Genomic DNA, 144,179 nt, shown 5'->3' on the forward strand with positions numbered 1-144,179 from the left:
AGAAACCGTTCTCATACCATGCTCAGTGTTAAGGCACTTGTTTTTACAAAGTGAAAAGAAACAAACTGTTTTAGAATAGCAATGATTTATACAACATGAAATCTACCATATTAGAATAGTATAAAATAATAAAGTCAAATAAAATGGACTATCTTAGAATAGTGTAAAATTAATTGGAATAATACAAATATACTATCTTGGAATAGTATGAAGTAAATTGAAATAGATTCACTCCATTTTAATTTTGCTCACTTCTTCACATGATTTCATCATTTAAAGAATCACATCGGCTGGACATTCATTGATCAATCTCATCTCCAAACATCCATATCATTTAAACTAACTCATCATTGTCATCAACATCTGTATACGGGGGTTGGTCGTTGTGGCAGCGGGGTGTGGTTTGGGCGCTGGCTGCTGGAGTGAAGGGAGTGGCTCGGCCGGAGGCCAGACAGCTGATCGGAATCAGGTAATCAGTGCAGGAAGAAAAGCATGTCGTAACCTGGTTCTGTTCTGTTATGCAGTAGGCGGGATCCTGGAAGGTCGCCAAAGGACCTCTGAAGTTTCCCACCCGGGCAACGTTTGAGACCCGCGCATATTATTGTTTGGAGTTAATAAATGCCTGTGTTTCACCCAGTGGCGTCAATTCAGCCAAAGCTAAGGTATGGCAAGGTTACTAGTCACATGACTTAACTACAGTATCAATCAATATACATGCCCAGCAAATAATCATAACAAAAGTGACAAGTCTGCTATGTAGCTTTTCTGTGTGGTTAGGAAAATTTGAACTTTTTCAAATGCAGCCTCACTCACATCCCGCTAGCGCAAGTAACTATGGACACAAACACTTAACTACGCACGTCAATCAATCAATTCAGTCAAATGCGCCGTTACGCATCCGTTTTCAGCACCATGGATAGCAAGCGGCAGGGTTAGACAGCAGTAATAGCCTTTCTGACACAATTTCACTCTTTCTGTTCACTTCATTCACTATGTAATTGCAACAATATCACGTGAACATACCAGGTAAACTGCTGTAAACTGTTAAAGTCCAAATATAAAGAGGAGAGGGAGGGAGGGAGGGAGGGAGAGAGGAGAGGGAGGGAGGGAGAAGAAAAGAGAAAGAGAAATCATATTAATAAGATGTTTGGGTATCTTACTTTGAGATGAACTTTATTAATTATTCCACAAGTGGATAACGGCGGGTCCTCAAAGCAGCAAAGTTATTGACGAGTTCATCTGCGTCCAGGGATTTTACGACAGCAGGCTCAACAGCCATCAACATGAGGTTTGTGAGCCTGTCATCGCTCATGGTGGTCCGCAGGTAAGTCTTGACTCTTTTTAAAACGGAAAAGAATCTTTCGTTGGATGCAGTGGAGACAGGAATTGTTGCTGCGATCTTGAATAGCTTGATGACCTCTGAAAAAGCGACAGACATGGTCTTCAGTCGTGTCAAAGCCAGCATTATGTTTTTCTCCTCCTCCACGTCCTCCTTCATCTCAAGTTCAAGGAAAGCTTTTGCTGTGTGACACTGGGAACTGAGAAGGGTGGTGTCGATCAGTTCATCATAGAGTTGTGCAAACTGTTCCATTTTAACTACATCCATGAAATGGGGAGATGAACAATCAAATGCCTGGATAGCATTAAGTAGCTCATCATTATCTGTAAATCGGCGATCTAACTCAGAGATGAAGCGGTCCAGTGTTTCAAAGTATAGTCTTTTTTCTTGGTCATCTCCTGTTTGTCTCTGGCCACTGGATGATCCGACAATAAACCCTGCCAAGGCTTTGGACACACTCCGTGCTCTTGCTGGTCGCAGAGGGGCAGTGTCGCTGCTTGGGAGGCCGAGCTCTGTGGAAAATGCCTTGGCTCTGCTCAGTGTGTCCTGGTACTCTTTATCTGACCTCATCTTTTCCAGCTGGGCCTTAGTACTCCGTATGAGGTTGGAAGCCATCGTGATTGCAATGTCTTTTGTCTGAAGCTGTTCAGACAGTCCATAAGTGAGATTTAAGATTTTTTCTAGGACATGAAGACGCACAACAAAAGTGACTGTCAGCATATTTGTCCGAAGTCCAGCAGCTTCAGTTGAACCCTCTGCATGAGCGTCAATAGTGGCATCTAACACAGCTAGTATAGCCTCGTAGCGCAGTTTTATCTTCTGTAGAGCCCTATACCAATACAGCCACCGAGTGGGACAGGTGCGCTCCAAGTGCAGTATTTTGTTGTGTCCCAACTTCTTTTGAGCCTCAATGAAAAGCATGTGTCTGGTATTGCTATTTGCAATACAAGTATATAGTGTTTGAACAACACCAAAAAACTCTGCCATCTCTGGTATTTCAGTTATCGAGCTCACAAGCACAAGATTTAGTCTATGTGCATGACAGTGTATATACGCTGCATGCGGCACTTTTTCACGTATTAAAGCCTGCACTCCACGCACATTACCCCGCATAACACTTGCACCATCGTAGCATTGTGCAACACACAGCTGAATATCTAAACTCGATAATTCCTTTATTATTTTCTGGGCCAGGGATTCAGCTGTCAGGTCCTTCATGTGATAGGTTCCAATGGCTCTTTCCTTTATAATCCCGTCATGTACATAACGGATCAAAATGGCCAGCTGCTCCTTCTTAGACAGGTCTTTCGTTTCATCCACTAACACTGAAAAGTACCGTGCTTCTCCTACTTCATTTATGATTATACTTCTGATATTTTCCCCAATAACTCTCACCATATCATTCTGGGCTTCTGGGGAAGAATAGTGCGCATACCTGCGTTCCTGTTTGCTTTTCACGTTCCTGTCATCTGTTGCAATAACGTCCAAAAGTTCAAGGAAATTTCCTTTATTTTCATCCTCATCTCTCTCGTTGTGGCCACGGAGAGGGAGGGCCTGTCTTCCCAGAAATGACGTGATTTTGAACAAGGATTTGACGTGAGCCCGGTTCTCCTGCACCTCATCTGTCCTGTTTGCGTCAATCCGACTTGCGATGGATTCCTTATGTCCGCTGATCACAGCCTTAAAGTTAGACCACGCTAATGCAGCACAATTGTGTCTACTGCTCCCTTGATGATCCCGGAGATTTTTTTTCATGTTCTTCCAACATGTGTATCCAGTGTCTATGAACACACGCAGTCCATGCCTGTCACCTGTTAAAGTTGAGGCTCCTCCAAAATGACGGCATGCAAAGCAATAAACTGCATCTTCTTGCGCAGAATATTCAACCCAGTCATATTCCTGATACACACTGACATTAAAGCGTCTTCCATTTCTAGTTGGGAAGTGGGTCAAACGAGGACGCCTGAGTCCGTCTGTTTTACATCCACTAATATCCTTCTTCTCTGCTCCAGTTGACCCAGAGGCTGCTACTGCTGCTGCACCCGGGCCTTGACCTTCCTTATCGCTGTCCACGTCTGATCCAGCTCTTTCAATCTGAGAAATTGGTGGGGACTCAGACTCGGATTCAATTCGAGAAGTCGGTGTGGACGAGTTCTCAGCCTCCATGCATGTAGTCTCCGTCTCCCTGTTAGCATCTGCATCCCCGGCGCAGGTGCTGGAGTGGCTAACAGCCTCGTTAACAGCTTGAATCCCACCTTCACTACCTGGTCCTTCTCCCTCTGCTGCTGGGGCAACATTGGAGCCATCACCTTCACCTGCCTTTTTTTTGATAAAAAAAGATTCTAAAGTTCTTTGCTTTCTTTTCATTTTAGTTAATTAGCTTAGCCGAAAAAAGAAAAAAAAACGCGATAACATGACCCGCTCTGACCTCCGGCGGCTTCTCGTCAGGAGATACCACATTTCAAGATAGGGAGGGGGGATACGTTACGATAAGTATTGGGAAAGATAATATCTAGACTAGAGAAATCGATTGTGTTGTTCTGATTTTCATTTGTATTTAATTTATATGTATTAAATAATAGAATAATCAATACAAATTGACACAGAGTAATTCCATAAATTTATTTTTTTAAAACGAACATTTACATTTTCCCCTGGAGCCAAGGTGTGGCAGCTGCCATACCTTGCCATACCCAATTGACGCCTCTGGTTTCACCAACCTGCTCTTTCCGTCCTGATTTGAACCCTGTGTGAGCGGAGAGGCTCACAGTCGTCTTGTTCTGCTAGCATTTGTAACTGTCTCCTCATGAGAAATGTACCCTCCCTCCTTTCATACCATTTAAGGTATGAAAGTAATATGTTCTCTAGAAGGGGCCGTTGTGCGTTCTACTCTGGGGTACGGCATTCTAGACAGTCATTTCTGGGAGAAGATTTTGGTCAGTTACAACAGTTGTAGAATTTCATCACTTAAAAGTTCCTACTCAGTAACTTTGGGTGGTCTGTTCTAATGCAGTGATAAAGTCCCTGAAATGGTGTGAGAAACGGTGGAATATCAATAACTCATTATACTAATTTATTTTCAATTATGGTCTACTTAAATAACTATGCTAACCCCTTTAACAGTGTGTGGAACCTTGGGTGCCAAGCATGTGATAATTACTTCCTCCTTTAACAAGGATTTTAAAAACAGAAGTCATTTCATTAATGGTTTGTAGTTTAATTCAGGAATTTACACTTATGGCAGATATGTTTCTCCTTTAAATAACATCTCTAAATGTCAGGTCATCACTGATTAAATGGTGTCTTTTTAAAACTCATACTCTGGTGCCGTGCGCTCCCTGTGAAGCTGCAAGTAAGATTTAAAACATCTGCAGGGTGGGTTGAGCGACCCCTTCTCCCTGAACGATATTTGTTGTAACAAATATGCACCATCATAATGAGTGATCCAAGGCCCCCCATGTATTACTTCCAATTATATTAGTTTTTTTTAAATTAAAATGTGCAATCTCTCTTTGCCCAGTGTCTTTTTAAAACTCTACATCTTGGAAGAAAAACAAATGTTATTTCCACCTTAATCTTCCCTCCTGAGGTAATAACCATGCTACAATGGAGAAATCAATACTCTAGATTGGAATACTATCTTTGGCTTGGTACTAGCTCTACCTTTAACATTTTCCATACAAATAAAGATTTGTCTGCTTTTATAGAGTGGTTACTAAAACCATTCCTTTAAACTGTAGGTCTATACTGTAACAAATTAAATCTTACCCAAATTCACACATGAATAAAAAACTCTTAAAGAATAATTTGTTCATATGATGAAAAGATTGAATAATATGTTCTACCCTCAGAGTGTTTTTAGGGTTATTTAATAGTTTCCTCTTTCTTTCTTTATAAATGTACCAATTGATTAATTCATTGCTAATAAATATTTTTCTTTATGTATTTCTCGTTGGTGAATAAGTGTGTTTATGTGTAAACTCACTCACTCCCGTTTTCCTTCTCTCCCCCTCTGGTTGTCAAGCCACGACCCCCTCACGTTCTGCCGGACCATGCCTACTCCTCCGTCCTTTCCTCTCCTCAGTCCACCTTCTCCTCAGTCCATCTGCTCTTGGATCCTTCCGCTGTAACTCTTTTCAGTGTCCCATCTGCTTTGCTTTTCATCTCCTCCTTTACAGTCTCTACTTGTTGCATGGAGGGCGTATTCCGCTCTCATGTCCCAAACTCTGCTCTTGTGCCCAAATCTTGTGGCTCAGCTTGGAACTTCATGTCCTGTGGGGGACCGATGAGAGTGTGCCTTTTTATGTCACCTGTAGTTCTGGATTCCTCAGGTGGAGATGGTTCAGCTCTGCTTCTCTGTCTGTTCGATGGAGGAGGAGTCTTCAGTGGTGAGGTCTTTTGTCTGCTTGGAAGTTGGGGTCGTAGCGTTCTGACAGGCGGAGAGAGAGAGAGATCTCGGGACGCATTATCTATAGTTAATTCTAACACACTGAGGTAAAAAAAATCCAACCTTTTCCACTCTATTTTCCTAATCTTACTATCCATCTTAGTTGTTAAATGTCATCTAAACACAATTCATGTCTACTAATAATTTTACCATATCCCTAAACATTGCTTTCACCCACTGTAACATGTTTACTCCAATTAACTCTTTCAGGAAACCATTTTCTTCTATACATTTAAATACCTACATGTTTCAAGCACCACATATTTCACACACTATAAAAGAATGTCTCCATATTTTCTCCATCACTTTAATCCCACTGTTATTTAGAACATAAGTAACTTTTGTGACTGGACATATCTGTGCAATGTCGCCACAATCTGCTGGGGAATCTTGTTCATAGAGTTGTACATACAAAGCTGCACTTGTGGGTTAGTAGCCTGTGTCTAACAATCATTTTCAATAATTGTGCTCAGATCGGTCACGGTTGTTCAGAGCTTAACAGGGGGTGTTTCTGGTACAGACTAAAACATGGATTCAGTGTATTTAGAGATTCCCCTAATCTGCAAATCCCCATCACTTACATATCCCGATCACTTAAACCCATCTCATCATTTGATACAAGAACTGCATATAAGGGGGGTGAATCATCTTGATTATAACCGCCTCTTGTTTGGGACTAGGGCTGCAACAACTAATCGACTTAATCGATTAAAATCGACTACCAAATTAGTTGCCAACTAATTTGGTCGTCGATTCGTTGGTGACGTCATCACGTGTGTTTTACGCGCTGTTGGAGATTTGGAGGATGTTGAAAACCAACCTCGTCTCCGCGTGTCGTTTGATAAGCTGGGTGAATTCGTGAAAAGGAAGGGATTAAGAAACACCAGAATACAAGTTAAACAATAATCTTGCTTTAATGATAAACAGTAACGATACAAATACAAAGAAATCACGAAGCACTCTGCAGAGTACTCCGGGCTCAGGTTCTACCCCCGTGTGAGACAGGTCTCAGGAACGGCCGGTGAAAAACAAGAGCGCGAACCAAAGGAAAACACAGGCTTTCATACTAAAACACCAGGAGGAGGTGTGTGCGGGCTTTCCCCCAGATGTCATCTTATTGGCAGAGACCAACACATGGCCTGTCGCACCCAATCAGTGCGACACAGCAGAAGAAACCCGGAAACAAAAAGTCTCATTCAGTTTGACGAAGACCAGACACCTTTTGGTGTCTGGTACGAACTTGCTCTCAACAACAAGTTTCCCTATCTTATTTCACATCTTGCAGCCAGCACACACACATCCCCTTTATGGCCCTTTGTCCCTGTGTCCATCTTCCCGCCTCCTGACTGCCACACACAAGTTAAAAGTATGTTTTAAGATATAGTTGTTATAGTTGGCTAAATATACGTAATACATGTTAATTACTTTCATATCAATAACAACAAGGAACACATTACCTATGCTCTTAAGCAGTATTAGAGATGCTTTTCAAATAGTCAAACTTCACACAGGCCTACCTATGGCCCTTCCATTTGTTTGAGCTATTGTTCACATCTTTACTTCAAATAAAAGGTTTCACATTGTATATTTCCAGCTTCCTTTACACATACTGTTATTATTAATACAAAGTAACCAACCACACACATCTGCTACAAGATTGTGTAACGCACACCCTTCTTTTACGAGGGAAACATTCCAGCGTCTTGGCCCTATTCCCAAATAAGGGTGTCCCCAGCTCACATCTCTCTCTAAACACAAGGACTTCACCTCAATATATTGGGGGAGGGAAAAGATACTTTGTCCCTTCAAATTTAACACACATGAATATATATAAGGTGACATTAAAATGAATATACCAGATTTAACTTTCCTGCCATAACACGTTACTTTAATCCTTCAAATAATTCAAATAATCCTTCAATTCCCCCTTTTTGGTCTCGCATTAACGAGACCAACACACATAAGACATTTGAAACAAAACTACTGTCCTTCTTTGATACTGTGTCTGTCCCCCTTCATTAAACCCTTGAGAACAGAAAACAACCTCCAATGACAATGAAGAAACTATCAGAGTGAGAGCCTGAGTGCCAGAAAGCAGCATCCTTGCGTGTTGTTGAATCATCAGGGCCCCCCCCCCCTCAGCGGAATACGCCAACAAGGGCAGCTGATAGGGAGGGGGAGATGCGGCCTTTCCTTCAAAGGTGGAACTGATGAATCTGATCAGAGAGAAGTAGACTCCTCTGCTGCCTCGAGAAGTCCCCCAGCCCGCTGACGCCTCCTTCCAAGTCGTCTGCTGTAGGGATGTCCGCGAGGTCCTTCTCCTCCAGTCCGCTGATGCCTGCTTCCAAGTCGTCTGCTGTAGGGATGTCCGCGTTGACGATAGCCAGGTCCATCCTGATGTCCTCCAAGGTCCTAGCCGGAGTGTTCCTCGCCGCACACTGGCTCCAGTAGTACCAGATGTCCCCCTTTGCTCCTCGGCGGACGGCATGAGATGTCCTCTGGGTCACTCTGTAGAGGCCGGAGAACCTGGGGTTGAGTCACGTAGGCCTGACGACCTTCAGCCAGACGAACTCCGCTGTGTCGGCCTCCTGCTCCTCGGGTCCCCCTTTTGGCGTCAGCAACCTGTGTGGAGAAATCTGATACCCACCCCTCAAGTCTACGCTCAGTGCTTCTGGGCCCTCAGGTGTTTGACCCACCGCTGGTAGGCCGCTTCAGAATTCTAATACTTGGCCTGTGTCAACAAAATAAACCCCAACATCTTCAGGTGAACTAAATAACATATCTCAATAGCTCTGAATTCCTGACAAGCATCTGTGTTATTATAAATGAAATCCTTGAGATCCCATTTAAAATCTAAATATAATATGAACTGCTAATGTCTCTGGTAATGGAACACACTAATGTTATGGATTAAAAATAACTAAAATCATGATACTGACAAAGTGAATAATTTCCAGGCGAGACTGCTTCTACCTGTCACTGCTTAGATATTATCAAGCTGAAAAATGAATACAGAAATTCAACATACTGTCATCAAATGTCTTTCTATTATGACTTTAAATTAAATGTACATCCCCATAATGATCTAAACAGTCTATGGCTTTTACTTCTTTCTCATTACATTACTATGTTTTAACTTAGCTGTAATATGTTCTTTCTACATTTCAAACCTCAGTTACTTTAATACCTGTTGAAATATTACCAAATTGTTTTCATTATCACAGTTCACCTTCTCATTCTCATTCTGGAATTACCTCTCGCAGTAGCCCCTTGGCCACTGATTCTGCATCTGTGTTACCTGTTATAACTCAATCAATATTAGAAACATGTCAACATTCATCAAACAGTATCTTATCCCCAGATATGGAGCAGGTTAAATCTAAAACTGTCAATCAATGGTCAGATTGAACATCTGAGTTGGGGCGGCAGGTTTCTTCCAGTCCCTAAATGAAAATATTCCACACTCCCCCTTTTTACACATGTACACATGTGTAATAAAATCCTGTATGGGAAGAAAACCTTCAGGTAACCAGTGGTTATAAGAAAATACCAAACATCATTCACAAAAGTATATCCATCATCTTTCACAGTAAACACTCCAGGGAAAATGAGTGTTCATTCCCAGCTGGCAGTCCTAAAAGAAACAGAATCTTTAGATTTTAGTTTGAGTTTTACATTTGCAAACCGCCAACTCCTGTGGGAATTAGAAACGGGTCACATGTGCGTTTTTCCAAATGAGTGGAATTGTAGGAAACCTGTGTTTCCCATGGAGCTCCAAAATAATGTATTAGTCCAAAGACATGCTCGGTTAGTTATTGTTTTAGAATCATGCAGTTACACTGATCACATGCAGAAATTCATTCACACTCACACTGTCAGGTTGTAAAGTCAAGTTTGGGCAGCCCCAGAGTCTGTCATTGATAGTGCTTTTCTCAAGTCACACTGTCAGTCAGGGTCAAAGGTCATTTGGTCTCAGTTTCATTGGCCATGTGTCGTGCTCTGCAGAGACTTTGATATTTCAGCATAGGCCAGTATCCTTTGTCTACAAAAATCAGTCATATATGGAGCGCCATCATTTATCAATTCACGATTACCACCTTAAGTCAGATATCTCTAACTTGTCATCGGGACGGCTGCTTCCCACATTTCCTGCAACTTGGTACAAAACTCACTTCATAATAGTACTACTACTACTGCAATTTATTTACAACTAAGTAGTATTAAAATGTCTAAGAAATCTAATTCAGAAACTTGTGTACATAACTATTATCTAGAGTCAAAACATTACTAGGATCTGTGTAGCTCTGCATTTCATAGCTCATTATACTCATTTATCTTCAATTCTGGTCTACTTAAAAACAATGTTAAACTCTTTAGCAGTGTGTGGAACCTTGGGTGTCCGAACATGCAACCATCACCCTTTACTTTACCAAGGATTAAAAACAGTTTCCATCCTAAAGCCCTCCTATGGTAATAACTATGCCACAATGGTGAAATCAATATTGTAACAAATGAGATCACTACTTTATTCACACATGAATAAAAATCTCTTGAAGAATAATTTATTAATATGATGGAAAGATTGAAGAATATGGTTCTACACCGTGCTACTCCAAAACACCCCCTGCTTAAAGTGTAGTGCATATTTCCCTCATGTCTCCCCCTTTAACCCTCAGTGTGTTTTTAGGATGATTTTCTCATTTTACATTAATAGTTTCCTCTTTACTGCTATTTTGAATTTACCAATCGATTAATTCATGGTTAATACCTCTTTTTATCTTTACTTATTTATCAAGTCAATTCAAGTTCTTTAAATGTGGTGTCTTCTATGCGCGTTTTGTGAATAAGTGTGTTTATGTGTAAACTCACTCATTCCCGTTCTCCTTTTCTCCTCCCCTGGTTGTCTCAAGCCGTGACCCCGGCCTCCTCACTTCCAATCGACCATGCCAACTCCTCTGATTCTGTCTTCTCTTCAGTCCATCAGCTCTTGAATCCATCCGCTGTAACTGTTTTAGGCAGCCTTTGGCCCAGTCACATCTGCAGCCCACATCATGCCACTGTTCTTGCACTGCTTTGTATTTCATCTCCCCTTTACAGTCTCTCTGCTGCTTCATGGAGGGCGGATTCTGCTCTCATGTCCCCCCCTCTGCTCCTGTGCCAAATCTCGTGGCTCAGCTTCATGCCCTGTCTGAGGGACTGATGAGAGTATTTCTGTATGTCAGCAAGCGGTTTGGTTCTGGATGCCTCAGGTGGAGACGGTTCAGCTCCGGTTCTCTGTCTGTTTGATGGAGAAGGAGGAGCCTCCTTTTGGGTTGGGTCTTTTGTCTGCTTGGAGGGACGGGGTCGTAGCCTTTCTAACTCAGAGGGGGAGTCCAGGTCCCGGGACGCATTATCCATAAGAAATCTAGCACACTGAGATTGAATCAATCCAACCCTTTCCACTCTGTCTCTTTCTAATCATACTATCTGTCTTAGTTGCTAAATGCCATCTAAACAACACCATTAATGTCTACTAATGATATTACAAAAACTCCCTCTATAAATTGTTTCATCCATTGTTACATATCTACCCAACCTGACTCTTTCAGGAAACCATTTTCTTCCATAAATTGAAATACCTGTTTCAAGCATCACATATTTCACACACTACGAAAGAACATCTCCATACTTTCTCCAATATTTTAAATCCCACTGTTACTTAGAACAATAGTAAACCTGCAGAGCACACTGATCAGATCACAGTAATATACTTTGACTCAAGTGTAGGCCTATGTCTACTTTCCATTTTACTTATTACTTTTGGTGAATATTTATTTATATTGTCTAAATTCCTTGTCTATGATGTGCAAAAAGTTAGAGTATAAAAATGTGTTTTTCTCAATGTATTTACACTCCACGGATTCTTGAGTTTACTCATCTCCTGGTGTTGTCGTTCCTAAAAATGTTAGCAAACACAAAACTCCCACTACAACATTTATAGATAAATTGATCTAGCAAAATGAACTCTTTTCTAATTCAAAATGTGACAAAAGAACAATGATTTGTCTTTCACAAGATGGTGGTCTAACAGAATGACTCTTGACCTCATGGGGTCAAATAGATTTAGCCATGAGGCGGCTGACTTTAAAATGAACTGGGACAAAGAAACCACATGCATGTGGGTACATTATAGTCTAGAAATATAACACAAAACAACACTACTTAAAAATAATAACAATTCAAATGACTTCTGGTGAAAAGCATGAAGAACAAAACAACTTAATCTACTCTCAATGTTCATGTACACCATCACTGTGTATTTAATCAGTAGTTACCGGTTGTATCCTTAATCAAACTATTTCACCATCTTCACTTATTTTAGGTTACTCATTCAACAATATGACATTCTCCCGAATAGTAGTTAACTTTATATAACTTTTACTCTCTATATTTTAGCAACAACCTTACTTTTCTCTCTCTCTCTGTCTACTTTCCAAAACATCTCATTTCTCCTGACCACAAGTTTCTCATAAATCACCCCTTTGTGTAACCGTGTGAGATGGCTGGAGCAAAACCTCGTGCCATGCTTAAACATTAACAGATTCCCTCTGACAAACTTACAAAAACCTTCTCTTTACTTTCTACTCTTTTGTTCCTGTATTTAATATAATTTTCCCATTGGAATATAATTAAGTACAAGTCTTAGTTAATGACAACTACCATGAAATTCACAACGCAATGCAACGGTATCAATCAGTTCTCAAAGACTATATTTAAATAACAGCAAATCATTGTTTCTTATTTATTTCAATATATCTACCACTTCAAATCACACCTTGATCTGTTCATTTTCTATGTATTTCCTTCCAACTTCAGATCACTAGAGAAAAAAGCAAGCAGACACACTCCGGGCTGCTGCTGCTGCTCTCGAGAGGAAAAAGGGTGGGGGGAACTCTCACAGACAAATACTGACACCCCCTTCTCTCTCCCCTGCTGTAGCTCTCAGCCTCTCCTTTGGAAAAGGGGGGCTTCTTTCAACAATTAACACTTCTGCTATCCTTTTATTCAATTTTTTTTTGTTTTTTTGAACCCACTGTCCTCGTAAGCTCTTAACTCACGCTCCTCTCGTTAAAATTCTCCTTTCATTATGACTTCGTATCTATTCATCTGACTTCGGCTGTTTCTGTTACCAGTAAATATTCACAGAAAAAATGTTCCCCGTACAGTCTATTCAGCTTTTATTGTCCGATGTTTATTCCAACAAGTTTAGCAAGCCTCTCAGCCCGCTTCAACACCGTCTTTCAACGATGTGACGCTGACATGGAGTCGTAACCAAGGCTTACAGAACTCTTTATCGTGACGTTTGGCTTTATAGATTCAACCCCCACAGAACAAAGGATTAATGAGGTCCGGTCACTTCAAAATTGGTTTTCGAAGGTTGCGTTACTCTCCTTTGGATTTTACTTATAACTCAACTTCGATTCCTATGAACCTAAGAATTGTTATTCAGATTCGTCTCCTGGATGCCGTCTGAAAACGGTCACTGGACGTCCCCCAACGAGTCTTCAGCCGTCTCCTTTCTGAAAAAAGTACGGGGCCTTTCACCTTCGTCTTACATACCTCGTTGATTCACTTTTATGTTATATAACTTTCCTACCTATCTAAAATATGTATTTGTATATTCCACCGCAACAACTATGACACCGGAATATGTCTCTGACAACTCTAAAATTTAGTTTAGCCAATTACAGACCTTCGATAGAAACAGGCTTGTCTGCTCACCTTTCAATTGAAGGATCCTCGTTTTAGTTGTCAGAGATTATTCTAGGCCTCTTCTCCGGACCATTCGTCCGCTTGCCGCTGGTGGTCTCTTCCCCGAAAACACCCCACTCAGACACGTCGGGTCACCATTTGTTGGAGATTTGGAGGATGTTGAAAACCAACCTCGTCTCCGCGTGTCGTTTGATAAGCTGGGTGAATTCGTGAAAAGGAAGGGATTAAGAAACACCAGAATACAAGTTAAACAATAATCTTGCTTTAATGATAAACAGTAACGATACAAATACAAAGAAATCACGAAGCACTCTGCAGAGTACTCCGGGCTCAGGTTCTACCACCGTGTGAGACAGGTCTCAGGAACGGCCGGTGAAAAACAAGAGCGCGAACCAAAGGAAAACACAGGCTTTCATACTAAAACACAGGAGGAGGTGTGTGCGGGCTTTCCCCCCGAGGTCATCTTATTGGCAGAGACCAACACATGGCCTGTCGCACCCAATCAGTGCGACACAGCAGAAGAAACCCGGAAACAAAAAGTCTCATTCAGTTTGACGAAGACCAGACACCTTTTGGTGTCTGGTACGAACTTGCTCTCAACAACAAGTTTCCCTATCTTATTTCACATCTTGTAGCCAGCACACACACATCTCCTTTATGGCCCTTTGTCCCTGTGTCCATCTTCCCGCCTCAGGCTGCCACACACAAGTTAAAAGTATGTTTTAAGATATAGTTGTTATAGTTGGCTAAATATACGTAATACATGTTAATTACTTTCATATCAATAACAACAAGGAACACATTACCTATGCTCTTAAGCAGTATTAGAGATGCTTTTCAAATAGTCAAACTTCACACAGGCCTACCTATGGCCCTTCCATTTGTTTGAGCTATTGTTCACATCTTTACTTCAAATAAAAGGTTTCACATTGTATATTTCCAGCTTCCTTTACACATACTGTTATTATTAATACAAAGTAACCAACCACACACATCTGCTACAAGATTGTGTAACGCACACCCTTCTTTTACGAGGGAAACATTCCAGCGTCTTGGCCCTATTCCCAAATAAGGGTGTCCCCAGCTCACATCTCTCTCTAAACACAAGGACTTCACCTCAATATATTGGGGGAGGGAAAAGATACTTTGTCCCTTCAAATTTAACGCACATGAATATATATAAGGTGACATTAAAATGAATATACCAGATTTAACTTTCCTGCCATAACACGTTACTTTAATCCTTCAAATAATCCTTCAGCGCTGACGTCATCACGTTTTTTTTACGCGCTAACGTCATCACCGGTGTTTTACGCGCTTACATGTAGATATTAATATACTGGAGTTTGATAAGCTAATGGCCCGCTAAAAAACCCAAAGAGAACAAGAAGCGTAATGGCAACACCTAAAACGAAAACCTCAAAAGTGTGGGATCATTTCATACTTGACAATGTGAAAAAGGTTGTTAAGTGCAACATTTGCAAAGGCGATCTAGCCTGGCATGGGAGCACTTCATCAATGATGGAACATCTCAAAAGAAAGCATGTCGGAGTTCTGGAAGATGACTCCACTCGGTAAGTCAACTAACCTAGCTAGCTAGCAGTAGCTAGCCAATGTTTAAATTGCATGTCCTTGAACAGAACTTTAGTTTTGATCACAAAACAGCAGGTAAGACGTATTTATATATATGGCTCTGTAAAGGGAAGTTGTTTTCTTGCTCTTTCCTGGCTGCTAGTTCAGTGAGTTTGAAGTAGAAAAGATCGCTTTTGCCAGTTATGTGCTGAATTAGCACCGAGCTAACGCTACATTAGCACGTCTTACAATAGCTGAGTTTCTTCCCGTTAAGTGGTATGCATCATTAATAGGTTGTTAAATATTTAGAAGCCCTGAGATGCTGTTTCTTGCAAGATGTTGCGTCTGCCCCGGCAGTCTCACAATAATAAGAGCGCTGTTAGGAGAGATGACCGGCAGGAGGCAGCGGGGGATAAATATTTTTTAAATATATATATATATATTTTTAATATTGCAATCAGTATAGAGCTGCAGATGTAATTGATCGAGTGCACAAGAGAACACCGGATAATTGGGAAAACATTTAATGTGTTTGTGTCCAAATGGGATGTGTAGAAGTTGTTGTTACTTGTTACGTCACCGGGTGGCGCTGGCGCACTAGCTACAGTGGCCTGCAAAAGACACACTTTAATCATATGAGAATGATCTCCAGGATGCTTTTGATTTAACTTACTCGAACGATCTCCGGATTTGTTTTATCTCGTGATTTGACTTTTACAAATTAAAGTGATAGGCATAACAAAGCTCAACTTCATTTAATGTGAAATCAAATGTAATTGATTGCATATGAATGTTTTTAGAAACTAATGTTACTCTTTTGCCTGACAATAAAATATGTATTTTTATATCAAATGCAGGCCAAAGAGGAGCTGTGCCAGTCCCACTGCCATGGATCAGTATCTTCAAAGGAAAAGGCCTGTACCTCTCCAACAAGCCACTGCGCTAACAAACTCAATCCTGACCATGCTGGTCAAGGATATGAGACCAATGTCGATGGTTGATGGTGAAGGGTTTCGTGAAATGATCAGGCAGTTTAACCCTGAATACATCCTTCCATCCAGAACCCACTTTACTCACCTGATGGAAAAGAAATATGAAGCCATCTTACTGAAGGTAGGTACAAGTGTTTAACTCACACACACACAGAAATATTAAACAACCTTTCTGAAGGTACAACAAGGGTTTATCACTCACTCACATTCACTCACTTTCTCACTCCCACAGGCATGCATAGACCCATAGAATATAATTTGTATTTATTAATTGAAAAGTAGACTTCATGAATAAGAAATAAAATCACTGATACATAATTGTATTTAAATTAAAGTATAAAGTGTCCCAAACATCTTAACTGTATACACTGTATGCGCTTACATTTTTTAACTAAGATCACATCTGATGTCTTTTAAGGTAAAGGAGACCATTAAGGAAGTCAAAAGCGCCCTCACACTGACAGCTGATGTCTGGACTAGTCGTGCAACAGAGGCATACCTTGGCGTGTCCTGCCATTTCATCAGTGAAGATTGGGAAATGAAGACATTGAATCTTGCCACCATGCCTCTTGAGGAGAGGCATTCTGGTGTGAACATCATGACATGGCTGGAGGAGGTGATAGCTAAATATGACATCTTGCCTACCAAAATAAAAGCAGTAGTTCACGACAATGGGTCCAATATTGTGGCAGCAATGCGAATGCTGGAGGAAAAACACGGCTGGGCCTCTGTGCGCTGCAGTGGGCACACACTCCAGCTCATAGTTAACAATGCCCTCAAAGAGCCCAGCATCAGCAGAGCTGTAGGGGCTGCAAGACACTTGGTTGAACACTTCAGGAGAAGCGAGCTGGCAAATACAAAACTGAAGGTGAAACAGCAGCAAATGAACACACCACAGCATAAACTGATCCAGGATGTCAGTACAAGATGGAACAGTACATACTACATGGTAGAGAGACTCCTGGAACAGCGCTGGCCAGTTACTGCAACTCTATCCGATCCTGAGGTAACTCCAAGGGGCAAACAGTACTTTGACTTGAAGCCAGATCAATGGGTGCTGCTTGAAGAGCTGACACAAGGGTTGCAGCCTTTTCAATGTGCTACCGTTTACCTAAGTGGACAGGAGTATGCAACCGCTTCATGTCTTCCACAGCTGGTCAAAGGGCTGCAACGGTCCACACAGCAAACCCATTTTGAGACGGGCGCAGGAAAAGCATTTTTGGCAAGTGCAGAAAAAGGGATAAACGAAAGATGGGGGTGTCTGAACACCATCTCAGCAGAGAAAGAAAACCCGATTGTTCTTTCAGCTTCCCTTGACCCAAAATTCAGAAAGCTGAAGTTTATGGGAGCTGAAGATGGCACACGGGTGCAAGGGACAATTGAAGTCCTTGCAATCAAAGAGGTAAGGGGGTCTGAGATACAAGGCTGTGAGCGAGTTCAACAGCAGAGGGTCAGTGTTCCAGGCAGAGGGGATAAATCAGCACTGGATAACCTCCTTCAGTCTGACACAGACAGTCTGAGTGAAGAAGAGGATGAATCTCACGAGGACCAAAAGCTCCAAATGGCAAGGAGCGAAGTTCAGATGTACTTCGCAGAGCCAGCCATTCACAAAAAAGATGACCCTCTGAGATGGTGGAGGGAAAATAAGGGGCGTTTCCCTGTATTGTCAAAGCTTGCAAGATCTTTCCTTTGCATTCCTGCAACATCAACCCCGTCTGAGCGAATCTTCTCTGTGGCGGGGAATATCTGCTCTCAGAAGAGAGCAAGCCTCTCCGGAGATCATGTGGAGATGCTGACTTTCCTCCATTTCAACCAAGAATAATCTAGCCTAGATGCAAGAGAGTGTTTATCCCTTTTAAGTTGAAATAGTTTTTTTTATTTGATTAAGGGAAACTGCTGTAGTTTTTATTTTATATTGCTGCTGTCCTTGGTTTAAAAATGTTGAAGGACAGATTTTTTATTTATCTTTTATATCAGCAGAAAGTTTAATAAATATGTATTTTTGAATCAAGTATTTGTCTATTTTGTCTTCATTGTTAGTTTCCACATGCCTAAAACAACCTCAAACCTACATTTAAAAGTTGATGGCTAAATAAGAGCGTTTGAGAAATTGCGCAAGTAATAGTCCGAATAATCGATTAGTCGTTTCAGTAATCGATAGATTAATCGATTATCAAATTAGTCGTTTGTTGCAGCCCTATTTGGGACCGAGTATTTCTAACTCCTCCTCTTGTTGCTCAGCTGATCTTTTGGCTCTGGGGATAAGTGAAAGTCTCTGAAACACAGCTGGAGTCTTGTTAGCGATGTGGGCATTCTCTATGAGTGAACTAATGGATCCATGTCTTACATGATATTGTACTCCCCTTCCAACCAACAAGGTGCCAAGTGTAATGAGCACAATCAACAATGCTATTCTGCCTCTTATCCCTAGGGGACCCCACAATTGGTTTGGCTTTGTTCTTGTCATCATCTCTATGTTATCCCTGGTTGTGTCCGTTACAGAATTTAAATAATGAGTAAAAAAATAACATATACAAAATTGGACTCTTTTTCAGATGTAAAACAAAAAATAGGTTTTCACATTAAGGCGAGACACGGCAGGCAAAAACATCGTTTTTCATGCCCATGTCAATTTTGAGATTTTGTGCTATTTTGATTCAATAAGATGTTTTCTTTCAGGCTTTTGGAAGGAAAACGTACAAAATACACATTTAGGTGTTTATTTTACTATAGTTTGTCTATTTCCGTCGGTAGATTTCTCCTAAATTCACCAAAAGTTAGCAATCTAACGTAACATAAAGTGCCGTGACCGCTGTTTGCTCCATGTCATGAGAGGTACCGTTGGAAAGCTCAGGTTCTCCTGCACAATCTCATCGGATCCAAATATGGTCATTTCCTTTGTATCAGCAACCAATCGTGAAAGTACAAAGGGGTCATCTGACCAAAGAACGGAATCTTATTGGCTGGTGTCAATTTCTGACAACGTGATTCGTTCAGATGCGTCACGTGGTGCGCCATGACACTTCCTTGTTTATATTTGCGCTGAAAATTTAAATCTCAAAATGCCGAAACATCCGCGAAAAAATCGTTCAAAGAGAAGAGGACAACAATTGTCACTTGCACGTAGCAAGGTAGAAGACAAAACAAATGACCCCGAACCTGAAAAACCTTCACTTAGTGCGTCAATGCGCAAGCTGTCACCCAAAGAGCAGGAGGGTTTAGATAGCGCCACACAGCAGTGGCTGATAATACATGTAGCGCGGCTGAATGAACTGCTCAGTGGGTTGATTTGCCCAAATTGCGCAGGGACAGGGCTCAAAGTTAACATCGATCCGCAAAACCATGGTTTCTGTAGCAGCTTAATTTTAGAGTGCAGTCTGTGTGATGGTGGGTACCGCAAAAGTGTGTACACATCTACACGTCTTCAAGACGAAACCAGGAAGGATGTTGCTTTTGATGTGAATGTGAGAATGGTGCTCTTAGCGCACGAGTTAGGCTTGGGCTATGCAGCTCTGAAGAAAATAAGCAAAGTGTTGGGGATTCCTGCACTTCATCTCAAAACCTATCAGAGACATGACAAGAGAGTGACAGGTATAGAAACAGGATTGAGACCAAGAAAACTTGAACTATTGAATTCAGAGTATAACTTATCAGGACATTCAGTTGACTTATTTTTTTCTCTTATTAGTGGCAGAAATAGAGAGAGGCCTGGAGTCACTTCACAGGACAAGGGAGCAGGTCAGGCAGGCTTATGCAGATGTGGACCCAGATGTTGCAGAGTTGCTGAGGGAGGATGCAGAGGCAGTTATAAACATCAGCGTGTCATTTGATGGCACATGGCAAAAGCGAGGCTTCACATCCCATTATGGGATCGGTGTGTGCATTGACATCCTTACTGGATTGGTGATAGACTATGAAATCCTATCATCCTATTGCCATGCTTGTGCTCTAAAGGGAAATGCCAAGCAAGAGCAAAAGATTACAGAAGAGGAGTATGACAGTTGGCGACAGACACATAGTGATTGGGCAAGAAACTTTGCAGGGTCAAGCAAGGCAATGGACCAGGAGTCAGCCAAGAGGATGTGGGCCAGGTCTGTGAATCGCCACCAGGTGCGGTACACAGAGATGTTGTCAGATGGGGATAGCGCAGCATTTAGGGAGGTGGTTGCACTGAACCCATACCCTGGGCATGAAGTGGTGAAATTAGAGTGCATTAATCATGCCCACAAGCGAATGGGTACAGCACTCAGAAAAATGAGTTCACAGAAAAAGTTAGGAGGGAAGGGTGTAGGGAAGCTGACTGCAAAGAAATGCAAAACTTTGCAAAATTATTACAGGGGGGCAATTCTCAACAACCAGGGTTCAATCGATAAAATGAAGGGAGAAATATGGGCAGGTCTCCTCCACGGCATGTCTACTGATGACAGCCCCTTACACACCAGGTGCAATCCCTCCTGGTGTTGGTATAGGAAAGCAGAGGATAATGGGGAAACACCTGGTAGCCACAAAGAACATGCTGGAAACTTTTTAAAGCGAGAGGTGGGGGAGAAGCTTATCCCTGTGTACCACCGCATGTCAAGTGACAGCCTGCTCCAGAGAATGCAGCATGGAGGTACTCAAAATGCCAATGAGTGCCTCAACTCTGTGATATGGGCGCGGTGTCCAAAAACGGTCTTTGTGGGGAAAAGCAGCGTTGAGGCAGCTGCAAGTATGGCCATCTCCACCTTTAATGAAGGTGCCTCTGCCATGCTGGCTGTTATGGAGAAGTTGTGGCTCCAGAGCACAGCTGTTACTGTCAGCGCAATGAGACAAAGTGATTTGCTGAGAATTTCAAAAGCTGAGGCCATTACATCTGCTAGTTTGAAATATAGGCGCAAGAGTCTAAGCACAGCAAAAAAGGTGAAAAGACATCAGCAGGAGATGCAGGAGGGGCCTACTTATGGAGCAGGCATGGACTAGGGTGGCAGTTCTGCAGTGCGTGTGTTACTGTGGTCGTAGTGTGTGTGTGTTACTGTGGTTTTGTTCATCAGGTACATACTGTGTTACTCAGTTTTCAGTTGTATTGTGTTTTATATGTTCTATATTGTTGTTGTTGTAAGTATTAGATTAGATATTGTGTCTGAAAATAGTGTCTTCCAATAAAAAAAATATGGAATTTGACAATACATATCTTTAAAGGTCGTTTTCTCAAAATGAGTTTTTTCTCCTACTCTGAGCACAAAATTTCCACTTCAGTAGCACGTAGACACACCAAACCTTCCAGTTATATTCCTATCCATATTCTGAAGGCTTTTACAGAAGGGTTTGTTCATTTATCATTCATAGCCTGAATTATATAACATTTTATACCTAAAAACATGGTGAAAATTGATATTTTAGGGCTGTTGACAGTATTTTCTGATTTATTTAGTGATAAAAAGAGATATAAAAAATCCCTTCTCTAAAAGCCTTCAATTCTAATATGACAACAAAATGAAACAAGAATTTTGAACCTGGCTTTATCCAATAAAAAAAATTCGTTTCCTGAAATGTGTTAAAATATGCGCATATTTAATGAGATTATGGCTAATTTGCATATTTAAACATGCTATTTCTGAAAACTTGTAATACAAAAAACAATTGTCTTATTGTAAGTAATTAACTGGAGAAATTTCTAGCTGATATCTTTAAGTTAAAAAAATTACCCTATTCACCTGTAGTGTCTCGCCTTAATGTACAATCTATAAAAATCTATAGACAATTTGTCTTTTGAGCTGTTTCTATCTTTATTTTATTTCTATTTATTGTTTTGTTCCAGCTCTGCCAAATCAGTCCTAACTCCCAATAATGTTCTGGAAGTTGCCAGTGAAGGGTAACAATGTGTGAGGTGGTGTCAATTTGCTCCTTTTTCTTTACCTTTAAACCGGAGCGCGTGTGAAGTTTGTTTCAACTTTTCACGCTTCCGTCCAGCGGGGATGAGCCCACTGTCTTTTGTGAACTTTCACCCTCACCCAATCACCTAGCCGAACAGGAGTCTCTTCTGGTTTCTCGTCTGGTATCTCTGTAGTTTTCCTAGCCTGTGTAGACAAAACTTGCATAATATTACTCAGAGTTCTGACATATTCATGCACTTCTATTTGTCTAATATCTAAAACTGGACCACTCCCTCCTTGGAGAAGGCCCAAACTTTGGCATACCTCTTGTTGTTATGAGACCTATTGTTGACTACATGTTATTATTTATTAACTACAACGTCACCGAATCAACATATCTGTATAATCATGACACTCCCTCCTTTGAGCATAACATGCTCAATTAATATTGCAATGATTACCCTATTATGAATAGGACATGTAAAACCCATAACGTTGCATTAAATAAATATAACTTCTCCGTGTACCCACAAGGGGTACAAAAATATCGTATGATGTATGGTTTTCTGATGGTATAAATGCATATTCACTAAAAAAAATCAGCCATTAGCACAAAAAATAGTTTACTTGTTTCAATAATGGCTTTTGTCATGGTATTATGCATCATCGTTGCTACGAAAAACAATACCCCTGGTGTCGCTAATGAGTCTCAATAATTCTAGGATTAGAGGATTGTTTGACACTGCTGAACTAACATATGATAAAATAATCTTTCTCCAAACTGGAGGGAAAATATGAACTATTCTCACAGAGAGTGACCTGCATGAAGGGCTGGTGCCCCTCACTCAAATGAGATATTGCCTTACGCACTACACTATAAATCAGTAAAGTTACTCAAGAATAAATAAATAAAGACTGATTCTTGAAACTGTTGTAAAAACCCTACAACTTCTTCATCCAAGCTCTCAATCAGTGTTATGTTATTTAATCTGCGGCTCATGCCTTAAAACAGATACTTCAGACCGATTATAAAATTGTGTTTATGAGAAAAATGTAATCTGACTCCATAAATCACATAATTGTTTGATTAAAAACTGCACTTCTGGCTAAGAATAAATGAAGTTCCACTTTAAACACAGCCCCGCTCTTCTGACGGGGTCTATCTATGTACTGGCTGGAAAATGTTGGGCCAGTCTCTGTCGCTCCGTCACTGTTCTCCCACTAACAGTCACTCTCTATTTCAGCTGGGTTCTTGTTGACTTCTTCACTGGTTTGAGACAAGCGACCCTATCGGACACCTCCCTTTGTAGCCAGACTTCACCACAGCAGAATCGAGTTTCTGTTTTCAGGTCTGACAGCTTCACGTCAGGTGTATCGCCGCCCCTTGCATATTTTTGGTGGAAGCCCGTCTTCTTGACCTCACTAGCTGTGTGGACACAATAGTTTTCTGTGTGGGGGAACAACATCACTCGTAATGTATTTTCCTTCTCATAATTACAAAAATAGTCTGCTAAATGTTCTACTCTGCTACTTCTAATCTGTGGATGCTCCATGTGTAAATGCAATATTCTACTCACTATCTTTTAAATAACATTCAACCTCTCCCTCCTGTGGTGACATACGTGGCTCTATGTAGCTGGTTTTCTAAATACTCTAGTGCTGAAGATGCATCACCTGATGGTCTGGTCCTCTAAGCTTCCTCATTGTTGTGGTTGATACCAGGCTGTCTGTGGCATTTGGTTCATGTTTGGAAATCCTGTACGTCTTTGACATCTCTGGGACCCCCTGCCTCCGTCGTCATCATGGAAACTGCATGGTGGGCCGTTGTTTGGTGCATATTTCATTTGTTGTTGTGGACAATCTCTAGCCCAATGGCCCAGCTGATTGCATATGTAGCATCCCTCAAACCGGAGAACTTTTCCTCTGCCTCTGCCTCCTCGGAAACCTCCTGGTTGTTGGTTCTCCATCTGATTCTCTGGCACTATCTGAGATTCAACTGTTTGAGATGTCTGCCCTGCATTCTTTGGTTCTTCCTGAGCTTGAATTGTTGGAGGAATCTGCACAGCCTTCTCTGATGTAGCTGCCATTTGCCTTGCCGCTTTCTTGTTTTTATTAGCTTCGGTATCTTTCTCAGCTATTTGTATCTTCAAGAGTCTTAGTTGTAATGTTTTAATTTCTTTGTCTCTTTCTCTCTGGGTTGCTTGGTATTTCATATCGTGGTAAATGAGATGTTGTCTCCATTCTTCAATGGGTATAGCATCTAATGCCACCACATCTCCCAGGCTTGCCTGCACTGATTGGGTAAGGGCGTTAATGACCGCGTTCTTCCACAGCATTACAACAGACGGTGAAACGTCATGTCGTTCTCCAGTGCAGTCCTCCCACACTCTTTCACATCTCTTGAGGAAGGCATACATGTCTTCCCCCGGTTCTTTTCTCAGGCTGTTGAGGGCATGTAAACTCCGTGTTGTTGGGTAGATTTGACGAATGGCAGCCCAATACCTCGACCTGACTTTGTTGAAGCAAATTTAATCTGGAGAGTTGGTGCATTTGGCCTTGGAATCTATTGCTCTTACTTCAAGTCGTCCTTCAATCCGTCCGAGCAGGGCCCTCATGTCTCCCAAGCACAGGTGGTCTTGGGCTGTGTATCTCTCCAGATCATTCACCCACTTCTGACCTCCTTTCGTGAGTGGAGGTAGCTTTGCCACTAATGCTTCCATGTCTCTGTGAGTCCATGATTGGTATTTCAATCCTCCTTCTCCAGCCGCTATCTGTCATGTAGGGAGGAGGCGCATCTGTCAGGCTTGGAAGGAGCTTTGAAGGTTGGATAACTGGAGCTTCTTCTGTCTTTTCTTTCTTATCTTCCTTTGCTGTGAGCTCTGCTCCTTGAGCCACATACATGCTGTTCGTTGATTCTTGGCTGACATATTTTAGATGGAGTACCAGACTTATAACTCTATATTTTCTTTTTTCAGCTCTGTTCAAAGCAATGTTTTCAGGTCCATACCAAGAGGGTTGTCCGGCTTTGATCCATGCTTTTTCATGTTATAGGTATTCAGCATTCTCATGTTCAACTACAGCTTTTCTATGGGCTTTCGTTGGTCCAGGCTGATCATCTGCTGGAAACAGTCCTCTCGTTTGCCACTGTTCCAACAGTTTCTCCATGTGGTTCCATGTCTTTTGTCTAAGATTTGGAACTGTTATAGCATCTGATCTGATTTTTTATCCTTCCCTTGATATCTGCTGTTGAGCCTGGCCCTGCGTCTAGTCTCAATTTAGTTTGTTTTGGTGACATGTTCTCTAATGATTTATTAACTTAACAAAGATGAAGCACTAATCTTCTGACTAGCACCTTCGATGCTGTTCGTCCGAACTTTAAATCTTTTTTTTTTTTTTAGTTGCTCAAGGTTTTATTATTTTATTTTATTTTTTTAAGTTATAGAATTTTTTTTTAGTTTTAGGTAAAATATTAATGAAGTTAATTATTATATAAAAATATGCAAAATTAAAATATGAAATGTTAAAATAAAGTTGTACCGTGTATGGTTTTGACTTTGAAATATGAATATGGTTCAAATCCAAATCTCCTGTGTACAGTTATGCTAATTTCACTACTTGTGTTAGCTTTAGTAAATTGGTGTTTGAAAAAGTATTATGTAAAGTTTCTTCTCTTATAATTAGAAACCACTTGCAATTCTATCTTGGCGATCAAGCATGTGTTTATTTATAACACTTAAAATTATACTTCACAATGTTATGGTGTTTCTTCTATTTGTGTAATAATTCTGTACTACCACCAGAGTGCGCTATTTTAATTTCCAGCTTAATCCACTAGGGAATAGCTGTTGCAAAACTGACTTGTTTTTAACAAGGAGAAACTTATTTTCCTTAAAAATATCTTTAAAATAGGAAGAACATTACACTATGGTTAAACAACACAGCACATAACCGCCAAAACACATTTGCCCAAAACCAGCCAATACACTTTTACCAGCAGAAGTACTTCCAATAGTTCTAACTCTAACAAGTATGATGTTCTTTAGAAGATGGAATAACTAGCCTCAGTGTGTTAAAGCAAACAGAGTACTCCAATTAGCATTTCATGAAATGGCGACTGCCGTGTGATTCACTGTGAACATGAGGTCAAGACAAGATGGCAACTGGTTTTCCAACCTTTGACCTGAAGAACAAAGGGATTTGAGAAAACACCTGGAGTTGAAATAATGGTGGGGTGATATTTTGTCTAGTAAATTCAACACACAACACTGTAGTTTCAAATAACATTTCTATTTAGTTTACAAAGATAAATGGGCCTTATACCCTTACGTCATAGCCCTCTACCCATGTACGTAAATGTTTTGACTTTAAGAGCCAGTATGGTCATCTCTTCTGTTTAAACACGCTATTATGGGACAAAATGGGACGCTATCCAAACAGTCAGAAGAATATCGTCTATCTAACGCACGAATGTCGCACTTCTCGTCGTAATCCACAACGCAATGTCTTTTCGAAAACAGAAATAAAGCAACCACTGAAAGCTTCAAACTCCTCAGGCCTTTTCCTTGAAAAAGGACTTTTTTTAAACAGCCTCACACTGGTGTTAACACAAAACACTCACTCCAATAACCTTAGCTTCAAACTTTGGCTGTGTCTTTGCCTCAAGCAGTCCCGACTGCTTAATGGCCTAAAACCATTCACGTTAACTTAAAACGCAACAAAAGACACCTATTTAAGTGATTGGCCTCTGGCCGACATGTAATAACAGACAAACAAATAGCATGCAGGGTTAAATAGAACAAAGGAAAATGAACTCACCCTGCCTGTGACAAAGCAACGCCACGTGTGGTAGGATACCAATGTTTATCAATTTAGGCTTGTTTTAACTTAAATTTAGGCAGTCTTTCTCAGGAGTCCAACTTACCAGACAGACACACACTCCTATTGTTCACTATGTAATCTATTGAAGATTTTGAATAAACAGGTACTTCTTTACCTTTCTGTATGGGCCCGAGTGTATGTCTGCCAGCATTGTTCAAGCTCTTTTGAAAACTGCAACTGCTCTCCCGGTGGAACAAGATCACGTCAGCCGGGTCTCCAATTGTTAAATATGTTCGTTATTCTCGCGTCCAGGAGAGAAGCTTTAAAATGGACTAAATGGAGTCTCTGAGAAGATTCAAATGGAATACTTTAATTAAAAAAGGCGCGGTAGTGTTACAGACAGAATATTGTTCCGGCAGAAAACAGCTGTGATCTGGCTCTCATGAGCAAGAGAAGAGAGAATCCCTCGTCCGGTGCTGCTATATATATATATCCTCTGCTGGTTCCTCCCCGCCAGCCGGCTCGCCTCGTCTCTAATGTCCGTTGTTGCATTTAAACAGAGGATTGGTACTTTTCACCTTCAACATATGCTTAACCCGCCTTTTCTCCTCATATTCTCTTTCATCACTTTTCATGTAACACATTCTAAACACTGTAATCAAAACTCCAAAATATACAGAAAATACTTCACGGCTGGTTTGGTTTCCGGATGTTGTCACATGCTACTCTCGTCTGTAGAAATAATGTATTCAAATAAACTGTACTTTCCTTTAATATTCAGCATGGTAGTATCTCGACATCTATAGTTGTAGTGTTAAATCAGTAGGTTTCGGTTTGCACCACTCCATGTCATTTCGCTACTCAATTCACCTCTTTAGGAAATCGTATATTAGCCACATGCTAAATGCTAAGCGTAGATGAAGGATTTTCAGAATAAAAGCTTAACTGCTTGTGCCCAAGAATTTCTGGTTTTTCAGTATAAAAGAGCATTTAAACTGACGGTATGTTTAAGCTACATTATACCATCAAAACATTGATTTTAATTTCTAACAACACTTACGATGAATTTGCCCAAAAAATATGTATGCAATCGCAAGTTCTGAAGATTTGACATTTTTTCCACAAAAAAAAGCAGCACGTTCATGTCAGTCTTTTAAATACTAAATATTCTCACAATGCTAATATAGCGATGAATGCTTGCGGCATACCAAACATAAACAACATAAATTATGATCCTGCAGTATGGAGTGTGCCCAGTGACGTTTTTATATGTACAAAAGTGGTGGGGCACGAACAACTTAGATGTGTATATATAAGCTTCTGGTGCTTTTTTAAAACACGTAAACAAATAGCTGTAGGCTGTCCATAGCTAGAGAGAGGGGGGGGGGGGGGGGGGGGGATATAAGGAAAACACAGACACTCATCACCGAGGTCACAATATCAATCAATCCAGCAAAGCAATAGCCTATAGGCAAAACACAGAAGATCAACAAAAGATACGACATAAAATGAACTCATAAAACAAAGCTGCAGTAGATGGTCAACTTCATTAATTTTCTTTCCGTTTTACTGATTTTAATCACTATACCAGGGGTCGGCAACCTTTTTGATATGAAGTGCCATTTAAAAAAAAAATTGTTATCAGGGTGCCAACGGTCGAGAATCATCAACGGGGGGGGGGGTTGGAGCTTGACGCTCGTCAACTATCAGCAGGAGGGCGGGGGAGCCTCGCTGCGGGGAAGCAGTGTGTGGACCTATCAGCGCAACTTACATGATGCCGAATTTAACAAACTCATTTAAATAATTTGTTTAAACGGCATAATAATAAGGACGATCATCCGTTCTGTGATTCTCCAGAGCACACGTTATGATATTAGGACTCAGAGTTAGATGAGATCGCTGTCCCTTTAAGAGAGAGAGAGGGGTGTAGCTATTGCATGTGTGTTTGTGTGGATGGTAGAGCGACAGTGAGGGAACGTGTGTATGTTTCTGGAAGTGAAACGAGGAAGCAGAAAAACAGAGGTCTGATGTATTTTGTGAAACAGAAGAACAGCTAAATAAATGCAACGGCCTCCCAAGAATAGCTCGCCTTTCTCCAGTCATTTAAGCTTAAGTGGATTATTGAACCTGAAGCTTGTTTCTTCTGCCCTCCCTCGACTACGGTCTGGGAGCCGACAGGAAAGTTCAACACACAGATGGCCAGTACGCTCCTTTCTAGCATATCATTTCGATGAGAGACACTGGGCTTTCAACTAAAGACACAGCCACACAAAAACTGCGGCATTTGTACAGCTCCTTATGGGTACTGCTGCAATTTGTGAAGTGCTTTCCTCCGTGGTGAAACGATCAGCACTGCACCACGGAGGAAAGCGGCAGAAAGTCACCTGGAGTAGAGCGGGGCTGCGTTGCGTGCATGGCTTCCTTCTGCAGGTAACGGGGAGACGCGCTCTGGCGGCGGTCTCGTTCAGGATCCGAAAATACAATTTAAATATTTTTGCACACTTATTCCACTTATTCCTAGTGTGCCACTGGTTACGGTGCCGCGTGCCAGCCAGGGGTTGCCGACCCCTGCACTATACGCTGCTCTCTCTTGTCTCCTCTTCACAACTACACTTTTCGCGGCACACGTACTTACAGCCAACCAGCTCTCTGAATTATGAGATGACGTTTGGTGGGTATGGCAGCTCAGTGTCCCTATGGTGATAATTATTTTGCTGCACACATTGAATAGAAAAATACTCTGAGCATGCGCAGTGTAGTTTTTACAGTACACGTTCATTTTAAAAGCAGAGAGAGGGGCTTGCTCCACATCGCTCAACACGGCTCAATAGGCACACTGTAGAGCAGGGGCGTCGCCTGGACCTGGAAACATTCGAGGCTTAGCCCACAGTGGCGGCGCTACAGTCGAATTTTCTACTGCAAGACTCCCCACACGCACATACACAATTGCGCCATCTGGTGTCACAAACGTGTGCCTGCATAAGCTTTGTTACGGCAATGGATTGTGGGAGTTTCTCATAGCACGTGAGGATCTCTTGAGGGTAAGGTGCCTGTATTATCAAAATGTATGTTTTTATTTTATAAGGACAATAACGTACTGTTGTGTTTTTTTAGTTTTATGTTAATTGTTTAATGCTCACAGTCACAGCAACATGTTTTTTGTGTGATTGGCTATTTGTTTTATATGATTTATCAACGTGATCATCAATAGCTAATCTGAGCAACAGAACCCAGCTCACGTGTCCTTTTATGCTGTCCATTGAAATGAAGGTATGTGAGTTTTGTACACCAGTTTATGTTTAATGTTTCACATTGCTCCACATGATGCCTCGACTACAAAGTCTTCCATGTTTCTACGCTTCTTCCTCTGTGTCACAGTTTCGGGAATATCAAGATCATTGCACAGGGCCTTGGTCTTGTCATAGACCTCATGTGCTTTCTCGTTACTTCTGTAACTTTTCAGTGTGTTCTCAACTGCTTTCTTGTAATCTACTGCCTGCACCAAGTCGATTGTTTCTTTCTGCAGGCCCTGAGTGGTTGAGAGCAGTGTCTGGAACATGACAAGCATGTAGATGGTACTGAGTTTTCAAAGCTTGCTTTCCAGTCCCTTTGCTAGAGGGGCTGAAAGGCTCCCTAAAGTCTTGATCAAAGCAGGGAGGTTTTTGATATGCCCAGCGAACAAGTTGTTTGTCTCCTACCCCCCTTTTCTGAAATGTTTGCAATCTCTGATGGTGGACAAGAGATGTGGAGAAGAAAGAGTAGAGACACTCCAGTAGATCAACACAGGTGTGTGAGTTTTGTACACCAGCAGTGTACAAAACCCCCCTCTTCCCACATGTTTGATTGTCATTAAAAATTAAAAATAAATTAAAAAATATATTTCCAACAAATATATATATATATTTTTTTTTTAAAGAACAAGGTAAATATTATATAGTTGGTATCAGTAAAATGTATAATCTACAATAAAATCTCGTTTAAAATTGTTTTACGATGTCTAAATTTACTGATAAGTCACATGTTTCCTGCCTGGCCGCAGCGTGTATCATTAGATCATTACCCTCTCTCGTCCGGGCGGTAGAAAGGAGCCCTCAGCCAGAGCAGCAGGAGCCAACAAGCTGACTGTTGCTATCTGTAAACTATGCCGCCGAAACATAATTTCAGCCAATCAGTCAGATCTGATGCTCAAAGGGCACCCTTTCAGCGCCCTGGCCTGTGTGTCTGTAAGTCGCTTGGACTCGTATCCAAGGTGACGCTACAGTACTTGTCTGCAGGTGTAGACTCCGGGGCTAGTGGATTGCTGGAGCTGTAGATTAACATTTACATGCTTATTGTAGTTGTAAGGGAAATGCCTGTGGCACCATGGAGCATATGTGTGGGCAGGAAAGGAGTGATCAGAGGGTCGAGTTGTTGATTCTTGTTCAGTTTTCATCTTCCTCACCCTCTCAGACATTGAGTTGCGCGCGCTGCTAAAGAGACGCGCTACCATGGAAACCAAACAATGGTGTAGCTCTATTAAAGTCCGAGTGGAAACAGTCGTGAGTAAATCTGATTTTGTCAGAAATCGGGAGAAATGCGGGAGTGTCGCGCGAAAATCGGGAGGGTTGGCCACACACACACACACACACACACACACACACACACACACACACACACACACACACACACACACACACACACACACACACACACACACACACACACACACACACACACACACACACACACACACACACACACACACACACACACACACACACACACACACACACACACACACACACACACACACACCGTATTTAGTCTCCTGATTTTAAATGCCCTAGTATGGTTTTGTCACCATTTCCATAGCCCCACCAACAATATTTTCCACCAGCCGCCACTGTACACCAGTTTGTATAAGTGTAATGTTTCACATTGCTTGTGAAAAGTATACTACCACTATACGATCACTGATGTGTTGTTGTTGACGGGACACTTATTTTGTAAAAGAGATAGCATGTGAGGATCTCTTAAGCAATGCAGCTCACGTGTCCTTTTTATATGCTGTCCATTGAAATGCAGGAAAGTAATCACCAGCTCTGAGTGATCTGTTGCCGAGGGGACACTACACCGGAGTTACATAAGCAGAGATAAATTGCTAGAATCAGAATCAGAAACTGGTTTATTATTTGAGAACACTTAATTTTTCAATTAAATCATAAACTATGTCAAATTATTAGAAGTGGTTAGTAATCAGATTAAACAGAAAAAAGGGATGGAAGGAGGAAATAATAATCCCTCATCTCTTGCTGCTTCCCTCATCTCTTGCTGTTTGCGGTTGAAATGATCTCTTTTGCTGACCAAACATGCCGGATGGAAAGCAGTGATGTCTCACTTGCCTTGGCCCTGTATCTGCAGTCCCTAAATCAGTCATGTTACCTCTTGTCTGTTCTGGTGTTCCTGTTCATTTTTGTCTCCATTGTCGTTCTTGTCTGTTGTATCTCCTTCTTGTGTGTCCCTTTCTCCTGTTCTCCTGTCTTCATCCTCTACTCTGTTTGGCTCATCTGTGATGACTGTGTAGGTAAACACAAACAAGTATGTAAGTCAATCAGTTTCCAGCTCTGTCAAATAAATGAATTTCAAAATACACAATGCTGTCTTCATTAAAATGAGTGTCACCACACTGTCACAAAATGTAATACTAACCAATTGAAAATAGTTAAATTTACATTGGAAATCTCTTTTAGATATCACTGTTAAGAGTAGTTATCTGCCAATAGGACAGAATCATTCCTATACAAATGCAGTTTGAGTAATTAACTTAATATATTCACTTAACACTTTAATATAGTCATTTTCACTTAATACTCTAATATAGTCATCTTTCTGCATTCAAAACTAAGGAAAGCTGTACAATTTGACATGATAATGAGGGGAAAAGGCCGATGCAGATCATTTTTTGATCATATCAATTTTAAGATGGGGGTCAAGGCTTTATATTTGGGAGCATAGTGTCCCTTGTCCCCTTTCAGGAACCCCACTGGATTAGCTTTGATCTGAAATATTTGTATAAAAAGCTTGTTAGCTGGCTGTCCATCTCATAATGTTCACATATAAACTAGCTGTCAATATGAAATATCAATCAGAAGAATTATAATTTCATGCAAAAATCTGAAACAAAAAGAGTTTGTACATTTAAATTCAGGTGTTGTTATGGCAACGCCAGTGGCCAAACAGCCACATTTACTGCAGCAAATATGTTCAAACATGCTGTTGACAGCATATAATTTATGCTTTGCTTACATGTTTGCATAACTTGTAAGTTTACTGACATTTACATACCTTGTTCACCTGGCTCAGGTGGTGGCTCTGGGGTTGTTGTGTGAGCCACCACTTGAGAATTGTCGTCTTTTTTATTTAAAAAATGTCTAATGTCCATCTTCAGAAACTTTGCTTCCCCGGCTGACAGTTTAAAGTTTAAACACTGTCACAGAGGAGAGGTATTTACCTGTCAGCCAATAAAACAAGTCTATTTCCATGCAGCTCTCTGATTGGTCTGGTAGTGTCTTGCCTTCACTGAATACGGGAAATTACAATAGCTTGGTTTCAGTCACGTGACTTCTACGACGCGCGAAATTCCAGTGGAGGTCAGGAAGTGAAAACGCAATCATTCATCGACGCAGGAACCATGGAGGACACCGACTATGTCAAACAATTAAATGAACCTGCACGCCGCAGATATCGTGAAAAAATCACAACACCCTCACAATGGTAAGAGCACCAGACATTAGATCACATGCCAATGTGTTTTTAGGTAAATGGTCAAATGTATCTAGTATTTAAGGGTAACAGTTACAAGAGATGGCTCAGCTAATGTTGGTAGCCAGTTAGCTTATAGACTTCCCCATCCTGCTTAAACTTAGCAAATATTCAATGAAAACATATTTTAAGTTTGGGGTTGCAAGTAACTTCAATCTCACAACTCTAAACGTTTCAATATATTCAATGTTGTAGTTAATTATACAAAACATTTCATTGTGATGGTAGCCGGGGCATAGCTGCAATGCTAAATACTTAGCTTACCTAGCTGCACACGAGCTAACGTTGTGTCTTGTAGGCTAACTTAACTGTGTTAAATATGTTCTTTATTCTCGCGTCCAGGAGAGAAGCTTTAAAATGAGACTAAATGGAGTCTCTGAAAAGATTCAAATGGGATACTTTAATTAAAAAAGGCGCGGTAGTGTTACAGACAGAATATTGTTCCGGCAGAAAACAGCCGTGATCTGGCTCTCCTGAGCAAGAAGAGAAGCGCGAATCCCCCGTTCGGTGCCGCTATATATCCTCTGCTGGCTCCTCCCCGCCAGCCGGCTCGCCTCGCCTCTAATGTCCGTTGTTGCATTTAAACAGAGGATTGGTACTTTTCACCTTCAATATATGCTTAACCCGCCTTTTCTCCTCATATTCTCTTTCATCACTTTTCATGTAACACATTCTAAACGCTGTAATCAATACTCTAAAACATACAGAAAATGCTTCACGGCTGGTTTGGTTTCCGGCCATTCCGGATGTTGTCACATGCTACTCTCGTCTGTAAACAATAGTGTATTCAAATAAACTGTACTTTCATTTAATATTCAGCATGGTAGTATCTCGACATCTATAGCTGTAGTGTTAAATCAGTAGGTTTCGGTTTTCACCACTCCATGTCATTTCGCTACTCAATTCACCTCTTTAGGAAATCGTATATTAGCCACATGCTAAATGCTAACCGTAGATGAAGGATTTTCAGAATAAAAGCTTAACTGCTTGTGCACAAGAATTTCTTGTTTTTCAGTATAAAAGAGCGTTTAAACTGACGGTATGTTTAAGCTACATTATACCATCAAAACATTGATTTGAAATTTCTAACAGTCCCTCCTTACACACCTAAAAGGTGTGTATAATACTGAAATCAATGAGTTCTTCATCTGAACTTCGCATAGTACATATCTCATATTACAAACATGCAATCTAAATGGAATGGTTCAACAGGCTTAACTTTACAAAAATACAAAATAAATGATTTGCCTGTTCTCAAACATAAAAGTTTTCCCTTGTGTATAACTTGTAGTGTTTGCATTCAATATCATTCTTCAAAATAGCAGCAATGGCCTGGTATCAGAACATTTCTTCCTCCCTCCTTTCACAGAAACCGTTCTCATACCACGCTCAGTGTTAAGGCACTTGTTTTTACTAAGTGAAAAGAAACAAACAATTTCAGAATAGCAATGATTTATACAACATGAAATCTACCATATTAGAATAGTATAAAAATAATAAAGTCAAATAAAATGGACTATCTTAGAATAGTGTAAAATTAATTGGAATAATACAAATATACTATCTTGGAATAGTATGAAGTAAATTGAAATGGATTCACTCCATTTTAATTTTGCTCACTTCTTCACATGATTTCATCATTTAAAGAATCACATCGGCTGGACATTCATTGATCAATCTCATCTCCGAACATCCATATCATTTAAACTAACTCATCATTGTTATCAACATCTGTATACGGGGGTTGGTCGTCTTGTTCTGCTAGCATTTGTAACTGTCTCCTCATGAGAAATTTACCCTCCCTCCTTTCATACCATTTAAGGTATGAAAGTAATATGTTCTCTAGAAGGGGCCGTTGTGCGTTCTACTCTGGAATACGGCATTTTAGACAGTCATTTCTGGGAGAAGATTTTGGTCAGTTACAACAGTTGTAGAATTTCATCACTTAAAAGTTCCTACTCAGTAACTTTGGGTGGTCTGTTCTAATGCAGTGATAAAGTCCCTGAAATGGTGTGAGAACCGGTGGAATATCAATAACTCATTATACTAATTTATTTTCAATTATGGTCTACTTAAATAACTATACTAACCCCTTTAACAGTTTGTGGAACCTTTGGTGCCCGAGCATGTGATAATTACTTCCTCCTTTAACAAGGATTTTAAAAACAGAAGTCATTTCATTAATGGTTTGTAGTTTAATTCAGGAATTTACACTTATGGCAGATATGTTTCTCCTTTAAATAACATCTCTAAATGTCAGGTCATCACTGATTGAATGGTGTCTTTTAAAACTCATACTCTGGTGCCGTGCGCTCCCTGTGAAGCTGCAAGTAAGATTTAAAAAATCTGCAGGGTGGGTTGAGCAACCCCTTCTCCCTGAACGATATTTGTTGTAACAAATATGCACCATCACAATGAGTGATCCAAGGCCCCGCATGTATTGCTCCCAACTACATTAGGTTTTAAAAAATTAAACTTTGTTATCGCTCTTTGCCCAGTGTCTTTTTAAAACTCTACATCTTGGACGACAAACAAATGTTATTTCCACCTTAACAGTTATCCTGTGGTAATAACCATGCTACAATGGAGAAATCAATACTTTAGATTGGAATACTATCTTTGGCTTGGTACTAGCTCTACCTTTAACATTTTCCATACAAATAAAGATTTGTCTGCTTTTATAGAGTGGTTACTAAAACCATCTCTTTAAACTGTAGGTCTATACTGTAACAAATTAAATCTTCCCCAAATTCACACATGAATAAAAAACTCTTAAAGAATAATTTTTTCATATGATGAAAAGAATTAATAATATGTTCTACCCTCAGTGCGTTTTTAGGGTTATTTAATAGTTTCCTCTTTATAAATTCACCAATTGATTAATTCATGGCTAATAAATATTTTTCTTTACGTATTTCTCGTTGGTGAATAAGTGTGTTTATGTGTAAACTCACTCCCGTTTTCCTTCTCTCCCCCTCTGGTTGTCAAGCCACGACCCCCTCACGTTCTGCCGGACCATGCCAACTCCTCCGTCCTTTCCTCTCCTCCGTCCACCTTCTCCTCAGTCCATCCGCTCTTGGATCCTTCCGCTGTAACTCTTTTCAGTGTCCCATCTGCTTTGCATTTCATCTCCTCCTTTACAGTCTCTACTGGTTGCATGGAGGGCGTATTCCGCTCTCATGTCCCACACTCTGCTCTTGTGCCCAAATCTTGTGGCTCAGCTTGGAACTTCATGTCCTGTGGGGGACCGATGAGAGTGTGCCTTTTTATTTCACCTGTACTTCTGGATGCCTCAGGTGGAGATGGTTCAGCTCTGCTTCTCTGTCTGTTCGATGGAGGAGGAGGAGTCTTCCGTGGTGAGGTCTTTTGTCTGCTTGGACGATGGGGTCGTAGCGTTCTGACAGGCGGATAGATAGATAGAGAGAGAGAGAGAGAGAGAGAGAGATCTCGGGAGGCATTACGTATAGTTAAATTCTAACACACCGAGGTAAAATAAATCCGACCTTTTCCACTCTATTTTCCTAATCTTACTATCTATCTTAGTTGTTAAATGTCATCTAAACACAATTCATGTCTACTAATAATTTTACCATATCCCTAAACATTGCTTTCACCCACTGTAACATGTTTACTCCAATTAACTCTTTCAGGAAACCATTTTCTTCTATACATTTAAATACCTACATGTTTCAAGCACCACATATTTCACACACTATAAAAGAATGTCTCCATATTTTCTGGCTTTGTTCTCGTCATCATCTCTATTTTATCCCTGGCTGTGTCCGTTACAGAATTTAAAGAATGAGTACAAAAATAACATATACAAAAAATTGGACTCTTTTTCAGATGTTAAACAAAAAATAGGTTTTCACATTAATGTACAATCTATAAAAATCTATAGTCAATTTGTCTTTTGAGCTGTTTCTATCTTTATCTTATTTCTATTTATTGTTTTGTTCCAGCTCTGCCAAATCAGTCCTTACTCCCAATAATGTTCTGGAAGTTGCCAGTGAAGGGTGACAATGTGTGAGGTGGTGTCAATTTGCTCCTTTTTCTTTACCTTTAAACCGGAGCGCGTTTGAAGTTTGTTACAACTTTTCACGCTTCCGTCCACCGGGGATGAGCCCACTGTCTTTTGTGAACTTTCACCCTCACCCATTCACCTGGCCGAACAGGAGTCTCTTCTGCAGTCTCGTCTGGTATCTCTGTAGTTTTCCTAGCCTGTGTAGACAAAACTTGCATAATATTACTCAGAGTTCTGACATATTCATGCACTTCTATTTGTCTAATATCTAAAACTGGACCACTCCCTCCTTGGAGAAGGCCCGAGCTCCGGCATACCTCTTGTTGTTATGAGACCTATTGTTGACTACATTTTATTATTTATTAACTACAACGTCACTGAAATCAACATATCTGTATAATCATGACACTCCCTCCTTTGAGCATAAAATGCTTAATTAATATTGCAATGATTACCGTATTATGAACAGGACATGTAAAACCCACAACGTTGCATTAAATAAATATAAATTCTCCGTGTACCCACAAGGCGTACAAAAATATTAGGGATGCACCGAATATTCGGCCGCCGAAAATTATCGGCCGAAAATGGTTAAAAAGGCCTAGCACCGAAAAAATATCACCGAATGTCAGAGAACAGGGTTACGTTGGTAAGCTAACGTGTTGTTGTGATGACGTTATCAAAACGCGGCGACAAGCACGCGGCTGGCTCACAGCCAACATGTCTGCCGCTTGGAGATATTTAAAAATATCAGAGAAAGAGGCGCGGATTGCGATTTGTAAAACGTGTTCAGCTGACATTTCTCGAGGGGGTGTAACTGCAAAGACTTTCAGCACTTCGGGATTACTCCACCACTTGAAATCAAAACACCCGGACACATATGCGGAGTAAGATCAAATCACAAGCACTGACAGCGAGAGACTGTTCAGCGCTGCCTCTCATGTGCTTGATGAGAAGAGGAACAGACTTATGGCTGATAAAGCAGAGAAGCTACTGTTCATTAAAAAGAACCTCCCACTTTTCCTTAATAAGTAGACAAGGCTGGCTTATCATAAGCTTATCTAGTTCTACATGTCTACTCTATACCCACTTTCCTGAACAATTTTCATTGTGAGTTATAATTCACCATCTCAGGTTATCATTAGGGGGAAATGACAGCAGCACAGTGTTCAATATATTGTACTTTCGTTATCTAAATGATACAATGTTGTTTACATTGCTCATGAGGACAGACCACTGCAGATTCTTGAAATTGTAATTTAATTTGTAATTGATTGTAGATTTTGTATCCAGTTTTCACTTTATGTATCTTTATACAATGTTTACTACTTTGCTTATGAGGACAGACAGCTTTATTTACAGATTCTTGAAATTCAATTGTAATTGCATTTGTAAATAGTTACATTCATGTGGATTTATCCAGTTTGCACATTTGTATGCATGCACTTATAGGTGCATTTGTTGTTGTTGAAGGCCTGGCTGTTACAGTCTTTATTTACACTATTTTGTTGTAGGCCTACTGGCCTAGATGTTTATGCAGTTTTAAAGCACCTTGGCTTTGTTCTGAATGCACTTTGTTGTAGTTATCCTACAGAGAAAAGAAAATGCACTTGACTTGGAATGAATGTACTGTATGCATTCAAAAGTGCGGAATAAATGTTTTATGGACCCATAATAGTGATTATTATTTAAGTTAAGTTTTGCCATAATCATTTATTTTTCCATAATCAGGCAGCTGAACAACATTGGTAAAAAATGTATACATTATATATACCGTAATTTTCGGACTATAATCCGCGCCTTTTTCCCCATTTTTCGACGCTGCGGCTTATATAACGGTGCGGCTAATCATGGATTTTTACAGCTAATGGCCACCACCTTTAACTCTATGGGCTCTATGGCCGGTCCGCGGACCCCCACCTTTCAGCAGCGGGTTCCAGAAGGAAAAGCTGGAGGACGGAAAAGAGCGAGACAGGTAGCGCGCAAAAGTAAAAGTGGAACCGAGAGTGGTACGAGAGACAGAACGAGAGCAAGACAGACAGACATTACGAGAGCGAGACAGTTTGTCCCCGTACCACTGGTTGAAAACCGCTGCTGTAGATCACTGCCGGTACGTGCGCTGGGAGCGCACCGTTTAAGTTTGAAAGTTGAAAAGTTTGTGTGTCTGAAACGCTATGTGATACAGTACAGTTTACACAGCACAGTACATGTTCTGTAGCTACTATTGCACTAAATGGTAACACTTGAATACGTTATGCAAATATGCAACTTGTTGGGTGAAATGTTAATAAATGGGAGCTTCCTCAAACAGCCATCTCTTTCCCGTCAATCCCCTCTGTGCACGAACCCTTACATATGGTAATTAAACATTAAAACACCTGCGGTTTATAGTCCAGTGCGGCTTATATATGTACACATCATTCAATTTAGCTGCTGCGGCTTATATTCAGGTGCTCCTTATAGTCAGAAAATTACGGTGTGTATATATATATATATATAAATCATTTTTGGCCTTTCGGCATTCGGTTTTCGGCCAACTGTTTCCTATTTTCGGTATCGGTTTCGGCCAAGAATTTCATATTTGGTGCACCCCTAAAAAATATCATATGATGTATGGCTTTTTGATGGCATAAATGCATATTCACAAAAGATTTCCCATTAGCACTTCTAATAGTTTACTTGTTTCAAGAATGGCTTTTGTCATGGTATTATGCATCATCGTTGCTGCGAAAAACAATACCCCTGGTTCCGCTAATGCGTCTCAATAATTCTAGGATTAGAGGATTGGTTGACACTGCTGAACTAACATATGATCAAATAATCTTTCTCCAAACTGGAGGGAAAATATGAACTATTCTCACAGAGAGTGACCTGCATGAAGGGCTGGTGCCCCTCAGTCAAATGAGATATTGCCTTACGCACTACACTATAAATCAGTAAAGTTACTCAAGAATAAATAAATAAAGACTGATTCTTGAAACTGTTGTAAAAACCCTACAACTTCTTCATCCAAGCTCTCAATCAGTGTTATGTTATTTAATCTGCGGCTCATGCCTTAAAACAGATACTTCAGACCCATTATAAAATTGTGTTTATGAGAAAAATGTAATCTGACTCCATAAATCACATAATTGTTTGATTCAAAACTGCACTTCTGGCTAAGAATAAAAGAAGTTCCCCTTTAAACACAGCCCCGGTCTTCTGACGGGGTCTATCTATGTACTGGCTGGAAAATGTTGGACCAGTCTCTGTCGCTCCGTCACAGTTCTCCCGCTAACAGTCACTCTCTAGTTCTGCTGGGTTCTTGTTGACTTCTTCACTGGTTTGAGACAAGCGACCCTATCGGACACCTCCCTTTGTAGCCAGACTTCACCACAGCAGAATCGAGTTTCTGTTTTCAGGTCTGGACAGCTTCACGTCAGGTGTATCGCCGCCCCTTGCATATTTTGGGTGGAAGCCCGTCTTCTTGACCTCACTAGTTGTGTGGACACAATAGTTTTCTGCGTGGGGGAACAACATCACTCGTAATGTATTTTCCTTCTCATAATTACAAAAATAGTCTGCTAAATGTTCTAATCTGTGGATGCTTTATGTGTAAATGCAATATTCTACTCACTATCTTTTAAATAACATTCAACCTCTCCCTCCTGTGGTGACATACGTGGCTCTATATAGCTGGTTTTCTAAATACTCTAGTGCTGAAGATGCATCACCTGATGGTCTGGTCCTCTAAGCTTCCTCATTGTTGTGGTTGATACCAGGCTGTCTGCGGCATTTGGTTCATGTTTGGAAATCCTGTACGTCTTTGACATCTCTGGGACCCCCTGCCTCCGTCGTCATCATGGAAACTGCATGGTGGGCCGTTGTTTGGTGCATGTGGTGGGTATTTCATTTGTTGTTGTGGACAATCTTTAGCCCAATGGCCCAGCTGATTGCATATGTAGCATCCCTCAAACCGGAGAACTTTTCCTCTGCCTCTGCCTCCTCGGAAACCTCCTGGTTGTTGGTTCTCCATCTGATTCTCTGGCACTATCTGAGATTCAACTGTTTGAGATGTCTGCCCTGCATTCTCTGGTTCTTCCTGAGCTTGAATTGTTGGAGGAATCTGCACTGCCTTCTCTGATGTAGCTGCCATTTGCCTTGCCGCTTTCTTGTTTTTATTAGCTTCGGTATCTTTCTCAGCCATTTGTATCTTCAAGAGTCTTAGTTGTAATGTTTTAATTTCTTCGTCTTTTTCCCTCTGGGTTGCTTGGTATTTCATATCGTGGTAAATGAGATGTTGTCTCCATTCTTCAATGGGTATAGCGTCTAATGCCACCACATCTCCCAGGCTTGCCTGCACTGATTGGGGAAGGGCGTTAATGACCGCGTTCTTCCACAGCATTACGACAGACGGTGAAACGTCATGTCGTTCTCCAGTGCAGTCCTCCCACACTCCTTCACATCTCTTCAGGAAGGCATACATGTCTTCCCCCGGTTCTTTTCTCAGGCTGTTGAGGGCATGTAAACTCCGTGTTGTTGGGTAGATTTGACGAATGGCAGCCCAATACCTCGACCTGACTTTGTTGAAGGAAATGTAATCTGGAGAGTTGGTGCATTTGGCCTTGGAATCTATTGCTCTTACTTCAAGTCGTCCTTCAATCCGTCCGAGCAGGGCCCTCATGTCTCCCAAGCACAGGTGGTCTTGGACTGTGTATTTCTCCAGATCATTCACCCACTTCTGACCTCCTTTTGTAAGTGGAGGTAGTTTTGCCGCTAATGCTTCCATGTCTCTGTGAGTCCATGATTGGTATTTCAATCCTCCTTCTTCAGCCGCTATCACCGGTAGCATGAGTGTTGAGCAGTTCTTGAGTCTTCCAGCTTCAGTTACGGTTGTGGTGTCTGGAGAACCTTCGCCTTCTCTTCTCTTGAGTTGTGCTTCCATACTTTTGCTGAGTTCTTCCATCTTTCTGTTGAGCTCCTCTTCCATTCTTCTGCCTAGTTCTTCCAATCTTCTGTTGAGCTCACCAGATAGGAGTCTTACCTCATACTCCAAGTCTTTGACACGTGTAGCTGTGGGGAGACCGTCCAACTCCAATACTACTCCTAAAACACCTAGAGTTGGAGCTTGTATTGGGGGTTGAAAGAAACTGTATTCTTCTGTCATGTAGGGAGGAGGTGCATCTGTCAGGCTTGGAAGGAGCTTTGAAGGTTGGATTACTGGAGCTTCTTCTGTCTTTTCTTTCTTATCTTCCTTTGCTGTGAGCTCTGCTCCTTGAGCCACATACATGCTGTCCGTTGATTCTTGGCTGACATATTTTAGATGGAGTACCAGACTTGTAACTCTAGATTTTCTTTTTTCAGCTCTGTTTATAGCACTTTTAGCAGGTCCATACCAAGGGGGTTGTCCGGCTTTGATCCATGTTTGTTGTTCTCGCAGGTATTTTCAATTTTCATGGTCAATTACTGCTTTTCTATGGGCTTTCGTTGGTGCTGGTTGATCATCAGCTGGATACAGTCCTCTCGTTTGCCATTGTTCCAACAGTTTCTCCATGTGGTTCCATGTCTTTTGTCTAAGATTTGGAACTGTTATAGCATCTGATCTGATTTGTATCCTTCCCTTGATATCTGCTGTTGAGCCTGGCCCTGCGTCTAGTCTCAACTTAGTTTGTTTTGGTGACATGTTCTCTAATTATGTATTAACTTATCAAAGATGAAGCACTAATCTTCTGACTAGCACCTTCGTTGCTGTTCGTCCGAACTTTAAATCTTCTTTTTTTCTTTGCTCAAGGTTTTATTAAATCTTTTTAATTATAGATTATTTTTTTTTAGGTAAAATCTTAATAAAGTTAATTATTATATAAAAAATATGCAACATTTAAATATGAAATGATAAAATAAAGTTGTACCGTGTATGGTTTTGACTTTGAAATATGAATATGGTTCAAATCCAAATCTCCTGTGTACAGTGCATACCGAAATGTATGAAATTATGCTAATGTCATTACTTGTGTTAGCTTCAATAAATTGGTGTTTGACAAAGTATTATGTAAAGTTTCTTCTCTTATAATTAGAAACCACTTGCAATTCTATCATGGCGATCAAGCATGTGTTTATTTATAACTCTTAAAATTATACTTCACAATGTTATGGTGTTTCTTCTATTTGTGTAATAATTCTGTACTACCACCAGAGTGTGCTATTTTAATTTCCAGCTTAATCCACTAGGGAATAGCTGTTGCAAAACTGACTTGTTTTTTAACAAGGAGAAACTTATTTTCCTTAAAAATATCTTTAAAATAGGAAGAACATTACACTATGGTTAAACAACACAGCACATAACCGCCAAAATACGGTTTTTCAGTATAAAAGAGCGTTTAAACTGACGGTATGTTTAAGCTACATTATACCATCAAAACATTGATTTTAAATTTCTAACAACTGTGACAATCATTCCCCGAATTCACTTTAATGGCATTATGATTCAATAAATCTGGTTCACTTAAAGGGCTGATGTTGCGTTTGGGTCAACATCAGCTAACGTTTGGTTAATTAGACATTGCTAGTTTGGTTAGCTAAAGCTTCAACATACTAAGATAGTCAGCAATTCGTTAATGTGAGTCCACTAACAGCAGACAACTGCAAAAACTTCAACAACCCAGCAAAGAGGTTTCACTATACATCCTTACATTTAAACATGTATAACGCGGGATAATAAAGACTTTGGTTCAATAATAATGTTCTACAACTACACTTTTTATTTTATCTTACTTTTATTTCTTTTGATTGTTGAAATGATTTTAGATGAACGTTATGCTCCATGTTTAAACATTTGGGTGGTTGGAAATAACCCTGAGTCATGTTTTTGGTCCTTAAATGAAATACATAGATTTCAGTCATTTATTTTGAGGACAACATTATTCAGTATCTTATTTGCATGTTGCAAATAATACATATTCTTAGGATATTCTTTACATGTTATGCTGTATAGAAGGGCCTCAACTTAAACTTAATTTCAATAAATGTGCTTAAAAATGAGCTTTATGTTTAAATAGTTTGATTTGTCTCTTTAATCAGTTGTTTGATCTATCAATGGTTTAAGCTCTGACTAACTTAACTCTTCTTAAGTTTCTCCTTCTTCATCCAGTCTATTATGTCCTATAACAGAGGGGCCGTCATGGCCATGCGAGGGATGAACTGTGTGGCGATAGCAGCGGACCGGAGGTTTGGCATCCAGGCTCAGATGGTCACCACAGACTTCCAGAAGATCTTCCCCATGGGAGATAAGCTGTATATTGGGCTGGCAGGACTGGCCACTGATGTTCAGACCGTGTGAGTGTGTAGACCTCCACCTTGTTCTCTCAAAGTGGCTAAACAGTTGTGAACACCAGGGTACTATGATGACAGGATTGATTTACAACTCTATAAAGCTACAACTCTCAGATCTAGACTAAGTAAGACTTCTCATTTAGAGGAAGCCTGGAGTGTCAAGTACAATACTACACCTATAATGTTTATACCAACAACAAAAGTGTTGTAGTTGAATAGTATTACTATTCATTCTAATAAATAGGGGAGAAAACGTTATTAGAAATTCTGCTATCCATAGCTTTGAAATAAGTTAGATTTGTGATGACTGAATTCAATGTTAATATCTGAGGATTGATGGACGTCTTTGCCTTGTGTGTAGATCCCAGAGGCTTAAATTCAGACTGAACCTGTACGAGCTGAAGGAGGGTCGCCAGAAAAAGCCCAAGACCTTCATGAGCATGGTGTCCAACCTGTTGTACGAGAAGAGGTGAGTGCACTGAACTTAATATAGACCCATGTCCACATTTAAGCTGCTTACAGTAGGCCCAAATACCTGCATAAATGGTAAATATGTCATGCTCTCATCAGGTTTGGGCCATACTACATCGAGCCTGTGATCGCCGGAATAGATCCAAAAACCTCCGAACCATTCATCTGCTCCTTGGATCTGATTGGCTACCCCATGGTGACAGAAGACTTTGTTGTGAGCGGAAGTTGTGGTTCTCTCCTTGTTGCATTATTATTTGCACAGTGGCAGCTCTTTAACCTGCATTACAGCACCTTCATATTCACTGACCACACTCACTAGAGGAAGTAGGGCTGTGTGATATATTGCTATTGTAAAAAAGATGTTTACTGAAAAGATTAAATGATACTAAGAAGACTGAATAATACATGGTTTCTCATTTACATTTACAATAACCCTCAATGGCCATACATGGGAGCGTCACCAGACCAATTGTCATCTTTAGAATATTGTTGAATGAATTAAGCCTGAATGTAGATGAAAGTTGTATATTGAGTAGGGCTACACAATTTACAACACACAAAAAGATGTTTACTGAAAAGACTTGAACACAAGATGTTTGAACATAAAAAGACGTTTACTGAAAAGGTTAAATGATACTGAATAATACATGGTTTCTTATTTACAAGACTACAGCTCCATGACTTTACTCCAATTGGACGACAGACACTGACAGATTAGACAAGGCAGAGCAAATAACCCCAATCTTGTCAATTAATGCTAGTGCCTTACCTGGTTTTGTTAACATGTGCTCTATGGGCACAGCCCTGCTTTGCAGAATCTGATATTTTCTTCGGACTAATCCTATGACTCTTTCGACATGAATACGCACATTTGCTATTTTTCTTGTCTCTTCCACCTCGTATGCTGACAGCTGACTTTTCCCCCTGGTGAATGCAGGCATCTTTAGTGAAGCACAGTAGAATCCCACACTATCGCCAATATCGAACCCACGGTCTGCGAGGACAATATCTCCAGGTAACAGGTTTTTTAGGAGCCCACTCTGTATTGTGATCTGTTTATCACTAACTCTTCCTCCCCAGGCACAAGATATGTAAGTGACATAGCCTTGGGGAGCAACACCAATCAGAAATGTAACAGTATGGTGATGCTTGTAGTTGGACCATGTTTGTGCTCTAGCTAGTAAATTAGAGGGCCTCTCAATAAAAACTTCAAAACAGTCAACAATCACAGAAACTCTACATCCAAATGCCTGTCTGAATCCCATTGGCATTGTAGCTTGAAGTACATGTCGCTCTGGCCACTCAATTATAAATTCTGTACTCTCATGAAGTATGTCAAATTCTAGAAGCAGTGGAGAGAGAGATGTTGAACCTGAAAGCCAAATCTTTCAGAGGGAGATTTATTCTCAGCCTCAGCAAAACTAAAATGAACTGTTGAAAATGAAATGAAATGAAATTTGGAGAGCACAGAAATAGGGCCACAGGTGATGTAGGGCTCGCACAGTTGAAAAACCTGAAGTAAAACTAAGAAGTTGGGGAGCCCGGTGTAAAACTTTGTCTTCTCTTCGTTGTTCTCAAAGGACTCCTGGTTGAACTTTGTGTCCAGTGCCTTTGTCCGAAGATCTCCCAGCTCTGTTGTGTTCTGTCTCAGAACATCCTCCATCCTCTCGATGTCCTCCACCGTTAAATCAGTCTGGTATCCTGCATCTGCATACAATATAGCAGTAGCAAGCATAATTAGTTATTTAAAATAGTCAAATATGAATGTTAATTGTTGTGAAGTTATCTTTTTGACAACCTTTTTACAGACATGCAAGTTCTCTGTTCCAATTATTACAGATTCTCAAGTTAGTACTCTATTTTCTAAACCTAAACCTAATTCAAAGTTTGCATTGATTTTCTGACAATCACATTTGTAATATTTAATAATAATGCTGGTGGTTAATTTACCTTGTTGGTCATTTAATATCCCACTGGTGTCCTCTGGTTGTGGGCTGTCAGACGGGGGCTGCGTCGGTTCTGGGCTCTCGGTTGTCCGCAGGAGATCCAACAAAGCCTCTGCACATTCTGATTGTCTTTGTTGGTCTTCCTTGAGCTCCATCCTCTGCTCTCGTCGAAGAGATGCCTCTGATCTGGGCTTACTTGTGGTGTGGTAACCGAGGCTAACAGTGGGAGCCCAGTCTACCGACTCAACGTCACCCAAAGCGCTAGGGCACCCTAAAAAGTCCCAACAAAGTCCATATTAGACTACAGGTAACTTAAACATGATCAGTATTACTAAGTAAATAAGCATTTAACCACAACCCAATAATACATAAACAAAGCCACAAAAACCAAGTTAGCTAATACCTCTGAAGTGGTCGCTGCAGACACGTGCATTAGATGACTCTGCTCCTCCCGACCGCAGATGTAGGTTTGAAATCCATTTTTTCCGGCGTTCTTCGGTTAGCTTCTTAAATGGCTCAGCTTTAAACCTTCGGCACTCGGTAAAACCTCTTGTTTTTCTCTCGGCCGGATCGATTGGAACAACCGTAAACTACACAACACACCGGTATTTTCACAATGGTAACAGCAGCTAGATCCTCTGTAGAAAATTACTTCCTGACCTCCAATGGAATTTCGCGCCAAAGGAACGCAGCGGTGTGACGTCAAGTGAAACCAAGCTATTCTGCCCTACCCCAGGCGACGCCCATGCTGTAGAGTCACACTAATTAGAAGAACGCAGACTAAAACAGCAATGTAAAGACTCATTAGATGACTAAACATGATCTTTAAATCGCCCATAAACTATGGTGCACCCCTCCTCCCCAAATCAAGTTTAACTGCCCCAGCCCCAGTCAAAACCAGAGGTTTATGTGAAATAGTTCTTTTTTGAAATAACTGTTTTAGTGTGCAATTATAGGTTTTAATTTTGTATTTGTGTTAATTTAAAATAAATCAAACTCCCAAAAAACGTATACAGCTTTTATTAACATTGGAATTTACTGTGTGAGCGGCTGCAGGGGGGAGAGCTTTAGAGAGCTCTCTCCTGAAAGACTGAGAGGCTCTGATAACCTCAGCTCAGTGAGGTAAAGGCACACCTTTATATGATCATTATAGTTATAAAAAGACAATAGATTTTCATCTATTATCTTATAGTATAAAATACTATATGATAGTACAAAAAAGTTAACAAGAATACAGTTTAAAAGGGGACAGATTTGTAAAATATCCATAAAGAAATAGAACATCTGTTTACAGTTCTGTTTCATGGGTGTTGAGAGATGTATCCATAGATCTCTTCATTTTGCTCTCAAAGTATACCAGATTGATGCATTTAACTTCAGTATAAAGAGGATGTTAGGTCAACCCCCCACTTAAATCATGTTAAAATGGATAGGATACTAAATACATTTGCACACATCTTGTCTCCATATCTTTCTTTTTTGGTGGTCATGCCACAACCGTGCACATGCATGCGCAGTCATAGTGAGTGTCTGCATTTTGGGGGGCGGGCGCCAGCTAAAATCTTGCCTAGGGCAGCAAATTGGTCAGGGCCGGCCCTGCACTGAGTGGTGGGTTCCTGTTGATTTAGTGGGATGTTATTGAATATTTATTTAACATGGCTTTTTTTCTGAACAATGAAATTCATACAAAAAAGATGGACAAACGGAAAAGTCCCAAAAAAGTTGAATGAAAAGGAACGAGGAGGGTGAAAAATGTGGTGAGGGGCGGGGCCTGCTCACAGGTGAACGCCGCACAGGTGGAAAGAAAGAAGGAGGGCAAATGTGCGTCCTGAAAAACCAGTGGCGGCTGTCGGCGCCGTTACTCGGGCTCGCGCTCCTCCGGTATGGCCCCCAGCTGCGTGGGGAACTGTGCGCCGCTGTTCTTCCTCGCGGTTGTTTTCGATGCCGCCGGGCTGGTGGTGCTGCTGGTCGGGATTTTCGGCAACCTGAACGTCGAGGGCCGCTTCTACGGGGATTTCCTCATCTTCACGGGCTCCGTCGTGATTTTCCTCAGTCTGCTGTGGTGGGTTCCGTGGTACGCGGGGAACGTGCAGCAGTACGCGGAGGACAGGGCCGGTTCGCTGGAGATCAACTTTACGCAGTGGGCCAGGAAGGTGTCCGAAAGGCTCTCCAAAGGCGGCATGAAGCCTCTGGGAGCGGGGGAGGAGAAGAAGAAGAAGAGCGTGGGGGACGGGAAGGAGATGAATGGGACTGTGCGTGCTGCGCCGTGTCGAGTTACGTGGGAGACCGGCAGCAGTGGATGGCCTGAGCACGCTCCAGCTGACCGGACCGTGGAGCTTGGGGTGCTGAAGAGCGGCACCGGGGCTCTAGCAGCAGGGGGCAAAGCCGAGAGGCTGCTCTGAGGAGAAGGTGGGTGTCATCACGAACACACGTGCAGAGAACGTTTGAGGAGCGGGACCCAAATAAATAAAAGTCCAAGCTGGCAATTGTTGTTAACTTTAAATAAATTATGCTTGCATGGGATAACTTCTTTTGTGACAGTTTTAAGGGATATTCATTTGTATGTATTCTAGACAAACCCATGGGGTTGGTTCAAACGCTTCATGACAGATAATTAATGATACATCCTAAGAAATTAGGTGTATTTCAGTGAATTCTTGTTAACTTGCCTAAAGCCCTCTGCTTCCTCTCTCGCCTCCTTATTTGTGTTACTAACTTCTCCTTAAAGCCATCAGGCACAATGCTTCAGTAATGACGGGCAATAAAAAGATTGTGAACTACTTTGTGACAAATAATTATCTTAATAGTGTTAAATATGTTCTTTATTCTCGCGTCCAGGAGAGAAGCTTTAAAATGAGACTAAATGGAGTCTCTGAAAAGATTCAAATGGGATACTTTAATTAAAAAAGGCGCGGTAGTGTTACAGACAGAATATTGTTCCGGCAGAAAACAGCTGTGATCTGGCTCTCCTGAGCAAGAAGAGAAGAGAATGGATCTCTCCTCCGGCGCTGTTATATATCCTCTGCTGGTTCCTCCCCGCCAGCCGGCTCACCTCGTCTCCAATGTCCGTTATTGCATTTAAACAGAGGATAGGTTCTTTTCACATTCAATATATGCTTAACACGCCGTTTCTCCTCATATTCTCTTTCATCACTTTTCATTTAACACATTCTAAACGCTGTAATCAATACTCTAAACAATACTTCTCGGCTCGTTTGGTTTCCGGTCATTCCGGATGTTGTCACATGCTACTCTCGTCTGTAAACAATAATGTATTCAAATAAACTGTACTTTCATTTAATATTCAACATGGTAGTATCTCAACATCTATCGTTGTAGTGTTAAATCAGTAGGTTTCGGTTTTCACCACACCACGTCATTTCGCTTCTCAATTCACCTCTTTAGGAATTCGTATATTAGCCACATGCTAAATGCTAACCGTAGATGAAGGATTTTCAGAATAAAAGCTTAACTGCTTGTGCACAAGAATTTCTGGTTTTTCAGTATAAAAGAGCGTTTAAACTGACGGTATGTTTAAGCTACATTATACCATCAAAACATTGATTTTAATTTCTAACAATAGTGTTCTACACACACACAATGTAACTACTGTAACATGCACACTGCTGCTGACACTTTGAAAAGCATCAGTAAGCTGCAGTTTCCCCTGACACTAAACTGCCGAGTCTGGGTTAAAGCCGGGCTTAGTAGGGCGGCTGCTGTTCATCAGCTCTTCCTGCCTCAGCTGAAACTCTGTTATCATTACTGTGGCACACAGCCAGGAGCGCCGCCAGGGATTTTGGGCCCAAAATAGTTTGGGCCCCTGTCAGTCACGGGCCCTTAGAATCGTCCTAACTTTTCACCCCCTTACGGCGCCCCTGCACACAGCTGTCACACAGTCAGAATTATGAAGTGGCTCACATTATTGTGTGTGATCAGATGACCCTCAGTGACGTGAGGAATGCCCCCCCCAACAGGACCCTGCCTCAGTGCTCATGAATATCTCTCATAAAATAAATGTCTATCCCCGGCTCCTGTGAAAAGATCTCCAGTGGCCCCTGGCAGCTTTTAATTCATGAGCCTGACCGTTTTTGCTCACCTTTACAGATCTGCATTATTTTAGCCGTCACTTTGCTTGTAACTGGTCGGCAAGCCAGACACCCGTTGCGCCAAAAGGCACAATTACATTTTAATGGAACTCAGCATTGCTTATTGATCCAGAGTGCAGCAAGTAGATTGGTTGGCCTACGCTGCCACTAATGCAGGGCTCATATAAGTGTGAGTCATGCATACTAGTTTGAGATAGTTAACTTTACGAGGGCCCAGCCTGAATCCCATATTGTCTCACCTGGCTTATGATCTTGAGATATGAGATGTTGTGAAATGACGTGGATAAGAACAAACATTGTGTACTGAACAATGAGGCTGGTTCCCTACTGTACCTTCACTGGGAGCAGAGCCACTCAGGTCATTTCCTACCTTTTCTTTTTCATTCTGTAGTTGCACATGGTGGGTTTCAAACACTAAAACTATATTTTATTCTTAAATTTGCTAGATCTGTGCAGAGTTTTAAAGAGATAGCACAAGAGTTAACCAAGAGCTCATTTGCATCCCTGGACCGGTCAACAAAAGAAAACAGTCAGAGGAGAACCTGAACAAGACCACGCATAAAAAACGTTCATTAATGATGATCAAATTAATGTATTAAATACAAGGCGATAATTTGTGTTGACAGATGTTCAGTTTGAAGATTTTCTCACTTTTACAGCTAAAAGATTAATTTAAATCAAACAACAACAAAGGGAGTTTGTTTTTATCCCACAGAAAAAAATCCAGATATATATATATATATATATATCATATTAATATAGGTAGTAGGGGATCAAAAACAAATGAGTATCCTGTGGCAAGGCTAACTGGACCTCCTAAAAACAACAGTGCTGTATCAGCCTCTCCCTGTATGAGTCAATATGGTGTGTGTGTGTGTGTGTGTGTGTGTGTGTGTGTGTGTGTGTGTGTGTGTGTGTGTGTGTGTGTGTGTGTGTGTGTGTGTGTGTGTGTGTGTGTGTGTGTGTGTGTGTGTGTGTGTGTGTGTGTGTGTGTGTGTGTGTGTGTGTGTGTGTGTGTGTGTGTGTGTGTGTGTGTGTGTGTGTGTGTGTGTGTGTGTGTGTGTGTGTGTGTGTGTGTGTGTGAACATTTTGGGAAATACATTTAAGAGCCTTTTTCCGTCTGTGTGTGTGACTCAAATTCTCGCATATGTTGTTATGCGAGAATTCACGTGTTTTAGTTGGCTTACATGATTCGTTGATTTCAACCTACACAAATATACAAAACTATGTCTCTCCTCTTCCTTAGGTGGCGTGCAGCTTGCTGGTCGTGCTGCTTTATAAAAATCCAAACAGACTGAAAACATTGAGTTTATGAAATGAGGACCCTTTTGTTTTTTAAATGGAAAGAGCATTTCTTTATCAGGGAAGAGCCTCCTGCATCCACGGTAGGCAGAAGGGCTGTGCACAGAGAAAGAAAAGGTCTTTTACATGTATATAGCACATTTCTATTTCTATCTGCTCATTTTGTGACAGCTGTAAATACTTTTTTCTTGCCAATAAAGTTTTCGTGTAAATGTTGTGTGAGGGTGTTTCTGTATCCAGGCGACTGGTGTTGTATAACACAGATTATAAAACGGACAAGTCAAATCAAGCAATCTGATTGGTTCTTAGCCGTGATATACTGAGCGTATACCACGGGTAGAATTGTAAATTACTTTTCACAACAAGTCAGTATCCCTCCGCGTCTGAGAAAAACAGTGTACCGTTGGGCTGAAAAGCAAACTGCCTTTTCATGCTGGAACAAGAAAGCAGCGGAGAAGTAACGGGGCAGAAAAGCCCTCCTTTTTGACGCAGCGGTCCAGACATAGACATCAAACGGCAAAACATATTCAGTGTGCAGTTCCTTTGGCATTAGGGCAGGGATATCTAGATACGTTTGAAGTTTTAACATAATTAATTGTGCTACTTTTAAAGCAAGCAACGATGTTTTCAAATCTGTAATCAAAGAGGTCCGCAAAAACGCTATCGACTAGCATCCGGTTTTCGCTATGAGTTGTCGCATTTTCGAGAGCTCCCGCTTTGGAGGTTATTCCTCACGATTTTTTACATATTTCATCCTCATGACAATATGGATTATGGACTCCTACCTCAACTCATCAATGAGGCAACATCACTTAGAGAAGGAGAGTAATAAAAGCAGGGATAAAATGATCCACAATGACTTTTACCTTCTCAACGGCTGGGAAAGGAAACACCTCGCTTTTGGAAGTGCAAGCATTCATGCATTATTAACTGCAAACCCGACGCGAAAGTACTTACCCCCGTCGGGCAAACTAGACCGAAGAAGTATGATCGTCTTGGTCTTATTGTTAGCGGGAGACATCCATCTGAATCCGGGCCCGGTGCAGACAAGAAGCCAGTCCTGCAGGCAAGAGGAGCTGACATCACAACTAGCAACACAACTAGCATCTCTTCCGCTGCAGCAACAATTACGCGACGACAACAGAGACCGTGGAGACAGCGGAGACCGAGGAATCAACGGAGACTTCGACATTCCCCCGGGGATGCCTCGGCAGACAGACACGCATGAGGCAGTGACGAGAGGAAGTGAACCGAGATCCGAGGGAACAAATATCCGCCATGTTGTTAGCCACCCTGCTAGCATATCAACGGCTAAAGCTACAACGGAGCCTCCCTCCCGCCACCATCCCACCGCTCCAAGCAACACGGCAGGCCGCAAGCCGGTTGCTGTAACGGACAAAGACAAATATCTGCAAGCTGACGACATTGTGCATTTAAGCAACAAAAATGGACTACATATTTTTCATCTGAACACTAACAGCCTGAGACACAAAGGCAGCTATTCATGAACGGTAAGGCAAGCATATTATGCTTTTCTGAGACCAAATTGGACAATTCCATTACAGATTGAAATTGAAGATTATCTTGTAGTGAGAAGGGACAGGAACGTGAATGGAGGTGTCTGCATGTACATACATAAAGACACCAATTTCAAAAACCGTACTGACCTGCATCATGAAAATATTGAATCTGTGTGGGTTGAAATTCTTTTTGACAATGCTAAATCTGTAATAGTCGGGACAATTTATAGACCACCGGAACAGAGTGACTTTTATGATACATTAGATGGGTGTTTGGCTGAGGTGGGGGATGTGGAGACAATTATTATTGGAGACTGGAACACGGATATGCAACGTAAAGACACGTCCGTCTTCAAGTCCTTCAGTAGGATTTGTGATATGCACGGCTTCAGCCAGCTAATCACCCAACCCACCCGGGTATGTGAAACAACACAGACTACCATTGATCTCATTCTGACCTCTGACAAGTCCAAGATCTCCAGTAAAGGGGTTATAGCATGTGGTTTAAGTGATCATTATATGATATTCTGTACCCGCAAAAGGCTAAAACAAAAGGCCGGCTGTCACAAAACAGTCATATCTAGAGACCTCAAAAACTACTCTAGCGAGGCCTTTAACCTAGAACTGGAGAGCCTGGACTGGTCAGATGAGCTCGGTGGTACGCAAGTTGAAGAAACATGGCTTGGTTTCAAAAATAAATTCTCTGCAATACTCAATGATTTGGCCCCCCTAAGAACAACCAGGGTAAAAAATCGCGCAGAGCAGTGGATGCACTCCGGCATACTAACCGCCATGAAAACCAGAGACAAAAAATGCTCTTAGTTTCATAAAAGTCAGTCAATGATTTCCAAAAGCACGAGCAGTGAACTCCTGGCCCACGTGACTGAACTAAAAATTTAAAGAAACAGACTAAGAAATGACGTAAGCTCCATGATCAAAACTGCCCAAAAGAATTTCATCAATGTCAAAACTGAGGAAAACAAAAATAAACCCCGTGAACTTTGTAAATTACTCAATAACCAGCTTTGCTGCAGTAAAAAACTAAAAACGAGATTTTCGAACTTAAACATAAAGACAGATAACAGGCTCATCAAAGACAAACTGGACGTGGCCAAGTACTTGAACATTTTTTTCACAAACATAGCCACAACTCTTGTAAATAAATTACCCTCCCACTCAGGGCTTTTTGGAGTAGATCACATCATGACATACTACAAAAACCTAGGGGTACGCAAAGATGATTTCAGTCTAGCAAGGGTAACATCAGCAGAGGTACTCATTAAACTGAGCGCCCTCCAACCTATCAAGGCCACTGGCCACACAATATCCCCTCCAAATTCCTCAGAGACACAGCAACCGCCATCTCACCAGTCATAGCTCACATAATTAACCTCTCCATAAAACAGGGAAAAGTACCCAAAGACTTCAAAATTGCAAGAGTAACCCCCCTGCACAAAAAGGGCAGCAAATTGGACCCAGGCAACTACCGCCCTGTTTCTATACTTACCTCCATCTCGAAAGTCATGGAAAAAATAGTATATGAACAGGTCGAAAAGTACCTCGCGGACAAGAAACTAATCTATGAATTTCAATCTGGCTTTAGAACATCCCACTCCACTGACACATGCCTTCTTTATTTAAACGACCACATCAAACAAGAGGTGGACGAGGGCAAATACTGCGGCATGGTGATGCTGGACCTGCAAAAGGCTTTCGACAGTGTCAATCACCCCATTCTGATTGACAAGCTAAAAGCAATTGGTTTTGATAAACTATCGGTGAGCTGGATGCAATCCTACCTGGAGGGGAGAGAACAGATGGTGGAGGTAAACGGTACTCTGTCCCCCCCCCTCCCAGTGAGCTGTGGTGTTCCACAAGGAAGCATATTAGGTCCGTTACTGTTCCTAATTTATGCAAATGACATGTCATCAGCATGTGACTGCAACTTGTTCCTGTTCGCGGACGACTCAGCCCTGCTGGTCTCTGGCAGGAGCAGATTGCAGGTTGAAAAAACCCTCAGCTCCGAGCTCGGCAGAATCTGCACCTGGCTCGCCGATAATAAATTATCATTACACCTGGGTAAAACAGAGTCCATTCTCTTCGGTTGGAAACATAATCTCAGCAAATCCGACGACTTCTCAGTTGCAGTGGGTGACATTATTGTCACAAGTAAGAAGGAAATTACATACCTAGGATCTATTCTTGAGGCAAACCTCTCCTGTGACAAAATGGCATCCAATGTAATAAAAAAAGTCAATCAAAGAACTAGATTCCTATACCGGATCTCCTCTCTGGTAAACAAAAACACCCTGAAAACTCTGGCAGGAGCACTCATTCAAGGGTACTATGACTATGCTTGCACGTCATGGTACCATAGCACCTCCAAGGCGCTAAAAATAAAACTTCTAACATCACAAAATAAACTGGTCAGACTACAGCTTGACCTTTCATCTAGAACCCACCTCACCTCTGCCCACTTTGACAACCTAGGATGGCTTAGAGTAGACGACAGAGTACAGCTACTTGCAATGGGCCTGGTCTACAAGATCCAATACACCTCTATGGTACCCATGTACATGTCAAAATTCTTCCCAAAGGTCAAGGAATATCATGATCATAACACCAGAGGGAGCTCCACAAATCATGTAAAACCCAGATTTGGCACAAAAAAAGGGGAATACACGTTTCGCAATTATGCCACATCTAGGTGGAACGCTCTTCCCACTACTGTAAAGGAAAGTAAAACTATACACATACCTTCAAAACCTCTCTTAAAGAGCACCTTCGGGGGAGAGCATTGCAAAACTGGCTCCGGTAATGGTACAAATCTCAACCTGTCGTACAATGGACAGCTTCCCCCCCCATCTATGTATATACTCGCATTTTAGACTCTGTTACTAACTGTATATCTGTAGACTTGGTATGTCTTAAATGTCCGGTTAGGATGTATTAGAACGAAATCTAAAATGAAATTTGTAAGTAAGCCATCTGTATGTAAAAAAACACCTGTATGTAAATTGTAAATAAGCCATCTGTATGTCAAATATGTCTTGTATGTCTTAAATGATATGATGAATTGGAAATGGGGGACCCTGATGTAAACAAGACGAAAGTCTTTCTCTGGTCTGCATCCCCTTAACAATTGTATGTTTTGAGCTGTACTGTACTGTAGGCCTACCCAATATACAAGCTGTTAATAAGCTTTTCAATCAATCAATCAAACCAATCAGATTGCTTGATTTGACTTGTCAGTTTTATAAATATATTTACATTTCTTCCGTTACATTTCTTCCGTTACGAAACAAACTTACAAAGCTTAAAATTGAAACATTTAAGATTAACTTCGACCTCAGGGGGGGTCTTATGGAGGAGTGGATTGAGCAGTGCCTATCTCCAGAAAAAAAAAGCACCTAAACTACGACATGCAGAGCTACGTGAAGAGCAGGTAGACCAACTGGAAAAGTACCACCATTCAAAAGTTTTCTGATGCGGGTCTTGAAACAAAGCAGAGAAATTATGACCGTTAGTGGCCACAGGTGCGAAAGCTCTCTCCAGAGCTACTGGAAGCCCAATCTCGGGGACCGGAGAAAGTGGAGCAATATTCTCGCCACGCCAAGCAACAGCCTCGAACAACCTCAACCTATACAAGTGACCACGTATGCTACGGATGCTGGACAGTTTTTCAGTGGATGCACAATAAACAGCAACATACACATTAATGTAAATAAACAGCCAAATAATGGATCAACGCTCTCTGTCTAATATGTTCGCTTGCTGTTAGTGTTGTTGCATAGCAACCACCTTGCACTATGTTTTGTGCAGAAGGCAACGGAGGGACTATTTTATTTTGAACATCATTATTTACGAATAAAAACTATTTAAATTAGAGTGTATATTTTTCTTTCATATTGCCACACTTGATAACCGTTTTATAAAAGCAATAGCTCACTTCAGGCCGTGGTATATGCTCATTATATCAGAGCTAAGGGGGTTAACCACGCCGCTTAGCTGTGATATAATGAGCATATACCACGGCCTGTCGTGAGCTATTGCTTAAGTAACGCCCACGCTTTGGAGCTGCACAAGAGACAGTTTCCATTGTCTGGGTTCCAGCTTTTTATTTTTCTTTAACATTTATCCATAATTCAGGAAGCTGTTTTTCACTCTTCACACGGTTCAAGGCTGTAAACATTACCCAGGTGTTCAATCAACGCCATATATCTAGCTTTTTCCAAATCCAACTGTGAACTGGAGATAAGGCCTGGATCGTGGTTGTGAAAGGAATTCTCATCCAACGATCGAGCCAGAAATTTTCTTGACAGTTTTGAGGAAACGTGTCTCCTGTGACTTGTAGATACAGAAAGGAATGTGAGCGGAGTGTTAACTCTCTTCATGTTCATCAGATTCAAAGTCGGCACTCAGAAGTGAATTATTATTTCCCTCCTAACAAGTACAGTTTAGGTGTTAAAGCTGTGAATAGTTCTTTAAAGCTTGAGCGCTCTCAGCTACTCCTATCATGGATTACAGCACCTATCTGCCTGCTGCTTTTCTTCCCCCTGGATGCTCATCCTCTTCTTCATCGGGGTCTGCGCTCCCCTTAGCTTCTGGGAGTTCTTCGTCTTCTCAGGACCCCTCCTTATCTTCCTCAACCTGCATGGTGTTCTCGATCTTGTGGTACCCGGGACACATGGAGGTGCCAATGGAGGAGTTGTTCGCCAAATTCACAGCTTCTTCATGCAGAACAAGTTTTTAGGCAACTGGTGCGGTAGAAGGCAATCAAAGCACGCTACAGGTACGGATCTTCACAATCAAGACTTGTGAAGTGAAAAATGTACATTTAACAAAGCTCTGTGACTTAGTCTTAAGGCTGAATCTGTCAGCTTCTACATGGTGGATGTTTGTGCATTCACACTCAGAGAAATGGTGAAGGACAAAGATACAATCTGAAAGGATACGATGAACCTAAGAGTTTAGAAACTTTTGAATAGCAACTCCACAGTGATTATTGTTACATTGTTTATTCATTATCGAGTTCAATAAATGAATGTCAAATAATAATAAAAGGCTATTTCTAACTCCCAGCCATTTATCCTCTTACTTTGACTTGTGTATTATTTAGTCTTTTTATATTCCTTTTATGTGTCTGTAGTGCTTTAGCATCACATTGTTGTCATAGATTCCAACAATAAATGTTAACAGTCCCTTATACAGAGTGTCAGAGGCCCCGCCCTGGCCCCTGTTTTGTAAATTCTGTTTCATTTGTCAACGGTTTTATTTCATCTATCATTTGTACTTTGGCCTGTTCATTGTGTAGTACAGAACGGTCTTCCTATTGATCCTTTAATTGCCTTTTTAGACTGTTGTTCCAAAACAGTCTCTGTCGTTATTTTCCCGTCGTGAAATCTGAGTGTTGGTCGCTCAACCCATTCAATAAAACCAGTCAAACTGGGTCCATTAGCTCTGGGTCAAGGAGAGCTCTCAGTTTACAAGAATGGGTTTGTGTGAGGAGGAAGAAAGAAACATGAAACTTCATAACAATATAAAAATATAGTGGAATACAACTTTTGTGAAGCCGTGCTTTGGTATAATCTTAACATAAAATATGTAGCACAACTTCTCTGTTACTGAAGTAGTCACATCCTATTTGCAGTGTGGCTGATATTTAATCTCAACACCAGATAACGCTCAGGTTTCGCAACAACAGCCACTAGACTGAAGCTTTAACAAGACAAAAAAGAAAACAACAGGAAGGGGAAATGTCCCCCTTTAATTCATTTGGATTCACTAAAGCACGTACAGTGTTTAAATATTTTAAGGGTTTCAAAAGGTAGTTGTATTGCCGATCACCTGAGGTGGTCCACGCAGTTTAGCCTTGCACAGCGGCCACGTTTCAGACTTACATTACTAATTCATTAGCACAGCCCAATGTGTCACACACACACACACACACACACACACACACACACACACACACACACACACACACACACACACACACACACACACACACACACACACACACACACACACACACACACACACACACACACACACACACACACACACACACACACACACACACACACACACACACACACACACACACACACACACACCCATGGGTTTGTCTAGAGTGAAGTGCTGGCAGGAGACACAATCCATGTCAAAACATGTCATGTTCAGGTGACCCAGGGCAGGTGTGTGTCCACACAATGCTGGCAGCAGGCAATGGAAAGACAGGAAAGGAAAGGTGTGTGTGTGTGTGTATGTGTGTGTGTGTGTGTGTGTGTGTGTGTGTGTGTGTGTGTGTGTGTGTGTGTGTATTTTCAGTCGAACAGAAACACTTAAATTCTGCTTTTGAACATATTAAACTACATTCTAAATAGTCACAACATTCAATACAAAATATTTGTATACAATTAGCAAATCTGGTGCTTAAGGCAGCCTCGACCCGTAGGTGATATTAGACATGCATATAAAGTCACACAAGCCCCATAAGCTCCTAAACATACACTACTACAGTACTCAAGTAGTGAGAATAGCTTCAGTCTCTGCAGAACTATAAAGGAACCAGCAGGGGGCAGCACTGGATTGAAGTTTCACTCTCCAACAGACTGTGATACACCATCAGATATACAGTCTGTGTAATACACCATCATATGTACAGTATAGTGTGTAATACACACACCATCAGAAATATAGTACAGTGTGTAGTACACCATCATATGTACAGTGTGTAATACACCCTCATATGTACAGTACAGTGTGTAATATACCCTCACCTGTACAGTGTGTAATACACCATCAGATGTACAGTATGTAATACACCATCATATGTACATTACAGTGTGTAATACACCATCAGATGTACAGTATGTAATACACCATCATATGTACAGTACAGTGTGTAATACACCATCAGATGTACAGTATGTAATACACCACCATATGTACAGTACAGTGTGTAATACACCATCAGAGCTACAGTATGTAATACACCATCAGATGTACAGTATGTAATACACCATCATAATATGTACAGTACAGTGTGTAATACACCATCAGATGTACAGTGTGTAATACACCATCAGATGTACAGTACAGTGTGTAATATACCATCAGATGTAAAGTATGTAATACACCATCATATGTACAGTATATAATACACCATCAGATGTACAGTAAAGTGTGTAATACACCATCAGATGTACAGTACGTAATACACCATCAGATGTACAGTATGTAATACACCATCATATGTACAGTACAGTGTGTAATACACCCTCACATGTACAGTATGTAATACACCATCATATGTACAGTACAGTGTGTAATACACCATCAGATGTACAGTATGTAATACACCATCATATGCACAGTATGTAATACACCATCAGATGTACAGTACAGTGTGTAATACACCATCAGATGTACAGTATGTAATACACCATCAGATGTACAGTATGTAATACACCATCAGATGTATAGTACAGTGTGTAATACACCATCAGATGTAAATTATGTAATACACCATCATATGCACAGTATGTAATACACCATCAGATGTACAGTACAGTGTGTAATACACCGTCAGATGTACAGTAAGTAATACACCATCAGATGTACAGTATGTAAGACACCATCAGCTGTACAGTGTGCAAGGGCGCCGTAAGGGGGTGAAAAGTTAAGATGATTCTAAGGGCCCGTGACTGACAGGGGCCCAAACAATTTTAGAACATTAAGAAAAAAATGTTTAAGTCACCAATGTGATTATCTTTTCATGGGGCCCATAATTCCTGGAGGCGCCCCTGACAGTGTGTAATACACCATCAAGTAGCTAAGGCAAATATGATCAATAGGTAACTAGTTAAAACTTCATCGACATTACTGGTTAACTACATATGACCTAAGACATTTAAAATAGTGTGACCTGGAGAATTTAATGAATTGTATTTGTTTAACTAGAAGACAATTTTAGCCTCACTTCTAAACTAGGTACCTTTTTAATTAGTGAACATTTAATTAAATAGTTGAAAGATAATGTGAAAAACTAGTCAACTAGTAAAACCAAAAAAATCTTCAACTGGGTAACTGGGACATATTTTGGCTTACTTTTACTTATAATTGTATCTTACTGTATATAAAGGATTATTTCCTTCAATGTGTCCCCTTCACATAACTTTGCCTCTCAGAAAGTTTTTGGAATATATCTATATAATCTGCAGTGGATTTTAAGACACCAGAGGGGCCTGTCAGCTTCCTGTCAGTAAGAACTATGCCTATCATCCCAAGCAGAATATAACACTGTAGCACTATTTAAAACATGCTTTACCTTTCTCCAATGGAAGCTTTGATGAGCACTGAGATGAACATGCATACATTTTGAAACCTTTTTCAGTAAAAAACGTACATACACTCATGGATCAGCACCAAAGGCCAATTCCACAAAGCCATGAACGTAGTGTAGGATTTAGAAGCTAAAGAGTCAGATATTTCGAACTTGAGAGCAGAAAAGTAGCTACAAGAAAAAAATGTTTTACTCACATTCAACATAAATGCAAATAAAAGCATATGAGGCTAGATGTGTAAATAGTAAAGTGCCTTATCAACTTAATGATATATATCACTGTTGTGTTCCCAGCTTGTTCGACAATGGAGGTAAAGTAATTCAAATCATCAACCTCTCTCTTGGAATGAATTATTATTGATAAATGCTCGTGGATTTTACAAGAATACATAGAAGTTTGGATAGAATAATAAAAAGTCAAGATCAACTAAGATATGTCAGTTCAGAAACAAGGGGGAGATAAGCAGAGCAGAGTGGAAAACAAATTGGTTTGAAACAATGAAATTACTGCTCCACTTTTTGCCCATCCACCGTCTGCGTGTCAGCCTGCAGTGCAACCGAGCTTACGTTTTCCGGCTATTCTTTATTATTGTTGTCATTGGTACACCGCACATCTGCCTGATCATGTCGACTTCCCATTGGTTTAACGGGTTGTCTTTCGCAGTACTTCCGTCCGTTTGGCCGGTTTGATTGGTCGACGCCGCTCTCTTTTCCTCTTCTTCCCAGTGGTGGGTCTGAGCCGCTGTGTCCCGGGTCTGGCATGTTCTTAGCCAAATTCTCCACGGAGTAAAATTGGACCCCCCCCCTTTTCACAAAACCAAAAAAAAAACATTAAATTCCCCCCCGGCTCTGAAGATGGCGGTGGTTAGCGGGATGTCGGGGTCTGTAGCCCGACTGGAGGGCCGAGAATTCGAGTATCTGATGAAGAAAAGGTCGGTGACCATCGGCCGGAACTCTTCGCAGGGTTCGGTGGACGTCAGCATGGGACACTCCAGCTTCATCTCCCGGCGGCACATCGAGATATTCACCGCGGGAGAAGACGGCACCGGCACGGGGGAGTTCTATCTGCGGTGCCTCGGGAAAAACGGGGTGTTTGTTGATGGGGTGTTCCAAAGGAGAGGGGCGCCTCCTCTCCAGCTCCCCCGAATGTAAGATCCCAGGCTGGGTTGCTTCACGGCACAAATCTGCGGGTCAGCGGCTCGTGTGTTGTTGTTGTTGTTGTTGTTGTTGTTGTTGTTGTTGTTGTTGTTGTTGTTGTTGTGTTGCAGCGTGCTGTGTGGAGAGTGCGTGCTGCTGGATGGACACACAGCTCCATGCCGGATCTCCCAGATAACCTAAACCTGATTCATGGTCCTTATGTCGAGAGTTTACAAACATGGCAGCAACATAATGCTAGTTAAACTGATGCATGCATCTTGGTGGAACATGAGTTACCCACACACAGAGTAGTGGGGATGTTTGATTACAGAGTGTTAGAACATCATGTTTGTGTGTTAGCAGAGTGCATCGGTATCAGCATGGCCTCATGTGTATCTGTGTTTACCCCAAAAGCCCCCCCTACACTGTTGTACTTCTGGTAACTAATTTCACATTTTATCTTCATATGTATTTTGGTATGATATGGCAATGTTGTCGCCATCCTACACCATAGTGGTAATTTCTGGTCCATATTTAGACTGAGTCTGGGTCTCGGTAGACGTCCTCGGCCTGCTTGTTGCCAGGCAGGAAGTTGTCCAATTGGCTCATTGGCACTGTAATAAACATTGCCTTTCTGATGTTCAAATTTGGACAAATATCAATAGTAATTTAAATGGAAATTGTCTGGACATTAATCACACACTTGATGTTCTTTGTGTGTGCTTTTCTTTGGTTCCCAGGTGTTGTTTCCGGTTTCCCAGCACAACTATAAAGATCACGTTCACAGTCCTATCCAATGAAAGGAAGGAGCCCAGGAACCTGCCAGAATCACCAGTTAAACCTATCCAACCCCAAATCTCCCCACTGACCATCAACATTCCTGACAACATTGCCCACCTCATAAGCCCCCAGCCTTCCCCAACGGGCACCCTCAGGTGGGAGACCTCTGTTTCTCTTCTGTGCAATGCTCAGAGCACGTAGAAGTTTACAACAATATCATATACTAAATGTTTTTTATTTGATTTCTCAGTGCGGCAAACTCCTGTCCATCAAGTCCGCGGGGAGCGGGCTTCTCCAGCTACAGGCCGAGCCGTGTTCTGGCCTCGGACTTGATAGGCGACAACTCCCAATCAGAAAATGACAAGGAGGCCTCCGGTGGAGACAGCCCAAAGGTGAGAGGGCGAGGAAACTCTTAGTGTGTCTGCTTCATTTTCAAATATATTTTAGGGGATATATATTTTTTTTTACGAAAGGGGCTGCGGGACAGAATGCCTGGTTACTCAATAAAAATGCTCACAACAACACAGACTTTGGAGTAGAGGATAGTGGACTGATTCTGTGTTTGTGTTTTGGTCTAACAGGAACCTGGCTGACCTTACATTAACCAATCACATCTCCCCCTACCAGCACATGATGCAAAACTTTCTTTAATTTTCCACAGGACGACTCCAAACCTCCATATTCGTATGCACAGCTGATAGTCCAAGCTATCACCATGGCCGCAGATAAACAGCTGACTCTGAATGGAATATACACCCACATCACCAAGAACTACCCCTACTACAGAACAGCTGATAAAGGCTGGCAGGTCAGACTCTTCACTCTGCATGTCTAAGGTCGTAATGTTCCTTTCTTTAAAGAGCAACTTCCAGGTTAAAGACACCTGTGAATAAATGTGTAGGAAAATGATGAATACACTAGATTTTCAAAAAAATATACAGAAATATACACTACAGTGACATCTGGCGTCGTTTTTGTAAGAAATGTTCACTTCCCCATAAAAAGGCCTCGGCACGTGACCTCCCGCGTGTGACGTAACATGGGGGAAACAAGGGGGAGAGCGGCCGGTGTAACGTATTAATAAACATGGATCCCAATGCTAGTTTCGACACAGAAGACACAGAAGAAGTTGAACACGAATATTCGAATGCATATGATGGACCACAACCTTATAATTATGAGCCTGCTAGGCGTTCAAGAGACCAGGAGCAGCCAAGGATTAGAAGAAATAACGGCCATCGGAGAGAAATTGAGCTGTGGTGCAAGGAGAACCAGTGGAGAACTGGGCAGCTATCTTGGTGAGTGACCGGCGTTAGCTACAGAATGTTAGCTACGTCACATCACAACATTGTGAAGTTAGCTATCATATATCAGGCTATAACTAAAGTAGCATTGATAATATCGTAACGTTACTGGCAGGACTGTTGATACTGATCCATAACAGAAACTAATGCGCAAGTATCAGCCGTATCTCGCGTTACCTAATGCAACTCCACACTACGGTGCTGACCGGAGGAGAGACGCGAGATACGGCTGATACTTGACGATCTGGCGGAGAAAAGTTGTGGAGCCTCCGTTGATATGCCGTTGTAAATGGCTTGATGGAAAGCAGGTGTGTAGTCGGGGAGGGTGCACAGCTGATTGCAGCAGGTGAGTGGAGGTTGAGCCGGGAGCCAGGAGTGAGAGACACCACGCCCACACAAACAACACAGACAGGGGGAAACGAACAAACACAAAGGAGACGGCTGGAGCAGTACAGCCACCACAGCGTTACCTAATGCAACTCCACACTACGTCTTACGGTGCCGTATACCGGAGGGGAGAGAGAGAGAGAGAGAGAGCAGCGAGGGGGGGGGGGGGGAGAGATGTAATACGATTTCTAGGGGTGCACCGAATGGGAAATTCTTGGCCGAAACCGATACCGAAAATAGGAAACAGTTGGCCGAAAACCGAATGCCGAAAGGCCGAAAATGATTAATAGAAATATATGTCATGTATACATTTTTTACCAATGTTGTTCAGCTTCCTGATTATGGAAAAAGACATGATTATGGCAAAACTTAACTTAAATAATAATCACTAGTATGGGTCCATAAAACATTTATTCAGCACTTTTGAATGCATACAGTACATTAATTCCAAGTCAAGTCCATTTTCTTTTCTCTGTAGGTTAACTACAAGAAAGTGCATTCAGAACAAAGCCAAGGTGCTTTAAAACTGCATAAACATCTAGGCCAGTAGGCCTACAACAAAATAGTGTAAATAAAGACTGTAACAGCCAGGGCTTCAACAACAACAAATGCACCTATAAGTGCATGCATACAAATGTGCAAACTGGATAAATCCACATGAATGTAACTATTTACAAATGAAATTACAATTGAATTTCAAGAATCTAAATAAGGCTGTCTGTCCTCATAAGCAAAGTAGTACACATTGTATAAAGATACATAAAGTGAAAACTGGATACAAAATCCACAATCAATTACAAATTAAATTACAATTTCAAGAATCTGCAAATAAGGTGGTCTGTCCTCATGAGCAATGTAAACAACATTGTATCATTTAGATAACGAAAGTAGAATATATTGAACACTGTGCTGCTGTCATTTCCCCCTAATGATAACCTGAGATGGTGAATTATAACTCACAATGAAAATTGTTCAGGAAAGTGGGTATAGAGTAGACATGTAGAAATAGATAAACTTATGATAAACCAGCCTTGTCTACTTATTAAGGAAAAGTGGGAGGTTCTTTTTAATGAACAGTAGCTTCTCTGCTTTATCAGCCATAAGTCTGTTCCTCTTCTCATCAAGAACATGAGAGGCAGCGCTGAACAGTCTCCCGCTGTCAGTGCTTGTGATTTGATCTTACTCCGCATATTTGTCCGGGTGTTTTGATTTCAAGTGGTGGAGTAATCCCGAAGTGGTGAAAGTCTTTGCAGTTACACCCCCTCGAGAAATGTCAGCTGAACACGTTTTACAAATCGCAATCCGCGCCTCTTTCTCTGATATTTTTAAATATCTCCAAGCGGCAGACATGTTGGCTGTGAGCCAGCCGCGAGCATGGTCGCGCGCTGTGCTTGTCGCTGCGTTTTGATTACGTCATCACAACAACACGTTAGCTTACCAACGTAACCCTGTTCTCTGACATTCGGTGATATTTTTTCGGTGCTAAAACCCTTTCGGCCGAAAGAGCCTTTTTAACCATTTTCGGCCGATAATTTTCGGCGGCCGAATATTCGGTGCATCCCTAACGGTTTCCTGATAAAGCTGTTGAGAGTATGTGCTGCAGGGAGGTGGATGCACAACGCACCCAGGAACGAACACTAGCTCCGGTCCTTTTCCCGTGAGGGAAACTGTGAACTCGATGTCCTGACAGGCTGGTATTTGTGCAACCTGCACAACACAATACTGCACCATGGTTACAAATGGTGAAATACAATGTAAAACTACAGAAAAATACCAGCTCACTAAAACACAACCGCTCAACTCAACGCAACTACTAACTATACCCGCGGTCAGAGAGCGGAGATGTGTCCCCTTTGTGATGTAATATGACGCGTTTGACGACCTTAAAAAAAAGCCGTTTTTAAGAGCAGAGCTCAAAATTGCTCCTTTCCCTCTGAATTCCTGCCCTTATGTCTCGTAAAACATATCAAATCCTACATTCACTTTTTTAATTGTAATTTTCTAGCAAGTTTAAGCATAAATGTAGAAAAAAAAAAACCCTGCAAGATGCTCTTTAAGGACTGTGTCATGTCGCGTTATTGTAAATGCAAAAATCTGAGGCGCTGTCAAACGCGGGATTTACTGCTTTACTCTGTATTTATATCAATGTAATGGAAAGGTGCGCAGGTTTTAGATGCCTTAAAGATTTCACTGTTGTCTTCAGGAAATTGAGACAGCATTTTTCATTCTGTCTTCTGTTGATAATAAATATGTCAGTGAAGTGCACTGCAGACTGGAGTCTCTTCTGACAGGGACAGCAAGTGTCTCATGATGGCTCTGACATGTTGAATAGAGCTGTGTCATGAAACTGTTGGTAATCATCAGTTACTGTCTATTGTAAACCTCAGAAATCATCAAGATAAACTCGGACCGTCACAAAACGATCAGATACAGTAGAGCTGCTTTGATTTCTAAAGTCTCCCTTAGTTAAATCAATGGACTGGTGTTTAATATTAACATGAACCTGTTTCAGCTGCATCTTTTTTGTTCATTTAAGCAGTTTAAATTCTCTGCAAATAAATTCTGAAAATTACAATATTTTCATTTATAATTTGGCAGAAATGTTGTCATTACAGAATAGAACAAACATTTACATTTTATGTTTACCTTCATTACATACCCGTAAATAGCTTAAAGATCCCATGACATTTCTACTGATCATAATTCCATTGTTGAGGTCTACTAAAATAGATTTATACTGTTACATTTTCCAAACTCACATTGGTTTCTCATACAGCATCTCTGTATAGTATGTATATTCACTCTCTGTCCTAAACGGCTTGTTGGAGCTTGGCAACCAGTTTTTAACATAAAGAAATAAGGACAGCAAAATGTGCACCCCAAAATAGATAAATTATTTGTTTTATTAAGTGATATTTAATTATTGTTGTGACCAGTCGGAACCTGATACTTAAGTTGCACGTGCATTGGTGTGATTACGGAGCCAGAGCGCGGTGCACGTTTACTCCCGCGCGCTGTGCGCCGTGTTTGTGTTTCAAAAAATGGCGAAGCAAATGAAGTTCTTTGACTGTGGGGTAAAAAGTTCGGCCAAACCGTCAACGTCTCATAATAAATTTTTATTCAACTGATACAGTGCAAGATGAACCGGAATGAAAAGCAAAGAGGAAATTTGTAAAGTCTTGGGTGGCGAAATATCCCGGCATCTTTGAGCTCGACTGAAAATTATACTGCAAGGCATGTACAATATATACTTCCATTAGTGACGCATCAAGTTCACTAGTTCAAGCTAGTGCATCTTTCAGAACCACAGGGCTAGACAAGAATTGGAACTGCAAGCAACATGAGCAGCTCAACGATATAATGAGGCGGAGGCTGCTAGAGCTGGGGTACCCGTTAACGGGCCAATGAACACCGCAATTCGCAAAATGAATGCAGCCAACCGGCAGATCTTAATCAGCCTTTTCAACACTGTATATTATGTCCTGAAAAATGAGGAACCTTTTACATCGTTGCCTCGTCTGCTGGATCTTCAGATAAAGAACGGATCTGATTTGCGGCGTCTGACGAGCTACAGGACAGATCAGGCATGCAAGAGGTAATGTTTACACACACGCGCGCGCACACACACACAACTTGCTATACATTTAAATATGAAAAGGTTCAACTACGCACACACAATCTCTGCTCGCGCAGCACGCTCACAGGCAGATAATGTACTGCGCACCTTGGAGGTGCAGCGCAGCTCTGTTAGGGTCTACTTCTAAATTACCATTCAGAACTGTTTAATTAATATTTTGTTTTATGAAGAAATATGCAGATATTTTCCATATTTAAGCCATACCCATAAATGTATACAAATAATACCTACCTCAGTGCATATTTTACAGTGATTAGAACAGTCAATTGTTTTACATACCTCTGTTTTGTGTTTTGTATAGACTTACTTACATTGTAGAAAACATCAGGCATTCAGTCAACACTTCATTGTGAAATACAACAGCCATATCTATTTTATTTGATGGAGCAACAGATAACAGCGTCCAGGAGGTAGAGGTTGTGTACGCCAGATATGTCACCAATGGGGAACCCAAGACCGTGTTCTTCAGCCTCCAACCTGTCAAACATGCACATGCTCAAGGACTTTATGAAGCAATATAGCAGGCCTTTGTTGACAATGGCATTGATGATTGGAAGAGCAAGCTGGTTGGAATGGCTTGTGATGGCGCACCGGTTAACCTAGGGCGAAAAAACAGTGTGGCTACCCGAGTCAAGGAAAATCTAGAATGTGTTGTCACTGTGCACTATGTGGCACATCGCCTGGAGCTGGCGATACTTCAGGCTATCAAAGACAATCGTCCCCTTGATGATTTTCAGGACATCCTGAAAAAGATCCACAAACATTACCAGTACTCACCAAAAGCACTGAGGGAGGTGAAGAGCATTGCAACCTCACTGGAGACAAAGGTCTTAAAACCAAACCGGGTCGATGGCACACGCTGGACTCCTCACATGCAACGAGCATTGGAAGTTCTTGCAACATCATATGAGGTCCTTCTATCTCACTTTGAACATGTGGCTGATGCCAGACCAGTTGAAGCTACAGCTGAAGTTCGTGGAAGAGCAGCATTTCTAAGAAACGGCCTGAGAGACTACAGAATTTTGCGTTTTCTCCATTTCCTGAGAGACCTGCTGCATGTCATCGCAAGTCAGTCTTATCTTTCAGAAAGATAGCCTCACTGTCAATGGCATGCTGGATGCATTAGAAACAGCTAATTTGGAGCTGACTGCGCTGAAACAATCACCTGGAAGCAGAATTCACTGCTGCTCTCCAGCGAGACTCCACTGGTCTTGAAGCCATGTACAAAGGTACTAAACTGACGCATGTGCAGACTGATGACAGCAACACATACCCTGAAGTGATTGAAACGGTCATGCAGCACATGAATAAGAGGTTTGATAGTGAAGCAGATGTGTCAACACCCATTTTTGAGAGCTGCTAGGATCTTTGACCTTAAGGAGTGGCCACGGGAGAAAGCAGAGCTTGCAGTGTATGGAGACCATGACATCAAGCAACTATATAATATATATCTTAATAATCGTATATACTGTAAGTCCTCTCATAAGCATGATAACTTCCTCCAGGTGTCAGAAATCGGGCCATTTAGCTCACCTGCTGGGTGTTATGAGAACTCACTAATACATAGTTTAATAATCTTATAGGTGTTAATTAAGGTGTTAACCTCCAGGTATCAGGCCGTTTAGCTCAACTGCTGGGTGTTTTGGGCATGTGTTTTGAGCATGTATCTGCTGGGTGTTTTGGGCATGTAATAAAGCATTTGAACATTCTTTTGTGTCACTTGTTCATTATTAAGTTGATGTATAACTGTATAGTATCTTAATTATTTAAAATATAAGGTGACTAAAAATGGCAACCATATTTTCTGTTTGGCAACCAAAAGCTGATGCCTGGTTGCCAGCCTGGCAACCACTTTTAAAAGTTAGCGTTGAGGCCTGAGCTGTATGTAAATGTATACATTGTATTTATGTGCATATGTAAATGTATGAATGTGTGTGTTCTAGAACTCAATCCGGCACAACCTGTCCCTGAACCGGTACTTCATCAAAGTGGCGCGCTCTCAGGAGGAGCCGGGCAAAGGCTCCTTCTGGAGGATCGACCCCGCCTCGGAGGGCAAGCTGATTGAACAAGCCTTCAGGAAGCGCCGGCCGAGGGGGGTGCCCTGCTTCAGGACGCCTATGGGACCGCTCTCCTCCAGGTGACCCATGGGAGCTGTCAGCTACTATATGGTGCATATTAATATTGTGCGTGTCAGAACTCATCCTTTCTGTCCTCTGTTCCAGGAGCGCTCCGGCCTCCCCCAGCCACACGGGGGCCCTGTCTGTGTCTAGCGGGGTTCAGACTCCAGAGAGCCTGTCCAGAGAGGGCTCCCCTGTCCCCATGGAGCCAGAGCCAACCCCCCCGCAAGCCCCCACCCAAATCACTACAGTCCAGCCCAAACTCGCTGTGATCCAAGAGGCCCGCTTCACACAGAACTCCAATGGTAAAGATTTATCCTCTCAAGATGATCTGTACACAAGGTGACCATTCTTTGTTTAAATGGCACGACATGGAGTATTTAACTGGTGAAAAAACAGTCTTTTTGAAATACTGATGACTCTGTATAACCTACATAAGTTAGTGGGACCCCCCAGCTTGGATTTTTGCTATTCTTATTGCTTGTCATCGGGTCTATTTCCCCGGAACATGAGACAAAATGATTTCTAGTGTGCAGGTTCAACTGACACTCCTTCAGCTCAGGCTCAAGCTCTGCCAAGAGGGTGGGTGGGGGGGGGGGGGGGGTCCCTCAAACTGTCCAGGACCTTATATGCTTAAGATTAAGATGAACCTTTATTGAATTGAAAGTGAAAATTCAGTTTTCCACTCTTTTAATATATATGTTTTGGGATACACACGGTACAAATACACGCATGCATCGGAATACAGGTATATGTGCACACATGCACATGCATTATAAAAAGGTTCCAGAACAAAGAGGCTGCTGTCTGTCAGGCGCCAGGGAGCAGTTGGGGGGGTTCGATGCCTTTCACCAGGGACCTCGGCCAGGATGTGAACTGGCACCTCTCCAGCTACCAGTCTACATTCCATTTTAGTTTGGCCTGATTGGGACTTAATTTTCCAGTTAGGTCAAGTAAGTGAGCTACTGCCTTCCACTGATCAGGGGCCTCATGTATAACGCCATGCGTAGGATTGACGTGGGAAGGTTGCTTACGTAGTAGAAATCCGAAAAATAGGTCCATAAATGTTCCACCACTTTCCGATTCACCAAACATTGCGTACCGGCGAGGAAAGTGCGTATGGCACTTCCTACGCCAGTTTCCCTTTTTATAAATCACAACCGACTCGAAATGCGGTGCAGCTTTTCCGGGCTTCACGTAACGCCCATATTTGCCTATAAATCAGTGATGCAAATTAGTCGCTTTTCGGCGCCTCCCGCTTTTTTAACGCTGATTTGGGTGACTTGTGTAATTCGCGGAGAACCGAAGAGTTTTCGTTTTGGGGGTGGGGGGGGGGTCCGTCCGTCAGTCCGACTAACGGACAACTTTTCACTTCAAAAAAGAAGAAGAAATCTAGACCGCAAAATAATTAAACAAGCGAGTGCCTGTTTTTCCTGGCCAAGGGCAGGTTCCTTGAACACAACACGAGCGTAACGTGTCTTCACGTGGTATACGTCTCGTCGGAAAGGAGTGTAGACTAGAGTGCTGACGGAGAGCACCGGAATGCCGCTCCAGCTCTTCAAATATTGCAGTACCCATAAGGAGCCGTACACACCGCAGTGTTTGCGTGGCTTTCTTTAGTTGTAAGCACAGTGGCGATCTGTTGTTATTAGCATCTGGTTAGCTAGCTATGCTAACGAATTTAAAGAGCTTTTCTACAACCAGGTGGAAGAGAGCTCTCTCCTGAGAGGCTCAAATAACCTCAGCTCAGTGAGGTTAGGCACACCTTGATATGATCATTATAATTATTAATGAGACATTAGAGTCTAAATGAAAAACAGGTATAAAATGCAATATGACAGTAACAAAAAAGTTGTTAAAAATAACAAGAATAGAGTTTAAAAGGGGAGTGATTTGTAAAATATCCCCCAAAAAAAATCTGCTTACAGTTCTGTTTCAAATGGGTGTTGAGATGTATCCATAGATCTCTTCATGTTGCTCTCAAAGTGCACCAGATTGATGCTTTTAACTTCAATATTTAAAAAAAAATCTTCCCGAGACCCCACTAGAGGAGGTTAGGTCCCCCCCACTTAAATCATGTTCACATGGATAGGATACTAAATACATTTGCACACATCTTGTGTCCATATCTTTCTGCCACAACCATGCACGTGCGTGCGTGCATGTGCGAGTCATGGCAAGATATCTGGATTAAGAGGTTGCTTTTTCTTTGCACAGCATGAAAGAAAGGCCAAATTAATGGGCTGTGATTTTTGTTTTTTTAAGCAGTTCAATAATTTGTACGGCCCTCGGAGGATGTTGTAAAAATTGAAAGGAAAAAGGTTCCCCACCCCTCCTGTAAATAATAATAAAAACCCTTGATTTATAACTTAACATCTCTGTCTCCTATTGATCAGAGTATATTATAAAGAATAGCCAGTTAATTGAAGCATTATAGCACAGGCCTTTGTCAGATGGTATATTACGCTGTTTTTTTTCTGCTTCGAATAGTTCTCTCTTTTTTCACCATACGTGTGTTTGCATCCCTGATAAATAATCAAAGAAACGCCCATTCATTCATTCATTTTGACTGACAGAACAGCTAAAAAAGACATCTCACACCATGTCAGATTTTGGTTATTTTGGGGAGGTCGAGATAAATCATATTGTTTGGTGGATGCAGTTTGAACCAGAGTAGCAGCATGGAGGTCGGATCGTCACCAAAATAAATAAAGAAGTGGTCCGAAAAAGGTTCATGACAAAACAAATACACATATCCTTCCTCAGGCAGTGTGTTTGTACCGGGGACAGGAGACACCCCCTTGATGAGAAACTCTAAGAAATGATCGGGGAATCCCTCCGGAGTGGAGTCATGACAACTGGATCTGAATTATGTTTTCGTATTTTGTGGTTTGTGTCCCAGCTGTCGATCAGCTGTGCGCAGCGTCTCCACTGCTGCAGCAACTCTATATCCACCAGTTAAAGGAAATACAACTAATGTGTTGTGTTATATTCGCTGTACAATTTACCACATATGGTGCTCTTAGTTTCCATACCTCCTGTGTTTTACGAGCGACTTATCAAGTCTTGGCAAACGGCATAAAACACGATTAAACATGTATTAAACATATATAAAACCATGCTCGTATCTACAACCTATAGAAATGCAAAACGGCGTCAGTTTAGATGTAATTCTGTCCTCCTGCTTACCGCATAATTTATGAGAAAACATTTCATAACATTAACAACATATTCGAGGTGGTTTTAAATAACATATCCGTATTTATTTATTTCTCCAAGTTATGTTTTTGTGTGCACTGATGAGTCTCAAAAAGGCGTTTGTTCATTTTAAGATTGGCTTTAATCAATGTTTGAAAATGAATTCTTCATATATGATAAATGAGAGGTAACATTTTATTTATGGTATTATTTCCACATATGTCCCTCCTTTCTTCCTTCTGCCAACGGTGTCGCAGTTTCTCGTCTCTCCCGTTTTTGTGCTTAGTGCGTATGCATGGGTTAGAGTTTGCGTGGAGGACCGCACTTTTTCCCGTCAAGTTAGTATTTTATAAATCGCAAAAATTACGTAGAAACTGCCGTACGCCGTTTTTTGAGCGTATATCCCTTTTATAAATGAGGCCCCAAGACACCAGGCTGCTGGACGCCTGCTGAGGCAAGGGAGGTCCAGCAGAACCAGGAGAGTGGAGCAGACTCAGTGAAACGAGAGGACTGCAGACCCCACAGGGGTGCCCAAATACCACCAGGATGAAAGTCATGTCAATGTAGTAACCTTAACTCGTTTTTTTCTGTGGAGTAATTGTTTATGTTGCCAGAAGTGAAAGGCAGTACATTTTAATAGTGAGACAGCTTCTCAGTAACCTGCGCCCCCCCCCCCCCCCCTGACAGGCCCCCCCCTCAGCAACCAGCCGCTCCTGATCGCTGTGCAGCGCCAGATGCCTCAGACCACCATGAAGCCAGTGACCTATGCCATGGCGTCGCCAGCCATAGTATCAATGTCAGTTAGCTCTGCCCCCGTCATGCAGACGGTGCACGTTGTCCACCAGATCCCAGCCGTCACCATGGCAACTGTTGCCGGAGAGCCCATTGCTACAGTGAGCCCGAAACCTCATGAGAATGGAGGAGCAGCACACCGGGGGATCCAACGTAAGAGCTGCTTCAGTCTGTGATGAGTGTGTGTTGGGCTGTGTGTGTGAGCAGAGTGTGAAGTGTGTGTTTCTACCCCTGCAGTTAAAGTGGAGTCAGTGCCCCCCCTCACAGCCTCCTCCATAGGGGGAGTCAGCCGCATCGTGCAGACTCCTCTGACTACACTCACCATCCTGCAGCAAGCCCCCCCGCTGGGCCAGCACCAGCTCCCCATCAAGGCCCTCTCACAGAACGGGACCCACCTGCTCCCCATCACCACTGCTGCCAGCACAGGTGACCTCCCTCCCACAATATGATATGAATTGCCTATATTGTAATTGTATTATGTTAGTTATTCTCTACACACTCATCTGTGTGTCTCTGACCTTCTCACTACATGCATTCACACACATGGTGTGTGTCCTCCAGATCTATCTAATATTCAACATCTGTAAAGCAGACTGTAGGAGCCATATGTTAAAATGTATAGTCTGATATTTTTGAATGTTGTAGTCCTTTGTTGTTAGTGCTACTGTATTATTTATTTGAACCAGCCGTGTGAAATTAACGGCATAGACGACCGCAGCTGTTCGTGATTACGAGACGTTACAGCCGACGGCAGCTGCTGGTGATTGGCGGGTGTGAGAAGGAGAAAGAAGCACCGAGCAACATAGTTTTTTGACCTGAGAGAATATGTGTTTGTATTTGATACTTTTTTGTGTAAGTAAAAAAAAAACTATCCTGAGACGTATTTTGTCCGAGTCAAGCTTATTTGCTATCCATGAGCCGAATTTTGGATAACTAGAACTACATTTTTCAAAAAACTACGCTCTGGAGAAGCCGAGCTATGAAGGAGGGATTCCAGTGACGGCGTCGCATGAAAGGTGAAGATAAAGACTGCTCTTCCACACACGGAGATCGGCACATTAAGTGGGACATCCGAGGAACAAAGACGGTGAAGTGGCCTGTTGTTATGTTAATGTTTGAAGACGGATGGGAGATCGCTACTCTCCGACAGAAGAGGCAGTCTGAATGGATCAGCTGATTCCAACTACCAGCTGATTACCTTTTTCTTTTCGTTTGTAAAAGACTTTTAACTAAGTTGTTCTTTAAGAAAGACAGTGCAACAAAGACATTTTCTATAAAAACGAAGCGTTTATTGTTGGACACCTTTAGTTGAGTTTAAGCACTGTAGTAAGTTTAATTTGAAAGAGCCATGGAAGAACTAACCGAAAGGAGCCACAAGAGGGAGCCAAAGCCCACGGAAAAGACCAAAGAGGAGAGGCTCCACAGGCAAAATGGATTAAGGAGAGCGAAGGTGGGCCAGCTCACCAAGAAGGTTAATGAGCTGAAACGTCTTAAAGAAAATGATAGCAATGTGGATAAAGTGGAAGAAGAAATTCTGAATGACTTTGCTAAATTATATGGAGAGCTTAATGACATTAACAAGGAGTAAGTAACTCTCTTACCTGAAGAGGAGGCGTCTGAAGACCAGCAACACTGGTTTAATCCCAAGTCAGCAAACATTGAACAGTTTGTACGTATAACTGAAAAATTGATTAAAGGAGTACGCGAAGGCACAAAAGAGGACCGTGAAGAGGAAGCCTGCTCGTCTGAAGTAGATGATATCAGGCCTGAAGACAGCGCCTCCAGAGCCAGTAACCATACAGTGGCTTCGCTTCGTCTACCGTTTCTTCTGCGCGCAGGAGGGCGGAGGCTGCAAAGGCAGTACTGCTAGCTTGAGCAGCATCCTTAAAGAAGAAGCAGGCTCTTGAGGAAGAAGAAGCCTCTCTAATACAGCAGCAAGCAAAGCAGCTCCAGCAGCTCAAAGCTCAAAGAGAACAATTAGAGTTGGAGGCAGCTGTAGCTGAATGTGATGCAAAGTTAAAGGTGCTTGACGGGTATGAAGACCAGCAGGATGGTATGAGCAGCTACCTCAAACGCAGCCAACGTCATGGCAAGTCAGAGACATCTGGCACCGGATTCAGAACTGCTTCAAAACCAGCTAAATATGGTGAGAAACTTGCCTCAGCACACCTACTAAAAGGAACTGTCAAACCACGCCCAACAGAGTCAAGCATGTGGATGGACAAGCAGGATGGGGCTTCTGATGCAGCACACGGACCGGGCCCCAGAGAAGGTCACCGTAGAGGGGAGGAGAGGGACAGCTACGATGTGATGCAGCATCAAAGCCAGATTACAGAGATGCTGGTAAGGCAGCACAACCTGTCTTATCTTCCTAAAAGAGACTTGCCTGTGTTCAAGGGAGACCCGCTCACCTACAAGTCCTTTATAAGAGCCTTCAACCATGTCATCGACAGCAAGGCAGAGAGCAGCAGCGATAAATTGTACTACTTGGAACAGGTCACCGGAGGGGAACCTCAAGAGCTTGTCCGCAGTTGTGAGCACATGGCGCCACAGAGAGGCTACAAAGAAGCCAGGGCTCTACTCCAGAAACATTATGGTGATGAACTTAAAATTGCTACCGCCTATATGGATAAAGCTCTAAAGTGGCCACAGATCAGATCTGAAGACGGAAAAGCTCTGATTACCTATGCCCTTTTCCTGATTACGTGCCGTAATGCCATGGAGGACATAGAGTATATGGACGAAATGAACAACCCAACTAACATGAGAGTCGTCAACTCAAAGCTCCCATACAAAGTGAAAGAAAGATGGAAGAGTGCTGCTTTCGAGGTTCAAGAGAAAAAGGGACGAGGAGCAAGCTTTACAGACCTAGTGACCTATATATGCAGACAATCACAAAATGACTAACGACCCCCTCTTTGGAAGCATGCATGATACCAGGACAACTACGGAGGGAAAAGTCAAAGCTACGGCCACGGACTCTAAAGCTTGGAAGTCAGGCTGGCAAAGGGGAAGCAGTTTTGCCACAGCTGTCGCTCCAATGAGTGAAGAGAAAACACCGCCCTCAAACTTAAAGTACAGCCCCTCAGCCGCAAAGCCTGTCAATGCTTTTCAAAAACCCTGTTTGTTCTGCCATAGACACCACACACTCGATTCCTGCAGAATCATCAAAGAGCAACAACCGAAAGACAGGATTGAGTTTCTGAAAGCTAAAGGCCTCTGTTTTGGATGTCTTACACAGGGACACCTTAGCAGAAACTGCAATAAAAGGATGACCTGTCAAGTCTGCTCCCTAAGACACCCAGGAATTTTGCATGTTGAGAAGGACAGTGCTACATTTAGAAAGCCAGATGAGAACTTCTCAAATGGTCTCGTGTCACTGACGCAGGAAACATGTGGATACACCGGGGCCGGAGAATGTGTACTGGCTATAGTACCGGTAAAAGTCAAGTCCAGTAAAAGTGAGAAGGTTGTGGAGACGTATGCCTTCATGGACCCAGGAAGTACGGCGACTTTCTGCACTGAATCACTGAAGACACAGCTGAACGTTCGAGGCAAGAAAACTACGATCCTATTCCGAACTATGGGTCAGGAGAAGCCAGCCCAAAGTTGTATCTTGTCGGACCTGGAAGTGTGTGGACTTGAAGAAAGGAAGTACATTGAACTCCCTAAGGTCTTTACATGTAAAGATATACCGGTCAAGAAAGGAAACATCCCCCTGCAGGAAGACCTAAAGAAGTGGCCATATCTGAAGGAAGTGAAAATCCCAAAGATAAAAGGAGAAGTCACCATGCTTATAGGAACCAATACCCCTAAAGCTTTGGAGCCATGGCAGGTGATAAACAGCACCAGAGACGGGCCCTATGCAGTTAAGACTGCCCTTGGATGGGTAGTGAGTAGGCCGAAGAAGACAGATGATGGCAGCAAGGCAGCGGATGGAGTTGTGAGCCACATTACAGCCAACCACATCTCCATAGCTACCATAGAGGAACTGTTGATCAAGCAATATAACACAGACTTCTCAGAACTCAGCTGTGAAGACAAAGAAGAGATGTCCCAGGAGGATCCTCAGTTCATGCGGTCAGTGGTAAAATCTGCAGAGTTAAGGGATGGGCACTACTGCATTGGTTTACCACTGCGAAACGAGACAGCTAAAATGCCAGACAACCGCCGCATGGCAGAGCAACGTGCCACAAGTCTCCAAAGAAAGCTCAGCAAAAACCCGGACCTGTACAAAGATTACAAGGAATTCATGACGGGTATAATTGGAAAAGGCTACGCTGTCAAAATTCCCATAGAACAGTTAAGCCGAGAAGATGGACGTGTGTGGTACATACCTCATCACGGTCTCTACCACCCAAAGAAAAACAAGATAAGAGTAGTGTTCGACTGCACCTCCACATATCAAGGAACCTCACTTAACGATCAGCTGCTACAAGGACCTGACCTCACAAACTCCCTTGTTGGTGTCCTTCTGAGGTTCCGAGAAGAGCCTATTGCTTTGATGGCCGACATTGAGGCGATGTTCTACCAGGTCAAAGTCGCTGACCAAGATGCTGATCTTCTGCGTTTCCTATGGTGGCAGGATGGTGATCTGAATGGTGGCAGGATGGTGATCTGAACAAACCGATGGAAGACTACCGAATTACGGTGCACCTGTTCGGAGCTACATCGTCTCCCAGCTGTGCATCATATGCACTAAGAAGAACAGCACAAGATGGAGGAGGCAAAACAACACCCAAGGTGGTGGAAACGGTTCTCAGATACTTTTATGTGGATGACTGTTTAAAGTCTGTGGATTCAGAAGACCATGCTGTTGCTTTGGCCAGGGACCTCAGACATCTGTGCGCCAGTGGAGGCTTCAGGCTGACAAAGTGGGTCAGCAACAGTAGGGCCGTCCTGTCGTCCATCCCTAAAGAAGACAGAACAACGGAAGTCAAAGATCTTGACCTGAACCATAAGCAGTAGGCTTGGACGGTATTACGGTATACCAGGGTATTTCGAAATACCGTCGGTATGATTTTCAATACCGTGACGTCACAGACTGTGCGCCAAATCACAGATGCGTTTCATTCTATTACACTGACACAGAGTTTTGATAGGGACGACATTGGTTGTAATGCACAGCACGCGCCAGCAGAGGGCAGGGGAGGGCATTCTGTCTTTCCCGCTCTCAGAGCTCAGCACAGAGCTGAGCTGAGCAAGATGGCGGCAGCATTTTGCCGGCCCCGAACTCGGACAACTAGTAAAAAATAAAAATGCCTCTGCGCCTGTTTGGGACTATTTTGGGTTTACTCGTCGCCAGTGACTTCATCCAGCACAACGAGAGACAGAGGCACTTCTTTGGGAATGTTTAAGACGTGGTGAGTGAGTGTTGACATTTTTTAATCCTATGCAACTGGTTGATGGTTTTGTAGTGGAGGTCGGACGGTTTTAAAAACGAAAGCATTAACGTGCTAAACATTCACGCGAGTAATCCAATGAATCAAATGGAAATAAGGTTTTTAACACATGCACGGAATAATATTGCCAAACTAGTTAGTGAATATAGCAAACTTTATTCAATAAGTCAAGTATTTACTCCCGGAAAATGTTTATGTATGATGATATATTGTTAACTTAGCTCACAATGGAAACAACGTCGGACATCTACAAACGCGTCCTTTATCCGATCTCAAAATGTGCCATTTGCACAATGTGTCATGTATGCAGCCCTTGTTTTGCACTTGCGCGCATGTCGCGGCACTTTGCGAGCGTCTACCGGCTCGGGCTGCATTTTACACCGAACATATAATATACCGTTCGAAACATCTATTTGCCGCCGAACGCCACCTCGCTCAAGTCGACCCAAGTCATACCGTCATATACCGTATACCACGGTATGATGTCAGCAAGGTATGACGGTATGAAAAAAGTGATACCGCCCAAGCCTAATAAGCAGCTTCCTATGGAAAGAGCCCTTGGTACTCAGTGGTGCACTGAATTAGACACCTTCAGGTTCAAAGTGCAACCACAGGCCAAACCAGCTACAAGACGAGGAATCCTGTCCATCGTTAGCTCCATCTACGACCCCCTCGGCTTCCTGGCCCCATTGGTACTGCCAGCGAAGCTCCTTCTGAGAGACCTTTTTAGGGAAAAGAGAGGTTGGGATGAGAAGATAGACAGTGGGCAGGCCCAGAAATGGATGAAGTGGCTGGCCGACCTTGAGCGGCTGTCAAAGTTTATGTGCAGAGATGAGTCAAACCGGCAGGGTTTGAACCCCTGAAGATGGCATAGCTCCACCACTTTTCCGATGCCAGCATGGATGCATATGGAACAGCTACCTACATCGTGCAAACAACCAAGGCAAAATAAAGGTTTCCTTGCCGATCGGAAAGTCCAGAGTCGCTCCACTGAAACACATCACCATCCTGAGAATGGAGTTGACAGCAGCAGTCGTCGCTGTCAAGGTTGACAAGATGCTAAGAAGAGAGCTTCAGGTTAAGCTGGAGCAATCTATCTTCTGGACAGACAGTGCTACTGTACTGAAGTATATTGAAAACAAAAACGGACTTCCAGTAAAAGAATATAAATTCGTAAAGTTGCTTAATTATGTTTAGATTATATGGCCCTATTTAAGTTTATTTTTAGTAATTGGTATGCTCCCCGCCTAGCCAATTAGGGGCCGGAAATGTAGGAGCCATATGTTAAAGTGTATAGTCTGATATTTTTGAATGTTGTAGTCCTTTGTTGTTAGTGCTATTGTATTATTTATTTGAACCAGCCGTGTGAAATTAACGGCATAGACGACCGCAGCTGTTCGTGATTACGAGACGTTATAGCCGATGGCAGCTGCTGGTGATTGGCGGGTGCGAGAAGGAGAAAGAGGCACCGAGCAACATAGTTTTTTGACCTGAGAGAATATGTGTTTGTATTTGATATTTGTTTGTGTAAGTAAAAAACAAACTATCCTGAGACGTATTTTGTCCGAGTCAAGCTTATTTGCTATCTGTGAGCCGAATTTTGGATTACTGGAACTACACAGACCTTACTGTGTGTTTAGGGTCCATGTTCACGAACCAGCATGCTTCTTCCTCCCCTGCTCTTCCTGTGCTTCACTGCATGTTTACTTTGGTGGAACAGCATGGAACTCTGCGTCTTCCCTGTCCTCTCCCTCTGTCTTCCCTGTCCTCTCCCTCCCCTGTCCTCTCCCTGTCTTCCCTGTCCTCTCCCTCTCTCTTTCTGTCTTCCCTGTCCTCTGTCTTCCCTGTCCTCTCTCTCTGTCTTCTGTCTTCCCTGTCCTTGGCTCAAGGAGCTGTAGCCCAAGCAGCATATCATAAAACTAGAAATGTGAGGTCATAGCTTTAACAACTGTGAGCTGTGAGAGGGGAGTTTAACCTGTCGTTTACCCCTTCTTCTTCTTCTCTCTTCCAGCCGTTGCAAACCCCCTCCACCTCCTGGCGGCCCACGCCTCCGTCTCTGCGTCCCTCCCAACCAAGAGGCAGAACGGCGAACTTCAGGACACCCCCCGAACAAAGAGGGCGAAAAAAGAGGAGGGGGAGGCAGCAGCCACTTACAACAACGGCACCACGGGCAGAGCCGGAGAGGGCGTGGTCAGTGAACAGTTTAGTGACAAGTAGCCCCCCCTCTGCATCCTGAACCCCTCTCTCCTGTAACCCCCCACCCTCCACTCCAGATGCAAAAAAACAGAAGAGTGGGAAACACCTGCAGGACTACAGAATGTTCAACCTCTCCTATATATTTAAACACGATGCAAAAACTGAAGACCACATTTGAAAATGGAATGAAATGTTGCTGATTACTGAATCCCTGAAGCTGAGCCAGATGGCAAAAAGAAATCCAGATTTCCAGATCAAAAGCGACGTGGCGTGTGAAGAGCTACCGCTGCTACAGCTTCACTGTGAGGGGAGGCAGGAAGCCCCACCCCCCGGTGGAGTGGGCAGGGTGAAGGTGTACCGGCAGCTAGCCTCCATGTGGACCTCCCTCTCCAGTTGTGAGTAGATATGCAGTATTCCGTTGTACCAGTGTATCTCCCCGGGCACAGATACTATCTAGTAATAAATAAGATAATGAAAAGCTATAAGTGGGCTCTATAAGGACTTTACACATCAGAACGTGATATTTTGGAACTCCTTTGTTTGTTATGTATATGGACTCTTTGTTCAGTGCAATGAATGTAGTCTCCCTTTTACTTTAAAGAAAACACTATCTATGGAGTTGTTGTTTTTTTCTGCTCATTCATGCAAATTAAATTCCTTTCATCACTGTACATCTACAGATTTTTCTTATTTTACAAATATCCTGAGATAAGAAGTATGTACCCGTACGTATCAAGCTTGCATGTTCTGATCTAGAGACAATGTTCTTGATCAGATCATCTGAATACGGAACTTAGAAGAGTTAGACTGAATCTACACTAATGATTCTGACCAGTGCTGCACTCAACCCTCTTTCTTCCTTCCCTCGTCATGGGCTGTGGTACCTTTTTGTTTTGAAGCTTGATTATTTGATTCTGTTCAAGCTATGAAACAGTCTCTTCAGATCTATGTTACACAAGGAAAAAAGTGATGGGTTTTCATTCTGCTTCAGTGGGTAAATGCTTTTTTTATAAATGTATTTAAAACACATAACCTCCCAGTTTGTATTTCTTTGAGTAAAAGCTTTCACTGATACGCACTCCCAGTTTGTCTGTATGACCAATTGTTTTCTTTGAGAATGAAGAAAGATGATCAGACGTTTGCCAGCTGAGCTCAGTTCTGTCCAGAACTGGAGCTTATACGTCTAACGGTTCCTACGTCTATTACCAGCTTCCAGAGGTAATCTGGTTTTATTCCTATGTGTAATACGACCTGGTGTTATACATGCTGTCTTACACACACAGCTCAGGCTATCTGCTGTTACTGATCCAACACAGGGCTGTGTATCCATGCACACAGAACATGAGGCCACACACACACTGAAAGTGTGTTTACCGCCTACTGCCATGGCAGACACTGATCTGGGGGCCGAGACTAAGCCAGTGTATGAGACCAGTGCATCCCTATTTCGCTCTGAATACATGTCACTTATTTATACATACAGTATAGAGCCTGGAAGCCATTACTACACAATCCGTAAGGAGGCTCCCTTTTTCATAAGGGCAAACCAAACTGTGAGGCAAATAAGTTCAGTTCTGACCTCACAGTGGAACAATTGTAAAAAATCAAATATTACATTCGTACCTGGTGGTTACAAAAAACAGCTCCGATAACTTATTTTTTATAATCCAATTAAAAAAATATTTTTTTTTAAGTCAAAATTCATGTCAACGTTTTATAAAAAACAACAACTAGCCGACTAATAGTTTTGGTCTTTGGTGAAATTTCAGGAATGCCCAGTCATGTTTCTAGCTGTCCTCTGGGGCCTCATTTATAACGCCGTGCGTAGGATTCACGTGGGAAGGTTGCTTACGTAGTACAAAGCAAAGAAATAGGTACAGAAATGTTCCGATTCACAAAACATTGCATACCGGCGAGGAAAGTGCGTACGGCACATCCTATGCCTGTTTCCCTTTTATAAATAACAATCGACTCGAAATGCGGCGCAGCTTTTGCCATCTTCACGTAACGCCCATATTTGCCTATAAATAGTCAAAGAAACGCCCATTCATTTTGACTGGCTGCATGAAGAAGATCGCAGGAAATGACGACAGAACAGCTAAAAAAGACATCTCACAGCGTGTCAGATTTTGGTTATTTTGGGGAGGTCGAGATAAATCATATTGTATGGTGGATGCAGTTTTAACCAGAGTAGCAGCATGGAGGTCGGATCGTCACCAAAATAAATAAATAATAAGTGGTCCGAAAAAGGTTAATGACAAAAAAAATACACATAGCCTAAGCTTCCTCAGGCAGTGTGTTTGTACCGGGGACAGGAGACACCCGCCTTGATGAGAAACTGTAAGAAGTGATCAGGGAATCCCTCCGGAGTGGAGTCATGACGACTGGATCTGAAGTGCAGGGGTAAAGTGCTATGTTTTACAAGTGGGGGGTGGACCGAACATCCTTTAGGGGGGGTCTTCGCCTCCTCTAGGGGGGTCCTGGGGCATGCTCCCCCGGGAAGATTTGTTTTTAAATATTGAAGTTAAAAGCATCAATCTGGTGCACTTTGAGAGCAACATTAACCCTACCTTAATAATACCTTAAAGCGGACAAAAGGCACTGGAGAATCCTTATTCATTAACACCCTTTAATGAAGCAAACTAATGCCTTAACGTTAACCCTTCATACCTCAGACGGCCGGCAAAAATCGCTGACTGTGTGAACGTGAAAATGAATAGAATATCACCTCCCATCTTCAGAGCAATCTGACAATTATAACATTAGCGTTAAGAAAGCTTACTTAAATATCTGCCACAACATAAGTAACCGGATCAAAGTAACATTATGTAGCCTACAGTCCGTGGCACTGTGAGTGCAGACGTCGATGTGTGCCATTATCATTCATATCATATCACATCATAATGTATAATATATTTCCTTATCCGAGTCAGCTGAACCGTGTCTGGGCTTGCAACACTCACAGTGTCACATACTGTATGCAGAAGTATTATTTTAAGCAACACATTAAGTTGACGAAACACTCGAGTCAAATGTAATTAAAGTCAGATTGTGTATCATAAACCTGTTAATGTACGCATTCAAACAATTTTTCTGTTACCAGCTGTATTCACCTTGCAGATGGCTTTGATCCTGGATAAAGTGTTTAAGTCATGGATGTTTAAAGTTTAACTTCATCATATTTGACTAATATTATAGTTGACTTTTCATTCAGGAAGTATGATGCTGCGCTGTCAGTACACTTCTCCATGTTTGTGATTGGCCGAATGCTCCAGATACCACCCATTTTATGTGAACGTGCACCTAACTAGATAGGACACGGCTGGCTTGAGCGATCGAGTTGATAGCCAGCGTCGTAGGACAGTTTAGCGAGAGCGGGTTTGTTTTGGATTAAGTCAACCGGATAACTCAAAACATATACAGGATATGTTGAACTAGATTCGTAGTATAGGCCCCAGGTTAGCCATTCAGCATAAGTTACCATGGAGATCCAGCCCGTTAAAACGTGAACCAGCGTCGTAGGACCAGAAACCCAGAGTTTTCCCTGAAGTTAGCTTGCTAAACGAAAATCCGGCTTCGTAGTACAGGCCTCAGGACTCCAGCTGTGACCGGCCAACACAGACTTCTGACTTCATTATAACGTATGAATATTACACAAGATGTGCCATCTTTAACCAGAGTCTATATTTTATAGCTGATCAGGTTAGAGTCTCATATGTTTTTTTTTGTGATCGAAAGTCTGTTTGGCCTCTTCAGCTAGGAACAGCGAACGCTAAAAGAAATAGTTCAATGGATCAGGAAATGTGCTTAGCAATAGTTTGACATTGTTTGCCAAATGCATATTATTTCCTTTTCTCACACAGTGACTTAAGATCTATACCAATATCTTCATCTCTCAGTAAGAAAGCACATTATTGCATTAGGTAATAAATGTCAAACTATTTTTTAATCTTCCGGGTCACATCCTGTCACAAGCTCTTCACAAAAAGCATTTGGGGAACACATTGCAAAATCTATGAAAAAAAGGACGACGGAAACAAATAAATGTTTTTGCTTCTATTCTGTACAGTTCTATTGAGTTAGAAGTTCAGTCTGGTGCTTTGTGTTTATACAGTGAATTTAAGAAAATCTATTAATACTAAGGTGACACTTACAATACAGAATCAGTGTGTTCCGATGCAACTGCATTCTGATTCAGATGTGGACACCGAATGTGGTACATTGGTATATACACAAACACACACAAGTATAGATGACAAAGACAACAAGTGCACACATACAGCTTCTCTCCAGTCTGAGGCACTCCCTATAGTTAGGTTAGGTGGTACATTGAAAAAAAATCTCAATATTTTCAATCCATGGAACTACCAGAGTCATCATATCTTAAGAATAACCATCCTTTGGAAATTCCTCGGAAGACGTCTTAAAAAGCTGCATATTTTATATTCAAAAAATACCTTTCACTCTTTAGTGTTTGGTTTGGGAGTCAAGTCTGCATCCGAGACAACCCTCTGTGTCCCTCTGTCCAGAGACAACCCTCTGTGTCCCCCTGTCCAGAGAAAACCCTCTGTGTCCCTCTGTCCAGAGACAATCTTCAGGAGTCTGAGAAAAACAAAAGTCTTCATCCATCTGATCAGCTTCCCCAGTCTTTGTTCCTCTCTTCAACGGATGCTCTTTAACAGAGTACGTAAAGATAAGTGCATCATGGGACCTTCCCTCCAAAATAAAATAAGTACAGAAAAAATAAAATCCGCCTGTGATGCAGCAAGTCTCCAGAGGGGTCAAAAGTCATATTTTCTCATCGGTCATCTCCAGGAACTGAGCGTACACGTCTCTAGAACACTCCCCTTTCTGGTTGAACAGGAACTTGTAGTAGCTGCCGTCAGCACAAATGGCTGCAGAGTGGAAGAGAGAAGCGAGAGCAGAATACACTCAGTCAGCAAGAGGAGGGTTTATTTGAGTACTACAGGGACACAAAGAGCGAAGTACAGTACACAGCTTTTTGGACTGTTGGACTCTGGAGGAGACACCTGGAATGAGTCCTGATGCTACTTCACTGCCAGAACAGAAACAACTAAGTTTCCCCTCACCAGAATACACTTCAGTAACATGATATGGATTATTATATAGGGTTGGATTTTGTACGTTAATGTAGTGCCCATTGATGGCATTTTCCCACATGGGAAGGCAGCTTCCCGTCTTGATATGTAAAAAATGTGAGTGATATTGACACAGCTGTACAGAATGCTGTTAGGCTGAACAAAAACAATACATGTGATAATCATGTGACTGGTTCTCTTAGTTTCCCATGTTAATAGTGCTGCAGTGATAATGTATAGTAGGACGACCCGGATGGTAGCATCACAAGGGCTCCCTCGAGTAAAAGCAATGGGATTATTTCATGATTTTGAAATATTGCAGAAAGTAAGATCAGTGGCAAACACATTTTTACGATACGTACACATTTTGGAGAATCTTTACATATTAACAGCCCTTTATGATTTTTAAAGCGTAAATGCAATCACCAGAAGTAAAAAGCTAATCATAGGATACAAGCAAAGTATGTGTGTTTTTATGACACATAGAAGCTTCAGACATTCACCAGTGGGTTATTTACCAACGTATTTTACGTCTTAGTAGAAAAGGGAAAATCTAGCCAAAAATATGTTCCAAAATCCATTGACTTTGAGTCGAGGAAACCAAAGTGCTAAAATGCTGACTCATTCCCTGGTTTTATCTTATTTATTCTCATTCTTACACCACGTGATAACATGGTTTGTTTACAGCCCATGTGATTTTTTTCCTTGAGCTGTCTTACTTCTTTTTAGTGATGTTACTTTGATTTGAAAGGACGGCTTAAACTCTAAAAATAAAACACAATTCATGCAGAAATGTGATGTCAGCAGTAGTTTTCCTCATAATGACACCCAAAGAGTGTGAGGGAACTTACCCATTACAGCGTTGGGCTCTGTTCCAAAGGCACACACACAGGGGGAGCCTGAGGGCACCTGGAACTTGGAGAAGCTCCACTTGGAGCTGAAGTATTTGGGAAGAAAGCTGGCTGAGGCCAAACTGCAGAGAGAAGGACACATAATTAATCCGGACACAAGTTCGCAGACAAAGTCCTCAAAGTTATTGTGACTGTTATTTTGTATATATTGATTGTTGTGCTTTTATATATGTATATGTATATACAGGGGTGCACATAACTTTCTCAGTGAGGTACTCAGATGAGTACCTGGAGTCAGTGTTTGGTACTCCAACTTCTGGCTCCACTCACAACCACAAGGGCGGGGGTGCTAGTGGAGTAGTTCAGGAAAGTCGACGGGGGGTGGGGGGGTGGGGGGCTAGTGGAGTACTTTGTGACCACAGAGTGTGAACGTTGTGATCAGCTGTTTTAGCGCAGTTCTCCAGTGAAGGGGGAGAGTCTCCCTCCGCAGCCGGTTGGCGTAGTTTTGGCACAATTCCGTTGTACAGACCGACGTTAACAGCAGCCCTGTCTGTGAGACTGACTGTCGTCCGGTGATCTAACCGCCTTCTGGAAAAGCTTCACAAGTACATCGGTACGCAAATGCGCTTTGTGACACAAGTGACGGTACGCATTTCAAATTGTTGTCGCGCATGCGTACCTGCGTACCAGTTATGTGCACCCCTGTGTATATACATACGTATGTGTATATATATATATATATATATATATACACAATATTTTATATACATATTTGTATATATATGTGTATATATATATATATATATATTAGGGCTGTCAAACGATTAACATTTTTAATCAGATTAATCACAGCTTAAAAATTAATTAATCATGATTAATCACCATTCGAACTATGTCCAAAATATGCCAGTTCTTTATGTATATTGTTGTGGGAATGGAAAGATAAATGAAAGAAGGCAGATATATACATTTCACATACAGTATGTATGTATGTTTATTATAAAATTGTTCTGTGTGTCAAAATTAAAGACAGCCCACACACCTATCAATCATCAAACCGTGGGGTCTTAATTCATTACGTGTTGATTTCCATCAACGGGGGAGTACTTCAGGAAAGTCGACGGGGGATGCTAGTGGAGTACTTCGTGACCACAGAGTGAGAACGTTGTGATCAGCTGTTTTAGCGCAGTTCTCCAGTGAAGGGGGGGGGGGGGGGGGGGGGGGGAGTCTCACTCCGGAGCCGGTTGGCGTAGTTTTGGCACAATTCCGTTGTACAGACCGACATTAACAGCAGCCCTGTCTGTGCACACGGAGACCGACTGTCGTCCAGTGATCTAACCGCCTTCTGGAAAAGCTTCACAAGTACGTCGGTACGCAAATGCACTTTGTGACACAAGTGACGGTACGCATTTCAGATTACGCACATAACCTGCGTACCAGTTATGTGCACCCCTGTACTACAGCAAAAATGATTCTCCGTCGGGACTTCCTGCAACAATACCACGCCATTATATTGATTCTGATTGGCCAAAAGACATTATCAAAGATGTTCTATTGAGAAGACGATCACTACGAGACAAAAGTTTTCAAAACCGTTTCTGGTCTTCGGTATTTCCAGACAAGTGGCTACTGAAATCAATCTTACTAACTGCTGTCTGTGCAATTCTCGGCGCGAGTTGGCGGACTTTATTTTGCTTACTTCAACATCATTTTTCATGGTGGGGCTAAGCCATTTCTTGGTATGGGTGTAGCCTACCCCAGCCATACCCTGGCGCTGCCACTGGTGGGATGTATGGGGCGGGCCATTCTGCACATGCGTTAAATGCGTTAAATAATTCAAAAAATGTATTACCGCCGTTAACGCGATAATTTTGACACCATTAATATATATATATATACATAATTGTATACTATGAAGGTAGATATGGTGCAAAATGCGAGAGCTTGTAAAACCTGATGTGACTACTTGCAGAAAAAAGATCTTAGCTTGTGTGCATACATTTACACTTGTATAAAATATCCATGTATCTTTGAACCACATTTGGAGTCACAGAAAGAAAAACAAAGTTTTGTAGCTTATAGAAAAAAAATGATGTTAGTGATGAAATGTTCACTTGCAGAAAAATATATATTTTTAAGATATATTTTCCATTACAACTGCAACTTGGTTTTTACGACCTCTCAAATCAGTCATTACAACTTCACGAATCTGCTCTGTGGCAGTATACATCGACGAATCTGCTGCTTTGACTTTTGCTACACTTCTTGTGATGAATGTGTCGCAAAAGTAATTTTCACCTGTATGTGGGGGAGGGAGGGGGGTTGGAGCGAAGGGGCGGAGCTATCAGAACAACGAGGCGCAAACTCGGGTCAGTCACACACGCAGTCACAGCCACAGTCAGGTCGAACCTGCACATGCACCTTTCACACCAACGCGGTTCCAGGGCCGGTTCGGAGCTTGAGCCTGATAAGCACCGGTTTTTCCTGTTCACGCCGCAGGAGAGCTGGCTCTTTCCCCCGAAAACCGGTTCTTACCAAGCTCGAAAAAATTGTTGGTCTAGAGCAGTGCTTCTCAAAGTGTGGTCCGCGGACCACTGGTGTTCTGTGAGCGCCCCCTAGTGGTCCGTGAGTATATTGGTAACATTTCACATTTGAAATAAATAAATAAATTTAAGTTTTCCCCACTCTCGCGGGAATATCTCCGCAATGGAGCGAGCTTAAGTTTCAGTGCATGATATAGCCCAGCGCGAAACCTTCGTCACACATGTTGCCACTTGTTCGTACAATTTTCAGGCGATTTATAATCTTTTCTAGAAAAACGATGGGTGTCTTTTATGAACATTTATCCATGCTGAAAGTAGATTTAGATGTAGGCCTGTCGCGATAATCGATAAATTGACTTATCATACGATGAATAAAAATGGAATCGATAACTTTTCTGAGCTCGATAAATTGCCGTTTACATAAGAATGTGACCAGCATTTTAGGTAGGAGCGCTGTGGCTGCCAGGCGTGCTGTGGCTGCCGGCCACGCAAGCTGTGAGGGGCGGGGCTGACACACAGCCAGGTCAGGACACTCTGCGTGCACGTGCAGCAGCGTAGCAGCCAAATTAATAATATAGCGACAAGCGGGAGACAACGTGTGACTTACTCGCGGGGAATTTAAAGTGAAATGGAATTGGTTACAAAACCTAACTACACATCTTGATTCTCCGGTGTGGCTGTATTTTGGATTCAAGCCAAATCAACGAGGCCAACCTAGGGATTTGAATCAGGCGGTGTGTCGCATTTGTTTAAAAAAAGGTAGCGACAAAAGCAGGCAATACCACACATTTTAAACTACACCTAAAACACAACCACCCCATTCCGTTTTCCCAGCTGGGAGCAAACACGGCAGCTGGAGATGGAGAGCCCCTACCTTCCCGACAGTTTACAATCAAAGATGCATTTGCCAGACAATGCAAACATGTCTACTTGAGCAGGTCTCCCTTGAAAAAGAGATCAATGATCTCAAGGGATACACCTGGATAAATAAAGGCTTGAAATGAATGTTGGTGTTCCTGGCTCGAAAACTTTGAAAAACAGATTTGGATATGGCCTGTTGAGGCATCTGGGTCTTTGTATGGACAGTGTACACTTGACTTTTGTTTTAAGGAGGTTTTTTTTGCTTGTGAGACAATGTGTGCTCATATATATATATAGATATATAGATATAGATATAGATATATATATATATATATATATATATATATATATATATATAGATAGATAGATAGATAGATAGATAGATAGAGCTCTGTTTTCCAGCCTGACTCTATTTAGTTTATTGTTTTGGTTGTGTGTGATTTAATTAATTTATTATAATTTAATTCATTTGTTTTATTTATATATTTTAATATTATTTCACTTTCATTTGGACTGATGAATGTTCAATAAAAAGTTATGTTTGAATGTTTGATGTACTTGAATTATTATTATATATTATCATTATGTCAATGGTCTAAAATGGTCTTACAACGGTCGATATTATCGTTTATCGCAATAATTTCCAGGAAAATGTATCGTCCAACCAAATTAATTATCGTGACAGGCCTATTTAGAGGTTTTAGGAGTGAGATAGAGATTATCTAATATATGCATCCAATGAAGCATTGCATGAAGTCTGTTGATGATCAGGGGCTGTTGTTGGTGCTGCAAAAACTTTTTTTATTTTTGCTTTGTAGGCAGACCATGCAGGCCAGCCCGATGGTCACCAATGTTCATGTTTTAATAGCATTTTTAGAAAAAAAAGCCCACGCGAGCCTAAAGTGAAAAAATGGCTTAGACCTCAGAGAGATAAACTTGGACCTGCAACCATAGTTTTACTGTATTTTGTTTTGAAAATCTACAGCGGAGGTTTGTGTCGTACTACATGCGGTGTATTTTGCATTTCTCTCAGTAGCCAACGATCTGTGAGTCTGTTGGACATAAACTCGGTAATAAATGTAGTCTACATTTAATAAGAGGTGTAAAACCTGTGAGCATTTAAAATCGCATTTGAACTAGGGGTGCAACAACTAATCGACTTAATCGATTAAAATCGATTACCAAATTAGTTGCCAACTAATTCAGTCGTCGATTCGTTGGTGACGTCATCACGTGTGTTTTACGCGCCTTAAGCTCCAAAGTTATTGGTCTTTTTATCGGTACTGGAGACATTTAAAAAATATATGTCATGTATTATTGCTACAAAAACATTATATCGCAGTCTTAGTGTCGCCAACTCGTTTCTAACATGCAAAAAGACAAACAAATGCGTCTATGATGTATTTTCGACGAGATCTCTCTGCTCCGTCTGTGTGGGAGGGGGAGGGGCAGTTTACACACACGCAGCTGCTACATGCAGCAACACACTGCGGAGATGGCGGAGAGAACGCGCTCCGAGGTGTGGTTAAACTTTACCCGTCTCGATGTGGACAATGCTCGTTGCCAAAAGTGCAATAAGAGTTTAACATGTAAGGGCGGTAACACGAGCAATTTGTCTAAACATTTAGCAAAAGTGCACCACATTCAGACGGAGGAATGCACCGGGTTCGACTGTCTTTCTAGTAGCTCTGTAGACCCCCCATCCACGAGTAACGTTTCCACGTCAGGTGTTATGTATGCTAGCAGCAACACACAGAGTTAACTACATTATAGAAAAACGTGGGTTAATGATTAGAGGTAACAGAGTTATTTATTTTGTTAAAGTTTCAGCTATTCTGTTTACAATTCTGTCATTACATTATTTAATACGATTTGTTAAAACATTGTTGTTTCTTTTGATGTGAAATATTATTTATTTAGTTTAAATAAAAAGCAATGTTAATTTTGTTCAAAATGTGTTTAGTTAATTTAATAATATATGTATTTTTGAATCAAGTATTCATCTTTATTGTCTTCATTGTTAGTTTCCACATGCCTAAAACAACTTCAAGCTAAATCTAAAAGTTGATGGCTAAATAAGAGCGTTTGAGAAATGGTGCAAGGCATACAGTAATAGTCTGAATAGTCGATTAATCGTTTCATTAATCGATAGATTAATCGATTATCAAATTAGTCGTTTGTTGCAGCCCTAATTTGAACTAAATGCTTATCTAACCTGTAATTGTATTTGTATTGTTGATTTATTGTGTGAACGAGGCGAGAAGAGAGAAGGTTAAGCTGTCATTATCAGGCTGTAATTTGTTATGTACTGTTGGAGTGGTAAGCAGGCCTATTGTTTTTGGATATTTGTGGAGTTAGGTCCGCGAGTGTTTTTTTATTGGTTAAGTGGTCCTTGGTATGAAAAAGTTTTGAGAAACACTGGTCGAGAGGCAAGAACCTTATACGTCACGCGTGACTCACGCTTACGTCAGAGTGGGGCGAGATTAACCTGAGCTAACAGTTTATGAGACGGAGAGTACGGCAAATAAAAGTTGAAACAAGCAGTAGCGCTGAGCAAAGTCACTAGAACGCAAACACAAACTTGTAAAAAAAAACACACTTTATAAAGCCAGGCAGCACTAACCAGGCTTTGTGTGATCCTGTTTATGTGTACCTTACTTTGACCATCCGTTCGCTGTTATTGATCATTGTGGAGAGCAGGCAGACGTTTTGTTTTGTATTATAGCAGCTATCAGATGGAATCAATACATGGGCTGCACAGGTTGTCATGGCCGACTGTCACAAGTATCATATCATAATGAAAAATACGCCGGTAAAATGTGCCTGTAGAAAAAGGCTTATGCCACAATAGGATAGCAAAAAGTAGTCAATATACCGTAATTTTCGGACTATAAGCCGCGCCTTTTTCCCCATTTTTCGACCCTGCGGCTTATATAACAGTGCGGCTAATCTATGGATTTTTACAGCTAACGGCCACTAGGGGACCTCCTAAATCTATGGATTTTACAGGTTACAGTCCACCACCTTTAACTCTATGGGCTCTATGGCCGGTCCGCGCCCCCCCCCCCCTTTAAGCGGCGGGCTCCAGCAGGAAAAGCTGGAGGCCGGAAAAGAGTGAGACAGGTAGCGCGCAAAAGTAAAAGCGGAACCGAGAGTGGTACGAGAGACAGAACGAGAGCAAGACAGACAGACATTACGAGAGCGAGACAGTTTGTGCAAAGGTGTTAAACGTGCGCTGGGAGCGCACCGTTTAAGTTTGAAAGTTGAAAAGTTTGTGTGTCTGAAACGCTATGTGATACAGTACAGTTTACACAGTACTATTGCACTAAATGGTAACACTTGAATACATTACGCAAATATGCAACTTGTTTGTTGAAATGTTAATAAATGGGAACTTCCTCAAACAGCCATCTCTTTCCCGACAATCCCCTCTGTGCACGAACCCTTACATATGGAAATTAAACATTAAAAACACCTGCGGCTTATAGTCCAGTGCGGCTTATATATGTACACATCATTCAATTTAGCTGCTGCGGCTTATATTCAGGTGCGCCTTATAGTCCGAAAATTACGGTAGTCAGTTTAGCTTCGGTTGCTATGCTAACATCCCCCATTTTATACCAGAGAAACGTTCATAACAGCGTTGTGATGCCAAACAGCGTCATTTCAGACTGACACACATTCACTTAAGGGAAACTGGGGGTATGTATCAGCTACTTGTGTGACAGTCAGACAGTGAATACTTTACAGCAGCCGCTGCTGTGAGCTAACGGGAGAATAAACTCCGGTGGAAGAGCAGCACTGCAGCGGTCGGTAAATGCCGCTGTAACACATTAATAAACAATGAACCACGGCACTCTGGAGAAAAATATAAGGTTGGAGAAGTCGTTATTTAATTGAATCTGGCTTCGTATGATTAACAGCAACACGATCATCGACCCGACGCAGTCCCCCATTATTGTTGTTGTAGTGAGTGACTGACCCGAGCTTGCGCTTCGTCGTTCTGATAGCTCCGCCCCTTCGCTCCAACCCCCCTCCCTCCCCCCACATCTACAGGTGAAAATTACTTTAGCGACACATTCGTCGCAAGAAGTGTAGCAAAAGTCAAGGCCGCAGATTTGTCGATGTATACTGCCACAGAGCCGATTCGTGAAGTTATAATGACTGATTTGAGAGGTTGTAATAACCAAGTTGCAGTTGAAATGCAAATTATATTTAAAAAATATGTATTTTTCAGCAAGTGAACATTTCATCACTAAGTTCATTTGTTTTCTACAAGCTACACAACTTTTTTTTCTTTCTGTGACTTCAAATGTGGTTCACAGAAATGTGGATATTTTATACAAGTGTAAATGTATGCACACAAGCTCAGATTTTCTTTCTGCAAGTGCTCACGTCAGGTTTTACAAGCTCTCACATTTATATATATATATATATATCAATTATATATTTTTATATATCTATGTTATTGTATTCGGGATTGTGGGAAACAGTATTTCGATCTCTCTGTCTGTACACACAAACTGAAAGATTGACAATAAAGTTGACTTTGATTACTTTTTTGATAACAACCTTTGTATTATTCGTAACCCATCTGAAGCGATGGATTCATTACGACGCTGTAGGCGGTTCACTCAGAAAACATTTCAAAGCCTTCAGCAAAGACTGACCTGGACTGTTTGTTCCTTTTCGGGTCCTCTGCAGCAAAGATGTGCACGGTGCCATGGTCACTGGACACACAGATCAGAGACGCATCCTGGTTGAAATTAATGCTAAAAATGGCAGAGCAGAAGGAAATAATGAGAGGAAGAGTGTTCATTAGAGTCAGTCATGTACGGATGAACACATGAGAAAACATGAAGGTGACACCGCTTACCTGTTATAAAAGCCTGACCTACAGAATTACTATCGGGGAAGTCTGGTATTACCATCAACGTCCATTCTGAGTGAGTCAACATGGTTTAAAACTTAGTAAGTTCCTGTTGAGGGCAGCTGGCTAGGTCATGTGACCCCCGCCCTGCTGACTGCAGCACTCTGCAGTACGGCCAATCACACATGCATTCAACTGTTTACTAACTACTACATTGAAAACAAAGCATATGGAGATAACTTCCTGACAAAACTCCACTAACAAACTAAACATGTTTTACAAACCGACAGACAAAGTGTGGTTTGCAAATACAAAACACCATCTACAAACTAATGCATTTTGTTTTGCAAATGAAAAACATATCCATCAAATAAACACATTACACAAATAGAATAATGGGTAAAAACAGGAGAGAGAGAGAGAGGCTACAGTGAATGCTTTGAGGGGAAGATGTGAACAGTATTATTGGTCAATGCTCACCAGTAGATGCTAGCTGCCTGAGAGCCACGCCTCAGCTCCTGTATGAGCTGCCCTGCAGATGTGTCAAAGATCCTGATCAGAGTCCCCTGTGGAGACAACACGGATCTGTCACAAAGCAGCAACAACACTAAAAACACAAACACTGAACATTTAAATTCCCTTATTGCTAGCTTGGCTTACTTTTTCTGATGCAGTAGCTATCCTTGTGCCCTGCAGATTTAGAGCAATGCAGCACAGCGCCCCCTCGTGGGCAGGGATGTCCACCGGGGCCTTCTCTGTGTTGGCCAGGTCCACTATCTGCACGTGGCCTGAGTGAGTGCCAGGGAAGGCCAGCAGGGAGTTGTTGCTGTTGGGACACAGCACACACAGACCTGGGGGGGAACAGGTTGGTTATAATACGCACCACATTTATACACACTCTTTCAATGGAAAGTTGGATGGTTAGCGTCTTAAATCAGTGGGCTCACCTTTGGGATTATAGCAGGTCTCGAACACATGCAGCTGATGGGGGTTGTGGGTAAAGGTGAAGACTTTGATCATTGAGTCCAGGACCACCACGATCCTGAGAGCAGAGGAGAACCAACACACAAGCTGCCAGTTTAACTCATGTGAAGACTTCACTCAAACAGCATAGCAAAATAATACTAATGCTGCCATGGTGTTGCTGAAATAAATGTCCCCAAAGCAATGACAGAAGACTTTCAGTGGACAGGTCCAGCAGCTTTACCTGTCACGCCGAAGTTTCACTGCTTTCACTTCTGTTGAGAACTCAATCTCAATTACTGTCTTCTTCTTCAGGTCATCCCAGATCATCACTAGAGTACCAAAGAAAATCCCATGAATAAAGTGTATGCTAGTTGGTCAATTGAATATATTATCACACTGGCCAAAGTATGATAATGATATCAAACCAGTAAGGATGACATTACCTAGCAGGATGTGTCATTAGATCACATGTCTTAGTACTTACTGGCTGTATAGTTACTAATCATATTATTAATTCCATTAACAATTAATTTAAATTAAACCTGGATAATCAGCAGAGCATCGATTCGTTGGATTACCTAATTAACAAATGATAAATGAACTTAAAGGGAACATGTGAAAAAAAAACTCAACAAGCCATGCAGGCTCGTTAGAATATATTAGATCAAAACCGACGGCTGAAGGCTACATTCACAAGTTTTCTCGTAATGCATTTACAGCAGACAGAGGGGGAATAAAGGTATATTCAGAAAGACAGCATGAGAAAAATATTTCATTATTGAAATTAATAATGATGTCCCCTGTAAGTTCAATGTAGGTTTTAGTCCGAGGAGCAAGCAAGAGAAAATGTCTCTGACTTTGAAAATGTGAAGTAGGAATTAACTTTACCTGCAAATGAAACTACATTCCATTATTTGTCAGAACCAACGCCGGCTTAAAGTCCAGTATAAAAAGATTACAAGACAAAACCTACCTTTGTTGGTTGGGTACTTTGGCTTCTTCCCTCCTCCCACAAGTGCTAAATAGTTACACCTGAACAGCATCTCCACATGGCCGACCCCCCCCTCCAGGAACTCTGAAAGTCAATGTAATGGGGAGAGCACATCAGTTAAAAATATCTCCCCCCTATGTGCAGCACACGTCGAGCGAACTGCTTCAACAGGCTGTAAAGACTGTGCTCAAAGAACTGCACATGGATCAAGTCAGTGAAAAAATGATTTAATAAACAGATTTGGTCCATCGAGTATTTGCCACGTTAGGAAAAACTGGAGAATGTCATGTGCTAAATCACATTCGAGTCCTGTTGGGGAGAATCTTCCTCTTTTATCACTCCGTGTTTCAACATTGTTCAACAAGCTGAGTTTGTTGGTTTGAAGAATATTCCTGCAGTCATCATCAGCCAGTCTACGGCATATTATTCCTACATGACAGTTACATTCAGTGGCGACTCGTCATTAGGGGCAGGCACAGCCCCACCTACAGTTAGCAGAAAATAATAAAAATAATAATTCCAAAAATATGTATAAAATATATCCTAAAATAAGATCCTGTTTAGTTGTCTGATTCGTCTGTACATTGCTGTTTTAGTCTGCGTTCTTCTAATTAGTGTCTATAATACAGTGTGCCTATTGAGCCGGGCTGAGCGATGTGGGGCAAGCTCCGATCTGCCCCTCTCTCTGCTGTCAAAATGAACGTGTACTGTGAAAACTACACTGCGCATGCTCAGAGTATTTTTGTATTCAGTGTGTGCGGCAAAAATAATTATCACCAGTGGAGCAAAGTACTGGCAACCCCACCAAAACTTAATTTCATAATTCAGAGCTGATTGGCTGTAAGTATGTGTGCCGCGAACAGTGTAGTTGTGAAGAGGAGAGAGAGCAGCGTAGAGCTCACATCAACAGCGATTACACTCAGTCTGAACTATAGAAAAGCCTTAATTAGCAATGTGCTGTAACTACACAAACTGCTCAATGAACAGTTAGGGGTGCACACCCAAACAAAACACGTGACCAACGTGAAATGCGTTCGAAAGACACAAACGTTTGAGTCTGCAGAGCTGGTACCTTGCTTCTCCTTCTCTTTAAGAGGATCTGTGTTGTACACACGGAACCCGTTCTCCATCCCGCAGGCAAAGCATCCTGCAAACACAAAAAGAGATGAGACATCTACACTGAGGATAACATTATTCAAATATATTTAAACCTTAACAGTAATGACAACACACATAATGAGGACAGCATTACAGTGGTAAAATAGCTGACAGAACAAGTATTAACAAATCATTAACTTTGGTGCAGTTCATGTAAAACTGGCACACCGTTATTAGAAATATGATGACAGTGATGTAAAATGTTGGAGAGATTACATAGGGTCTTTGGTCACTTTGCCTTGATAACATCACACTAACGTAACTGGAGAGTCTAGTTGGCAACAGTCAATTACTATAATGATGTTAATGTTACATGTATATAAACGAATACGTTTACTTTACGGCCTGTCGAAATGTGTAGTGATGGTGGGAGATATACATGTAAACAGTTCTGAGTTTAACTACGGACGTGGTTGACATAACATTTACTTCTGAAACTATCCTTCTTTTAAAAGACTTGGCAGAAGCAAACACAAAATTAGCCCAGTTACACGGTAATAACTGTGAAGCTAATCGCACAGTCTGTTAGCTAGCTAACCAGCGCTAGGTGTGGTAACCAGGGCTCTGCTTGTATTGTGATATTTAACAGGCGCGTTAGCTTTTAAATTAACATTAGCTACATTGACCATTTTAACTTTCAACATACTGTTCTTATTGAGGGAGCACGTGTTAATGTCTGAATTATGGTTGGCTGATTAATTTGGCTGAAAACCAAAAAGCTAGCTAAGTTAGCTGGCTAACTGACGTAATTGGCCAGCAAAACTAACACTAAGGTAACGTTTAGTACATTCAAGTTACCGTTTCTGGAGATACAATGTAACCACTACATAGCAGCATTAACGGTAACCTCAAGAGCATAGACATTTCAAATGTGTCGTTAGATAATGCTAAGCTTAATTTAGCAGCTTTAGCATAGCATCTACGACACTTCCAATTTCCAGTTGAAATAAAATAAGTGACAGCCCCGCTTCTTACCATGATCCTGGTTGAATCCAGCATAGAGGAGCCCATTCCCGTGAGGATTAGATGGCAGTAAATTCATTATCTAACAGGAAAACCGAAATCTAAGGAGCGTTAACAAGTAAATGAATCCTACAGCTGATGCCCGAAGAGCTAACCTGCTAACGCTACCATTCCTACGGTGGAAAAACCACTGAGGCTTGTTCCTGCTTGGAGAGAGCTGTCAGCAGTCATCATGAAGGGAGTTTCAGTAAACTTCGTTAACATATTAGAAAAAACCTTTTAACCTAAAGTGGTTAATTGACTTCAATAATGGTTTTATCTAAATGTAAACATATTTGATTGCTTTTAAGGCAATCACTGATCAAAGAAGATGTTTATATATAAACTGCCGTTATCGATGATTTAATAAAGATTATCTGTTAAGTGTCGATTACTGAGTGGATTGCCAGTTGTTTTATATGTGAGTGAAAATAACGTGCGATATCAGGTAAATATGACAAAAATTATCCTTTTTGGATTAATCCAAGATAGACTACATAGGAGTAAATAACAGTGTACAAAACCGTTCCGCAAGCAGCCCCAGTGGCCTAATGGATAAGGCACTGGCCTCCTAAGCCAGGGATTGTGGGTTCGAGTCCCATCTGGGGTGGTTGAGTTTTTTTTTCATGTTAGCAGTTATGAACAAGTCAATTAAAAAGCTATTATGACAGTCATTATAACGCAGTGAATCGTGATAGTATTATTGATATAATATATTAAATCGTTTGTAGGGGAAAAACCTAAACAAAAAATAAATAAACGTATTCGTTAAAATTCTTGATTGAATAATATGGAATTAAATGCTTTTTTGTCAAAATAAACAAATCACACATCAAATGTTACATTAGATACATAATTGTTAAATTTGTGTAATTGGTCTGACGTCACTGGTTGTATCACAAGCATTACAAAATTACAAATAGACCCTGCTAGATTAAATAGTTTACAAAGGGCTGTGACCAGGGGCCTCATTTATAAAGGGATATACGCAAAAAAAAATGGCGTACGCCAGTTTCTATGCAATGTTTGCAATTTATAAAATACTAACTTACGGGAAAATGTGCGGTCCTCCACGCAAACTCTAACCCATGTGTACGCACTAAGCACAAAAACGGGAGAGACGAGAAACTGCGACACCGTTGACACCAATGTCACCTCTCATTTATCATATATGAAGAATTCATTTTCACAAATTGATTAAAGCCAATCTTAAAATGATTTAACAAACGCCAGTTTGAGACTCCTCAGTGCACACACAAACATAACTTGGAGAAATAAATAAATACGGATATGTTATTTAAAACCACCTCGAATATGTTGTGTTAATGTTATGAAATGTTTTCTCATAAATGATGCGGTAAGCAGGAGGACAGAATTACGTCTAAACTGACGCCGTTTTGCATTTCTATAGGTTGTAGATACGAGCATGGTTTTATATACTATCATGTTTAATCGTGTTTTATGCCGTTTGCCAAAGTCGCTCGTAAAACACAGGAGGTATGGAAACTAAGAACGCCATATGTGGTACATACAGCTAATATAACAGAAGACATTAGTTGTATTTCCTTTAACTGGTGGATATAGTTGCTGCTGGGGGGTGCTGAGATGCACAGGCTGCAGTGGAGACTCTGCGCACAGCTGATCGACAGCTGGGACACAAACCACCAAATACAAAAACATAATTCAGATCCAGTCGTTATGACTCCACTCCCGAAGGATTCCCGGATCACTTCTTACAGTTTCTCATCAAGGGGGTGTCTCCTGTCCTCGGTACAAACACACTGCCTGAGGAAGGCTATGTGTATTTTTTTTAGCATTAACCTTTTTCGGACCACTTCTTTATTTATTTTGGTGACGATCCGACCTCCATGCTGCTACTCTGGTTCAAACTGCATCCACCAAACAATATGATTTATCTCGACCTCCCCAAAATAACCAAAATCTGACACGGTGTGAGATGTCTTTTTTAGTTGTTCTGTTGTCATTTCCTGCGATCTTCTTCATAAAGTCAGTCAAAATGAATGAATGAATGGGCGTTTCTTTGACTATTTATAGGCAAATATGGGCGTTACGTGAAGCTGCACCGCATTTCGAGTGGATTATGATTTATAAAGGGAAACCGGCGTAGATTGTGCCGTACGCACTTTCCTCGCCGGTACGCAATGTTTGGTGAATCGGAAAATGTCGGAACATTTCTGTACCTATTTTTTGGATTTCTACTAAGTAAGCAACCTTCCCACTTGAATCCTACGCACGGCGTTATAAATGAGGCCCCAGGAGCGGACACAATAAAACCGTGATAATGTAGTGCCTGTATACCTGCTGTTTTCATGGGGTATTTCTCAATCTGAAATGTTCATAATAATGTTCTAGTCTGGAGTGAGCCACTCAGTGTTAATCATTTGATTGATAATATCTGCACCAGTATCTTGTCCATTTTCAGTAATAAACTTATAATTTCTAAGTAATAGTACATTTGTTGCTATAATTTACCTTCCATACCTGATATAGGTCACGCCACTTCCGTTGCCTTTGATCTGGTTTATTTCCTCCTGGAGGCCAAACCCCAGAACTGGCAAAGGCCTTCAGCCGGGCCATCCATTCTGCATCTCCCACTGCTTTATTGCTTTTAGGGTTAGCGCTAAAGTAAAATAACAAAACAAGTTTGAGCAAATTATACTGCAAAGTGAATAACACTGTGAGTTATTTATACATGTTAATCTACACATACTATAAACATATAATGTTCATATTTATACTGTAAAGTAAATTATATTGTTATATACAGAAGATACTTTATAACATATCATATTATATTATTTCAACTCAGTATCACTGCATTTCGTGTTATAGTCACGAAATGTAATCTATTGATTCGTGTTCACCAACACGATTTCCCCATTTTTTTCGTGTCACACAGAACGATTTTAAAAGCAATGTAAATAATAACAAATTAGAACATAAAAAAGATTTTTAGAATTACAGATTTCAGTATTCTGACACAGAACGATTGTAAAAGCAATGCATTTGTATCAGTATGTTTCGTGCCTGCACCAAATAATAACAAATTAGAAGGAAAAATATTTTTAAAATACAGATTTCAGTATTCTGAGGCTCTGAGCCCCATTTCTTTTGCTCACGGACGGCAACAAAAGTCCGACATTATACAATTTAACATAAAAACAATAATCGTGGCTTGATATTGAGTAAGAAAATGTTTTTATGAACCACACCGGCAGTGGCGGCTGGTGGAAAATATCTTTGGTGGGGCTGTTGATATAGTGAGTAAAACATTTTTTTTTGGGAGAAATGACCCCTTAAATTGGGACTTCTGGTGATGTAATGGCCCCATAAAATCGTGGTTCTAGGGCCAGGAACAACCAGGCTGAGTCGGGCTGAGTATGCTAAACTAACTGCGGTCAAGCCAGCCTCCACTCGGGAAAACCAAGTCAAGCCAGCCCTCACGTGATATTGTGGTGCGTGAATATCCTATGCATTACAGTAGAGTAAAAAAAAATCATCCCTCTGTGTTTAGATGATAATAAAACAAAAACTGTCCAGTATCAAAGACTCATTTCACTTCAGGGTGATAGCAGGACATCCCATCTAGTCACTCAGAAAAAAATCGGGACATTCTGATGTAGAGTTTCAAAATAAAAGACCTTTGAAATCTCTATTGTATGAGCTATCATCCCTGTTTTTAGATGAGAATAAAACAAAAACTGTCCTGTATCATAGATACATCTCACTCCAGGGTGATAGTAGGACACCCCATCTAGTCACTCAGAAAAAATCAGGACATTCTAGTCACTCAGAAAAAATCATTTTTTCTCAGAAAAAATCATTTTTTCTGAGTGACGACATGGGGTGTCCTGCTATCACCCTGGAGTGAGATGTATCTATGATACTGTACAGTTTTTGTTTTATTCTCATCTAAAAACAGGGATGATAGCTCATACAATAGAGAGGGGGCTACAACTACAACAAGATGAACATATTGGACCGTGATTTAATTGTAATACACGTTTCAAAATGATGCCGAAGTAACAACATACTGATACCGGATAGTAAAAACCATGAATTAAGGCTTTGACAAGTCTGCAGACAGACGGCAGGCGAAAAACCTTTTAAAATGCGTGTTTTCTAATGGAGATTTGGCTAAGCTAACGTTGTAAATGCTCCGACCGTCCACACTCACAACAACGGCCTATACAGACATAAATAAACCAGCGACTGTATTCGCCATGACACAGACAGTGGTTTGTACTTGTTTAACTTTTGTCTAGTTTCTGAACAGATATGAAGAGCTGTGAGCTCTGAGTGCTAAGAGCTAACGGCTGTGTTGTTTTTCTGGGGAGCTCATTGAAGATGACGTCACGGCTCCGCCTACACTGCGTTACTATAGATACTACCCCAGTTCCTCAGGAGTCTAAAAAACAACTCACGTCAACGCACGTAAGCAACGTGGGCGCCAACGTGAGCGCTCTCGTGACCAAAATATTTGACGGCGCTGATTGGCTGAAATTATGTTTCGGCGGCACAGTTTACTATTGAGACTTTTGCAACGTGCTGGTTGCTGCTGTTTGGCTCGGGGGCAGCGCCCCGTAATGATAAACTAATGCCAAGGGCAAGGCCAGGCAGGAAACATGTGACTTATCAGTAACTTTAGACATCGTAACACAATTTTAAACAAGATTTTATTGTAGATTACACATTTTACTGATACCAATTGTATGATATTTACCTTGTTCATTAAAAAAAATAAAAATAAAATATATATATTTTTGAAATATATATATTTTTTAATATTTTTTAAAATATTTTTTTGTATGTGGGAAGAGGTGGGGCGGCGCTCCTAGCGCCCCTATGGGCCGGCCGCCACTGCACACCGGTATTCCAAGACCGGACCGGACAAAAAGACGTGGTGCAGGCACGAAACATTACCAATACAAATACATTGCTTTTAAAATCGTTCTGTGTGACACGAAAAAAATGGGAAAATCGTGTTGGTGAACACGAATCAATACATTACATTTATTTTGTGACTATAGCACGAAATGCCGTCAGACTGGGTTGATTATTTAGGTGTCTATATTAAACAATACAAACTCTCAAGGACAAATTACAGTTGGACATAATAATCTTGGTTATTGTAAAACCTTAATCTAAAAGTTGACGCCAAAACGACGGTTGTAAAGATAGGTTCTATGGCTGTCAAACAGGAAAAATATAAACATTTAGTGTTGGTACTTACTTTTAATAGCTCTAATGCGCCTCGCGACTTCTCTTAAAGATCTCCTATTATGCTATTTTTAGGGATATATTATGGGCCTCAGATATATAAAAAATAAATAAAAACATGTCTATGGTGTGTTTTGCTCAAAATACCAAAGAGATCATGCATTTTAGACATCCCTGATATCCCTCTGTTTCAGTTAGAGAAGTGCTGATTCTGGGTCAGAAGCTGCTGGCCCCGCCCCCTTTGGAGAACGCAGGCACACTGTGAACTCCAGAGAGATGAGTGGCTCCACTGCTCAGATACAGCTTAATGCTGCCGTGATTAAATGCCATATCATGTTCCAAACCACATCAAGGATTATTTCTGAAACAGTATGGAGCTCAAATGCTTTTTCTCTTGCGGGTTTACCACAAGGTGAGTTCCTTTTTTTTATATCCTGCTTTTTTACACATACTCTCTCCAGTGCATGCGTTAGTTCTGAGTGTTAGTGATGCTTGCTAATTGTGAACAAAGACCATATTACTTCCAAAAAACGCTGCGCATTGTCTCTGATACAGAAACGTTTCTGATAGGGCCGTGGGCGTAAAGCCAGCCCACATTTCCAATATTACGTCATATCAGCAGCAAATCTGGAATAGCTTCGTTGTACCCCCATTTTTAGAGATTTGGGTACAGAGGAAAAGAGAGAGGTTGTTGTTTTTGACACTTATTGAGTCTTCTTACAGACCGGGGACACAAAAGACATCAAAAGGTGCATTTTGCATGATAGGAGACCTTTAATACATCAATGCTTGTGACAGGTCCACTGTCAGTCAACATGGTGAGGGAGGCGGGTTTGGAGAGAAGCCGTGACGGGATTGGCTCTGTCCATTATGAATCACAGTGGTGCAGTGACGAGTCCTTAAACCCGGAAGTGAGTTAGCATTTTACCACTACGGGGGTGTTTCTCAATGTCGAGGAGGCTTGCTTGGTAGCACATGTATCTCCGAGTGAGTTCATTAAGAAGCGAGGCAAGAATACCTCATAGCCTGGGAAAACGAAGTATTGAACAGGCTAGCAAGTGTGCAGGTGTGCGTCCCCGTCTTACATTTTCCGCCAAAGATTTTGGAAATTGGTCAGTGCGCAAAGCATTGAGAGGATTTTAAGACACATGTGCAGCCTCGAAATTTCTCGCTAGAAAGCACGCCAGGCTCGGTAGAATTCCAAGAATGCTGGACATTGGAACAGTCCTTCGGCGGCACACGATGACGTAGTGTGCTTGAAATAGTGGCTCTGGAGCAGCTTTACTCGACATTGAGAAACACCCAGTATGCGCCGTGAAGTTGTTTGCGGCCTGCCAGTAAACCCAAAGCAGAACAAGAAGAAGTCCCTCAGGGACTTATTCAGGTTTGAACGCGATCTGCTCTTTAGTTCGATGGGGGAACTAAGTGCTGGGAACTAAGTACAGCAAAGTACTTGGTGTGAAAGCGGCTCTTGACATTGAGAAGCACCCATTGTTTGTGCCTTTTGACAATTTCACTTCCATTTAAATTATTTGTAATCATTTATGTTGTTTTTAGTTTTCTCTTTTGAGTTATGTTGACCGTGTGTTCACGGTCAACATAATCTGTATATTTTTGAATGTTATGAATCTAAGTATTACTTGTTTTCAGTGGTGACTCGTCATTAGGGGCAGGTACAGCCCCACCTACTCTCAGCAGAAATTAATTATTATAATAATTCCAAAAATATGTATAACATATATGTTAAAATATATTTTAAGATCATGTTTAGTCGTCTGATTCGTCTCTACATTGCTGTTTTAGTCTGCGTTCTTCTAATTAGTGTCTACAGTGTGCCTATTGAGCCGGGTTGAGCGATGTAGAAATGAATGGGTACTGTGAAAACTACACTGCGCATGCTCAGAGTCTTTTTGTATTCAATGTGTGCGGCAACAAATAATCACAAGTGGGGCAAGGTGCTTGCAACCCCACCAAAACTTCATCTCATAATTCATAGCTGCAGTGGCGGCCGGCCCATAGGGGCGCCGCCCCCCCTCTTCCCACATGTTTGATTGTCATTAAAAATATATATTTAAATATATATATATTTAAGGCGAGATAAGGCAGGCAAAAACATTGTTTTTCATGCACTGGTCAATTTTGTGCTATTTTGATACCATAACATGTTTTCTTTCAGGCTTTTGGAAGGACAACGTACAACATACACATTTAAGTGTTTATTTTACTATAGTTTGTCTATTTGCGTCTGTAGATTTATCCTAAATTCACCAAAAGTTAGCATTCTAACGTAACATAAAGTACCGCGACCGCTGTTTGCACCATGTCATTGGAAAGCTCCGTCTCTCCTGCACAATCTCATCAGATCCAAATATGGTAATTTCCTTTGTATCAGCAACCAATTGTGAAAGTACAAAGGGGTTTTGAAACAAGAAACGAAATCTCATTGGCTGGTGTCAATTTCTGACAACGTGATTTATTCAGATGTGGTGTGCTAAAACACTTCCTGGTTAGCTTTCCGCTAGAAATTTAAATCTCAAATGGCAAAAAGAACGGCGAAAAAAACCTTCACAGAGAAGACGACAACAAGTTTCACTTGCACGAAGCAAGGTTATACAAAAAACAAATGACCCTGAACATGAAATACCTTCAGCAGGGTTTAGGTAGCGCCTCACAGCAATCGTTAAAGGTCGTTTTCTCAAAATGAGTTTTTTCTCCTACTCTGAGTTCGAAATTTCCACTTCAGTAACATCTTCCAGTTATATTCCTATCAATATTATGAAGGCTTTTACAGAAGGTTTTGTTCATATATCATTCATAGCCTCAATTATATAACATTTTATACATAAAAACATGGCGAAAATTGATATTTTAGGGCCGTTGACAGTATTTTCTGATTTATGGAGTAATAAAAAGAAATATCAAAAATCCCTTCTGTAAAAGCCTTAGATATTAATATGACTACAAAATGAAACAATAATTTTGAACCTGGCTTTATCCAAAGTTCAGATTTCGGTTCCTGAAATGTGTTAAAATATGTGCATATTTCATGAGATAATGGATCATTTGCATATTTAAACATGCTATTTCTGAAAACTTGTAATACAAAAAACAATTGCCTTATTGTTAGTAATTAACTGGAGACATTTCTAGCTAATATCTTTAAGTTAAAAAAATTACCCTATTCACCTGGGGTATCTCGCCTTAAGAACATTTTTTTTAATGAACAAGGTAAATATTATATAGTTGGTATCAGTAAAATGTATAATCTAAAATAAAATCTTGTTTAAAATTGTTTTACGATGTCTAAAGTTACTGTTAAGTCACATGTTTCCTGCCTGGCCACAGCGTGTCATTACCCTCTCTCGTCTGGGCGGTAAGAAAGGAGCCCTCAGCCAGAGCAGCAGCAGCCAGCACACTATAGAGAGGCGAAGTCACGCCCATCTACTTCCGGTCCATGGGACCCCGGAAGCGAAAAATTATACATTGAATTCAATGGAGAGAGAAAACGTATCTTTTGATCCCGTTTGAATTGTGCCACGAACTACACATATGATGTTTGTCAATCTTAAACACTCATTTCCATGTCAAAAAAGTCAAATTTTGTCGTAAAACTGTTGAAATATAAGACTATGAAAAATACGCGACTAAAAAGACTACAAATCCCAAATCCCATTCTGGGTCGCGTATGTGATGTGACAGGCGAAAATGCTCCAAGTGGTTGCGACTCGTAATTAAAGCGAAGAAGAAGATTTCATAACTGATTTATTCCTTCCAATAAATATAAGAGATTGCTCCAATAAATTCACTTTTACAAGATGCCTGTGTGCTTTGTACCATGTTGTAATCACAAAAGTGATCATACCACTTGCTCGTTCTATCGCTTCCCGTCTGATGAAAGGACCAGGAGTTGCTGGATCAGACATATCAGGTAATATCATAGGTAATATACATGTTGTGCATGGAACATAGTCAAGTTAGCTACCTAGCTAGTAGCGACGAGTAGCGAGCACGTTAGTTAGCATTACATTACTTAGCCTTGTCATTTTTAGTAGCCTTACCATGAAGTTATTATTTTATTACATGAAGTACACCAAAATGTTAAACAGTAAGAGTAGTCATCATGGTAAGTATTTCGTGAAACATTTGAAGAGTAGCCTACTGTGCCCTCCACCGGGTGCAAAGGAAGCAGTTCAGGGAGAGTCGAAGGAAGGCAGGCAGGCAGGGAGCTTTGCATGACATTCTTCTGGACATGTATCATTGTGATGACAGTGAGGGTGAGTCAATCTGTTTGTTCGAAAGACAGTAGTTGAGTGATTACTGAGAGAAAATTATTAAAAGAGATAATTATTCAGTGTTGTTACTTTAAAGTGTTGTTACTGACCTTTTTCTCTTGTATTTTCTTTACCTCACCTGTAACTGCTGAGACCCTGAGGAACATGCACACTGACCTGCTCTGACAACCTGATTTCCACTGTACGTAATAGTATTTGGTTATGGTATATTATTTATATACATCAAAGGCACAATGCACCCCCCAGAGACACACATGTATTGAGTGTGATATTTTGCATAGGTCATGTGAAATCATCTTTACATACTAGAAAACTGTAGGAGCGGCAACTTGTTTTGAAATTGAATTTTTAATATCCGATAATAAAGTTGATGTTTTCTTTATTCTTCTCTCTTCCCAGCTCCAACCATCACCGTTCTCTGTTCCTGCAGGTCCTGCTTGCTAATCAATGCTCATATGTTTTTACACAATTACAAATAAAGTCAATGAAGTTGTGCTTCATTCTGAGTCAATAATAAATTCATTCTGCCTTCAACTGCAAAATGATTGTGGACTGAACCGACATCCATGTAGCTGCCCCCCAGTAAGATGAACCAAGCAAAGTTGACACTCAACATACAGCTGTGCTCTTAAGTTGACATGAAGAATTTGTGAAATATTGGTAATTATTCGGAAAAAATGACTGACGATGCAGAAAACTTTTTTTATTTAGGAACAGTGGTCAGGTGAAGCATTTATCACTACATATGTGTCACACTTAAAAGGCCAAACACACTGGCCAAACACACCTTGTTTACAACTCCCCAGTTGACAGCCATGACTCCGTCTAAATTGTACCCCACAAGCACCCTCTTCATGAGGGACGCATGGAGTGGATGAAAGTCCCGACCTCAGCACAGCACCAAAATTGCTGGCTGTCAACCTGCCCTGCCTTTGTAACTGCCACTGAGGATTTGTCCGCTGTCCTACGGTGGATGTCTGGATGGCAGCTTGCTGGTCTCTGCTCAGTCGCATTGAGGCAAGAATTGCCTCAAGCCCCCGACCCCCATGCTCCTTCACCAGCTCCGGCACGTTGAAAATGGCCTGATGTTGAGGCTGCAGCTCTGGCTCAGGTTACAAAAGCCATGCCATGCCACGCTGCGCCCCTCAGTGCAGACCTGAACCAGTCTACTTCCTCAGTGGCGATGTCTCTGGCCAGTGGGTTGTATGTCTCCTCTTGCTGTTGGTAGAGTTGAGACACCGGCTGGACTACTTTTGAAGTGCCAGGCTTCCTCCACTGGCACTCAACTTCTGTGGAGCTGATCTGCCACATGGCAAATATTGCCAATGCTGCAGCGTGGCTGCATTTGTACATCCTCCGTTCACAACCACAGACAGCGCTCTGCATCGCGCCATCCTCTCCCATGTAGATCTGTACAAATAAAGTAAGTACCATGTTTGTTTACATGCTATAATAGATTGAATGAGCAATACAAGGATGGTCCGGATCTGGGGGTGGGAGGGTTTATTTTTCCAAAATGTTGTCCTCTTGTCTGATTGTTGTTATTGTTTGTTTTTTCTGTATTTTTTGTAATTTGTGTTGTATTGGTTGTGATTGTACATTGTATTTTTTTAAATGTGTATTACATTTTTGAAAAACATTTGATAAAAAAAAAAGGATTTGGTCAGGATCTAGACTCAGTGTGTAGTTTATGAATTAATCAATGCCCTCTACATTAGGAAAACACATACCAGTGTACCAGAGGGAGTCACACACAGCTGTGCCTAGATAACCAAACAAATTGACAAGATAACCAAAATCCTTGAATCTACACACAGCAAATAAACTCAAATGACACAACGAGATGTAAAAAGGAGATCACACATATAGTCGATATAAAACTGGCCGCTTCAATCTGAAGAGCAACTAAAACAAAACACGGGAGTGTACCTTGGTCTTGTGAACACTAATGTTATCCACAGCATACACACCCGTACAGTACACCCGTTCTGACTGGCTGTCCAGGTTGTCAATCACAGCCATGGGCATATTATACTAGTCGACTCGTAACATCGCTAAACTTCTTTTCTTGACGGTTTTCTCAGTCAACTAATGCTATTGATAACAGTAACATAAATTAACACAGCCCTGTACACTGCATTCATTATATGCCGGGTCTGTGGTTCATCATCTTCTTTTTCATTATCCTCCTTATTGACTGACATTAACGTTAAACATTGCACTCATGTTACTCACCGAAACCTTGTAAAGCCGGTCCCGCATGCTGGCTCTTACAGAACCGACTAACTCTCCTTTCGTGTATGTACAGCTCTCAACGTGCCCAGACTTGTAGTGATTTTCACCTCGTTTTATACTTTTATTCTCATTCTGAAAGAATGAGCTGAAATGTGCCAACGTGACAGCCATCTTTGTGTTGGTGACGCGTATTGTGCGGGACCAGAGACATGTAGTTCACTGAGCGGCTTAACACAAAAAAATGTGTTACTTCACAGTTTTACGACACATTTTTATTTTTTTGACTTGCAAAATGTTCTTTTAAATTGACAAACATCATATGTGTAGTTCGTGGCACAATTCAAACGGGATCAAAAGATACGTTTTCTCTCTCCATTGAATTCAATGTATAATTTTCCGTTTCCGGGGTCCCATGAGCTCCCCCGGAAAGGGAGGGACTTCGCCTCTCTATAGAGGTTTCTCAATTCTCTAATTTCCCCTCCTCGACTCCTCGACTCCTCGGTCCTCCGGTTGTGACCCAGAAATGGATTTCAGCGCGCCATGTTGAAGGACATCTAATTTCTCTAAATGCACATCGAGGACCGAGCAGTGGGTCCTCCACGGCTCTTCCACGGATGCATTTCCGGTAGCGGTGGAAGCGTTACGCACGGCCGGACTTATCTCAGCCAATGACAGCTCTGCATGCATCCCCTGGATATTATTTTATTAACCGCTTGAACGGCGACGCGATGTTTACAGTGAGAACAGCTGTGAGGTCCGTGCAGAAAGCAGAGCAGTGTGTATAATATATATCACTCAGTATAACAGGCCTACATTACTCTCTGTATTTGTATGCTGTAGTTTAGTAGATATCTACAAACAAGGGGTCGATATTTTTCTGAGACCATTTAATGCTTCACATAATAAAATACACAACGGCTGTAGCCTGATTATGCTTTAGGAGCTGTAAGTGTGTGTGGTACACAGTGGCGGCTGGTGGAAAATATTTTTGGTGGGGCTATGGAAATGGTGTCAAAACCATGTGTGTGTGTGTGTGTGTGTGTGTGTGTGTGTGTGTGTGTGTGTGTGTGTGTGTGTGTGTGTGTGTGTGTGTGTGTGTGTGTGTCTGTTAAATATGTTCTTTATTCTCGCGTCCAGGAGAGAAGCTTTAAAATGAGACTAAATGGAGTCTCTGAAAAGATTCAAATGGGATACTTTAATTAAAAAAGGCGCGGTAGTGTTACAGACAGAATATTGTTCCGGCAGAAAACAGCTGTGATCTGGCTCTCCTGAGCAAGAAAAGAGAGGGAATCCCTCGTCCGGTGCTGTTATATATATATCCTCTGCTGGCTCCTCCCCGCCAGCCGGCTCGCCTCGTTTCTAATGTCCGTTGTTGCATTTAAACAGAGGATTGGTACTTTTCACATTCAATATATGCTTAACACGCCTTTTCTCCTCATATTCTCTTTCATCACTTTTCATGTAACACATTCTAAACGCTGTAATCAATACTCTAAAATATACAGAAAATACTTCACGGCTGGTTTGGTTTCCGGTCATTCCGGATTTCACATGCTACTCTCGTCTGTAAAAAATAATGTACTCAAATAAACTGTACCTTCATTTAATATTCAGCATGGTAGTATCTCGACATCCATAGTTGTAGTTTTAAATCAGTAGGTTTCGGTTTGCACCACTCCATGTCATTTCGCTACTGTTGGAGATTTGGAGGATGTTTAAAACCAACCTCGTCTCCGCGTGTCGTTTGATAAGCTGGGTAAATTCGTAAAAAGGAAGGGATTAAGAAACACCAGAATGCAAGTGAAACAATAATCTTGTTTTAATGATACAAGGTAACAATACAAATACAAAGGAATCACGAAGCACTCTGCAGAGTACTCCGGGCTCAGGTTCTACCACGTGTGAGACAGGTCTCAGGAACGGCCGGTCAAAAACGAGCGCGAACCAAAGGAAAACACAGGCTTTCATACTAAAACACAGGAGGAGGTGTGTGCGTGCTTTCCCCCAGAGGTCATCTTATTGGGAGAGACCAACACATGGCCTGTCGCACCCAATCAGTGCGACACAGCAGAAGAAACCCGGAAACAAAAAGTCTCTTTCAGCTGGACGAAGACCAGACACCTTTTGGTGTCTGGTACGAACTTGCTCTCAACAACAAGTTTCCTTATCTTATTTCACATCTTGCAGCCAGCACACACACATCCCCTTTATGGCCCTTTGTCCCTGTGTCCATCTTCCCGCCTCAGGCTGCCACACACAAGTTAAAAGTATGTTTTAAGATATAGTTGTTATAGTTGGCTAAATATACGTAATACATGTTAATTACTTTCATATCAATAATAACGAGGAACACATTACCTATGCTCTTAAGCAGTATTAGAGATGCTTTTCAAATAGTCAAACTTCACACAGGCCTAATATAGAGAACACACTCAGTTGTCCTACCGCCTTTCCATTTGTTTGAGCTATTGTTCACATCTTTACTTCTAATAAAAGGTTTCACATTGCATATTTCCAGCTTCCTTTACACATACTGTTATTATTAATACAAAGTAACTAACCACACACATCTATTGCAAACAAGTAGATTTCCCTGATAATTGACATGCTGAAAATGCTCTCTCGTCCCTATCATAAAAGCTGCTTCCATTTCATAGAGTAATAAAACATGTTTAAGCTAATTTCTCCACAACGTTTGTAGCCATTTAGTACCCACACATGAAAGAATAAGAACAAAGGTATAGTTGAACAGTAATCATGTAGCACATATATTTACTGCAATGAAAACACACATATTTGCCCCAAGCATGTGTAACGCACACTCTTCTTTTATGAGGGAAACATTCCAGAGTCTTGGAGCTATCCCCAAATTAGGAGGTCCCCTGCTCCCATCCTTCTCTAAACACAAAGACTTCACCTCAATATATTGGGGAGGGAAAATATACTTTGTCCCTTCAAATTTAACACACATGAATATATATAAGGTGACATTAAAATGAATATACCAGATGTAACTTTCCTGCCATAACACGTTACTTTAATACTTAAAGACCCTGTGAAGTGTGCACCTGTGCATGATCTGTTATGCTAATACGTATAGTAATGACCAAAATTGTCCATTGGAACCCATATCAAAAGATGTTGGAATAGCAACGAATTTGACGAGTTTTGAATTTTCCGGGGAAATCTGCAGTCGACCTTCGCCTTCGTGGGCGTGGCTTGCGATCTACTGCGTGACGTCACGAGATGGACGCCGCCGCACTGTTTACATTCACCACCGTTCATTTTTTCTCTTTTTCAAAGTCGAATTTCTCAACGTTTTTGAGCTAGTATTTTCCTGGAAAGTGTGTCGGAGTCGACTGGAAGTGATTGCCAATCGAGAAAACCTGACAATGGAGGCGACAGTGAAGAAAGAGGGATGAAAAACACAGGGGAAACGATGCATTGCCGCTGGCTGTAGTAATGTCAAGTCTGCCGAAGTGGCGATGTTTCTGTTCCCAAAAGATGAAGGTGAGCCTGGCTGGTGTCATTGTTTCGTAGATTCTTTGATTGATCATGATAAATAAAGGCCACTGGTCGATTCGAGAGAGAGAGAGAAAGAGAGACTGAGAGAGTTACAGGGTTGTTGTTAGCATCTGGTGCTAGCTCGGAGCTAACGGAGATTAGCTGTTTCAACAATAAGGAGAGGGAGAGTGCTCTCCTGTGGGACTGAGAGAGATAACGTCAGCTCAGGGAGGTAAACTGTAGCCTAAGTTATCTCAGTGGGTTTGGTCATCTATGTAAACAAATATTTCCATCTATGTAATATTAGTTGTATAAAATAGGTTAAGAAATCCTTCCAATGTTTTTTGATTATTGAAATATATGTTTCATATGAGTGTTGAGAGCTGTATCCATAAATCTCTTTATGTTGCCCTCAAAGTGCACCAGATTGATCACTTTCCTCATCTATCCTGTCCGAAAAGCTGTCCAAATCAATCATTTCTCTCACACTAGTATCACTTTCCAGAGTCTCCGCCATGTTTACAATCGCAACTGGGTACATCTTGTGACGTCACAGCCACTATCGTCTGCAACTTCCGTTAGGCTCAGACGGCAAAATTAATAATTAATTAATTCATTAATTATGAATTATTAAAAATTATTTTAGCCATGAACAGGCACAATGATATGTAAGGAATGAAACTGCCATTTCATTTTGGTGCAAAAACATGCACTTCACTGGGCCTTTAAAATAATTCAAATAATCCTTCAATTCCCCCTTTTTGGTCTCGCCTCACGAGACCAACACACATAAGACATTTGAAACAAAACTACTGTCATTCTTTGATACTGTGTCTGTCCCCCTTCATTAAACCTTTGGGAACAGAAAACAACCTCCAATGACAGTGAATAAACTATCAGAGTGAGAGCCTGAGTGCCAGAAAGCAGCATCCTTGCGTGTTGTTGAATCATCAGGGCCCCCCCCCCCCCTTCAGCGGAATACGCCGACAAGGGCAGCTAATAGGGAGGGGGAGATGCGGCCTTTCCTTCAAAGGTGGAACTGATGAATCTGATCAGAGAGAAGTAGACTCCTCTGCTGCCTCGAGAAGTCCCCCAGCCCGCTGACGCCAGCTTCCAAGTCGTCTGCTGTAGGGATGTCCGTGAGGCCCTTCTCCTCCAGTCCGCCGATGACAGCTTCCGAGTCGTCTGCTGTAGGGATGTCCTCGTTGACGATAGCCAGGTCCATCCTGATGTCCTCCAAGGTCCTAGCCGGAGTGTTCCTCGCCGCACACTGGCTCCAGTAGTACCAGATATCCCCCTTTGCTCCTCGGCGGACGGCATGAGATGTCCTCTGGGTCCCTCTGTAGAGGCCGGAGAACCTGGGGTTGAGTCACGTAGGCCTGACGACCTTCAGCCAGACGAACTCCGCTGTGTCGGCCTCCTGCTCCTCGGGTCCCCCTTTTGGCGTCAGCAACCTGTGTGGAGAAATCATATACCCACCCCTCAAGTCTACGCTCAGTGCTTCTGGGCCCTCAGGTGTTTGACCCACCACTGGTAGGCCACTTCAGAATTCTAATACTTGGCCTGTGTCAACAAAATAAACCCCAACATCTTCAGGTGAACTAAATAACATATCTCAATAGCTCTGAATTCCTGACAAGCATCTGTGTTATTATAAATGAAATCCTTGAGATCCCATTTAAAATCTAAATATAATATGAACTGCTAATGTTTCTGGTAATGGAACACACTAATGTTATGGATTAAAAACAACTAAAATCATGATACTGACAAAGTGAATAATTTCCAGGCGAGACTGCTTCTACCTGTCACTGCTTGGATATTATCAAGCTGAAAAATGAATACAGAAATCCAACATACTGTCATCAAATGTCTTTCTATTATGACTTTAAATTAAATGTACATCCCCATAATGATCTAAACAGTCTATGGCTTTTACTTCTTTCTCATTACATTACTATGTTTTAACTTAGCTGTAATATGTTCTTTCTACATTTCAAACCTCAGTTACTTTAATACCTGTTGAAATATTACAAAAAAATTTTCATTATCACAGTTCACCTTCTCATTCTCATTCTGGAATTACCTCTCGCAGTAGCCCCTTGGCCACTGATTCTGCATCTGTGTTACCTGTTATAACTCAATCAATATTAGAAACATGTCAACATTAATCAAACAGTATCTTATCCCCAGATATGGAGCAGGTTAAATCTAAAACTGTCAATCAATGGTCAGATTGAACATCTGAGTTGGGGCGGCAGGTTTCTTCCAGTCCCTAAATGAAAATATCCCACACTCCCCCTTTTTACACATGTAAACATGTGTAACAAACTTCTGTATGGGAAGAAAACCTTCAGGTAACCAGTGGTTATAAGAAAATACCAAACATCATTCACAAAAGTATATCCATCATCTTTCACAGTAAACACTCCAGGGAAAATAAGTGTTCATTTCCAGCTGGCAGTCCTAAAAGAAACAGAATCTTTAGATTTTAGTTTGAGTTTTACATTTGCAAACCGCCAACTCCTGTGGGAATTAGAAACGGGTCACATGTGCGTTTTTCCAAATGAGTGGAATTGTAGGAAACCTGTGTTTCCCATGGAGCTCCAAAATAATGTGTTAGTCCAAAGACATGCTCGGTTAGTTATTGTTTTAGAATCATGCAGTTACACTGATCACATGCAGAAATTCATTCACACTCACACTGTCAGGTTTTAAAGTCAAGTTTGGGCAGCCCCAGAGTCTGTCATTGATAGTGCTGTTCTCAAGTCACACTGTCAGTCAGGGTCAAAGGTCATTTGTTCTCAGTTTCATTGGCCATGTGTCGTGCTCTGCAGAGACTTTGATATTTCAGCATAGGCCAGTATCCTTTGTCTACAAAAATCAGTCATATATGGAGCGCCATCATTTATCAATTCACGATTACCACCTTAAGTCAGATATCTCTAACTTGTCATCGGGACGGCTGCTTCCCACATTTCCTGCAACTTGGTACAAAACTCACTTCATAATAGTACTACTACTACTGCAATTTATTTACAACTAAGTAGTATTAAAATGTGTAATAAATCTAATTCAGAAACTTGTGTACATAACTATTATCTTGAGTCAAAACATTACTAGGATCTGTGTAGCTCTGCATTTCATAGCTCATTATACTCATTTATCTTCAATTCTGGTCTACTTAAAAACAATGTTAAACTCTTTAGCAGTGTGTGGAACCTTGGGTGTCCGAACATGCAACCATCACCCTTTACTTTACCAAGGATTAAAAACAGTTTCCATCCTAAAGCCCTCCTATGGTAATAACTATGCCACAATGGTGAAATCAATATTGTAACAAATGAGATCACTACTTTATTCACACATGAATACAAATCTCTTGAAGAATGATTTATTAATATGATGGAAAGATTGAAGAATATGGTTCTACACTGTGCTACTCCAAAACACCCCCTGCTTAAAGTGTAGTGCATATTTCCCTAATGTCTCCCCCTTTAACCCTCAGTGTGTTTTTAGGATGATTTTCTCATTTTACATTAATAGTTTCCTCTTTACTGCTATTTTGAATTTACCAATAGATTAATTCATGGTTAATACCTCTTTTTATCTTTACTTATTTATCAAGTCAATTCAAGTTCTTTAAATGTGGTGTCTTCTATGTGCGTTTTGTGAATAAGTGTGCTTATGTGTAAACTCACTCATTCCCGTTTTCCTTTTCTCCTCCCCTGGTTGTCTCAAGCCGTGACCCCGACCTCCTCACTTCCAATCGATCATGCCAACCCCTCTGATTCTGTCTTCTCTTCAGTCCATCAGCTCTTGAATCCATCCGCTGTAACTGTTTTAGGCAGCCTTTGGCCCAGTCACATCTGCAGCCCACATCATGCCACTGTTCTTTGCACTGCTTTGCATTTCATCTCCTCCTTTACAGTCTCTCTGCTGCTTTATGGAGGGCGGATTCTGCTCTCATGTCCCCCACTCTGCTCCTGTGCCAAATCTCGTGGCTCAGCTTCATGCCCTGTCTGAGGGACTGATGAGAGTATTTCTGTATGTCAGCAAGCAGTTTGGTTCTGGATGCCTCAGGTGGAGACGGTTCAGCTCCGGTTCTCTGTCTGTTTGATGGAGAAGGAGGAGCCTCCTTTTGGGTTAGGTCTTTTGTCTGCTTGGAGGGACGGGGTCGTAGCCTTTCTAACTCAGAGGGGGAGTCCAGGTCCCGGGACGCATTATCCATAAGAAATCTAGCACACTGAGATTGAATCAATCCAACCCTTTCCACTCTGTCTCTTTCTAATCATACTATCTGTCTTAGTTGCTAAATGCCATCTAAACAACACCATTAATGTCTACTAATGATATTACAAAAACTCCCTCTATAAATCGTTTCATCCATTGTTACATATCTACCCAACCTGACTCTTTCAGGAAACCATTTTCTTCCATAAATTGAAATACCTGTTTCAAGCATCACATATTTCACACACTACGAAAGAACATCTCCATACTTTCTCCAATATTTTAAATCCCACTGTTACTTAGAACAATAGTAAACCTGCAGAGCACACTGATCAGATCACAGTAATATAATTTGACTCAAGTGTCGGCCTATGTCTACTTTCCATTTTACTTATTACTTTTGGTGAATATTTATTTATATTGTCTAAATTCCTTGTCTATGATGTGCAAAAAGTTAGAGTATAAAAATGTGTTTTTTCAATGTATTTACACTCCACGGATTCTTGAGTTTACTCATCTCCTGGTGTTGTCGTTCCTAAAAATGTTAGCAAACACAAAACTCCCACTACAACATTTATAGATAAATTGATCTAGCAAAATGAACTCTTTTCTAATTCAAAATGTGACAAAAGAACAATGATTTGTCTTTCAGAAGATGGTGGTCTAACAGAATGACTCTTGACCTCATGGGGTCAAATAGATTTAGCCATGAGGCGGCTGACTTTAAAATGAACTGGGACAAAGAAACCACATGCATGTGGTACATTATAGTTAAGACAAATACCATGAAATTCACAACGCAATGCAACGGTATCAATCAGTTCTCAAAGACTATATTTAAATAACAGCAAATCATTGTTTCTTATTTATTTCAATATATCTACCACTTCAAATCACACCTTGATCTGTTCATTTTCTATGTATTTCCTTCCAACTTCAGATCACTAGAGAAAAAAGCAAGCAGACACACTCCGGGCTGCTGCTGCTGCTCTCGAGAGGAAAAAGGGTGGGGGGAACTCTCACAGACAAATACTGACACCCCCTTCTCTTTCCCCTGCTGTAGCTCTCAGCCTCCTTTGGAAAAGGGGGGCTTCTTTCAACAATTAACACTTCTGCTATCCTTTTATTCAATTTTTCTGCTTGAACCCACTGTCCTCGTAAGCTCTTAACTCACGCTCCTCTCGTTAAAATTCTCCCTTCATTATGACTTCGTATCTATTCATCTGACTTAAGCTGTTTCTGTTACCAGTAAATATTCACAGACTTCATATCTATTGATCTGACTTACTGTCTTTGTTACCAGTAAATATTCACAGAAAAAGTTCCCCGTACAGTCTATTGTTAGAAATTAAAATCAATGTTTTGATGGTATAATGTAGCTTAAACATACCGTCAGTTTAAACGCTCTTTTATACTGAAAAACCAGAAATTCTTGTGCACAAGCAGTTAAGCTTTTATTCTGAAAATCCTTCATCTACGGTTAGCATTTAGCATGTGGCTAATATACGAATTCCTAAAGAGGTGAATTGAGAAGCGAAATGACGTGGTGTGGTGAAAACCGAAGCCTACTGATTTAACATTACAACGATAGATGTCGAGATACTACCATGTTGAATATTAAATGAAAGTACAGTTTATTTGAATACATTATTGTTTACAGACGAGAGTAGCATGTGACAACATCCGGAATGACCGGAAACCAAACGAGCCGAGAAGTATTGTTTAGAGTATTGATTACAGCGTTTAGAATGAGTTAAATGAAAAGTGATGAAAGAGAATATGAGGAGAAACGGCGTGTTAAGCATATATTGAATGTGAAAAGAACCTATCCTCTGTTTAAATGCAATAACGGACATTGGAGACGAGGTGAGCCGGCTGGCGGGGAGGAGCCAGCAGAGGATATATAACAGCGCCGGAGGAGAGATCCAGTCTCTTCTCTTCTTGCTCAGGAGAGCCAGATCACAGCTGTTTTCTGCCGGAACAATATTCTGTCTGTAACACTACCGCGCCTTTTTTAATTAAAGTATCCCATTTGAATCTTTTCAGAGACTCCATTTAGTCTCATTTTAAAGCTTCTCTCCTGGACGCGAGAATAAAGAACATATTTAACAATTGGCGAGCTAGCCGGGATCTCGCAAAACCGGGAGAGACTACAGCAGGCTGCTCGCTGGATCCGCTGGCATCCGTTCAACACACAGAGAGCTCAAATCAACTAGGTAAGGAGAAACCTGTTATATCGAATTCTTCAATAGTTAATATAGGACAATGTTAGTTCTGTGTGTTTGACGGCGGCCAGCGGATCCTGAAAATAGCTGTGCAATTTAAGTTAAAACAAGCCTAAATTGATAAACATTGGTATCCTACCACGTGGCGTTGCTTTGTTACAGGCAGGGTGAGTTCAATTTCTTTTTTTCTATTTAACCCTGCATGCTATTCGTTTGTCTGTTATTACATGTCGGCTAGAGGCCAATCACTATATGTGTCTTTTGTTGCGTTTTACGTTTTACGTGAATGGTTTTAGGCCATTAAGCAGTCAGGACTGCTTGAGGCAAAGACACAGCCAAAGTTTGAAGCTAAGGTTATTGGAGTGAGTGTTTTGTGTAACAACAGTGTGAGGCTGTTTTAAAAAAGTCCTTTTTCAAGGAAAAGGCCTGAGGAGTTTGAAGCTTTCAGTGGTTACTTTATTTCTGTTTTTCAAAAAGACATTGCGTTGTGGATTACGGCAGGAAGTGCGACATTCGTGCGTTAGATAGACGATATTCTTCTGATTGTGTTTGGATAGCGTCCTATTTGTCCCATAAATAGCGTGTTTAAACAGAAGAGATGACCATACTGGCTCTTAAAGTCAAAACATTTACGTACATGGGTAGAGGGCTATGACGTAAGGGTATGAGGCCCATTTATCATTGTAAACTAAATAGAAATGTTATTTTAAACTACAGTGTTGTGTGTTGAATTTACTAGACAAAATATCACCTCACCAATTTCAACTCCAGGTGTTTTCTCAAATCCCTTTGTTCTTCAGGTCAAAGGTTGGAAAACCAGTTGCCATCTTGTCTTGACCTCATGTTCACAGTGAGCCACACGGCAGTCGCCATTTCATGAAAGGCTAATTGAAGTACTCTGTTTGCTTTAACACACTGAGGCTAGGCATTCCATCTTCTAAAGAACATCATACTTCTTGTTAGAGTTAGAACTATTGGAAGTACTTCTGCTGGTAAATGTGTATTGGCGGTTTTGTGAATATTCTTCTTTGCAAATGTGTTTTGGCGGTTATGTGCTGTGTTGTTTAACCATAGTGTAATGTTCTTCCTATTTTAAAGATATTTTTGAGGAAACTAAGTTTCTCCTTGTTAAAAACGAGTCAGTTTTGCAACAGCTATTCCCTAGTGGATTAAGCTGGAATTTAAAATAGCGCACTCTGGTGGTAGTACAGAATTATTACCCAAATAGCGGAAACACCATAACATTGTGAATTTGAACCAAATTCATATTTCAAAGTCAAAACCATACACGGTACAACTTTATTTTAACATTTCATATTTTAATTTTGCATATTTTTTATATGTTAATTAACTTTATTAATATTTTACCTTAAACTTAAAAAAAAAAAAAATCTATAAAAATAATAAAACTTTGAGCTGAAATTAAAGTTCGGACGAACAGCAACGAAGGTGCTAGTCAGAAGATTAGTGCTTCATCTTTGATAAGTTCATAAATAATTAGAGAACATGTCACCAAAACAAACTAAGTTGAGACTAGACGCAGGGCCAGGCTCAACTGCAGATATCAAGGAAAGGGTAAAAATCAGATCCGATGCTTTAACAGTTTCAAGTAAAAGACAGAGGACATGGAACCAAATGGAGAAACTGTTAGAACAGTGGCAAACGAGAGGATTGATTCCAGCAGATGATCAACCTGGACCAACGGAAGCCCATAGAAAAGCTGTAGTTGAACATGAGAATGCTGAATATCTACAACAGGAAAACGCATGGATCAAAGCCGGACAACCCTCTTGGTATGGACCTGTAAACATTGCTATGAACAGAGCTGAAAAAAGAAAAGCTATGGTTGCAAGTCTGGTATTCCATCTGGAAGATGCCAGCCAAGGATTGACAAACAGCTTACATGTGGAAGAACTCGGCAGAATAATGGAAAAGGAACTCAACAGAGGAATGGAAGAGAGACGAAAGGCAGTTGAAGCCCATAATGATATTATTGAAGAGAGACGAAAGTCAGTTGAAGCCCATAATGACATTGTTGCAGAAAGACAAAGGGAGGAAGATAAAAACCAACAACTTCTGGCGGAAAGACGACAAGAAGATGTAAGATTTCAGGACATGAAGGCAGATAGACAACGGAGAGAACAAGAAGAACGAAGAACCGGTGCATATACCTCCATGCCATTGATAGCGGCTGGAAGAGGAGGATTTCAATACAAATCATGGACTCACAGGGACATGGAAGCATTAGTGTCAAAGCTACCTCCACTCACGAAAGGAGGTCAGAAGTGGGTGAATGATCTGAAGAGATACACAGCCCAGGACCACCTGTGCTTGGGAGACATGAGGGCCCTGCTCGGACGGATTGAAGGACGACTTGAAGTGAGAGCAATAGATTCCGAGGCCAATTGCACAAATGACCCAGATGACACTCCATTCAACTACATCAGCTCGAATTATTGGGCTGCTATTCGTCACATCTACCCAACAACACGGAGTTTAATTGCCCTCAACAGCCTGAGAAAAGAACCGGGGGAAGACATGAAGAGATGTGTGGGAGGACTCCACTGGAGAACGACATGACGTTTCACCGTCTGTCGTAATGCTGTGGAAGAACGCGGTCATTAACGCCCTTCCCCAATCAGTGCAGGCAAGCCTGGGAGATGTGGTGGCATTAGACGCTATACCCATTGAAGAATGGAGACAACATCTCATTTACCATGATATGAAATACCAAGCAACCCAGAGATGTCAAAGACGTACAGGATTTCCAAACATGAACCAAATGCCGCAGACAGCCTGGTATCAACCACAACAATGAGGAAGCTTAGAGGACCAGACCATCAGGTGATGCATCTTCAGCACTAGAGTATTTGGAAATCCAGCTACATAGAGCCACGTATGTCACCACAGGAGGGAGAGGTTGAATGTTATTTAAAAGATAGTGAGTAGAATATTGCATTTACACAGAGCATCCACAGATTAGAAGTAGCAGAGTAGAACATTTAGCAGACTATTTTTGTAATTATGAGAAGGAAAATACATTACGAGTGATGTTGTTCCCCCACACAGAAAACTATTGTGTCCACACAACTAGTGAGGTCAAGAAGACGGGCTTCCACCCAAAATATGCAAGGGGCGGCGATACACCTGACGTGAAGCTGTCCAGACCTGAAAACAGAAACTCGATTCTGCTGTGGTGAAGTCTGGCTACAAAGGGAGGTGTCCGATAGGGTCGCTTGTCTCAAACCAGTGAAGAAGTCAACAAGAACCCAGCTGAACTAGAGAGTGACTGTTAGCGGGAGAACAGTGACGGAGCGACGGAGACTGGCCCAACATTTTCCAGCCAGTACATAGATGGACCCCGTCAGAAGACCGGGGCTGTGTTTAAAGGGGAACTTCATTTATTGTTAGCCAGAAGTGCAGTTTTTAATCAAACAATTATTTGATTTATGGAGTCAGATTACATTTTTCTCATAAACACAATTTTATAATCGGTCTGAAGTATCTGTTTTAAGGCATGAGCCGCAGATTAAATAACATAACACTGATTAAGAGCTTGGATGAAGAAGTTGTAGGGTTTTTACAACAGTTTCAAGAATCAGTCTTTATTTATTTATTCTTGAGTAACTTTACTGATTTATAGTGTTGTGCGTAAGGCAATATCTCATTTTGAGTGAGGGGCACCAGCCCTTCATGCAGGTCACCCTCTGTGAGAATAGTTCATATTTTCCCTCCAGTTTGGAGAAATATTATTTTATCATATGTTAGTTCAGCAGTGTCAACCAATCCTCTAATCCTAGAATTATTGAGACGCATTAGCGACACCAGGGGTATTGTTTTTCGCAGCAACGATGATGCATAATACCATTACAAAAGCCATTATTGAAACAAGTAAACTATTAGAAGTGCTAATTGCTGATTTTTTTAGTGAATATGCATTTATACCATCAGAAAACCATAAATCATACGATATTTTTGTACCCCTTGTGGGTACACGGAGAAGTTATATTTATTTAATGCAACGTTATGGGTTTTACATGTCCTGTTCAGAATAGGGTAATCATTGCAATATTAATTGAGCATTTTATGCTCAAAGGAGGGAGTGTCATGATTATACAGATATGTTGATTTCAGTGACGTTGTAGTTAATAAATAATAACATGTAGTCAACAAGAGGTATGCCGAAGCTCGGGCCTTCTCCAAGGAGGGAGTGGTCCAGTTTTAGATATTAGACAAATAGAAGTGGATGAATATGTCAGAACTCTGAGTAATATTATGCAAGTTTTGTCTACACAGGCTAGGAAAACTACAGAGATACCAGACGAGACTGCAGAAGAGACTCCTGTTCGGCCAGGTGATTGGGTGAGGGTGAAAGTTCACAAAAGACAGTGGGCTGATCCCCGGTGGACGGAAGCGTGAAAAGTTGTAACGAACTTCAAACGCGCTCCGGTTTAAAGGTAAAGAAAAAGGAGCAAATTGACACCACCTCACACATTGTCACCCTTCACTGGCGACTTCCAGAACATTATTGGGAGTTAGGACTGATTTGGCAGAGCTGGAACAAAACAATAAATAGAAATAAGATAAAGATAGAAACAGCTCAAAAGACAAATTGTCTATAGATTTTTATAGATTGTACATTAATGTGAAAACTTATTTTTTTTTTAACATCTGAAAAAAGAGTCCAATTTGTTATGTTATTTTTGTACTCATTATTTAAATTCTGTAACGGACACAACCAGGGATAAAATAGAGATGATGACAAGAACAAAGCCAAACCAATTGTGGGGTCCCCTGTGGTGGCTGTCCATTTCCAGCCGCCTCCTTGGGGATGTTTTCCCTTTGCCTGTTGTGTGGGCGTGGTGGCTGTCACTCTGGCTCCCGGCTCACCTGCTGCAATCAGCTGTTCACCGTCACACCTGATTCTCATCAGCCATCTACAACGGCATATCAGCAGAGGCTCCACAACCTGTCGGCGCCAGATCGTTGTTAAACCACAGTGGATCATTCTCTGACCGCCGTGTTGTCGTCACCAGCCTCCACTTCCTCGCCACTCCTGCCGGATTATCCTTCCCGCACCTTTTGTTCACTAATAAACCCTTTTTGAACACTCTGCCGTGTCCTGCGTTTGGGTCCTCTCAGATATCGTAACATCCCCTAGGGATAAGAGTCAGAATAGCATTGTTGATTGTGCTCATTACACTTGGCACCTTGTTGGTTGGATGGGGAGTACAATATCAAGTAAAACATGGAACCATTAGTTCACTCATAGAATGCCCACATCACTAACAAGACTCCAGCTGGGTTTCAGAGACTTTCACTTATCCCCAGAGCCAAAAGATCAGCTGAGCAACAAGAGGAGGAGTTAGAAATACTCGGTCCCAAACAAGAGGCGGTTATAATCAAGATGATTCACCCCTTATATGCAGTTCTTGTATCAAATGATGAGATGGGTTTAAGTGATCGGGATATGTAAGTGATGGGGATTTACAGATTAGGGGAATCTCCAAATACACTGGATCCATGTTTTAGTCCGTACCAGAAACATCCCCTGTTAAGCTATGAACAACCGATCGGTGACATGAGCACAATTATTGAAAAATAATTGTTAGACACAGGCTACTAACCCACAAGTACAGCTTTGTACGTACAAACTCTATGAACAAGATTCCCCAGCAGATAGTGGCGACATTGCAGATATGTCCAGTCACAAAAGTTACTACGGTTCTAAATAACAGTGAGATTTAAAGTGATGGAGAAAATATGGAGACGTTCTTTTATAGTGTGTGAAATATGTGGTGCTTGAAACATGTAGGTATTTAAATTTATAGAAGAAAATGGTTTCCTGAAAGAGTTAATTGGAATAAACATGTTACAGTGGGTGAAAGCAATGTTTAGGGATATGGTAAAATTATTAGTAGACATGAATTGTGTTTAGATGACATTTAACAACTAAGATGGATAGTAAGATTAGGAAAATAGAGTGGAAAAGGTTGGATTTATTTTACCTCAGTGTGTTAGAATTAACTATAGATAATGCGTCCCGAGATCTCTCTCTCTCTCTCTCTCCACCTGTCAGAACGCTACGACCCCATCGTCCAAGCAGACAAAAGACCTCACCACGGAAGACTCCTCCTCCTCCATCGAACAGACAGAGAACCAGAGCTGAACCAACAACTCCAACGCTGCATCCAGAACTATCTCCACCTGAGGCACCAAGAACCAAAACCAGGTGACATAAAAAGGCACACTCTCATCGGTCCCCCACAGGACATGAAGTTCCAAGCTGAGCCACAAGATTTGGGCACAAGAGCAGAGTGTGGGACATGAGAGCGGAATACGCCCTCCAAGCAACCAGTAGAGACTGTAAAGGAGGAGATGAAAAGCAAAGCAGATGGGACACTGAAAAGAGTTACAGCGGAAGGATCCAAGAGCAGATGGACTGAGGAGAAGGTGGACGGAGGAGAGGAAAGAACGGAGGAGTTGGCATGGTCCGGCAGAACGTGAGGGGGTCGTGGCTTGACAACCAGAGGGGGAGAGAAGGAAAACGGGAGTTTGTGAGTTTACACATAAACACACTTATTCACCAACGAGAAATACGTAAAGAAAAAGATTTATTAGCCATGAATTAATCAATTGGTGAATTTATAAAGAAAAAAGAGGAAACTATTAAATAACCCTAAAAACACACTGAGGGTAGAACATATTATTCAATCTTTTCATCATATGAACAAATTATTCTTTAAGAGTTTTTTATTCATGTGTGAATTTGGGTAAGATTTAATTTGTTACAGTATAGACCTACAGTTTAAAGGGATGGTTTTAGTAACCACTCTATAAAAGCAGACAAATCTTTATTTGTATGGAAAATGTTAAAGGTATAGCTAGTACCAAGCCAAAGATAGTATTCCAATCTAGAGTATTGATTTTTCCATTGCAGCATGGTTATTACCTCAGGAGGGAAGATTAAGGTGGAAATAACATTTGTTTTTCGTCCAAGATGTAGAGTTTTAAAATGACACTGGGCAAAGAGCGAAAGCAAAGTTTATTTTTTTTTAAAACTAATGTAGTTGGGAGCAATATATGCAGGGCCTTGGAGCACTCATTGTGATGGTGCATATTTGTTACAACAAACATCGTTTAGGGAGAAGGGGTCGCTCAACCCACCCTGCAGATGTTTTAAATCTTACTTGCAGCTTCAGAGGGAGCGCACGGCACCAGAGTATGAGTTTTAAAAGACAAGCGCCACCAGCTCCTAATGGTCATCCATTCACCAGATGACCTGACATTTAGAGATGTTATTTAAAGGAGAAACATATCTGCCATTAATGTAAATTCCTGAATTAAACTACAAACCATTAATGAAATGACTTCTGTTTTTAAAATTCTTGTTAAAGGAGGGAGTAATTATCACATGCTCGGGCACCCAAGGTTCCACACACTGTAAAAGGGGTTAGCATAGCTATTTAAGTAGACCAGAATTGAAAATAAATTAGTATAATGAGTTATTGATATTCCACAAGTTTTCACACCATTTCAGGGACTTTATCACTGCATTAGAACAGACCACCCAAAGGTACTGAGTAGGAACTTTTAAGTGATGTTCCGATTAACCCAGCTTCCCCAAATGTCTTTCTTTTTGGTGTCTATATACGCCGGGATCCGGAGTCATGGATGATCCTGCGGTCCTGTGTCATGGATTGCGAGTCCTGGATCTTGAGTCGTGGCTGTGGTCCTGGATCATAAGTCCTGGATGGATATACTCATGGATTCATCTTCCTATTATACACACATGCATTTCCAAACATTTGGACTACCTATGTTGCAAATGTATTATCTTTTCAATTTACACACGGCATCTATTGCACGTCTGTCCGTCCTGGGAGAGGGATCCCTCCTCTGTTGCTCTCCCTGAGGTTTCTCCCATTTTTCCCTTTAAACTGTGGGTTTTCTCTGGAAGTTTTTCCTCGTACGATGTTAGGGTCTAAGGACAGAGGGTGTCGTATTGTCATACTGATATTCTGTACAAACTGTGAAGTCCACTGAGACAAATGTAACATTTGTGATATTGGGCTATATAAATAAACATTGATTGATTGATGGATGAAACTCTACAACTGTTGTAACTGACCAAAATCTTCTCCCAGAAATGACTGTCTAGAATGCCGTACCCCAGAGTAGAACGTACAACGGCCCCTTCTAGAGAACATATTACTTTCATACCTTAAATGGTATGAAAGGAGGGAGGGTAAATTTCTCAGGAGGAGACAGTTACAAATGCTAGCAGAACAAGACGACCCACCCCGTATACAGATGTGGATGACAATGATGAGTTAGTTTAAATGATATGGATGTTCGGAGATGAGAATCCATTTCAATTTACTTTACACTATTCCAAGATAGTTTATTTTTATTTTTCAATTTACTTTGCCAATCCAAGATATTTTATTTTATTCTTTATTACTTTATACTATTCTAATATGGTGGATCTCATGTTGTAAAAATCATTGCTATTTTAAAATGGTTTGTTTCTTTTCACTTTGTAAAAACAAGTGCCTTAACACTGAGCGTGGTATGAGAACGGTTTCTGTGAAAGGAGGGACGAAGAAATGTTCTGATACCAAGCCATTGCTGCTATTTTGAAGAATGATATTGAATGTAAACACTAGAAGTTATGCACAAGGGAAAACTTTTATGTTTGAACACAGACAATAATTTATTTTGTATTTTTGTAAAGCCGGCTGTAAAACCATTCCATTTGATTGTATGTTTGTTAATATGAGATATGTAATATGCAAAGTTCAGATGAAGAACTCATTGATTTCAGTATTATACACACCTTTTAGGTGTGTAAGGAGGGACTGTTAGAAATTAAAATCAATGTTTTGATGGTATAATGTAGCTTAAACATACCGTCAGTTTAAACGCTCTTTTATACTGAAAAACCAGAAATTCTTGTGCACAAGCGGTTAAGCTTTTATTCTGAAAATCCTTCATCTACGGTTAGCATTTAGCATGTGGCTAATATACGAATTCCTAAAGAGGTGAATTGAGAAGCGAAATGACGTGGTGTGGTGAAAACCGAAGCCTACTGATTTAACACTACAACGATAGATGTCGAGATACTACCATGTTGAATATTAAATGAAGGTACAGTTTATTTGAATACATTATTGTTTACAGACGAGAGTAGCATGTGACAACATCCGGAATGACCGGAAACCAAACGAGCCGAGAAGTATTGTTTAGAGCAGGGATGGCAAACATACGGCCCGCGGGCCAGATCCGGCCCGGGAAGCATTTCAGCTTGGCCCACGGAGCTGAAGGACTTTGCTAAGTAGGCTGTGAGAGGAGGAAAAAAAACTGCTATTTTGAATCCTTCCACTAGTGGGCGCACTACCGCACCGGTACCAGTGAGAGCGCAGCCAGACTGTAAAACAAGTGATGAGTAAGAGTAGTGAATGCAGTCAATAACCTCTGACACCCTCATCCCCAAATGTCTCTGTCAAAAAAGAGAAAAGTGGACACGGAGTGCCGAGTTTTCCAAGAAAAATGGACTGCATCCTATTTTTTTACAGAGGTAAATGGAAAACCTGTATGCTTGGTGTGTTCGCAGCAAGTTGCTGTGCTCAAAGAATATAATATTCGCCGCCATTATGAGACTCACCATGGAGAGAAATACGACTGCTTGCAAGGACAACGGAGAAAAGAAAAGATAAATGACCTGCTATCAGGTCTAAAGAAACAACAGGCCATTTTTACCCGGAGCCGAGATATAAGTGACGCAGCAGTGAAAGCCAGCTATCTCATCGCTGACGAAATAGCATCAGCCTCAAAGCCATACTCTGAGGGTGAGTTTGTGAAAACATGCATGCTGAAGGCTGCAGAAATGGTGTGCCCTGAGAAGCGACAGGCTTTTGCCAACATTAGTCTAACGAGGAATACAGTGAAGGATAGGATTGCCGATCTTTCAGCAGATTTGGATAGCCAGAAAAAAACAAAAGTCAAGTCATTCGTAGCATTTTCAGTTGCAATCGATGAGAGCACTGACATTACAGATGTTGCTCAACTGGCCATATTCATTCGTGGTGTTGATGAGACTTTGACGGTCACCGAAGAGTTCCTTGAGTTGGTTCCTATGACAGACACCACTAAAGCGGATGACATTTTTAGCGCTCTCGTTGAAGCACTGGACAGGGTTGGAGTGGACTGGACCCGTGCTGTCAGTCTGGCTACAGACGGCGCGCCATCAATGATTGGGAAAAAAGCAGGTGTTGCAACGAAATTCAGGGAGAAAGTACAAGCAGCAAATGGAGGAGATCGTTTTTGGACATTCCACTGTATTTTGCACCAGGAGGCATTGTGTTGCAAGTCGTTAAAAATGGATCACGTCATGAACGTGGTTGTTCAAACGGTTAATTTCATCCGAGCCAGAGGGCTGAATCACCGTCAGTTCGACAGCCTCCTCAGTGATAAAGACATCACCTGTAGCCTACCATATCACACTGAAGTAAGGTGGTTGAGCCGAGGTGCCGTGCTGAAGCGTTTTTCTGATCTACTTGAGGAAATTGGACAGTTCATGGAGAAAAAGGGTAAGCCAGTGCATGAATTAAAAAACCCAGAATGGCTGCAGGACCTTGCATTTATGGTGGATATTTCAGAGCACTTGAATAATCTGAACATAACGATGCAAGGTCGCAAAAAAGTTGTCACAGAATATTATGACAGCATAAGCGCATTTAAGTTGAAGCTGGCTTTGTGGGAGACACAGCTGTCAAGTGGTGACTCTGCTCATTTCCCTCATCTAAGAAATGTGCATACGACCGGAGTTACTTCTGACATGAGACGGTACAAAGACAAAATTACGGAATTGCTGCGGGAGTTTGAGCGGCGGTTTCAGGTCTTTGGTGAGCTTGAGACAGAGTTTGCAGTTTTTCGCTCGCCATTTGCAGTTAAGGCTGCTGATCTGCCCGTCGACATACAACTTGAGATAATCGACTTACAATGTGATCAGGATTTAAAGGACAAATTTGCCTCGTCGGACTTGTCCACATTTTATCGGTATCTTTTGCCAGGATACCCCAAATTGACAGCCCTGGCAGCAACGGTTTTGAGCATGTTTGGGACCACCTACCTTTGTGAACAGGTTTTCTCTGTAATGAACATTACTAAAACAAAGCTGCGCTCAAGACTCACACACAAGTGCCTGAATTAAATAATTAAATTGGCTGCTAGTCAGGATTTTAAGCCTGATATTGATGCCCTTGTGAGGGCTAAAAGATGTCAAGTTTCAGGAGCAAATTAATCAGTTCTGTGACCTCAGTTCTGTGAAAATAAGAACCTACTGAAATATTTGAAAATGTTATATTATTCTGTCACTGAACATTGTGTATTATAATGTCAATCAGCAGCTTCAATAGGCAAAAAAAAGTTTGATTTGATGTGACACTGTGGCTGCACTGCCAATATAAAAATTCTATATTTTCAAGGCAAGGGAGGTAACTCAAACTCCTCACTTAATAGCTCCCACGTTTTTATTTGCATTTTGTGGTGAGTCAGTTCAGGTGGAAACTGTGATCTGTTGTAAAGAACATGTGTGTAGCACTTGAAATTGCACTTGTTTGTCTTAATACAGTACATTTCAGTTTGTTCATAACGTTTTGCGTCTCATTACATGTGGACATTTTCCGAATGTACTTGTAGCTACTTATTTGCACTTAAACAGAAATATTGTCGTTATGTAGGGCCTGTGGGTTATTATGCTATGATGTTACTGGTCCGGCCCACTTTAGATCAAAGTGGGCAGTATGTGGCCCCTTAACTGAAATGAGTTTGCCACCCCTGGTTTAGAGTATTGATTACAGCGTTTAGAATGTGTTAAATGAAAAGTGATGAGAATCACTTATCAAGAGAATATGAGGAGAAACGGCGTGTTAAGCCAATTGAATGTGAAAAGAACCTATCCTCTGTTTAAATGCAATAACGGACATTGGAGACGAGGTGAGCCGGCTGGCGGGGAGGAGCCAGCAGAGGATATATAACAGCGCCGGAGGAGAGATCCAGTCTCTTCTCTTCTTGCTCAGGAGAGCCAGATCACAGCTGTTTTCTGCCGGAACAATATTCTGTCTGTAACACTACCGCGCCTTTTTTAATTAAAGTATCCCATTTGAATCTTTTCAGAGACTCCATTTAGTCACATTTTAAAGCTTCTCTCCTGGACGCAAGAATAAAGAACATATTTAACACTATTCAGCTTTTATTGTCCGATGTTTATTTCAACAAGTTTAGCAAGCCTCTCAGCGCGCTTCAACACCGTCTTTCAACAATGTGACGCTGACATGGAGCCGAAACTCAGGCCGACAGAACTCTTTGTCGTGACGTTTGGCTTTATAGATTCAACCTCCACAGAACAAAGGATTAATGAGGTCCGGTCACTTCAAAATTGCTTTTTGAAGGTTGCGTTACTCTCCTTTGGATTTTACTTATAACTCAACTTCGATTCCTATGAACCTAAGAATTGTTATTCAGATTCGTCTCCTGGATGCCGTCTGAAAACGGTCACTGGACGTCCCCCAACGAGTCTTCAGCCGTCTCCTTTCTGAAAAAAGTACGGGGCCTTTCACCTTCGTCTTACATACCTCATTGATTCACTTTTATGTTATATAACTTTCCTACCTATCTAAAATATGGATTTGTATATTCCACCGCAACAACTATGACACCGGAATATGTCTCTGACAACTCTAAAATTTAGTTTAGCCAATTACAGACCTTCGATAGAAAAAGGCTTGTCTGCTCACCTTTCAATTATAGGATCCTCGTTTTGGTTGTCAGAGATTATTCTAGGCCTCTTCTCCGGACCATTCGTCCGCTTGCCGCTGGTGGTCTCTTCCCCGAAAACACCCCACTCAGACACGTCGGGTCACCATTTGTTGGAGATTTGGAGGATGTTTAAAACCAACCTTGTCTCCGCGTGTCGTTTGATAAGCTGGGTAAATTCGTAAAAAGGAAGGGATTAAGAAACACCAGAATGCAAGTGAAACAATAATCTTGTTTTAATGATACAAGGTAACAATACAAATACAAAGGAATCACGAAGCACTCTGCAGAGTACTCCGGGCTCAGGTTCTACCACGTGTGAGACAGGTCTCAGGAACGGCCGGTCAAAAACAAGAGCGCGAACCAAAGGAAAACACAGGCTTTCATACTAAAACACAGGAGGAGGTGTGTGCGTGCTTTCCCCCAGATGTCATCTTATTGGGAGAGACCAACACATGGCCTGTCACACCCAATCAGTGCGACACAGCAGAAGAAACCCGGAAACAAAAAGTCTCTTTCAGTTTGACGAAGACCAGACACCTTTTGGTGTCTGGTACGAACTTGCTCTCAACAACAAGTTTCCTTATCTTATTTCACATCTTGCAGCCAGCACACACACATCCCCTTTATGGCCCTTTGTCCCTGTGTCCATCTTCCCGCCTCAGGCTGCCACACACAAGTTAAAAGTATGTTTTAAGATATAGTTGTTATAGTTGGCTAAATATACGTAATACATGTTAATTACTTTCATATCAATAATAACGAGGAACACATTACCTATGCTCTTAAGCAGTATTAGAGATGCTTTTCAAATAGTCAAACTTCACACAGGCCTAATATAGAGAACACACTCATTTGTCCTACCGCCCTTCCATTTGTTTGAGCTATTGTTCACATCTTTACTTCAAATAAAAGGTTTCACATTGTATATTTCCAGCTTCCTTTACACATACTGTTATTATTAATACAAAGTAACTAACCACACGTATCTATTGAAAACAAGTAGATTTCCCTGATAATTGACATGCTGAAAATGCTCTCTCGTCCCTATCATAAAAGCTGCTTCCATTTCATAGAGTAATAAAACATGTTTAAGCTAATTTCTCCACAATGTTCGTAGCCATTTAGTACCCACACATGAAAGAATAAGAACAGAGGTATAGTTGAACAGTAATCATGTAGCACATACAGGACTGTCTCAGAAAATTAGAATATTGTGATAAAGTTCTTTATTTTCTGTAATGCAATTAAAAAAACAAAAATGTCATACATTCTGGATTCATTACAAATCAACTGAAATATTGCAAGCCTTTTATTATTTTAATATTGCTGATTATGGCATACAGCTTAAGAAAACTCAAATATCCTATCTCTAAATATTAGAATATCATGAAAAAGTATACTAGTAGGGTGTTCAACGAATCACTTGAATCGTCTAATTAACTCGAAACACCTGCAAGGGTTTCCTGAGCCTTGAAAAACACTCAGCTTGGTTCAGTAAACTAAATCACAAGTATGGGGAAGACTGCTGATCTGACTGCTGTCCAGAGGACCGTCATTGACACCCTCCATCAGGAGGGTAAGACACAAAAAGAAATTTCTCAAAGAGCAAGCTGTTCACAGAGTGCAGTTTCAAAGCACATCCACAAAAAGTCTGTTGGAAGGGGGAAATGTGGCAGGAAACGCTGCACAACCAAGAGAGATGACCGCAGCCTTAACAGCATTGTGAAGAAGAGTCGCTTCCAGAATTTGGGGGAGCTTCAAAGACAGTGGACTGAAGCTGGAGTCCAGGTATCAAAAGTCACTGTTCACAGACGTGTCCGGGAAATGGGCTACAATAGCCGTATTCCCATGGTCAAGCCACTTCTGAACTCAAGACAACGGAAGAGGCGTCTGACTTGGGCTAAGGAAAAGAAGCACTGGACAGTTGCACAGTGGTCCAAAGTCCTCTTTTCAGACGAAAGCAAGTTTTGTATTTCATTTGGAAGTCAAGGCGCCAGAGTCTGGAGAAAGGCTGGAGAGGAGCAAAATCCAAGTTGCTTGAAATCCAGTGTGAAGTTCCCACAGTCAGCGATGGTTTGGGGAGCCATGTCAGCTGCTGGTGTTGGTCCACTGTGTTTCATCAAGCCCAGAGTTATGCAGCTGTGTACCAAGAGATTTTAGAGCACTAAATGCTTCCGTCTGCTGAAAAGCTCTATGGAGATGAGGAATTCATTTTCCAGCATGATCTGGCACCTGCCCACAGTGCCAAAACCACCAGTAACTGGTGTACTGACCATGGCATTACTGTCCTCGATTGGCCTGCAAATTCCCCTGACCTGAACCCCATAGAGAATATGTGGGGTATTGTGAAGAAGAAGCTGAAAGACACCAGACCCAACAATGCTAATGAGCTAAAGGCCGCTATTGAAGCATCCTGGGCATCCATAACACCTCAGCAATGCCACAGGCTGATTGCCTCCATGCCACGCCGCATTGATGCAGTAATCCGTGCAAAAGGATTCCCAACCAAGTACTGAGTGCATTAATGGACATTTTCAAATGTTTGATTGTGTTTTGCTGTTATAAATCTTTTTTTTTTACTTGGTCTGAGGAACTATTCTAATTTTTTGAGATAGGATTTTTGAGTTTTCTTAAGCTGTATGCCATAATCAGCAATATTAAAATAATAAAAGGCTTGCAATATTTCAGTTGATTTGTAATGAATCCAGAATGTATGACATTTTTGTTTTTTTAATTGCATTACAGAAAATAAAGAACTTTATCACAATATTCTAATTTTCTGAGACAGTCCTGTATATTTACTGCAATGAAAACACACATATTTGCCCCAAGCATGTGTAACGCACACTCTTCTTTTATGAGGGAAACATTCCAGAGTCTTGGAGCTATCCCCAAATTAGGATGTCCCCTGCTCCCATCCTTCTCTAAACACAAAGACTTCACCTCAATATATTGGGGAGGGAAAATATACTTTGTCCCTTCAAATTTAACACACATGAATATATATAAGGTGACATTAAAATGAATATACCAGATTTAACTTTCCTGCCATAACACGTTACTTTAATACTTCAAATAATTCAAATAATCCTTCACTACTCAATTCACCTCTTTAGGAAATCGTATATTAGCCACATGCTAAATGCTAACCGGCGATGAAGGATTTTCAGAATAAAAGCTTAATTGGTTGTGCACGAGAATTTCTGTTTTTTTCAGTATAAAACAGCATTTTAACTGATGGCATATTTAAACTAAATTATGCCATAAAACATTGATTTTAATTTCTAACTGTGTGTGTGTGTGTGTGTGTGTGTGTGTGTGTGTGTGTGTGTGTGTGTGTGTGTGTCAGTCATACTTGCCAACCCTCCCGATTTTCGCGGGAGACTCCCGCATTTCTCCCGATTTCTGACAAAATCAGATTTACTCACGACTGTTTCCACTCGGACTTTAATACAGCTACACCATTGTTTGGTTTCCATGGTAGCGCGTCTCTTTAGCAGCGCGCGCAACTCAAAGTCTGAGAGGGTGAGGAAGATGAAAACTGAACAAGAATCGACAACTCGACCCTCTGATCACTCCTTTCCTGTAAAATACAGGTCCAGCCCACACATATGCTCCATGGTGCCACAGGCATTGCCCTTACAACTACAATAAGCATGCAAATGTTAATCTACAGCTCCGGCGATCCACTAGCACCGGAGTCTACACCTGCAGACGCAGCCATCCCCTACTGTAGCGTCACCTTGGATACGAGTCTAAACAACTCACAGACACACAGGCCAGGGCGCTGAAAGGGCGCCCTTTGAGCATCAGATCTGACGACGCTGATTGGCTAAAATTATGTTTCGGCGGCATAGTTTACAGATAGCAACAGTCAGCTTGTTGGCTGCAGCTGCTCTGGCTGAGGGCTCCTTTCTACCGCCCGGACGAGAGAGGGTAATGATCTAATGATACACGCTGTGGCCAGCCAGGAAACATGTGACTTATCAGTAACTTTAGACATCGTAAAACAACTTTAAACGAGATTTTATTGTAGATTATACATTTTACTGATACCAACTATATAATATTTACATTGTTCTTTAAAAATAAAAATAAAAATAATATATTTTTTGGAAATATATTTTTTTATTTATTTTTTATTTTTAATGACAATCAAACATGTGGGAAGAGGGGGGTTGGCGCCCCTAGCGCCCCTATGGGCCGGCCGCCACTGGTTGTACAGTGTGTAGGTGTGTAGGTGTGTGTGTTGTACAATGCGTAGATGCGGCGGACAGACGGGTCTCCGTTGGTTTGGTGTCCTATGCTTACTTGTAATACTTGTAAATACAACTTTTTGGCCCGTAATTTCAATTCCCCATTTCAGAGACCAGAGAGAGAGGGGGGGATATATATATCCAGTCTGATTGTGTTAATTATGAGAGCACTCTCATAATAACGTATTTGATTCTGAAATGTTATATATTTCTATAAATATATGTGTGTATATGTCCCCATCTGTAGCCTGTTATTTTCTCATTATACCGCACTGTCAATTAATTAAAAGTAAATATATAAGTCGTCATGAACACATGAGTTCTCATTTCTTTAACCGCCTAATGCTTCCCCTCCCCTCTCCTCGGTTCCACTCCTCAGTCCTCCGCTCGCATCTCCTGTGGGCGGGACTAAGTATCGAGGATAGGAGTCGAGGAAAGGAGTCGAGGAGGGGAAATTAGAGTATTGAGAAACCTCTAATCTGTTGCTATCTGTAAACTATGCCGCCGAAACATAATTTCAGCCAATCAGCGTCGTCAGATCTGATGGTCACAGGGCGGCAATTTCAGCGCCCAATGCAGTCTGTGAGTTGTTTGGAATCGTATCCAAGGTGACGCTAAAGTCAGTAGTTGATGAGGATGGCTGCGTCTGCAGGTGGAGACTATAATGAGACAATAACAGGCTACAGATGCGGACACACACACACACACACACACACACACACACACACACACACACACACACACACACACACGCACACACACATATTTATATAAATATATACAATTTCAGAATCAAACAAGTAGAAGGTGGGGCTGTGCCTGCCCCTAATGACGAGTTGCCTGCCCCTGTGTGTGTAGGCCTGTATGTCCGCATCTGTAGCCTGTTATTGTCTCATTATACCGCACTGTCAATTAATTAAAAGTAAATATATAAGTCGTCATGAACACATCTGTCCATCAGACAGAGGCCTGCTGTACCTCCTGTCATCATTAATGGACGTCTCTTTAAAATGACCGCTCAGAGGAGAGGAGTTCTCATTTCTCTAACTGCCTGCTGCTTCCCCTCCTCTCTCCTCGGTTCCCCTCCTCAGTCCTGACAAAGTAACAAAAAACTAAAATGGCATTCATTTTTTTAAATATGTCGTGTAGTGATAGTTATTTTTCTTCTCAAGAGAGTACCAGAATGTGTATTTTATGCAACACACTCTCACAGTCTGCGTACAAATGACACGACTTTGCAAAGGCGTGCAATAGATACGCAGAAGTCCGGTTTTGCGTGCATATGATAGGCTACACTGACATTGCACCTCAAACATTAAAACCGTGTAGATTTATTTATTTTTCTTCTCAAGAGAGTACCGGAGTGTGTATTTTATGCAACACACTCTCACAGTCTGCATACAAATGACACGACTTTGCAAAGGCGTGCAATAGATACGCAGAAGTCCGATTTTGCGTGCATATGATACGCTGATATTGCACCTCAAACATTAAAACAAAGAGCCCTGTGGCTTCAGGCTTGATCGCCGTTCCAATGACAGTTTTAATGTTTGTCATAAACGACACAGCAGCTTATTGGGTTATGGTTAGGGTTAGGGTTAAATAAATGGCAAAGATATGTAGAAAATAAACGCATTTAAGATATGTTCACAACAAACGTAAAGTGGGAGACAATTGTAGGAAAAAAACGTATTTGACATAGCCTACGTTCATAACAAACGTAACGGGGGAGTAGGCTATCATATGCACGCAAAATCGGACTTCTGCGTATCTATTGCATGCCTTGCAAAGTTGTGTCATTTGTACGCATACTGAAGAGAGTGGGCTGATTTTATGTTCGTATTTGTCTTTATTTCATACAGTTCAATTTGGATTAAGACAGGGAAATAATCTAAACCTCACGCGTGGCGTTTCACTGTCAAGGGGGGCGATATAGCGTGTATGTAATTACATTGCAAATACTGATTTGAGCTCCACCTCTCTATGGGTTAGCCCTACCATAGATTAACCAACAAAAATACTCTGGCGCCGCCACTGATTCGAGGAGTCGAAATCTTTGAAATGAGACACGGGCCTTTTCTCAATCTCGAGGAGGTTGGCTTGGTAGTCGCGTACTTCCAAGTCACTTCCTTCAGAAACGAAGCAAGTATACTTCCAAGCCACGGCTTCGGGAAAACGCAGAAGAATGGAATAGGCTAACAAGTGTGCCACTCTCTCTAACGGTTTCAACATAAACTGTACCGAAAATAAATACCTCACGATGTCTACCTAATTATGAACTTGCTTTACTTTCACGGAACACATTTTTGGTGATAAGAAATGTAACATTGGGAGGATATAGACGGACTCACAGACTGCATCACCGACTATATTCATTTTTGTACGGACAATATAATCCCCGCCAGAACAATTAAGTGTTTTTCCAATAATAAACCCTGGGTGACCAAAGACATCAAGGCGTCACTTAACAGGAAAAAAGCTGCATTCAGGAGTGGTGACAAGGAGGAGATGAAGAAGGCACAGTTACAACTGAGGAAGGAAATATAAACGGGCAAGGAGTGCTACAGGAGGAAGCTGGAGAGTAAACTGGCCCAAAACAACAACAGGGAAGTGTGGCGTGGGATGAGAACCTGTTAAGAACTCAGACACTTAGGAGGTTGGACCTAATTGCACGACCCGGGAGACAGAGGTAAAGTATTTGTAAGATACTTTATTTTTTCAAGAACAGCAAAAATGAACAGCAAAAAAGGGTCTCTCTCAATCTTTAGCTGAGATGACAAAAATGGAGAACAAAATGAAAACGCTCACGTAGTGAGGATCAAAACTTTTACAAAAGCACATAGAGAGCATATACCTGACTGTGGCAAGAGACAAGAGCAGGGGCTGGTGCTGATGAGTCTGGAATGACAGGTAAACGGTGAGCGACAAAACAAAACAGGAAGTGGAAGACAATACAACCAAAAAACAACATAAATCTCAACATTTCTGTCGGTGCACAACAGAACCATGGAAACAAGACTGACCAGGTGATGGAAGGAGATATACAGGAGGCCAATGACCTAAAGCCGAAGAAGATACACCCACGCACACACAGTGACTACAGACCGGTGGTATCACATACCATGAAGTCGCTGGAGAGGCTGGTCCTTAAACACCTCCGTACAGTAGTCGCACCATCACTAGACCCCCTGCAGTTTGCATATCAGCCTCGTATTGGAGTGGAGGACGCCATCATCTTCCTGCTACACAGAGTACACACACACCTTGAGAAGGCAGGTGGCACTGTGAGAGTCATGTTTTTTGACTTTTCCAGTGCTTTCAATACCATCAGACCTGCCCTGCTCAGCAGTAAGCTACTGGACATGCAGGTGGATGCTCCACTGGTGAGCTGGATAACCAACTATCTCACAGCTCGGCCACAGTACGTGAAGCTGCAGAATAACACCTCTGATATTATATTGAGCAGCATGGGTGCTCCTC

General features: G+C 41.4%; 4 protein-coding genes and 2 long non-coding RNA genes across 10 annotated transcripts; 3 read left to right on the forward strand and 3 right to left on the reverse strand.

Annotated features, from left to right (window-relative positions):
* Positions 1–6,681: 6,681 nt before the first annotated feature.
* On the reverse strand, positions 6,682–33,232 carry LOC307022238. Of its 2 annotated transcripts, XR_013803332.1 has the most exons (3): positions 33,097–33,232; positions 32,194–32,327; positions 6,682–13,735 (listed from the first exon to the last, which is right to left on the reverse strand). It is a non-coding gene; the product is annotated as an uncharacterized lncRNA (long non-coding RNA). The 2 variants fall into 2 exon arrangements; XR_013803333.1 differs by lacking the exon at positions 6,682–13,735 and having other exon boundaries at positions 31,919–32,327.
* Positions 13,731–19,253, forward strand: LOC307022236 (E3 SUMO-protein ligase ZBED1-like). Its single transcript, XM_079654925.1, has 2 exons — positions 13,731–16,223; positions 16,521–19,253. Exons 1-2 carry the CDS (start codon positions 15,945–15,947, stop codon positions 17,922–17,924), a joined length of 1,683 nt encoding a protein of 560 aa, XP_079511051.1. The 5' UTR covers positions 13,731–15,944; the 3' UTR covers positions 17,925–19,253.
* LOC307022237 (proteasome subunit beta type-3-like) lies at positions 33,151–52,945 on the forward strand. 4 transcript variants are annotated; one of them, XM_079654926.1, is made up of 6 exons: positions 33,151–33,525; positions 44,705–44,908; positions 45,267–45,374; positions 45,476–45,590; positions 46,314–46,391; positions 46,957–47,333. In XM_079654926.1, the coding sequence occupies exons 1-6, from the start codon at positions 33,443–33,445 to the stop codon at positions 47,128–47,130; spliced, it is 762 nt and encodes a 253-aa protein (XP_079511052.1). In that variant the 5' UTR covers positions 33,151–33,442; the 3' UTR covers positions 47,131–47,333. The 4 variants fall into 4 exon arrangements, with proteins under 4 accessions (XP_079511052.1, XP_079511054.1, XP_079511055.1 ...); XM_079654928.1 differs by lacking the exon at positions 46,957–47,333 and adding an exon at positions 52,678–52,945 and having other exon boundaries at positions 33,179–33,525; XM_079654929.1 differs by having other exon boundaries at positions 33,368–33,525; positions 44,744–44,908.
* On the reverse strand, positions 46,398–47,863 carry LOC307022239. Its single transcript, XR_013803334.1, has 3 exons — positions 47,726–47,863; positions 47,327–47,593; positions 46,398–47,083 (listed from the first exon to the last, which is right to left on the reverse strand). It is a non-coding gene; the product is annotated as an uncharacterized lncRNA (long non-coding RNA).
* A 9,758-nt stretch (positions 52,946–62,703) lies between the features above and the next one.
* On the forward strand, positions 62,704–84,221 carry LOC307021216 (forkhead box protein K2-like). Its single transcript, XM_079653133.1, has 9 exons — positions 62,704–63,748; positions 64,478–64,672; positions 64,768–64,909; positions 65,179–65,325; positions 71,789–71,982; positions 72,068–72,267; positions 75,848–76,105; positions 76,190–76,378; positions 83,366–84,221. Exons 1-9 carry the CDS (start codon positions 63,456–63,458, stop codon positions 83,569–83,571), a joined length of 1,824 nt encoding a protein of 607 aa, XP_079509259.1. The 5' UTR covers positions 62,704–63,455; the 3' UTR covers positions 83,572–84,221.
* A 3,256-nt stretch (positions 84,222–87,477) lies between these two features.
* wdr45b (WD repeat domain 45B) lies at positions 87,478–102,101 on the reverse strand. Its single transcript, XM_079653134.1, has 10 exons — positions 101,865–102,101; positions 100,804–100,878; positions 99,714–99,815; positions 98,982–99,069; positions 98,722–98,816; positions 98,435–98,625; positions 98,255–98,340; positions 97,575–97,676; positions 89,501–89,622; positions 87,478–88,445 (listed from the first exon to the last, which is right to left on the reverse strand). The coding sequence occupies exons 1-10, from the start codon at positions 101,929–101,931 to the stop codon at positions 88,339–88,341; spliced, it is 1,035 nt and encodes a 344-aa protein (XP_079509260.1). The 5' UTR covers positions 101,932–102,101; the 3' UTR covers positions 87,478–88,338.
* Between the last annotated feature and the right edge of the window lie 42,078 nt (positions 102,102–144,179).

This window comes from Notothenia rossii, assembly GCF_949606895.1.
Source record: "Notothenia rossii genome assembly, chromosome: 10".
NCBI lineage: Eukaryota > Metazoa > Chordata > Actinopteri > Perciformes > Nototheniidae > Notothenia > Notothenia rossii.

What these genes read in the sequence shown, in the direction of transcription:
- LOC307022236 (XM_079654925.1), top strand. Translation starts at nt 15,945, where the DNA reads ATGTATTTTTATATCAAATGCAGGCCAAAGAGGAGCTGTGCCAGTCCC. An exon ending in ATGAAGCCATCTTACTGAAG is followed by an intron (nt 16,224 to 16,520) that starts GTAGGTACAAGT and finishes ATGTCTTTTAAG; the next exon opens with GTAAAGGAGACCATTAAGGA.
- LOC307021216 (XM_079653133.1), top strand. Translation starts at nt 63,456, where the DNA reads ATGGCGGTGGTTAGCGGGATGTCGGGGTCTGTAGCCCGACTGGAGGGC. An exon ending in CCGGTGGAGACAGCCCAAAG is followed by an intron (nt 64,910 to 65,178) that starts GTGAGAGGGCGA and finishes AATTTTCCACAG; the next exon opens with GACGACTCCAAACCTCCATA. An exon ending in CACCACTGCTGCCAGCACAG is followed by an intron (nt 76,379 to 83,365) that starts GTGACCTCCCTC and finishes TCTCTCTTCCAG; the next exon opens with CCGTTGCAAACCCCCTCCAC.
- wdr45b (XM_079653134.1), bottom strand. Translation starts at nt 101,931, where the DNA reads ATGAATTTACTGCCATCTAATCCTCACGGGAATGGGCTCCTCTATGCT. An exon ending in GACCTGCTATAATCCCAAAG is followed by an intron (nt 98,626 to 98,721) that starts GTGAGCCCACTG and finishes GTTCCCCCCCAG; the next exon opens with GTCTGTGTGTGCTGTGTCCC. An exon ending in AAAAGGAACAAACAGTCCAG is followed by an intron (nt 89,623 to 97,574) that starts GTCAGTCTTTGC and finishes TTCTCTCTGCAG; the next exon opens with TTTGGCCTCAGCCAGCTTTC.
- LOC307022237 (XM_079654926.1), top strand. Translation starts at nt 33,443, where the DNA reads ATGGAGGACACCGACTATGTCAAACAATTAAATGAACCTGCACGCCGC. An exon ending in ATCACAACACCCTCACAATG is followed by an intron (nt 33,526 to 44,704) that starts GTAAGAGCACCA and finishes ACTCTTCTTAAG; the next exon opens with TTTCTCCTTCTTCATCCAGT. An exon ending in AACCTGTTGTACGAGAAGAG is followed by an intron (nt 45,375 to 45,475) that starts GTGAGTGCACTG and finishes TGCTCTCATCAG; the next exon opens with GTTTGGGCCATACTACATCG.